The sequence below is a fragment of the Pongo abelii genome, chromosome 17, assembly GCF_028885655.2.
Source record: "Pongo abelii isolate AG06213 chromosome 17, NHGRI_mPonAbe1-v2.0_pri, whole genome shotgun sequence".
Classification (NCBI taxonomy): domain Eukaryota; kingdom Metazoa; phylum Chordata; class Mammalia; order Primates; family Hominidae; genus Pongo; species Pongo abelii.
Window position 1 is genome coordinate 45,330,800 of NC_072002.2, and position 144,179 is coordinate 45,474,978.

The 144,179-nt window shown below is 36.5% G+C and overlaps 2 protein-coding genes, 1 long non-coding RNA gene and 1 pseudogene across 5 annotated transcripts; 2 read left to right on the plus strand and 2 right to left on the minus strand.

Moving 5' to 3' along the window:
- Positions 1–9,312: 9,312 nt before the first annotated feature.
- On the minus strand, positions 9,313–52,910 carry DSC2 (desmocollin 2). 2 transcript variants are annotated; one of them, XM_024236168.3, is made up of 17 exons: positions 52,316–52,910; positions 44,079–44,163; positions 42,615–42,814; positions 41,538–41,657; positions 39,953–40,108; positions 38,179–38,323; positions 37,090–37,256; positions 33,447–33,581; positions 32,690–32,875; positions 30,539–30,795; positions 30,290–30,432; positions 25,142–25,366; positions 22,091–22,327; positions 21,212–21,336; positions 19,372–19,629; positions 18,777–18,822; positions 18,603–18,690 (listed from the first exon to the last, which is right to left on the minus strand). In XM_024236168.3, exons 1-16 carry the CDS (start codon positions 52,382–52,384, stop codon positions 18,787–18,789), a joined length of 2,544 nt encoding a protein of 847 aa, XP_024091936.2. In that variant the 5' UTR covers positions 52,385–52,910; the 3' UTR covers positions 18,603–18,690; positions 18,777–18,786. The 2 variants fall into 2 exon arrangements, with proteins under 2 accessions (XP_024091935.2, XP_024091936.2); XM_024236167.2 differs by lacking the exon at positions 18,777–18,822 and having other exon boundaries at positions 9,313–18,690.
- LOC112130010 (small nucleolar RNA U13) lies at positions 22,981–23,093 on the plus strand (annotated as a pseudogene).
- On the plus strand, positions 51,544–83,407 carry LOC129051532 (uncharacterized). The gene is made up of 3 exons (XR_008515888.1): positions 51,544–52,136; positions 53,527–53,590; positions 81,094–83,407. It is a non-coding gene; the product is annotated as an uncharacterized LOC129051532 (long non-coding RNA).
- DSC1 (desmocollin 1) lies at positions 79,779–114,457 on the minus strand. 2 transcript variants are annotated; one of them, XM_002828139.3, is made up of 16 exons: positions 114,133–114,457; positions 111,052–111,136; positions 109,290–109,492; positions 107,964–108,083; positions 106,695–106,850; positions 99,350–99,494; positions 96,463–96,629; positions 94,521–94,655; positions 92,686–92,871; positions 90,752–91,011; positions 90,458–90,600; positions 85,104–85,316; positions 84,424–84,663; positions 83,101–83,222; positions 82,127–82,375; positions 79,779–81,243 (listed from the first exon to the last, which is right to left on the minus strand). In XM_002828139.3, the coding sequence occupies exons 1-16, from the start codon at positions 114,193–114,195 to the stop codon at positions 81,046–81,048; spliced, it is 2,685 nt and encodes an 894-aa protein (XP_002828185.2). In that variant the 5' UTR covers positions 114,196–114,457; the 3' UTR covers positions 79,779–81,045. The 2 variants fall into 2 exon arrangements, with proteins under 2 accessions (XP_002828185.2, XP_054393735.1); XM_054537760.1 differs by lacking the exon at positions 79,779–81,243 and adding an exon at positions 81,335–81,370 and having other exon boundaries at positions 114,133–114,195.
- Between the last annotated feature and the right edge of the window lie 29,722 nt (positions 114,458–144,179).

Below are 144,179 nucleotides of genomic sequence, written 5' to 3' on the forward strand. Positions count from 1 at the left end.
TGGCTTCCCTCAGAACATGCGAGAAAAATAGAGTTCCAAAAATGGAAGTCACAGTCTTTTTGTAACTCAGTATCAGAAGTGACACCCTTTCACCTCTGCTGAATTCTATTGGTAGAAGTAAATCACCAGGAACAGTCTACAGTTAAGGAAAGAGCATTACACAGGGAAGTGACATCCAGGAGGCAGAGATCACTGGACACCATCTTCAAGGCTGAATGCCACATGGTATCAATGCTTTCGTGTCTGGTTTCTTTCCTGCAACATATTTTAAATTAATACAATGTGTTTGAATATATTAGTAAGATATCAGTTTTTATTTCTTTTGTATTTATATCTACTTGTAGAATTACCTGGTCATAGGATAGATGCTATACTCAACTTTAATAAAAACTACCAGACCAATTTCTTACTTCTTCCTTAGTAATATATGTGAATTTCAGTTGTTCTACATACTTGCCAACACATTTTTGTCAGTCTTATAGTTTTAGCCATTGTGGGTATCTCATTGTGGTTTACATTTGCATTTCCCTGGTGACATTATGTTTCATTGTGTTTGGAATTTTCTCTGATGGCTATTGATGTTGAGTAATTTTTCCTATGCTGATTTTCCATTTGTAAGTACAATTGGGTTGTTTGTTCTTTATTGTTTTGTAACAATAATATTTACTAAATGTTAATGAAAAGTTATTTATTATGTATAATATGTACATTATTTAAATGTTTATTAAAAGAAATTTCAGCCTGGCCAACATGGTGAAACCCCGTCTCTACTAAAAGTACAAAAAATTAGCCGGGCATGGTGGCAGGCACCTGTAATCCCAGCTACTCGGGAGGCTGAGGTAGGAGAATCACTTGAACCTGGGGGGTCAGAGGTTGCAGTGAGCTGAGAATGCGCCATTGCACTCCAGCCTGGGCAACAACAGTGAAACTCCGTCTCAAACAAACAAACAAAAAAAATTAAATTTTGTGCACTTTGAATGGAATTATCTTTTATTTGTTAAAAACACAACTTGAATTTTTCTTTCTATTCCTCCTTTTCATAAGAACTGTGAAAGTCCTTGTTTCACAGGCTAAATTTATAAGTAGAAAGAAGAAGGCAAAATTATCTTCTCTAGAGCATTACTATCTAAATTTTTAAACCAAAGGACCCTTTAAAGTTTTGTTGTGGTTGCCAAGATAAAATTTATTGTCGTGAAAGACAAAGGCCCAGCTCTGCAAATGACTCAAAGGTGTGGGAAGTTTCAGCTGCACCTGGGCCAGAACTGACTAAGGCCTGTTACGTCCACAAGTGAAGTTACACATTTAGGAGCATTATCATCAAGAGGAATAGTTCTGAACTCTGGCTGCATGTTGGTGTCTCTTGGGGAGCTTTTAACAAACACCAGCCACCAGGCCCCACCTCAGAATCCACCTCAAACCAATTACATCAGAATCTTTGGGGATGGGAGCTCTATATTGCATGTTTTATGTTATTTAAAAGCTTCCCTGGATACTCTAATGTGCAGGTCAGAGAGGCAATTCTCGTTCTAGATAAATTATTCTCAAAATGTGTTTCCATAACCATTAGCATGTGCACCACTGGGAACCTGAATGTTCTTTACTGACTCTGAAATGTGATGACAGAGATATAAAACCCATGAAATGATGAGACCAATTTTGGAAGAATTCTGGTCTCTGGGTTTTTGTAAGAAGAAGTTTCTTAACCCTTTTTAAAAAATTGTTTTATTTTGATTTAGAAGCACATCTCCATTCACCATTTCTTAGCCTTCTTTGCAGCACTTATATAGTCTGTCTAATCTGTGTTTTAACAAGAAAGGCTTAGATCTACTTTTGCATACTTAATGAGGTCCTTTCATGGTAGGCATAACAAAAGATACTGTAGTTCTACCCCTTGTATTGCCTGGACTGTTGTTATCTGTACTCCATTATTCTTACTTGCAATGTCTCTCCTTTGATTCAAACAAGTTTCAGTAGAAACCTACATCAAGAAAGTATTTATCCCACATATGCATTCATGTCCAGATCTTTCCTATCTTTAGTGAAATATTTATGGCTAGAAAGCATCTAATGGTTCTTTTTCCCGTGTGAAGGAAAAGAGTATTTATTCTAAGCCCTGGATCTTGATGTTTTATATGGCTTCCACGTAGACTATACTTGCCATTAAGATTTTCCTCTGTTTGCAATAGACAAAACTCTCACAATTTACTTTGATGTCCACAGTCATTAGCAGAAAAAAAAAGTCCTCACATTATTTTGGTATTCTTTTCTTACTTGGATAGCCAAAATAATTATCTAACGCTTTAGTAAACATGGAACAAAGAAGGTGTTTCAACTGTCTTCATACTAAATGCGGCAATACAATACCTTATTAGTCAAGGGTTTATGCCAGTCTTGAAATCAAACCCTACTTCTCTTTGAAATCACTCTATTCATCTCTACTTAGAGGTTATGGGTTTTGTTTTTGTTTTGATTTGTCCTAATCTCTTTCTTTAGCTCACACTTTGATTTTTTTGTCTTTCTAGCTCACACTCTCAACTGGAACATTAATAATGTTATCGGGCCACATGTAATTAACAATGATGACCGCATAATGCCTGAAACAACAATTTTCTGACACACCTCTTTTAGGAAGATCAAACAGCCCTGACAATTGAGCTAGTTTAAGTAACCTGAGAAATGGGTATTTTAGAGAGGATTCCTGGGAAAGATTTACTGAGATACCAACTTTGGTTGGAGACTTGAATGATAGAAGAGATTGATGACCTGGAGTAAAAGCATTCTAGCCTGAAAGAACTGCAAGTATAAAAGCCCTGTGCAAATAGCTGGGTATGTTCAGAGAACATAGAGAAGCCCACAGGTGCTGGAGCAGAATTGAGGTAATGAGGGGTATTAGAACAAGAAGTAGAAAAAAAAAAGATAAAAAACAACTCAATGGCCTAAAGAGGTTAGGTTTTGTTTTAATCTCATCTGTTCTTAAAAGCCACTGAAGGATTTAGAGGGTGGCATGACCTGATTTATACATTTTTAAAATCACTTATGGTTGTTGCAAGAACACAGGTTGTAGAAGGCAACAAATGGCAGATGAAGTAAAACTTGGATTTGTAATATAAAGTGAAGTTAGACCTCACAGGACAGGGTTATAGATTGGAGATGGGTTGTGAGAATAAGAAGACTAAAACTAAAGGGTGCCTTTCAAGGGTCTTGGACTAATTGTGTGAATAGAATGAAAAAATGGGGAATATTGTGAGTGAAAATAATTTGGGCTAAGAATCAAGGGGTTTTATTTGAACATGTGAAATTTGAGATGCCTATTATAGATCCCAGTTGGGATGTATTATTTAAAACTTTGGGAGTGGAAGAGAAAAGCTAGAGAGTGAATACAGACAGAGGTCCTGGGTACTCCAATTCCTAGAGTCAGGAGGGCAAGAGGAACCAGCTTCCCCAGACTAAGAAGAGCAGCCAGTGATTGAGGAGGAGCATCCTATGAACATGGTGTCCCATAAGCCAGAGGACAGTTGGTCAACAAGAGGAAGTAATTAACTCTGGCACAGTCTTTTGAGGAGTCAAGTGAGATTAGAGCTAAACACTGACCATTCAATTTGATATGTATAAAGTCATTGGTGATAACAAGAAATTAAGTTTTACTGGAATGGCAATGAGAAAAATATGATTGTGGAGAGCCAAAGATAGACTAGGTAGAAGAATGAAGAAAACAAGACAGAGGCAGATGTTTCTCAGATCCTTGTTCCCCCACGCCTGTCACATCTTGGTTCTCCTGAAAGCAGAATCTAAAACACAGATGTGAGTGATGCTAGTCTATTGGGATATAAACCCAGAGGCAGAGGCAGAGAATGGGAAAATATAAAAATCAATAAGAGGTGTGTTATTGAGCTGATTTATGCCATGGGTATAATCCTGTGGGTAATACCCCCTAAGATATGATGTAGAATGCATCTCAGAGTTGTATTCTGAAACGAAAATTTATTACTAAGTAACCCTAAGCTGCCCAAATCTTATATGTTTAAAACAGCACATATTTATTGTCCACAGTTTTTGTATATCAGAAGTCTAGGCATGACAGAGCTGGGTCTTCTGCTTGAGAATCTCACCAGGCATTGGCTGGGCTGTGTTTTCATCAGGAGGCTCAACTGGGGAAGGACTCATTTTCAAGCCCAGTCATGTTCTTGGCATATTTCCTCTTGCTGTGTAACCAAAGGCCTGCTTTCTGCTGGCTATTGGCTGGAGGCCACTGTTTAGCCCTACAGACCACCTGGAGTTTCTAGAGGATTTTACCACATGGACTTCCTTAACATGGCTGTTACTTCCAAGCTAGCAAGGAAAACTTCTTCTCCAGTCTTCTAAAATAGAGTCTTATATAACGTAGTCACAGGAATGATATCCTGTTACCTTTGCCATGTTCCACTGATGAAAAGCAACTCATAAGTCCTACCCATGTTCCAGAGAAAGAAAATTACAAAAGCATGCATACTAGAAAGCAGGAAACCACTGGGGGGGTCTGCTGAACAAACTGGAAACTAGGACACATATTCATTGACTCCTGTTCCCCTTTGTTTGAGAGTGGGCCCTGAGGAACAATAACTCTTCTGACCTCTGGAGCCATACCCACACACAGACCAAGAGACACTTCACAGGTGCTGCAGGTGGGCACTGGCAGCATAAAAGGAGCTATCAGCCTCAGCTATGCCACAACCCAGTGAAGAGGGGTTGTGGTGTGCCGCACAAAAGAGATTTGCTACAGTGTCATAAAGGGAACTGGAGAAAATAAAAAAATAGCTGAAGTGAAACTTAGTAAAGAAGTTTTATTCACATGAAAGAAGCAAATTGCATAGTGATTAAGAATTCAGACTCAGAAGCCAGACTGCCTAGTTCAAATATTGATTCTGTCACATCAGATATTGTCACTCTGAGCTAGTTATCTAACCCTCTGTGCCTCAGTCCATAAAATAGTAAGAAAAAGAATTCCTAATTTGAGTAAGAATAAAAATAAGTAACATATGTAAAATTTTACAACAGGATATGGCACATAATAACTACTGTGTACATGATACCTATTATTTTTATTAGACATTTCTGTTTATTAATAAGAATGATCTAAGCAAAAGTGAATAATTAAAGATGTGGGAGACAGAGGTTTCATTTCATGAACAAAGGTCTCGAGGAAGCAAAAGTTCATAGGAACCAATGTAGTAATAGAGTGGCTGCCTTAAATAGGAAGAAAGTTTATCCAATAAGGATATAAGTCAGTGTATATGGTACAGATGTTGATAGTCTAGTATTGTTGGTGGTGGAAAGTTAAGGGAGTTTTCTTCTATTTTGTATGTGAAATCAGGAGTAAAGTGAGAAAGGCAGGTTAGAGATTTGAGAAAAGGGTAAGTGTAAAATAGAAAATTGACTAGGTCAGTGTTTTGAATTGTTGACTCTAATCCACTATAAGAAATATTTCTAATATTGTGAACTCTTCTGCAATTCATATATACAATCTGGAGCAAATGTTTTGTGAACAATACTTACCATTCCTATGTCTAATATACTCTGACAATTTCTGTTCTCGTCTTCTAATTCATTGATAATGCATGTTGTCACCTCTGAAATTAATCTTATGTCCCTCCACTGGGTTGTGTCTCACTGTTTGCAAAATCCCTGAACTTGGGTAACAGGGCACAACTGTGGGTCAAGAATGAGAGTCCCAGGGCCCCATGTTCCAGGGCTCAAGTAAAAATCACAAAGTAGTTAGAAAATGGTGTTTATCGAGTAATGGGGTCTTGCCAAGTGATTACAAAGGAGGGGAGAAAGCGGAGGGAATTGAGAGTTATGGGACAATGGATGAAAACAATGAATAAGTAAATTTAAGCTGAGAAAGGAAGAAAATGAGATCAATGAGCCTATGAAGTGATAGAGCTTTCCAGTTTTGCTAAATATTTGGAATAGGAGTGCTAGAGTAAGAGAACTAGAAAGCTAACAGGAAGTTTTTAGAGATTATGATGCTTGAAATTTCAATTTTAGATGTGGTACAGTTAGAGGTTATTGGAAAATCAAAAATACAGGCATGAGAATAGATAAATGAAGGGAGATGGTGCCAAAAGGTCTTTGGAGTTGAGCTATCAGAGGATTTGGATGGTTACATTTTGAAGAAAACAGAGCAGATTGGTGAATTACATAAAAAATAGTGCACTAGGTGCTGAAATATTTAATGAATGAGGAGGAGTATCTAAATGTCTATTAATTTCTAGACACCAATTGGTGTCTGCAAGAAGGTATGATGGGTGTTGTGGTCTAGTGGACTCACACCAAAAAATGTGAGACTTCTTTTTTGGAGAGGAGGGAGGAGGAATGGTCCTCATTGCCAGTGACAGTGATGAGGGAGGAAGACATCTACCTGTCCCAGTAATGTGGGAAGGAAAAATTGGCCACCACTTGATAGGTCTCTGGGGAAAGTAATACTCAGAGGGTGGCCTGAGGGTTTTTTTCACTCAAGAATAAGAGTAACAAGGTGAAGAAAATGGTCAGAAAAGAGATTAAGGGTCTAGGGTGACTTTTTTGGATTCAGACTATGAATTTCAGAAGGCAGAAGGAAGCATATGAGGGCACAGAAATGGATGAAAGATTAGATCATAAATCTCAGTTTGTCCTGTACAGTCATGGCTTATTAATGTCATTCCAAGGTATCTGTTTCTTAATAGCACCTTGTTTCATTCTAAAAAGTGTTCTACCTTGGAAGTTAAATTGTATAATCACCATACCCAAGAGAATAAGAATTTCAGAGACAATGGATAACCTGAGAAGTTTAGATTTTTGGTGGTACAAGTCATGACAGGAGTAATCCTGAAGAGCTCTTAGAAAGTTTGAGAGTAATGTGTTCTAATGTCAGCCCTTTTCTTGGGGTTGGTCCCTTAGGCAGCTGTGAAGTGGTGATGGGAGGTATGTGCTCCCTGATCCTGGTCTTTGCTTGTTGACATTAACATAGTAAAAGAGAGTAGACAAGCATTTTGTGTTTTTAATCAATGTTTATCCGCTGCCTCCTTTTGAAAAAGAAGGTTTAGGAAATTTAAAAATGTAAAGTAGATAAAAATAATAAGGTATCAGTAAGGCAACTGAGATACATTAATTGCCAACATTGAGTCTTGAATTTTACTTATTATTTCTTGGCTATTCAACAAAAGTACATAGTTTTAGAGCAACATCGTTTTCATTGCTCAATAAAAGAAAATATGAAAGTCCATCTATAGTGTTAAGCTTTATCTTAGCATTGTATTAGAATGCTAAGAGGACAATTAGGTGCAACATAATGAATCTAGTTTTCCAGTCTGCTTTTTCAAAAGCTTTAGAACATTATTTAAATGTGCTGTTCCAAGATGAAACATATTTTCATGCAGAGGGCACAAATGCCTAATCCTCAATCCCTTTCTCTTAAAGAAAATGTTTAGAAATGTTAATGTTTTAATTAAAAAAAGATTAAAACTGAAAGTGTTGCCTTTTTTTTTTTCTTTTCTGCTTAAACCTAAAATGTATTGCAGGGTTAAAATTATTAATGTTATTCTTGGAAGAAATAGCATATCTAATTATAATTGTAGAAAATGAAGTTGTATCTGCAAGTTAAATCCTGCTCTGGTCTCCAGGAAAGCAACCAAATAATTTCAATGTCCTAGACCTTATTGTTTACAGCCTTGTGAGACTATGAATCCATCAATCATATAGAGGGTTTCAGGATTATTTTTATTATGTAGAAGTGTTCTTATAATCATATGTATCCTCACTAGATTTCTATGTGTTAGGCAACAAAGAGGAATTAATTTAACTGATGATTGTATAAAAATTTTGTGTGAGATAAGAATTGCATTAACATACTGAAAATGACTGGTATTTGAGATTTTGTTTATTTTTGCAAAGAAACTTCAACCACCATAATGAGGACAACTAAAATAGGAGATTATCTGTATTGCCCTCATTATAAGACAGTATCTATTGTTTCTGCTTCCTATTTCACTGCATCCCTATCGAATCTGTAAACTTCTGATATCCTTCCAATACATTCTCTCACAGTCCTGAGACAACCAAATTTGCCTTCTGTTGCCTTTGAGAAGCTTTGCTATGACATAAGTATGTTAACTTTGTGTTTTCCTGCTAGAAACATGTTATTAACTCTGTGTTTTTCTGCTAGTTTTCTTACTAGAAGACATGTAGTAACTGTATTATGTTTTTAAAACTTCTGGGTTTAGATTTGTATTTCTTTCAGATATCATACCACACTGAGATTGACCTTTAAACTGGAATAAGTAGGACTACGAACACCACTAAACCTGTATCAGCTCTTCTAATAGGAAATTTATACAGAAAGAGAGAGTTATTGTGAAAAAAAAAAAACTTATTGTCTTTAAAATGTTAATTTCATCTGCTGCAGTATTAGTAGTATGATAAAGATGGTTATTAATGACTAGAAGTATGGCCGGAGGTTCTTTTCCCAAGTGCTCACTTTTGTTAATCCTGTAATTCAGATTCAAATGAAATAGGCTGTGTCCCATTCCCTGTGTGGAGGGATATTAGAGTGCTCCTGGACTGTCTAGGTATTCTAGACAGCCTGTTGTAGTTTTCTGTCTACACACCGCTCTGATCTCTTCCTTCCTCTTGATTAACTCAATTTTTTGTTACATATTCCTAGAGAGCTCCACCCGATCCCACACTGCATCACCCCAGGTGTGAAATACAGCCTCCATTTCTTGTTTTCCACAGAAAGCCCCATGCACATAAGGCATCTCAGTGAGTAGCAAACTTATTGAAGTTTGAGGCAGTGGAAAGAAAAGATCTTCCTCTGAAAACTCTGGACATTTGGTGGAGTCACACCTCAGCAAAGGACTTAAGTTAGCCCTAAAGTCTCCACCAAACCTGCCCTAAGAAAACTTAAGAGGAAGCCTCAAAAGGACTCAATTTATTTATTTAATAAATAACTTAAACTGCCTGCCAGAACAAGGCTCAACAAGTAATGAAATTGACTTTGTTTATTATAAGAAGGTAAAATTCCCAATGTCCAGCACTAACTTGTTTACAATTTTAAAACAAGCAAGCTTTTGACAGCTTTCTTCCCTGAATATAAGAGAAACTCACAGTACACCTGGCTCCCCACAGGAGGACATTTGCCATTGATTCCAAAGGAATTCTGTAATGATCTAAATGTGAAGGGATTGGGACATCTCTTACTAAAAAAGATCACACACACACACACACACACACACACACACACACACACACACACACACACATGCACACTTAATATTTGTAAGAACATTCCACTACAGATTTTTTGTGGCACTTATTAATAGTACATCTCTGTGAACATATTATATCACTTCTGGGACTACATATTTTTGAGAGCAGAGGCCATATCTTACATATAGTAGATACCAAATAAATTTTAACACCGAACATTTACATAGAACTGTGTTCTAGCAATTTTTTTAAAGCAGATGAGGAAACTGAAGACTAGGGAGGTTCAGGTTACACAGATGGTTTGTGGTAGAGCCCAGATCTGAACCTTGCCTGTTGGGCCCCAAGGGACCCAAAGTTCAGGCTCTATCCCAGACCGCTCTGTTAGGTGGCATAGAGAATGCGATGCATTGTGCAAAGATTAACTTTGATTGCGTCTACTACAGGAGAAATAGGGAGCAGCTTAGCTTGCTAAAAAGTGAACACATTTAATTGGTTTAAACTTGCATTCATTATGTAAACTTTGCTTGAAATATTTCATTTGACAATTCTAGTAAATTAATACCTATTCGTAGTCTAGATAGTGCATAACAAATTACTGATGACAAATCCTAAGTGTGTTAAAGTAAAATTTTAAGACCAAAAGCACATGAATGCACTCAGTTATGATCATGTGAGATGATACAGTATTTTCTTTTTGCTTTCAATTTAATCATTTACTGTAAATATAACATGTTCAGTGAAAACTTTATTTATTAAAGCTAAGATGAAAAGGCTTTTCTTCACAGGCCTGTAAACTCCCCAAATCCTAAAGCCTGTGAGTTTTTCTTGCTCTGTATTTCATTTACATGAACTTTTCCCTCAATGTTATAAATTATAAGTGCTTGTGGTAAAATGAAAACATGGAAACACACAATGAATAAATATTTCATTTACCGAGGATTTATCACTCAATATCTTAGTGTATTACAGATAGTCTCATATTTATTTAAATGTGAGATTATAATAATTTGGAAACCTATCCTAGTTTTAAAATACTACTATATTTTATGTCTTTTCCCATTTAATTAAAGTGTTCAAAATAAAATGATTGCATGATATTCCATCATCATATCACAATAGTGATAGCTGCTGGTTATTGATATACTGATGAGCCAAGCAGTAAGCTAGGATCTTTATGTGAATTATACAATTTATTCCTAATTTGTCCTTATTTGATATGCTAGAAATGTAAGGTTTCTGTGATTTCCCAAGGTAACACAGCAAGAACAAAGCTGAGATTTGGATCCACGTCTTTCTGACTACGAAGTCTGTGTGTGATCATTGTTTCCATTGTCCTCAATTATGGTACATTGTATCACAGTAATGGATCATACATCATTTAATTACTTCCCTGTCATGGAACATTTAGTTTATTTTCAATTATTCATATATTTAATGCCACTGAGACAAACATCCTTGCATGTGAGTAGAATCTTTATACTATTCTCTTACTTCTTTTGGATAAATCCCTTTTACTTGATTTCGCTGGTAATTCTGCATCACATCTGTGTATATTGACACCCTCTGCTCCTTTCACCTCTGGCTTTCTGAGCCTCTCATTCCCTATCGGTTATCTCATGTCCTTGGTGCCTGGGAGTTTTCCAGTTGGCCCCGTTCCCAGGGAAACACTCCTTAAGCTGAAAAGTCTCGTCCCTACCCTCATCTCCCATCCCTGATTCACAGGCCACTCTGAAGCTCCTGGCCACCACAGTCAGTGAGCAGTACCTGTTACCCCACCTGACACAGGTCCCACACAACAGAACAGTGATGCCAAACAGTGGCTGCCTTCTGGACGGTCACTTGTTCCACCTGCTGTTGACCTTTCTAGTTCTATTTATCTCTGGAGATTTGGCAATTCTGATTTTTAAAAATATATGCAACTTACTTTGCATACATCTTTTTGACTAGCAGCATTTATGAGGCAAAACTTGTTAATTTTTATGAAATGTTTTCTGTGTGGCTTGGTTCTGCATTCCTACCTTAAGACTATTTCTCTAGTTCACATCCATGTAGAAAGCAGAAACCACAGGGAACAATGTACATTCTGAAATGCTAAATTTGCAGACATTGTGAAATTTTACTCATCAATGTGTTTCAACTCTTTGGTACATTTCTAGCATTTTGCTTAATATGTTTTATATGAAAAGGCAAACTTTAAATACTTAAGTTTCATAAACCACCAAATAATCAATAAACCCAGTTACTAAAATCCTAACAATGATTGTCAAACCTTAGAGTAAGAAAAAATGACCTACAAAATGTATTAAAAAGTGAAGGCTTCTGTACTTTTCCCCCACTAGCCTGTTACTCCTGCGACTCTGATTCATGAGGGATCTCTATTTTCAGCAACACCAGGGGTGATTCTGATGCTGATGGTCAGTGAAACACACTCTAAAAATTATACAAGCAAATATATCAACAACTTTGCCTTAATATTTGTTAACTGAAAAGCAGTGAGTGTTCTTCTCTGTCCTCTCCCTTGAATCCTGACAAAATAAGTAAACAGAAAAGATGTGGCTAGCAGAAACTCCACAATTCTAACCTCTCAGCTATGCCCAGATTTTCTGTAGGGATACAAAGGTACAGTCACAAAGGGAATAGAGAAGGAAACAAAACAGCCCTTGCCATTTCCCATGCACCAACTATCACTCCATATGGAGGCACATCAGTGAGTATCTCTTCTTTAATTTCACATATATCTAGAATTTAGGATATACCAAATGGCTTGAGGAGTAGAGTATGCTCCAAATCCATGACACAGTAAAATTCCTCTATAAAACAAGATTTAGGGTGTGTTTTTTTTTTAATAAGGTAAAAGTGCTCTGTTTACCTAACTATCTACTTCAAAGCTCTAGCTTCCTTTTTGTTGCCTGTTTTTTAGCATTATGCTCTTTTGTTTTACCTTAAGACTCTATATTGCATGTCTTATTTGAAATATCTAAAGTTTAAAATGCAGCCTCATAATGTATCTATTTGCTTAATTTAAAACATTTAAGCAAAAGTAATAGGTTCTGCTCCTTAGCTATCAATGGGGTAAAGAACACAACGACAGGTGGGGAGAGAAGAGCTTCTTGGAAGGAAGATCAGATCCTACTTCTCAAGATTTCAGTCCTCAAACCTAGAAAACCAGAACTGGTGAAGAGGAAATAATAAACGGAGTCATACAACTGATCCCCTCTCCCCAGAAAGCAAAACACATAGGTCTGTCCTACATGTCCTACATGAGAAGAGCAGGGCTGGGAACTACCTCTTAACATGTTATCTTCCAAGTAACGTTATCAGTTCACAGCACAATATAGGCATTGCCTCTGAGGCTCATTGCTACGCATTTCTTTCCCTATTCTCTACTTCTTGTGTGAAGATTTTCTTCTCTCAGGGCACACATGAGCACGGTGGTTTCCTGTTACAGAATGTTCTCCCAGCCTAACATGGAAAAAGCTCGTAGATGTATGCCACTTTCTTTGCTTTGTGGTTTCTCAAGATATTTTTTGAAGCAAGGCCTGACTTATAACATTTTATAAATAACTAATGGGAATTTTGGCAAACTCATAAGAACCATTTCTTGAATTTCTAAACATAAGTGGTTTTTAGTTGCTTTTCCTCAGGTGGTTAGAGAGTGGCCTTTTGGTTAAAAAAAAAATTCACTGCAGTGTTTGAACCTGGCAATGATGAAGTGACAGTCACAAATATAATTTTCACATTGGCTAAAAATTTTCAAGCTGAGAAAAAGAATTCTTTAGGCAATATGCAGTCTGATCTTAGTCAGGTACCTAACACACATGTGCATTTATTCATTCATCCATTTATTCATCACACACCAAATATATTCAGTGTCTACTGCTCTACATGTTAGGCATACAGTGGTCAAGAAGACAGATGAGAACCCTTGGGGGTTACATTTCAATATGGGGCAATTATTGGTGGCTACAAGTAGGTTTGTGCAATTATTGGTGGTAGGATTTCAGCTGGCCTGAACCACAATATTCAGACACTACCCCTTCTGTCTGCCCCTCTCACTATCCCAAGGGAGAAGGGATTCCAAAATCTCAACACTTCACTTTCCTGTATTAAGCTGTGAATGCAAATGATTGATGTTCTAGTCATTCAATGTCTTATGAGGAAAAACAATTCAGTGCAGAATCTAACATACATCATGTCTATAATGTAAAATTTATGCCACGGAAAACTAGTATGTGCTGAGAATAAAAAACCCAACTTTTATTCTTTCTTTTTTTTCCTTTATGACCTGGGCAATACAATTTGATGAATCAAAATTTGGCCAGGTGCAGTGGCTTATGCCTGTAATCCCAGCAGTTTGGGAGGCCAACTGCCGACAGATCACTTGAGGTCAGGAGTTCAAGACCAGCCTGGCCAACATGGTGAAACCCTGTCTCTGCTAAAAATACAAAAATTAACCAGGCGTGGTGGTAAGTGCCTGTAATCCCAGCTACTCAGGAGGCTGAGGCAGAAGAATTGCTTGAACCTGGGAGGCAGAGGTTGCAGTGACCCATGATCATGGCACTGCACTCCAGCCTAGGTGACAGAGCGAGATTCTGTCTCAAAAAAAAAAAAAAAAAAAAATTAATGGCCAGAGTTGTATAGGCATGCAATTGTGAACACCTTTCTTGGTCCTTAGTGTCCTACGTGAAAGAAAAGAAACACACACACACAAACCTATAGATGAAAACTTTACAGCAATGTGCTCTAGACACACAAATGTCTAGGCAATAGTATTTGTACTAGATCCTCAAAAAGTAATATTTTTACAAAGGAAGAGACAATGAGTAAAGACATTGTAAAAAGAGAACTAATCATGAGGAAGGCACAAATTGAAAAATGAAGGATACAAGGAGATTGGGGAAATTAGTACAGAAGGTCCCCAACTTAAGATGGCTTGATCTATGACATTTCAACTTTATGATGGTGTCAAAGAAATATGCATTCAGCGTGCTCCTACACTTATAAGACTACATCCCAATAAGCTTATTTTAAATTGAAGATATGGTAAATGGAAAATGCTGTTTTGATTTGTAATATTTTTCAATTTACCATGGGTTTATCAGGATGTAACCCCATCATAAGTCAAGGAGCATCTGTATTTAAAAGTGATTTTGTGTTTAGAATTTATCCTCTAAAACCCTATAGAAAGCTCTTAGGCAGAATGGCATGATCATATCTGCTCTTTGATGGCGCTTGAAAAGAGAGACGAGGGAAGAAATTGGAAGCACAAACACCATTGGAGCTGAGTGATGCTGAAGATTTAATCTGGGGTACTGGTGGGGGGGAATATCGATCAGGGATGAAGTGAAGAGTGAGAACAGCTGACATAGGGTACACCTCAACCTCATGAACACTTGGATTGGGAGTAGCAGAAGCAGAAGTTCACTCACTAGTGTCCTGAAGTTCTTTCACATCATCTGAAGCTTTTTAAAAACATGCATTATGCACTATGTGCCGGGCATCGTGTGATGTGTTTTACAGGCATTAGCCCACTCCTTACATCCACCATGTCTTGACTTGCATTCAAGTGTGTGGGTGGGGACAGTGGCTGATTCATCTTGCACTTTCTCATAGAAGCACAGTCCTTCTAGTCTCTGTTTTAAAAGGCCACATATGACTGCACTGGGAAGGCATCACATGACTACAGTACAAAGTATTTAATGAATGAAATTGTGTCTACAATTCTCAAAAGTTTGCCAGTTTTTGGCAAAAAATAGAGGATGCTATGCAAAGAAGAGAGAGGAATCAAGGATTCTCTGTTTCAAGCCTAAGTAAGTGGAAGAAGGTCACCATTGTGTAAGTAACTCAGGAGAACCTGATTTGATGTGGTAGTATGTGTTTGTCTTTTTGCATAATGAGTTTAAAGTGCTAGGTTAACAGGGGGCTCGCAGAAGAGCTGATATAAGAGCTGTAGGTTTATATGGATATCAGGTAACTTCTTAGGGCTTTAAGTATTTAAGGAGGTGGAAAACAAGATGATTCTAGGCACAAAGAAGGGAAAGCATTTTATTTTGGGGATGGTACTAAAGTGGCTGATCAGAGCAAAGTCAGTCGTCAAGACTTCAATCTGGAGTCCAGGAACGGAGATGGAGACAAAAGGGAAGCCTGTAGTCAAAGTCAGATTTGGCAAAACAGAATTGGGATCCAAGATAAAAACAGTCTTAAGATGGGAATAAAGAAAAAGTAATGATTACCAGCAGCCCCCAGACACACACTGCATGGAACAGATCTTGTTGCTTTCCATTTGCTGAAGAAGCACCAGCCATTTCTTCGGGAAACTCTTTATGATTTTGCCTCCTCGAGAATTTTACCTGCCTTTTCAGTTAAGCATCAAGATTTATCACACTGACTTCTGGCTAAGGATGAATAAGATGTAACTTGCTGAATACCATGAATGAGAGACCTGGAAGCTACTATGAGCCATGAAATTCCCAAAGGCCATCACTTGTGAAATACTGGTCGGGCTTCTGGAAAAGGTGAATAAGAGCATCATGGCAAGATGTCAGCAGTAAAGCAGAGTGGAGACTGAAGCTAAATTATTCCCAACTCAGGCGTTCTCTGCTCATAGAACAATAGCAGTGGCTAAGGTACATGATTGAGTGCTAACTCTATGCCAACTCTTTTCATGAGTTAACTCTGACAAAGTCCTGTCAAGTAGACTCCTCTACCCTCCTCAGTACAGGTCCTACAAGTAGGGAAACTAAGCACAGAAAGCTTAAGTGACTTCTCAAATCCCACAGCTAGTAAGGATAGAGCCAGAATTTGCATCAAGACACTCTTACTTGGAAGTCTTAGCACTTGGGGTTACTGTGACGACTGCCAAACAGCCATGACCTCCCAGGCAAGTGACTGCTAATGTCTAGCTGGACAGCTAGGGAAGAAGCCAAGGAAGGGATTGACAGGGAGAATCTAAAATACACATAATTTTCATAGGGTGTTAGAATTAGTGCCCATTTTAAGAAGTGGATGTTCTGCTTTTCATCCAATTTGAACCTAATAGTTTCACAGTGTTTCAAACTAGGCAATCCCATACGAATGCCTCAGCAATCTTTTCACTACGTATTCTGAAAAACTGAACATATAAGACCCAGTCATCAGGTGATCATTATGAAGAGACATGTTCTACAGTGAAAAGAAAAATCTTTTCAGTATCTTATTTTCTTAATTGACCTTTTGTTAACATGAAATGAGCTGTACATGTGACTTGTTTAAAATCATTTATTATTATCAGGAGTGCCTTTTAGGTGGACCACTCTGTATGACTCTCATGCTTCAAAACTATTTTTTATTCAAGTGACTTACAATGGCCCTAGGAAACAAGTTCCATTATTATCCCCCATTTTAAAATGATGAAAACGGACAAAGCAAAAGCAGGCAACTTAACCAATACCCCATGGCATCACAGTCTTTAGAATAGTCATATTATATAAATATGGCAATAACAATGCACTGAAAATGTCTCCAAAACAAACTCTACATTTTAAAAAATGTATAACAGGAATCTAAGGAAGGGGTCTTACTTCTCTAACTCAGGAAGTGCAAAATCTCTTAAACTTATATCAGACCTGTTATTAACACTCACACTAAGTTTTAAAAACTGCTTAATTTACTTTATCATGACTAGTAATATATAAGAATTTTGTATATACTTTATTAAAAATAACTTTGGAAAACTATTTTTGCCTGATCAGCAATAAAACTACTGATAAGCTGGTTATCAAATAATTACCCAATATTAATTTGGCAAATAATTGTTATAACCCAATCTTGTGAATTCAAGACAGGCACATTATAGATATCAAAAATATTAGAAACACATTTAAAATGTCCATATGTTTAGTATACATAGAAAATTCATTGACTAAAATAAGTCATGAAACATGGACCGGAACTTTGTGGGCTATTAAGTTTCATTTTGTTTTACTGTTTTAAAATTTAAATAGTTTGGCTCACTTCTACATTTGTTAAAATTGTAATCTTAAAATATTTTAAAAAAACTTTACAAACACATAGATATGACTAGCCATTTTATCTAAGTTATAAAATAGTTACCCCAGGGAGCTTTCAAGATCCCTGTATTTTAAAGCTTATTTCAAAAACCATCACTACTTTGCATTTTTAAACTGCATCCTTGCATTAAAGAACTGTAAATGTGTTGTCATACAGTAAATATCCACATCCCAATTCTAATTACACCATTCTTGTTGTTAACATAGAGCACTGCTTCTAATAAAAGCATGACATAGTTCTACAGTTTCAATGGCAAAATTAAAGGTTTTTTTTTTTGTTGAAGAGATAATGAAGCAATCACCAAGATATCTGAAACAACAAAGTTAACATTACAATGATTTCAAGAAAAACCAAGAATATATACACTTACATAAAACAAAAAAAAGGAATAATTCACTTTATGAGAGAAGAAAAGAGAGACAGATTTTTAAAATATTTGGATTCTTTAGCCCATATGCAAATCAAAAAAAAAAAAAACAGGAGAGAGAAACATAAAGAGACAGAAAGAGAGAGATGCTACTTGACATTTTAAAGACCAAAAACTTGCAGTAGTAAAAACACATTCTGAAAGTATTTTAAAACTTAAATTTCACTGGCAAAAGTAGGTAACAGAGGAGACACAGATTCAGTGCAGGATTTTATATACAATAAAACCTAAAACTAAACTCCACCAAAATGAAATTGTAATAATAGCCAATGCCTGGCTAGAAATCTCCCTTTGCACAATGAAAAGGTCACATTACAAGAATAAAATAGTAGCAAGAATGCAGTCTACACACTTTAGATGTTTAGGAAAACAACAGTTTCCAAGCACCACATGAACACTTAATTAAATGGAGATAATGTTAAAGCAAGGTCTCTACAATTTTCTATTAGGTTGTGCTTCAAATAGTCTATAATACGGACCTGAATTAATTACACTTTATTGCACTATATTGGCTGTTGTCATTACACCCAAATGCAACAAATAAGGTAGACTTTAATTTCTCTGTAGATCTCCTTGGATAGAAGATAAGTAATTTAAAAATGCATAAAAATTGAAAAATTTCTGTACTTGTTTATAGTGTCTCTCTGTAAATGTGCATTTGACCAAAGAGATTCCATCCAAATAATGAGAGAAAAACCCCCACAAATAACATCTTCTGCTTTAAAAAATTCTTGGTTTGTAATTTTTTTAAAAGTCATAAAGCCACTGGCTTTCATAGACTTATTAGAACACACTCATCTCTTCATGCATGCTTCTGCTAGTGTCCTAAATTTGGGCTCCAAATTATCCAAAAATTCAAGCCCATCTTCTTCTTGTCGTTCACTGCAACAACCTACAGACCCAGCCACCGATCCTCTTCCTTCATAGTTATATGTCAGGACATAGTCTTGGGCATGCTTGTGATTTTCATCTTGATTACACAGATACACTTTCTGCCAAGGGGAAAAACACAACGTTTTTATTATTATTATTTTAAACACCAAAACTTACTAACATAAAAGTAATTGCTTTGATTTACCTTTCATTGTTTAATTTTTAATCAGAGTGTGTCCTCTAATGGATTCCTACACATAAAAAATGCACATGATTGGTCTGTTTCATACATCACACTATAAATTCAGTATAGCATGTTTCTAAAAGTCACGCATGTGGCAGCAAGTATACAGGTGTTCATTTTACATAGTCATTACTTTCCCTTTCAAAATTTTAGCTGAAAGTGACATGCATCCATTAAACTGAAGACAAATTGATGTGGGCTCAGATCTTCCCAGATAGACATAGTGATGGTACGTGCTCGTCTTGCTGGTACCACATTTTTGGTTTCTAAGGTACAAGTTGTCAGATGGGAAATATTAGCACAAAGTCATGAGATAGTAATTTAAATCTCATCACACATTATTTAGTCATTCTTTCAATTAAAAAAATAGGAGGGAAAGTAAATAACCACTTAAATCTGAACATAACTCTATCAAAATTGAGGAAAAATAATAGCTTTCAATTAGTAGAATTAGTAGATTCATAATTAATTGAAAATTATAGTCAGAATCCAGTTAGTTATTTATAAAGTTTAAAGGAAATTAAAATAGATTTGTAGGCCACTTAGGAAAACTCACTTCACCAAGACGGGGCTGAGTAAAACTGTGCCACTCTGAGTAAGTGTATCTGCAGTTGTCCACCTCCGTGTGTCCTCCCCTGCAGGAGTCCAGGGTGTGATGGTGGCCAGCCCCCCGGCAGGATTCTGAGGTCTGGTGTCCTCCTTTCACCATTTCAATGGTCTCCTGACCTCCGTTTTTGATTCCTGATCCCACAGTGCCACAAACTCCCTGAGCAGAAGCGCCCACAGTTTGGGTTGTGAAGCCATTCGCAGAATACTGAAATGAAAACAATTTGCATTAGGGATAATACAGAGAGGAACACAAAATTATGAAAAAGAACAACATCAAGCGGATAATGCCATTTTTTTGTGTGTGTGCTAGAAGATAAGCTCTCTGAGAGCAGGAACTAAATCTATTTTGTCAATCCTGCGTACCCGACTATGGAAACCCCATAATTTAACGCAGTAGCCACACAAGCAAACTGTCAAGTGGTTGGTACCTGGAGATAAATTAGGAAGCTTGATGTATATTCCTTCGTTAAAAATCTCTTAGAATACCTGCCCATTGTGGTGGCTCATGCCTGTAATCCCAGCACTTTGGGAGGCCGAGGCAGGCAGATCACTTGAAATGAGGAATTCAAGACCAGCCTCGTCAACATGGTGGAACTCCGTCTCTACTAAAAATACAAAAATCAGCTGGGAATGGTAGTAGGCACCTGTAATCCCAGCTACTCGGGAGGCTAAGGCACAGGAATCGCTTGAACCTGGAAGACAGAGTTTGCAGTGAGCTGTGATTGTGCCACTGCACTCCAGCCTTGGAGACAGAGCCAGACCTTGTCTCAAAAAAAAAAAAAAAAAAAAAAAAAAGCCTCTTAGAATACTGTACAACTCTAATTCTTTAATCCTTCCTACATTTCACACCTCAACATAAACAGTTGTCTCACATATACTTACTGTGCTTAGTTTAAATTAATTCCCTTTTACCTGACTAAAACAGAAACAGAAGTAATGATCAATATTTCCATTTAGTATCTAATTCAGTTACACTTCAACTAAATCAAAAAGAATAAAACTATAATTGCCATAAAAATCTTAACTGCAACAATAAACCCTTGCCATCTAAATATATATGAATAAACTAGGCAGGGAAAATAACAAGAACACCAAAGCTTTGGCCACTAGTTATTTATGTTGCGTTTTTGGAAACTCTAATATTATTTAAATTTTATTTTTTCACTACCTTCCTGGATACTGTCATGCTTTTGTTTTCTAAATCTTTCTTGCCCTAGTCATCAATTATACTTCTTATAGGGTTTTTACTTGTTCCTTTTCCACATATTGAGCTAGAAAGCAAAGTTGGAGAAATGGCCACTTGCTAGCATTGCTATTTCATATATTTGGCCTCAGGCTGTTTCCTAACCCATATTAGAGCCAGAAAGAATCCATTAAAGTTCTTCCCACGATGATCAAGGCTTGTAGTGATTTTATTGTTGCCAGAAAATGTAAAATCATGTTGGTGAACCATGAATAATTAAAAGCAGCATTTTTACAGCACAAACAGCAGTTGAAATATACACAAAACACAAGGCTTAAAGTTGAAACCATGAATCATTTGAAGTAAAAACAACAATGACATACTAAAACATTTTTACTATTAAGCAACACACTATGGCCAAATTTAAATACCATATATCATCATGTAAATCAAAGTCATTTTAGTTGTTTCAGGGGACCCATGACATTCTACGGTAAATTGCCTGATACCAAAAGAACTTTTCTGAGAAAAGATCATTTTAGAAGGAATATGCATTATAAGCGAATTCATCCTTTGTATTTATTTGAAAAGCCAGACTACTTACCACTTTGTCATCTCCAGGAGCTTCTGTGTTTGATACAATTAGGTTCTGCTGGGCTAAATCATCAGGAATTACTTTTGGTTGTTTAGATGTCCCAGAAGCCCCACAGACCAGTGTAAACAGGATGCCTGGAGGAAGAAAGAAATATACTTGAGTTTATCATAAAATAATATGAAGTTATAAATGTACAATGGTTAATACACAGATAAATCATAAACTTATAAGTGTATATTAAAAGAAGACAGCTTTCCTGGATTGCTTGCATCAAAGCAGTATACAATAGAAAAGTTTAAATAGATATGCTATTTAAAAGTTTAAATAGCATATCTATTTAAACTTTTAAACAGATATGCTATAATTATGTTACATGTTCTGTTTCTACATTGAATTTTATGTCTATGATAACTAAGACACTGGAATTATACATAAATGCACTTAAAATATATAAATTAAATATATTTATATATTAAATACAAATACAGCTACATGCAAATGATCAGCTATAGGAAATAGCACTGACTCTTGGAATGTGTCTTGAAAGTTGCCAGGCATGGTGGCTCACACCTGTAATCCCAGCACTTTGAGAGGCCAAGGTGAGGGGATCACTTGAGGCCAGGAGTTAGAGACTGGCCTGGCCAACACAGTGAAATCCATCTCTACTAAAAGTAGAAAAAATTAGCTGGGCATTGTGGCGCACACCTGTAATCCCAGCTACTCGGGAGGCTGAGGCATGAGAATCACTGGAATCCAGAGGCAGAGGTTGCAGTGAGCAGAGATCACACCACTGCACTCCAGCCTGGGCTCTGTCTCAAAAAACAAAAGGTGTCTTGAAAGTTACTTTAAAGGGTATTATTTGAATTCAAGAAAGGACTTAAGACTTACAAAAGAGCAATGCTATGCCCAACAATATTGCAAGGATGGCCCACTTTCCAAGTTGTACTCCTCCACCACCAATCCTTGGATCTGCATGATGTGTGCAGTCATTTTCGGTAATGCAGTCACACAGTGTAACATCCAATGAAGTGACACTAGACATGCCAAGTCTATCTCTCACTGTTATAGGTACTACATATGAGCCAAATGGAGGGTCATTCTGATAGGAAAGACGTGCTGCTGTATCTGAAAATATAAATAAATAAAACCAAGCATTATACAATGTCACTGATTTCTTCTGAGCATAAATAACTCATTATCAGATAGTTATATTTTCCTAGAAACAGATATTCCTGATGGGATGGCATAGCTGCTAAAAGATTCTAAATGTGAATGGATAGAGTAGTTCTAATCTATACCCACTGCAAACATATTACATATAAAAGTTTGCCTATGCTGCCTCTTAAACAAAATCTTTTGGCTCTTGTAATAATATATTTTATTTGTGTGTAAACAAATCCTTCCTATCATAACTAATAGACTTGTTAATAGATTAGTTTTTACCATACCTTGAAAATATTTAATTAAACCAGTGAGTGTACATTTTCTTTTACACACGCTTCATCGAAGTAATAGTCTGAAATTCTGGATGTTTTCCTTTACTTCATTTTCAAAAATTGTGCCAAATAAACATCAATACTTGTGACTTACTGTCAGAGACTAATTCTGACAACTTAAAACACCCCTGACAGTGACTACATTAGCAGGTCATGAGTCACACAGCTGGAGCTGCATCTCCTGGTCCTAAAGGACGAAGGGACCAACTGCACATGTCTTAGTTTTGATGTAGTTTTCTTAGATAAAGGCTAGAAAATATCTGGAACCGAAAGCCCATACAGATTCTTTTATGGCTTTTATGGTGCATAAGCATGATGATAGGGTTTTTATGCTCATGTGTGAGACGCACCTCTCTCAAGCCTTATTACGACATCAGTATATTACCTGTATGACATGAATTTAGAAGAAGAAAAAAAACAATAAAAAACTAAAAAAAAATTTAGAAGCCAATACAATCTTGGTTTTGGAGACTAGATACACTACTACTCTAAATGCAGATACTAGGTCCCATAGAATAATCCTTCTCCCACATAACTACCCAGCATGACATTCTCATTTTCTGCATAGTATTTCAAGCTCTAAATACAAATTTGAATGCTTGGGTAAAAAACACGTTGAATTAAGTCCATTTTAAGAGAAGCCATGGTTAACCTGTTAAGTCTATTTTGTAAGAAATTATAATGAGACTAGCAAAACCAAAACTTATAATTCCTAATGTGTCATGGAGTATTACATGCATTATCTCATTTACTCCCTCAAATAATCCCATTTTAGTAAACTGATGCTCAAAGACAATAAACAGCATGGTCAGATTTACGTAACTAACAAACAGTGAAGAACCAGTGTTTGACACTAAGCTTAACTGACTTCAAAGCCTCTTTAGGGTATATTCTTCTTAAAACTTGGGTGTTTCCCAAGCTTATAAGCGATTACCCAGACAAGTACATCTTTAAAATAACAAAGATTTTGACAAACATACAGCTGCCAAAGTTTTATTTTGCTAAGTAAGACTATTGGGAAAAAAAATGTTCACTTTCTGTCAACACTATTTAAAAACGAATATCACGACACCAAATAAGTAGAAAAGAAAAAAATCTAAGAATAAAATTAATTCTTCCTCCCAACCCCAAAATAAACTGATAACCCCCCGATACACACACACACACACACACACACACACAACAGAATATTGTTTAGAAAGCTGAAAATCTTGTTAGTTCACAGAGCAGGATCCAAGACATAGTAGCTTAGCTTATTTCTATAAGTCTTCATTTTTCTTTCCTCATCCTGTTCTCCCTTTATGTTCCCTCATAGCCTTTCTTTTCTAATTTGTCATAACAGGAAATTGAGGGATATTCACTGAAAGCATGGGGCTGAAAAACATTCAAGGGCATTTGAAAAGCAAGCCCCATTCAGTGGTTCTAGAGTCATGAAAGCTGGTAGACCATGACACCACGGTCCAAAGGCAGTGTGAGCAGGAGATGGGGAACATGCTGAAGAGTTAAGGGCCAACTAGGGAGTGAGGCAGTGGTGATAATGTAGACAGGTTGCCTTCATTTTTGCCATACTTATCACTGTAGATCCTTCTGGGCTAAAGACAAAAGTACAGATGGGGAACCAAGTTAGGGAGGAATCCCAAGGAGAATACAATAGACACGAAATAGTCAGAAGCCAATACAGTGGCAGAGAGGAGAGATAATGTGGTGGACACTGTGGTGTACATTGGACCCCTTTTCAATGAAGGACTTACATCCCAGCTGCTTGGGAGGCCATCAGCACCTTCCGTGATTGTGCCTTGTTGCCATGGGCAGCCCACATATACTGACGGAGCAATAAGAGAGAATAGGGGATCGATTCAGGACCATTCTGAAGGCCCATTTAGATCAGACTCCCCCTGGGGTTCACTGAGGTTGTCATTTGGCTTGTGCTGCAGCTTGACTTCTCTTTTTGCCCAATCCTACTTCTCCTACTTTCAAAGCTACTGATCCCAAGCAAATTCCTTAGTCATCATTCTGCTTGAGATGCCCTGTCTCAGGGTCTGCTTTCTGGAGAGCCAACCAGTAACAAATGAGGACTCCCTTATGACCTAGGAAACTATAAGAAATCTATGCCAGTAGGAGGTACAGTTAGGAAATGACTGCATTAGACCAAGTCTAAGAAAGACAGAGAGAGAGAGAGAAAGAGAGAGAGAGAGAGAGTGTGTGTGTGTGTGTGTGTGTGTGTGTGTATTTGGAGTAGGAGTGAGAATTCACAACACACCTAAGGGAATCTCGGCATAGGATTAGAGACACACTAGAGAGACCTACTCCCAACACACAAAAACTGAGAAACTTTCATTGGTGGTTCCCACATGGTAAATTTTCTCCTATTTCATACAAAAAAAAAAAGTATTGTAGACATCCTGATATTGAAAAGGACAAAGCAATTTTCAAAAATATATACCATTAATTTCTTTCAGTCTCCACATTCTCTGTACTTCTGAAGTAGAACTCTCCAGACTAAAGTCAAAGGGTGGGCCATGGATAGGCTCATCAGGATCAACCGCAACAATCTCCGCAGATGACATGGTGGGTTTGCAGATGATCACTGTCTTTTTAGGTATGAATGGGCCGTTATCATTCACATCTTGAAGTATAATGCCCAGTGTCCCCGTACATGTTCTCCCTTCTAGAAAAATGAAAATAAAAATACTTTTTCTATGTTTTGAGTTTTCACCACAAAATTATGCACTGAACACATTGAAAAATATTTATTAAGCACCTATAATGTAGAACTTACAATGACAAGCAGTCACAAGCTATGTCCTCAGGGAATGTTAAAAAAAAAAATAATATTACTTTCATATGGGTTGTACAAACAATGACCGCTATTAAGATGTGTTTATTCATTCGCTAAATTATTACTGCATTTTATCAGAGGCAAGTTTTGGCTGATTTGTGAGAAGAGGAAGGAAGAGAGTATGAATGAGGACACTTCTGGTATATTTAAAAGCACAAAGAAATTCAAGGAAATGGAAACGCACGTTATACACACCCATGATCTGGAGACAATGACAGGGAAGGTAGACAGGTGGAAGCTGACAAGGAAGCAGGGGCTAAGGGTCTTTGAGAGCCAGACTAGGGAGCTTAGAGTTTGTTGGATAAATAGGTAGCACTTAGGTTTTGGAGCAAAGAAATTGAAGTTATATATTTGAAAGATTGTAACAAAAATAGTACATGGGAATATTCAAAGGCAGAAGACTCCAGGAGTAGAAAATTACTTGAAAACTGAAATAATCACTGTGGGTTGTAGCCTAAGTAATTCATCTATCTGTACATTCAATAGAAACTTACAGGATAGGCGGGGCGCGGTGGCTCAAGCCTGTAATCCCAGCACTTTGGGAAGCCGAAGCGGGCAGATCACCTGCAGTCGGGAGTTCGAGACCAGCCTGACCAACATGGAGAAACCCCATCTCTACTAAAAATACAAAATTAGCCAGGTGTGGTGGCACACGCCTATAATCTCAGCTACTCAGGAGGCTGAGGCAGGAGAATCGCTTGAACCCGGGAGGTGGAGGTTGCAGTGAGCGGAGATCACACCATTGCACTCCAGCCTGGGCAACAAAAGTGAAACTCCGTCTCAAAACAAAAAAAAAGAAAGAAAAGAAAAGAAAGAGAGAAACTTACAGGATAACTACTTGATATAAAGCACTGCACTGGAAAATCTGGGGGATTCAAAGATGAAACAGCCATGGACCCATGCCACAGATGAGTAATGCAGTTGTGATGTCTGAAGCTGAACACAAACCAAGGAGTTATGTCTCTAAATCATTCATTCCTTCTGTTTAAAAAGAAGGCTTTTGACATTACAGTTGGAAAAGAGAATTAAAAAACCCTGTGCCACCCACTGCCTGGAGCTGTGTCTTATATGAAGCTGCCAAGCTCAGGAAGCTCGGAGATCCAAGCACAGCCCTGAAGTCACAACCTCAGCCAGAGCACCTGCAGCATAGCGACTAGACTCATGATAGAGCCAGCGTCATCATGGGTCAGGAGCACTAGGCCACCAAGTTCAGAACTGGTTCTAAACCGTGGGCCACAGAGAAAGAGCAGGTGAAGGCAACTACAAGACTAGTAGTTAATATGGGCAAAGTGGGAGAGAGAGAAAAAACAAAAACGGAAAGCAAAGCAAACACCTCTAATTTAATATAAGCCTGCAAACTAAAATTCCCAAATAATCAAGATTAACACTAAGAAAGAAAAGCAACAAAAGCACCAGCCAAAAGATTAATTCATTCTATCCAAGACGTCTCTGAAACAGGTATGTTTAGAATCTTCAAAGACATAAAGAGGGGTAACCAATTAAACAAGTGAAATTACAGCTCAAATTCCAGTAGAAAATAAACAGCAAATTTCACCTACCAGGGATTCTAGAAAAGGGAATAGACAGAATGGCAGAGAAGCAATATTTAAAGAGATTAATAGCTGAGAATACTCCAGAATTAAAGAAAAACATGGCTCTTCAGATTGAAAGTGTTTTCTGACTGCAGAACTAGACAAATATAAATAAATCCACGGCATACACATTGTACTAACACTGTAGAACTCAACTTAGGGTACTATAAAAGCTACCTAAATATATTACCTACAAAAGGACAATCACTAATTGACAGAACAAGAAGCATCAGCAAGAAGAGATACCAGAAGATAATGGGTTAATAGCTGCACAGTGCCATGGGAAAGAAGCTGTTGACTCAGAATTTTAAACCAAGTCAAAGTATCACTTAAGTATGAGGCCAATATTAAAATATTTTTCAGAACAACGAAACTGAGAGAGTTTAAAATTCGCATTCCACAATTGAAAAAAATGTAGTAAAGGACGTACTTCAGCAAGAAGAAAAAAGAACTAGGAGAGAAAACAATGAGAAGCAGGAAACAACGCAACTACCTTCCATTTTTGGACAACGTCGAAAAAGAGTATTTACATTAGAAAAAGGAAGCAGGTAGATAATATATATTTCATCTATCTGGCATATGTTTCTACTTATTAGAGCAGAATAATTTCTATCCCTCAACTTCTCCTGTTCTCATGCTATGTGGTGCTACCTTGCTGTCTCTGAAAATTGGGACTGCTCCTTGTCAGAACATTTCTTTCCCTTGGAGTCCACACACACAATTGAGAGTACATGCCTTACCTATTGAATCTGGTTAATTGTGCTGTCTTTAAAAATTGAACTCTATAGTGCTTGCTCTTCTACAACTGGGATAAATCCTTCAATTTCCTTCCAGTAGATGTTTACAGTTGCTCACTGATTAAACTCCAATCTTTTTTTGCACATTGTGATTAATACTGATATAGAAGAACATTTAAGACCTCAGATATCTAATCCACTGTGTTTCATAGCTGTTTTTCATCTGTTGATGAGTTACATACTGTTTTTTTCATTGGAATGTCAGCATAAAATGCTCATCTTCTAGTAGTAATACAATTCTATATGGGCAAAGGCTAACTCCAAATATGAAGTCACATGAGGTGCACTATCCATGGTTTCACGCTTTATGTGCATGACACTCTTCACTCAAATGTTTTAAAATAGTTGCAAGTAATCCCATTCTAACAGCTGGAATAATACAATAGAAACATTAATCTCAAGCTCAACTAGATAAAGGTGATTCCTGGGTAAAGCTGCCAACAGAATTTAGATTAAGAAGTTAAGAAGAAAAGATAAATTGAATGTAAAGCTTAAGAAATAGATATGTTTAGGAGAGGGGAAGGCAGTTAAGACCAGAAAGCATGCAGCAATGTGTGGGCAAGTTTAGACACAGAAGCCTTGAGAGAGAGTTTTAAAAAGCAGGAAGTGAGCACCAGCCCAAGACAGCAGTATCCATGAGGAGAGGTTTCCATCAGGGAGTGGCAGGGAGAACCCAAATGAAATTAGCCAGTATAGATTTTAGAAAAAGGTTTTTCAAAAAATGACACACTTTTGTATGATCTCAGTTCATTCAATTCACAAAGTAAAAAGATGTGGAATTACTGATTCACAGTTCTCTCACAGAGAGTAACACGACTCCCACCCTCTTCAAAAGAAATGAATGGGAACGGCCTCATTACACATTTATTCTATATCACAATGATGATAAGCAGTGCCCCATCTCAATTCCATAACAAATATTTTATCTCTCAATCATTTAAACTCCTCTGCAACAGACGAGAATGTAGAATAAAATTATAGGCAAAATTTCTAATTTCAGACAGCAATTTTTATCTCAACTGTCAATAAACTATTTCCCAAGTGCCGTTAAAAAAATAATGGATTTGAGTTTCATGTTATTTTTTTTTTCTTTTCATTTGTCTTTGACCAACAAGTATTTCTTGGCAAAAAGACATGAGAATCTCAGGCCTTAAAGGACAGTCTTTAATTAGTGAAAGACAAATCAATAATGATTACAACTTTAGCAATTTAACAAACTGAGTCATTTCTCATTAATTTACAGAAAACTGGAATACGTAAATCATCTTCCAAAATCACTTCTAAATTCTAATTTTGCAAGTTATAGTATAATAATTTGTTTGTTATAGTTAGCATTTTATTTTACAAAGACACAAAGTTCAAATTCATGTTATAGAAATTATGTTTTATGCACCAAACGCATCTCATAATCATCATACTCATATTTCTCTCAATTTTATAGAATGCACAGAACATAATTTTACATTTTATATGATTATATGAATTCATAATGTCTGTCTAATTTTATAATATACTATTTATTTACCATGATCATAAATATACCATGATTTATTTTTATATAATGTCTTTAATCAGAATTCTAACCCCCAAGTATATTGTTAGCTTCTTGTAAAAAGTTAGAGCTGTTTTCCAGTACTGCACTATGTAAATATGTTCTCCCTGTAATGAACTTTCCTACAAAGTGAACACTTTAAGTGAAATAAGTAGATAAATTGAAACAAGTCTTTGTTTTGTTTTGTTTTGTTTTTGTTTTTGTTTTTGTTTTGAGACAGAGTCTCACTCTGTCGCCCAGGCTAGAGTGCAGTGGCGTGATCTCGGCTCACTGCAACCTCCACCTCCTGGGTTCAAGCAATTCTCCTGCCTCAGCCTCCCGAGTAGCTGGGATTACAAGTGCATGCCACTACACCCAGCTAATTTTTAATATTTTTGGTAGAGATGGGATTTCACCATGTTGGCAGGGATTTCACCACGTTGGCCAGGCTGGTCTCGAACTCATGACCTCAAGTGATCCTCCAGCCTTGGCCTCCCAAAGCACTGGGATTACAGGCGTGAGCCACCACACCCAGCTGAAACAAGTTTTACTAAAATAATTTTCTCAATTTTTTATAATTTTAACTTTAATAAATTACGGTCTCAAGTGTTTCTATGAGTAAATTATTTTATAATTACATCTAAAACTGAGAAGGCTATTAGAAAGCAGACATGAGTTAACAAATTATAGTAAACTTCTTACTTTATATTATCATTGAGAGATACGAAAACAGAGTGCATGTACCCAGCTTTAAAATGTATACTGTTGGCTTAAACACTGAAGATGTATGTAGCCAAGGAAGTATGTAGCTGGCTTAAAGACAAATTCTTACCTTGGTCTGATGCAAGGACTGTAATATTATATATGCCATTTTTTATGGTCTCTGCCTCTCTATCCAGGCTTCTGAAAACTTTGATTGATCCTGTATTTTCATCAACGGTGACCCACCCTGTTGGATCAGTTAATTTCTTATACCTGTTGGTAATGATGAATTAAAATGATAAAATTTATCATATGCTAAATTATAATGATGTAACAAAATAAGCTATAAATTTTAAAACTGAAATAGAATGGTAAGTACCTTATGCCACTGCTACTTCTTGCTTCTGGGTCATATGCTTTATATCCATTGCTTGTTGTTCCCACTTCTGCATTTTCTTTCATGCGAACAGTCTGTATTGGAGGGTTACACTCAGGGCCCTCATCCAGATCTTTTACATTAACAGTAACTGTTGCTGTGCTCATGGCTGATCTCGAACTAGCCTCTCTGGAAAATGGAGCTTCATTAACTACACCAATTTGCAGGATCACCTGTTGCTTTTCTTCATAATTCAAAGGCTACGAAAGCAAATGTATTGAAAAATCAGATGAACTCATTTAATATTTGGCAATGCTAACGAGTATATATAATGTTAAATTTGGAAATATGTAAGTGCCGTGTTGGGAATAACCACTAGATTATGAAACATATATCCAGTGATATGGTTTGGCTCTGTGTCCCCACCCACATCTCATGTCGAATTGTAATTCCCAGTGTTGGGGGAGGGACCTGATGGAAGGTGATTGGATCATGGGGGCGGATTTCCCCACTGCTGTTCTCATGATAGTGAGTGAGTTCTCACAAGATCTGGTTGTTCAAAAGTGTGTAGCACATCCCCCTTTGCTCTGTCTCTCCTGTTGCCATGTGAAGATGTGTTTGCTTCCCCTTTGCCTTCCGCCATGATTGTAAGTTTCCTGAGGCCTACCTAGTCATGCCTCCTATACAACCTGTGGAACTGTGAGTCAGTTAAACCTCTTTTGTTTATAAACTATCCAGTCTCAGGTAGTTCTTTATAACATGTGAGAACAGACTAATACACCCAGAAACCCAGTGGTGGTGGAGAAAGAGGAGTTCTCCCACTGATTTAGTACTTGGGTAAAGCTGGCAAAAAAAAAGGACAGAAAATTGTTCTTCAACTGCAAATTTAAGGTAAGTAGTAGTATAACAGGTATTGATGAAGATTTCAGAGAGTATTTAATGAGGGTTCTTGGATGTTAATACATGAGATACTCCTTTAGGGGATTCATACTATAAACAATAGTTATTTACTACACCATAAATTTTAGGACAGCTTGTCTTGCCCTCCTAAGATGAATAAAATTATTTGTACCTGGTATGAGGAAGAGAAAAAAAAACGGTAAATTTTTAAAAAATGCTTTTAAGAGGAGCGAGACAAGAAAATACAAAGCTTATGGGCATCATATTTTCTTTTTTTATGTGTGTCTTCCATTCCAGTTCCTGTCTTAAGACAGGAACACATTTAATAAAAGGTTTTATTTTATCTTGCCTGATATGTAGTTGTAATGAGAATTAGTGAAACCATGTCCTAGAAGACAGAAATCTTTTCAGGTCTTGGACTTCACACAGATAAATTTCCTTCTGAGAATACCAAGGATTAGGGGAGGGGTTAGGTGAAGAAAGAGACAAGATTTAAAGGAAATTTCTTTGCTATTTTAAAATAGAGAAAATAATATAAAAACAGCAGCTGATTTTCATCATTGTAAGGAAAATGGATTCAACATTTTTTAATCCATGCTCCTTGTGAATATATACAAAAAGAAAACGGCATAGACCCACCGTAAAACCACGTTCTAGTTAAAGATGCAGCAGAAATAAGTCTATAAATTTGTCCAAGGCTAAAGGAGCTCAGATTGCTTTATGCACTAACTCTGGCTGCTGAAATAGTATTAGAAAGAAGTTTTAGAAGTGTTTGCATCGTTGAATCATTGAGGATTTTCATTCTGAACCTGGATGCTAAGGATGTAATATATACTCAATATGATGAACAAACCTATGAATAACCTCTCCATGGGGCTGACCAAGAGTAACTCTTGATTTGGGAAATTCAGTAAGTAAGTAAAGGCTCCTTGACCACAAACACAGAAAAACTAGGCTAGGAAAAGTCCGGCACTGTCCCGGGGTATCAAAGCTCTGCTAGTTTTTGAACCGTTTAAAGATATTGGTTACAAAATAGATATTGTATTATATGGACTTTTTAAAAAAAAATCATACCTGAACAAAAGATTATCAAAAACTAATATATTCTTTCCATTGTATATGAAGAACAGAGCATTTGCATTTACTTATATATCTGTTGTATTCCTACATTTATCAGAATTCCTTTCTTTCCATTAAATTCTAGCATGCTATTCTATATTATAAACTACAAATAATGTTCTAATTTATTCTTACCTTAACTACACAAAGAACTCCTTCATTGGTTTTGGCATCTGTTACAATTTTAAAATTTCCATTTTCATTGCCCTTTAAAATGGTATAATTAGCTCTCCAATTAGCAGTATTCACTAAGTCCTTATCCTCAACAGTAACTCGTAAGATTTCCACATCAACTGTATTTTCTTCCACTGATGTCACATACTAAAATAATAAAAGCAAACAAAAAATTTCATTAGTAACCCTCACAAAAATAGAACACCATGTGAAGTAAATCCTACTCTTCTCATTTCCAAAGTACTATGTTTACATGATTTTAAACCCTAGCACTATACAACTTTTAATGTCATTGGGGCACTTCATTTGAAATCAGGAGGGGTGGGTGGGGATGTGCATTTTTTTCTTTTCCTTTTTTTTTTTTTTTTGAGATGGAGCCTCACTGTGTCGCCCAGGCTGGAGTGCAATGGCCCAATCTTGGCTCACTGCAACCTCTGCCTTCCAGGTTCAGGCGATTCTCCTGCCTCAGCTTCCTGAGTAGCTGGGATTACAGGTGCCTGTCACCATGCCCGGCTAATTTTTGTATTTTCTGTAGAGACAGGATTTCACCATATTGGCCAGGGTGGTCTCAAACTCCTGACCTCAGGTGATCCGCCCGCCTCGGCCTCCCAAAGTGCTGAGATTACAGGCGTGAGCCACTGCGCCAGGCCAGAGATGTGCATATTAAACAATTAAAACTGGTCTATTCATTTTTCCTTAATTAATATCATACACTTACAGAAGTACGAGTAAATGTTGGCAAGTGGTCATTTACATCATCAATATTAATGATACAAGTTGAAGTTGTCTGTAGACCAAAATACTGACCATCCATGTCTTGTACTTTTATTTTCAACTGGTACTTGTCAATTAACTGAAAGCAAAAAAAGAATTTAATTATTGGGTGAAAGCACCAACATTATAATTGAAATCTTACTTTACACTCCATAATTTTTTTGCACTAAGAATTTAAGAAGTACATTATTACATTTCACAGCATTCATGTATTAGAAGAATTTTCTCTCACTAGTAATTTTTCTTTTCTTTTCTTTTTTTTTTCTGAGACGAAGTCTCGCTCTGTTGCCCAGGCTGGAGTGCAGTGGTGCGATCTTGGCTCACTGCAACCTCTGCCTCCTGGGTTCAAGCGAGGCAGGAGAATCACACTAGGAATTTTTAATCAATTTATGAAAATTGAATAGTTTCTCAAATTTATAGTGCTATTAACTTACAGAATATAGAATCAATTGGTTTTGTCTTTATTCAAGAAGAGCTATTTGCCACAAGTGCATTTAAAATTGCCTGGTAATTAATCAAAACCTTTATCTCCTAGCCAAAGTACATTCTTATGTTCAAAAAAATAGACAGCAATGACTCTTATAATAGTCTTTTAACAAAACAATAAAATGAAATTTCTTCCTGCAAAAAATATAGATTTTAAGGGTTTATGTTACGTTTAAGAGATCATTTAAATTGATATGAAGATAAAGGTCTGGGGCTATGTAGGTTTTTTTCTTTCTGTGGAAAATAGAATCTGGCTCTTAAGGCTTTCAATTTATCAGATATTGTTGAAAACTCATCACTACCTTAAAAAAAATTTTTAAACATCTGAAGCATTTAAATATTTTAAAGTGTTTCTCCTTATAACTTTCATTTATCGTAAGTGATTGAGATATGGGAGGATTAAAAACAATACAGTAATAATGTTTTCTGGACTGAGCATTAGGAGACTTGGGTTCTAGTTCCAACTCCAAAAATAAGAGACTATCTTGGGCAATTGGAAAATTCACTTTGTCTAGGTTCCTTCTTCTATAAGATGGTCATGCTTACCTTTCCTACCTAATTGATCTCTTTTCATAAGACAAAATAGTATGTTAAAATCTATCCTCATCTTCTGCCTAGAATGTTCACCCTTCTCTTACAAAGATTCTTCCCTTAATTCCATCACCTCTGAAACTTTCTTTTCCTTAGGCATTATCTAAAATAAAACTAAAGTTTCTCTTGATCTTCCTGCTTTTAACACACATAATTTTCCAGATTTACTCCTCCCTCATAACCAATCACATGTGCAGACTTGAAAAATAATGGCCTTATTTCAACTGAAAAATTTTAAAACATCATGCTACTGTACTTTCAAGAAGGAATACATATTTTGTTTGTAGTGAGCTAAAATTTATTGGAAATAATTAACTGGCTAATGAAACAAGGAAATGAAGTTTGATACCCTAAGTATTAACTTATGCTATCTTCAGATGGAAGAGAAATTCTGATGTTTAAAGGGACTAAAAGGTTGTAGGCAACTGAAGAAAACCAGAATCCTGAGGTCAAAAAGTTACTAGAGAGCACCACTGGGTAAACTCCTTCATTGGACAAGTGTTTTCAACTGATTATTTCAGAAGAATCTATTCAAAGAAAAGCACTTCTATGATTGTTTGATTTGGGAGCTGAACAAGCTGTTGAGTTTTTCCTTTTTTTTTTTTTTTTCCATAGAATGCTATTTTCACATAGACATCTATGGCTATGCAGACTATAGTTTTATGAAGGTATTTTGTAAAACATAAAGTTAATCTGTCACTTCAGGGAAAACAACTATTTGTTGCCAATGACAAACTGGAGATTTCAAACAAAAATGAGAAGCTTGGAAAACCTTTATCAACCAATGTGGTATCAATGGAAGTAAAGAGGTGATCTTTTTGGTATTATTTAATGCAATGTGTCAATATTTGGAAGCTCTGCATTACTTGGTGAACCAATATTTTCCAAATGACCAACACACAATATAGAATGATATATTGGTAAAATGGTCACTCACAGTGTAAGATAGAGCAATGGATTTTAATGTAATAAAGTACAAAAGGTCATTGGTGAGGCTTCAGAGTCCACATTACCAAAAACATTTAGGAAACTAGCTACTCCTTGTCAAGTTTTCACGTAGTATCAAGGAATAATATCCACAGTGATCTGTAATGATCATCAAAATACTACTCTCTTTTCTAACTTTATATCATGTCAGATTGCCTTTATATATGCTTCAGCTAAAACTACATATTGTAACAGACTAAATGCAGAAGGAGATATGAGAATCCACCTGTCTTAAGCAAAATATTAAAAACATTTGGAAAAATGCATAACAATGTCACTCTTCCCACTAAACTGTACTGTTTTGGAAAATGTACTTATTCTGTAAGTACAAAAAGAAGAAAAAGTATAACAATTTTTACTGTTATTTTATAAGAATTTTAACTGTTAACATGTAATTAATTTATTATTTTTAATATTTAAATTAATATATAATTTAAGCTTTCCTTAGTTTTAAACATTAACAAGGTAACGTAGATAAATACAACCTAGATAAATAAAAGATCTTTGGGATTTTCAACAATATTTAACATTGTTAACAATATTCAACAATATTTAACAATATGTAACAATGTCAAGCATTGGTCTTGAGACCAAAGCTTTTGAGAACCACTACCCTAATCCATGAGGGATAGAGGAAGGAAGAGAAAATTAATCTGAAGATTTAAGATTTAAGAATCAAATAAAGTACCTGATAAACATCTACTACTATATTTTAAGATTAAGGATTATAAATATAGGAAATAAGGACACAGAAATTGCTATAAGAATTTAGATGAATAATGCTTCATGGAGGAGGTAATAGGTGAATAACTAAGTGAATGAATTACTAAGCTAGGGTATTGCAGTAGAAAGAGACAGAATATAGATTTAAAACAATCTTGGAGGTAAAAACATGCTTTAGGAAGTGATGTGATTCAGGGGGGCCAAGAGACATCAAATACAATTTGGAGACCATGACTCCAAGGTGACAACAGAAAATGATTAATAGAGAAAGAATATATAAATATCTTTTTAACTAGAAAACACAGAATGGAAAATATGTTTAGAAGAACAGAAGACAAGTTAAATTTCAGATTTATTACATCTTAGGTACCTGTCAGACATCCAAATCAAGATTTCTAGCAGTTGATTGAAAATGGGAAACCAGAGATTAGAGAGACATAAACTGTCTTTTCATCTGTGTAAGAGGTAGAATGTAGATGAGATTGTTGAAAAGATGATAACAAATTTCTGCATATATTTAAAAGGTTCACTTTTTACATTTGACATTTTGTTTTAATACTGTAAATATGTTTATATTAGGAAATCTGATTGTATGAAACACACAATTCAGAAAAGAATGAATTAGCAGTTCAAAACCAGCATACTCCAAGGTTATTTAGTGATCTCTATTAACATACATAAAATAATAATGTTTCTAAAATGAGATTCACAACATACTTTTCAAAAATACATCTACAGGAGTTATACAGGTACTATTGAATAGCCACGTTATAATCAGGTTTTATTAACATTTATGTTACCTCTCTGTCTAGCTGAGATGATGTTGTGGTGATCACACCTGTAGTTGGATGCATAGAAAATAGGGTGGGTGATGGTGGCACCTGCCCAATGATGGAGTACTTCAGGCGTGTGTGCATCGTGTCAGGCTCATCTTTGTCAGTTGCACACACTTGTCCCACAGTAGTGCCTACAGAAGAAAAGTCCTTTTTAATCTCCAAAACATTCACATGTTCTATGTTCCCTTTATTTCATTCCTTTTCACCCACCTCAAAAAAGTTCTGGACCACATTATTATATAGCAAAGTCACGGCTTTTATAAATTTGCAGACCTCTCCATACAGTATCACTTCCTTTCAAATATTCTGACATACTAGCATTTTTGAATTGGGTGATCATATTCATATTTACTGTATTTAATGTATGATTTTATAAATGTTGATACTATCCCTCCATGTATTTTCAGACTAAACATTTCTGATTATTCTATAACTTTTCTCTGTTTGTAAGCTTGTGCTTAGATTGATCATAGGGGTCAGTTTTCTCTAAAACTGCATGGTTCACTTAGACCTTTCTAGAGAAGGTCTCCAAAACTGCATTCTGACTTTTAGCTAAAACAGACCATTTTCACAGGACTGAGAAAATGTTTGTATTATTCTCAGTGACTTTAATAATTATGCCCAGAATACTGGCAATCATTTAATCCTAGAGAAAATCCGTACATATCTTTAAAACTACATCTCCAGTTAGTGAAAGACATTCTTTTTGGGCTACGTTCTCTTACATCCATCCATCCATAGGACGACAGCATAACATTTATTAACTCCTATTTGTCAGGCACTGTGCTTGGCATTCGCTGTGTATTGAGCTTCACTTAATCTTCATAACAATCTGGCATACTGATAACCCATTTTACAGATGAAGAAATTAGCCTTGCCAAGATCAGGAAATTTGCCCAGGGTCACACAGCTAGTGAAACACAGAGTAAAATTCCACCCAGAGTCCCTTATTCTTGCCGCCGGGATATGCTGCTTCCCAATGGACACACTAAAACTAAATGTATGAATTGAAACACAGTTAATTTGCCATATATTGTTTAAGGAGGTACTCACCCACTCTGCAATTTTCAAAAATGGTAAAAGTATAAGTTTCTTCTGTAAAAATTGGGTAGTTATCATTTTCATCCTCTATTTTGATTATTAGGGGCAGTGGAAGTTCTGGAGTGTACCCATCTGGAGTTGTTGCAAAGGCAATTATCTGTGAAGAGAGTAAAATAAGGAGAAAAGTGAAAATAATCTTTTAAAATGAGGTATGCTTCAAATTCATTTTGGCTTTAACTTGGAGACTGTTCAGAACTACAGTATGAGTCTCACCATTTGTTATTGTTTTGGGATATGGATATAATTTTAATGCCAAAGAGGTGCCTAATTTCATGATTCAATATAGCATTGTATGTTTAAATTTATCTGTTTAAATTTATCAAAGATAATTTTAGTTTCTCCGCTATTGCTATACTGTTATTCATGGGTGTAACAATTTTTACTGTTATTTTCCCAAACAGCCTTGAAGACTTTTTTGTTTTCCTTTGTTTGAAAGGTTCAGGTGCATGGATTTTAAATACAACTTTCTGGGTCTTCTGAACTTGAGATCCTGTAGGATTACAAATTCTCCAGGTACAGTTAACTGGGATATTATCCTATTTTCTACTAATGAGGACTTCAGGCATATCAATGTTTACATTTGGGTAAGTCTTTTCAAAAGAATTTTTAATTTAAAAAGGGTGAATCAGAAATGAAACGAATGGTGGTAAATTGTGATGGAATACAGTTTAATTTTTTTGTTTTTATAATATGAATTTCAATACCAATTTTCTCATAACAGCTATCATAGAAAGGCCAGAACATCCTAGGTATTTAGAAGGCCAGGACATGGCAATTCTAAACCTAAATACTTTATTCAACACTTGCCTGTCTTATTTGATTAATTTGGTCTTCTAATGAATAATTAATTCATCCAAAATAGACATAAAATAATTAAAACTGACTTAAGCAAAATGACCAAGTCCTGTTGGGAAACCAAACCAGCATTAGGTTGAATTCTTTCATATTAACTCACTTTCCAGCATAGGAAATTAACCAGATGATTAAAGGACTGAGTAAGCTTAGGTAAGCACTGTCACACTCCCTACCTGCTCCCTATAAACTAACATTCTCCCACATTTTCAAGGTACTGAGGTTTACTTAATGACTGAACCTCATTTACCCCCTATGGTATCTCCATACTATAAAGAGGTTCACAGATCTTTTTGGGCCAACTAAGTAACTGTTCTTGTCTGGGCACGGTTGCTCAGGCCTGTAATCCCAGCATTTTGGGAGACCAACATGGGCGGATCACCTGAGGTCAAGAGCTTGAGACCAGCCTGGCCAACATAGTGAAACTCCATCTCTACTAAAAATACAAAAAATTAGCTGGGTATCATGGTGCGTGCCTGTGATCCCAGCTACTCAGGAGGCTAAAGTGGAAGGATCGCTTGAACCCAGGAGCCAGAGATTGCAGTGAGCCAAGATTACGCCACTGCACTTCAGCCTGGGTGACAAAGTGAGACTACGTCTCAAATAAAAAAAAAACAAAACTGTTCTTCAAAGTGGTACTTTTGTGGGGAAAAAAATAAATAGTAAAACCATAATACCAGGAACAATCTAACAGAATCCAATATTATTTATTCTATGAAAATATTTTTTGTTTCAAGTCAATTATGTGCTATTAGGGAGTAGCCAGAGCATTGGTGACAAACTCAGAAAACAGAAAAGGTTAAGTGAATTGCAAATGAGACAAAATGGCCAAGCATCATCATTACTAATACAGTACACACATTTTAGACTTTACCTCAAAAGATTCATACTGCTCACGATCTACAGGACGAGTACAATACAAGTTTCCGGTGTCTCTCTCCACATAAAATAAATTCCGAGGTTCTTGGTCAACTCCAGGACCTCTTATGGAATAGTATATGGTATAGTTTTGGGCTGTGTCAGATTGAACCTAGAAAGTAGATATTATATACATGAGACAAATCTTTATTTCAGCAGAACTTTCATCTATATATTTATGAAATCTCATTGCCTTTTTATTAGTTTAAATAATTGCCCTCATTAATTTATTATTATATATAAATAAAAAAGCAACAGAATAAGAAAGTCCAATTGAGAAATTTCAAGAGCAAGGCATGAGTAAAATAATGTAGTGCATCTCAGTTCTCCAGAATAACTAAGGGAATATTTGATAGGCTAGATGGTGTCTATATGTGGAAAAAACACTTAAGACTTTTCCTGTCTTAGAAAACAAAGTATCCTGAGCATGGAAAATTATTCTGTTATCACTGTTTTTTTAAAAAACTGAGTTTTTATTATATGTAACATAACATTTAAGAACGGAGTTTAAAGTGTACTGTCTGCAGGGCAAAAATGTGTACAATAGTTTCCTTAACGAGTTTTTTGCTCTTTGCCAACATCTTCCTTATAGGAACTGAGTAAAAAAAAAAAAATGAGTGAGAATAGAAATGGAATAATATTTTGGAATGTGTAATATTCTGATCCTCGATTCAAAAAGCAAATTTCTTCCAGGCTGTGTTCATCCTCTCAGTAACATCCTGACTATATCAGGATAACTAACACAACTGTTTTCTAACAATTTTCCAACTTTAATATGCTCTTTTCTCAGCTGTATTAAATTTGTTGGTGGGTTATAAAAAGGATTATCCCTTGCTATGTTAAGAACTGAGGAAAAATAAACCAAAGTCATACACTGAATGTAGTAGCCACTAGCAGTGGAAGAAGGCAAGAAGGCTTGCTGGGGTTTCTACTGAAACAAGACAGAGAAAAAGAGCCAGGCATGCTTGGCTCATGCCTGTAATCCCAGCATTTTGGGAGGTTGAGACGGGACAATCATTTCAGCCTAGGAGTTCAAAACCAGCCTAAGCAACATAGTGAGATCTCATAGTTACAAAAAAAAAAAAAAAAAGAAAGCCAGAGACAGAGAGAAAGAAAGAAATGTGGATCCAGGGTGATTTCAAATGTAGATTCAAGAACAAGAAATAGAAAGATACAAGGGCCTATGTGTCTTCCTCCTTCATGGCATTTGGCCTTTCATCCAATTTTCTCCTTTATTATGAAAGAGAGTTTTGGGTTTTCTAGGCTATTCTTAGGCTTGGCGATACCCTTGCTGATATGATAATTCATTAAGGAACCATGTGTTTGAGTGCTACAGTTTTATGATTGGCCTTTGCAAGCTGAACAAAAGTGTATGCAAGTATAAAGAGATATATTTATACCCTTATATGGAAACATATTATACACATACTCATTCACTCATATATTTATACATAACTATTATAAATAACTTCATACTCAGTGTCATAATGGTAAGAGATGGAAACTATAGACTCCCACAGCAGAAAGAAAGAAAACTGTACCTGTTGAAGGAAAAGTGGAAAAGGACCCAAGGAGTTTTCTAGCATCGAACAAGGAATTGGAGCCCATCTTCTCTTGGCGCGCCTTAGAACTTTTTCTTTAGTATGTCTTTTCTTTAGGACCTCAATTCATAAGACAGGAAAAAATAATAAAGTCAATGACTACTTTATTCTCAAACATTGAACAATGACACATCTTTCTCCTCTCATGAGGATTAGCTGGGGAGGGGTGAGACCATGGGAGTGCTTGAAAACCAAACTAAACATCAACACTGCAAAAAGATAATGAAGAAGTAACTGTCCTAACTGTTATCACAACAGTCCTCTTGGGAAAATGATTTGGTGGACATATGGAAGAAAGAGAGATGGAACTGGAAGCCTAGAAGCAAAACTGAAAAAAAAAATTACTGTTGCCCCACTGCCATGCAAAAACATGGGAGAGAGATATGCAAAGAAAATAAGTGTGTATGTGCCCTTCTAAATTTAGCACAAGCAACTTCCACTCACCAGCAACTAGGCAGAGCCAGGGAACCAACAGAGAGATCTGTGTCAGAATGAGGAGAGAAACACGGTGACAACTCTCAAACTGCTGCAGTGAGGAATGGCTAATGGTTGAATACAAGTTATTTTGATCTTGGATGTCACAACACAACAGCATGCATGTGGTCCAAACCTCCTCCTAAAATACTTATCTATGTTTTAAGACCACAGATTATGCTAAAATGAATGAGAAAAAAAAGCTTTCCTTTCTTTATCCAGAGTTTCAAAACTTGTTGTTAGAAATCCATTTTACGGTAAAGCTCAAAAAAAAAAAAATGCTGCTTTGTGTCTAATCTCACGTTCCCATGCTGTACCTTATCCCAATTTCTCCTTTTATGTCCCAAATGAAAAGGAATGACAACCCGAATGAACCATGTTGCACAGCCCTTTTCCTTCTAAACACTGTGAAGTTGCCTCATGTTTTTCTTTCATCTTTAAGCCAAACTATACCATATCCTTTCTGATTTCATATCTTCCCTGGTAATGTTGATTAGGTCTGAAGAAAAGACATCATTTCTTCATTTATATAGCCTTGTATACCTTTGTTTGATGCTCCAAAAAGACAAATATTTTCTTCTTTTCTTGGTTCTCAGTGTTGGAAAGTAATATGGTAAAACTTCTCTTCTCCGAGGACAATCGAATAGTATTTGTTGTATAGACTGAACCATCTTCCAAAATTTGGAAGTCAGGATCACTTGAATGAATTAGATTTGCAGCTGTAAAGCACTCTTTCAGGTTAACTGTAGAAAATATGCACAGCAATCATTTTTAAAGTAAAACATAGGATATAGTTTTAACAGTAATGTATGCATGTGGGGAGAGCCAAAAACTTAAAATTAATTATACTGACACTTGTAAATTTTTGAAAGGACACATAAAACTATATGGTGAATTAAGTTGTGCTTAAATACTTATATCACTTCTAATACCTACTTAACATTCTCTTAAAGAAGAGACATTTGCTCGAAGTAAACATATGTGAACTCCAGTGTTTGAATATTTAAACCAAAACCAAAAAAAGTTTTTTCTTTATCAACAGAAATAAGCTATAGGGTAACACCTAAGTACACCTGAAGTTATACAGAATCTAGCAGCTGAAAATTGGCATTTACTAAACGAAAATATTACTAAATTCTTTACATCTATTGCTAAACAGTGATCACATTTTATGCTATCATTGGTTTGATCTTTTCTTACAGAATTATGTGAAATAATTTAATTGATAAAAAATAATACAATACAGAGTGAAATATTTAAGAATAAAAATCCAAAAATAGTACCTTTAAACTAAAAAAAACAGTTTCAATACTATTTCTCAATTTTTTAGAGGCATGTTAAATGTCTTTATCTTTCCTCTAAAGTAAATGTTAATAATTATTACTCATGTGAAATATTTTTATCAACTTCATATAATCATGTTTTCCAAAAATAACAATATTCCTTTCATTAGAATGACACCACAAATATTACAAATGATAATATACTACATTAGTTTTATCTACTGGTCCCAACAGAGTCATCATTCTAAAAATTACACTAATTTTAAAATACCACAGTAAATAAGGATTTATTTTGTGTGTGTGTTTTTATTTTATTTTAAGTTTCAGGGTACATGTGCAGGATCTGCAGGTTTGTTACATAGGTAAACATATGCCATGTTGGTTTGCTGCACCTATCAACCCATCACCTAGGTATTAAACCCAGCATGCATTAGCTATTTTTCCTGATGCTCTCGCTCTCCCAGAACCCCCAACAAACCCCACTTGTGTTGTTCCCCACTCTGTGCCTACATGTTCACATTGCTCAGCTCCCACTTATAAGTGAGAACATGCAGTGTTTGATTTTCTATTCCTGTGTTAGTTTGCTGAGAATAATTGCTTCCAGCTCCATCCACATCCCTTCCAAGGGACGAGATCTCGTTCCTTTTTACGGCTGTGTAGTATTCCATGGTGTATATGTACCACAGCAAAACAGGATTTATTACAAATTTTAGGGCTTCCTTACCTCTACCAACAAGTTTCTCGGCATCTAGTTTGGAGGGAACATGTAATGTCACATTTTTGCAGGCATCACTGGCAAATATTAAGATCTAAAAAATGAAAAAAAATCAAATAAATATTATGCATAAAAAGAAAACTTTAATGTGTATATTATTTATATAAATTATAAATTTATATATTATATACACATAAAAAGGAATATAATACTTATATAAACGTTAATTATATTACATATTGACTACACTAATATTAATTTTAAAATATTTAATTAAATATAAATACATGAATTTATATTTATAATTATATGTGACTTATATAATTATAAATCACATATAATTATCAAAATAAAAACATATTGGAGAAAGAAATCAGGACAAAAGTATATCAAGGGGAAGAATAAAACAATATACCAAGTTCTAGCTTCCTCCTGCAAAAAGCTTGTAAACTCAAAGAATTACGTATGCTCTTCAGCTTTGTTTACTATATTGTAAAATGTGTGTAATAATAACTTCACAGATTAACTCAGTGGGTACAATGACGATCCAACAACAGCCTATGTGAGAGAGTGCTGAAAACTATCAGGAAGGCAGCACAGGTATATACATAGGAAAGAGAAAACCAAATTTACTGAGGCAGCAAACTGTTTCAGTACATCTTTAATTGCTTATGAGATATGATACCAAATCAATAATATCCTAAACAAAAAGTAAATGCTTTTAAAGACAAACATTAACTTATTGCCATGAAGTGATTTGGAGAATATTTATGTGTTACTCCACACAATAGGCACATAACTTTGAAATATAAAATTATTTTGAAGGTGTATCTTCTCAAATAAAAGTTAAGTTCATTTTAGGAAATAATTTACTTAAAATTTTTTAATGGTTTAGTGATTCATGGTGAACCAAGTCCAATGCAACATATACGTAAACACACTGAAATTTAATGTTGTCTGAAACTTTACAATGGATGTTTCTCAAAGATTAACATTCTTTTTTTCTAGTTTTACAAACATCTTTGACCAAAAGCAAGACAGTTAACTAGCATTTACACTGTTACTTACAAAGTTTATAAACATAAACTGAAATCATCAAAACTTGGATGGAAATGTTTATTTTTAATATATATTAAAGACTCTTTAATTATCCAGTTTTAATTACATTTGAAGGATCAAATAAGGCAGAGGTTGTATTTCATTTGGAATGTTGGGATAGACACAACGAAGACATTAGTTTCGAACTGGAAATTAAATGACATGAAGAATTTTCACTGGCTGCATAGCCAAGAGAGAACAGGAGTAGAATCAGATGATTCTGAAGATTCTAGCTCAAGGTGATTGGAAGAATACATTCACTTATTCATTCAACCAACATTTACTGGTTGCTTACTAGGTGCTAAACGGATTCAATGGCTAGAACAGTGAACAAAGCCAAGTCCTTGCCTCACGAAGATTACATGATAATAAGAAGCAAAAGAAATACACAAATGCACAAATGTCACATAATGCCAAGGCAGCAACAGATAAATGTCATGACAAAAATAAAACAGGGAGAGAGGGTGACAACAAGAATACCTGAGTGTAAATGAAGTGAGGAAGTAAACCAGTTTTCTAACCAGGGAAGAGTCTTCCAGGTGGGGCAAGAACCAGAGTAAAGACGCTGGAAGGAGACTTGTGTATTGCAGAAACACGGTGGTCATAGCAGCAGAGCACAGTGAGGGAAGAGTGATAGGAAAAGAAAACAAAAGGACATTCAAGGGCATATGATGTAGGGTCTAAAAGGTCATGGTAAGGAGTGCAGATTTTGTTCTGAGTGCAAAGAGAAGCAACAGCATGATGAAGAAGCTGTGGAGTGGCGTAAACTGATATTTATACAGAATCACTCTACTAGTTATGTGGAAAATAGGTTATAGAAGAGCAAGAGTGGAAGCCAGGAGACTGATTGGGAGACTACAGCAGGAATCTAAGAGTGGGGTAATGGTTACTTGGGCTAAGGTAATAAAGGTGGAGAAGATGAAAAATGGTTGGATTAAGACAATTCTTTGAATAACAGTATCTTGGACATCCATCCATTCATGCATGAATTCAACAAATATTTATTGAATGTGTATTATGTACCACACACAGAGCAGTAAACATGATCCTCATGAAACATTCAATCTAAGGTAAGGCATATTTGTAATGTCAACAAAGTAAGACAAATGTAATGATAGGGAAGTACAGGGAGCTATGGGAGAGCAGAGGGAATAGTGATGTCTAAAAGCCAGGTGAGGTCACCTGAAGAGCGGCTACAAGTGAGACAGGCTAAGAGGAGGCAGAGCTTAAATGTTACAAACAAAAGAATGGCAAATGTGAAGGCCCAGAGATGGCACAGACCTGAAGAAGAAATCTGTAATGGTTGATGTGTGTACCAGAGCGGGGCAGAGGTTTAACATGGGCTCAAGAAGTGGGCGTGGGGCAGATTTTGAACAGCATTAGCAAAGCACGTGGATCTTTTTTCCTAACGATAATGAGAAACCAAAGATTTACTTTAAGCAAATAAATTAAATAAGCAGCTTTATATTTGAATGTGATAGATCTGTCCAATGTGGAGAATGGAAATAACTGTCATTTTCAATAATAACAAGCTAGGTAATTAAGAAAAACCTATGCCAAAACTAATTAAAAATCATGGATAACATTTTTCAAACATCCTAAAGCATCAAAGAGCTAACAAAATAGCAAGTAATTGCTAGGCCAAAACCGAAGATAAAGCTGGAACACACAGTGGTAAGAGGAACCCAGGAACAACTTCTGATCTGCAGAGATTTAACTCTGCTTTGCTGGCCTCTGGAGAGGAGAATGAAATCAAAGCACAGGGCCCACCTAAGATCTAAGAGGATCCACTCCACATTAATCTGGGACCCAAATGCTAAATCTTCATTATAAATTTGAGCCAGAAGTAAACTGGCCCTTGCGTGGATCTGTGATCCACACTCACATCTTTTGCTTGGTCCAGAAACTTCAAGCCATAAATTTAACGAAGGCTTGACATGTGATCACCATCATAGATGCTGACAGGCACTTGACCATATTCAATAACCATTCTTATTTTTTTTTAGTCTTAAAAAATAAGAATTGATAAGTACTTTTGCAATGTGATCTTTATAAATTATAACACAACACAAATGGGAAAGCACTAGAAGTAATCCAATTAAACTCAGAAACAAGACAGGCTTTCCAAGGTCACTATATGTAGTTTACATTATATTGAAGGTATATTTGCAAGAGAAGGATATTAGATAGGAAGATGTAAAAAAAATCTCTGCATTTGATATGACTGTTTACCTGGAAAACCCAAGCAAATCAACCAATACATTACTATAAAACAAGAAGAGACTTAAGGAAGCAGAAATAACCATGAGAATATGGTTAGTCTTCATACCCATAAACAAAACCAGTCAGACAATACAAGAAATTTCCACTTTGGGAGGCCGAGGTGTGCAGATCACGAGGTCAGGAGATCGAGACCATCCTGGCTAACACGGTGAAACCCTGTCTCTACTAAAAATACAAAAAAAAAAAAAAAAATTAGCCAGGCATAGTGAGTGGCAGGCACCAGTAGTCCTAGCTACTCGGGAGGCTGACGGAGGAGAATGGTGTGAACCCAAGAGGCGGAGCTTGCAGTGAGCAGAGATCGCGCCACTGCACCCCAGCCTGGGCGACAGAGCGAGACTCAGTCTCAAAAAAAAAAAAAAAAGAAATCATTTTCAAAAGCAATTAAAAGTTGAAATGCCAAGGAATAAATTTAAAAAGAAACATGTAAAGCCTATTTGAAGGAAACCTGAAAACATTTCTGCAGGGCAGAAAAATACACTTGCAAAAAAAGAAAGACAAAAATCAACAACGTATCTGTATCGATTCTTACTAAGTTAAATTAAAAATTTTTTGATACCAATAAAAACCTCCATAAAATTTTCTCTGGAACTAAACAAGCTGATTTAAAAAGCTGTAAGGAAAAAATTAAAAATTAAGATAGGAAAATTATTTTTTAAAAAACAATGAAAGGCTATCAACCCTAGCAGATATTACAAATCATATAAAATCTCAACAATTAAATCAATATGGTACTGGCATATGAGTAGAATGATATTTGACCCACAGGTATTGGAAAAGAAGAGGTAAAACAATTTGTATTTGCATTAGATATGACTGCGTAAAGTCCCTAAAAGTTGTAACTTTTTATTATACCCACCAATAATTTATGAGTCAACCACATTCTTGCCTACATCGCATGTTGTTGAACTTTTGGGTGTTTGCCAAGTGTGAAATGGCATTTTCATGTAATTTTTTATTCATATTTTATGATGAGTGAGGTTGACATATTTTTATAACTTAAGAGCCATTTTACTACTTTATGGATACTGTTACACCCATGTTGCACTTTTTCTTCTTGACTTACAAGAGCTCTTTATGTATTCGATTAGCCTTTTAAATATGACCTATGAATATTTTTTCCAGTTTTTCAATCACCTTTTGACTTTGCTTGTGGTGTTTTTGGTTAGTTAGAGGTGTTTTTTCGCCATGAAGAAGTATGTATATATGTACTCTTATATAATTGATTTTCTCAATTGTAATAAATTGGCTTTCAAAATCTAAGTCATAACTAGGCCTCGTGGGCTCCAAATTTATATAACAATTTATTAATGTTTTCTTCTATTGTCTGTAGGGAAACATATTTTACATTTAAATCTTTCATCTCTGGAATTTTCTGTGGTGTTATGAATGAAGCATAGATTCAATTTATCTTTACACCAATATATATATCCTTGATCATGTGATATCTATCATAAAATAGCTTTCTGTCTAGCCATATACAACGTTTATGGAGGGAAGAACAAAATCTAACAAAATTAGACACTTTTTTTTTCTAACAGAGCCTTGCTCTGTTGTCCAGGCCAGAGTGCAGTGGTTCAATCTCGGTTCACTGAAACCTCCATCTCCTGAGTTCAAGTGATCCTCCCACCTCAGCCTCCCAAGTAGATGGGATTATAGGCATGCACCACCACGCCTGGCTAATTTTTGTATTTTTTGTAGAGAACGGGTTATGCCATGTTGCCCAGTCTGGTCTTGAACTCCTGAGCTCAAGTGATCCTCCCACCTCAGGCTCCCAAAGTGCTGGGATTTACAGGCATGAGCCACTGCACCTGGCCTTATTTACACGTGCAGCAAATTTCATTTGTCAATCCCATTATTGGTAATCTGTCCTACTGATACACCTGCCCATATATGAAATAACATACATTCAAGTTTATTCATTGTGACATTATTTGTAATAGCAGAAGTGACAGGTACAAGTGAATAGACCCATGAGCTGTCTTTGAATATAGAGTTAATGGAACTTCATGGATTAAGGAAGGGGAGCAGTGAGAAAGAAAAAACAAACAGCTTTCAGACTTCCTACTTGAGAAACAGGCATATGGTACTGACACATATTGAAATACAGGACACTAAAAGAAAAACAACATTGTTTGGGAAGATAATAAATGCTGTGTCACCCATCACAGTCAGTAGAGTGATACAAAGGACTATTGTTCAATGAAGACATCTGAACCAGTAATATTAATTTAGTATATGTTGGCAACTGTGTGATATTTTAAGCTATAAAAGTGGATAAAATGCCCTAGGGAAAGAGTGTAGATTTCAAAGGACAAGACCTAGAACAGAGCACCAAGAGACACCAGCATTTAAGAGTGCAGGAAAAAGTAGTCAAACTCATAGAAGCAGAAAATAGAATGGTGGTTGCCAGGTGATGGAGGGTAGGGGAAACAGGGATTTGCTGTTTAATGGATATAAAAGTTTGGTTAAGGAAAATGAAAGTTCTAGAGATCTGTTATATGACATTGTGCTTATAATTAACAATACAATACACTTAGAAATATGTTAGGAGGGTAGATCTCATGTTATCTCATTCCTACCAAACCAAAAAAAGAAGAAAAAAAAAAGGCAACAGAAAAAGAAGAAAAAGACAAGACGCTAGGTAGGGAGTCAGACCCCTGAGTGGTCAGAAAGATTAAAAAAAAAAAAAGGGGGGGAGTGAATGTCAAGAATAAGGGCAAAAGCTACAAGGTGGAACCATATAAAGAATGAGCCATTTGGATTTAGCACAGGAGAGCCAGTGATCTTAGAAGCTTTATTAGTGGTTAGCAGAAGACAGAGTTCAAGTGGCTAAGCCAGGTATGGTTTGAAGAAACATTAAGAAGTGAGAAGCTGATTTGTGGAATGGTGAAGGATTACTTGGGTATATGGGAAGGAAGGAAGGTAAAGGATCCTACCCTCCTACCAAAGATATTTCTCCCTTCTACCAAAGATATTTTTGAGACAGGATTTCGCTCTGTCACGAAGGCTGAGATGCAGTGGCATGACCAGGGCTCACTGCAGCCTGGACCTCCCAAGCTCAAGCGATCCTCCCAGTGGCTTGGACCACAGGCGCACACCCCATGCCCAGCTACAATCATTCTTACTTAATAATTTCTTACACTTAGTATTTACACATTTCTCACACTTGAGACTCACAACCACAACAGCCACGTGAGGTTGGCAGGGCTTTGCAAAGATTTGCACAGAGCAAAAACCAGCAGAATGAGAGTGTAGCCAGGGCCAGCATACTTCCTACCCCACTCCCCGCCTATCAAACTCCGAAGCTAAGGAAGAACAAGGAATGGAAATCCAATTTCAGTGTATTCACTGATACCCCACCTCCTCCTAAATAGAATCTGAGATAACACACAGAAAGCTCTGTCTGCAGGTATATGCAGAGCAATGCTACGCATTGCCAGTGTCTGTGCATGCCTTTTCCTTTAAAGAATGGCCGGTGGTTTTAAAAGAAATTGCAATTTTATTAGGAGTCTAATGAAAATTTATTTCTTACTCATCAACATATGTTCTGACCGTTATTTATTCCATTCTTAGCTTTCTAATCTGTAAACTGTTAACTGCTGTGTACTTGGCCCTTTCTATGTTATTAATATGCCCTGAGAATTCAGTTAAGGGTTTGAAGTCCATTGAGCTCCTCGAGAAAGACATTCTAATAACAGTAACAATTACCAATTCATGATTTTAAAATGTGGAACTCTACTGCGAAGTGACAGCGGAAGAGAAGGGGAAATTATACGAATATTTCAGCCCCCAGTTCACTTCTCCCAGACGGAATTAGCCTTCCGGGTTCCTCCCTTTATCCTTCAAGGTTGATTGGCACCCAAACGCCTTCTGCTCAAGGCAAGGAGCACTTTTCCACACCTGTCGAATTTTTTCCTCTTCCAGGGAGCCAGGAAAAGTCCAATCGGACTTTTTATATCCCAAATTCCCCAGCGGCTGCTCCCGGCATTGGCTTTTTGTGTCTTCAGGCTCCCCAACGAGATCCCATCGGTCAAGCCTGGGAGTGGGGCTGTCCCGCCCAAAATAAGGCCAACCACTTAGGCTCCCAGCTCTGGGAAGGGGTAGGCTCACTGCTGTAGTGCTCTTTAAAGAAAGAAAGAACCTGGGGCAAGGGGCGGTGGCGAGCAGAAAAATCGAGTCGCCTATGGGGACAAGAAGTCAGAAAGACCCTTCCTTCCTCCGAAGATTTAAGGAACTGAAGCCTCGCACGTTTAGAAACCACTGAAACTGTACAAATGCTCACCTAGAGCCCGCCCGTCGACAGTCTCCAGGAGCAGAGGGTCAAGATCCCTTCCCCCACCCGCCACTTCCCCCCGCCCTTCTCCCAGAGTAAACAATTCCCAGAAAGGCGAGCAGTTCCCTTTTTCACCCAAGGACACTCGCGCTCCGTCCCGGCCGCCCAGCGGTTCCCCTTTCCGTGGCCTGGGCCGGCGCTGAGGCAGAGGGAGCCGCACATTCCCGGGGAAGGTGCCAGAGGCGCAGCTGGACTGCCCTGGCGCACTCCGGTCCCGGCGCACCCTGCTCCCCGGCGCGTACCCAGGGGCCACGATTTTGGCTGGGCGAAAGCGGCCCGCTCCCGCCTCTCTGAGTGCGCTGATTACATCTACCGGAGACACCTTCCCTCCCCTTGGGGATCCCAACTCTCAGGTCGCGATCCTCTTCCTATCTGCCCTCCCCCACCCCCGCCAACTCCATTTTCTAGCCACCCAGAGGCCCCTTCACCCCAGCTTTTCCCGCCACCCCCACCTATCCCCGTTCCCCTAGTTTTCCTCCGCACCCTAGGCGATCGCCCCCTTCCCCGGAGCGGTGGCCGCGGCTGCACTCACCGCGAGGGTCAGCAGGAGCAGCCGGCAGAGGGCTCCGCTCCAGGAGCCGGAGGGGCGGGCTGCCGCCATGGAGAGGGCTCGGGGCAGGTCGCGGGCCGAGCGTCTGGCCGGGGTAGGAGGGCTCTGCGGGGCGAGGGCCGCGGCCGGAGCGCAGGCTGGGCCCGCTGCTCAGGAGGTGCGCGAGGCGGAGAAGGTGGCGCGCGCGGAGAGGTGCTTTTCTTTAGCTTCTCTGAAGCGCCTGCCTCTCATCCAAGGGGCTTTTCCTTTGGCGGAGGGAGGGGCTCCAGGCGCGTCCAAAAGACACCGATCGGCCCCTCCTTGTTGTCTATTTAAGACTTAAGACTTCATTTCCCTAAGAAAGCCACGGGTGGGAACTCCCTCTCGCCGCCACCCTTCTACCTGCGCAAGGTGTTTCTCACCAGCGGACGCCACCTATAAGGCCCATCTACCCCCCCACGCCCCGGTGTCCGCCAGGCGAGATTAACAGCCGGCCCTGCCCAGCAGAAGCCCTGACTGCACAAAGACTCACTCCTGAGTGCGCGCTCGGCCCCGGCTCCGCCCTGCCCGCTGCCCTCCGCGCCGGCCGTGGTCCCTGCCCTGGGGTCAATTACAGAGCGAGGTCTGAGCCGCAGAGGCTGGGTTTTAGGTCACAGCTGCCTGAGGCCCACCTGACAGAAAGTTGACTCCAGGGAGACTGTTACACACTCTACTGGAGTGAATTTCCTACACACACCCACAAGCAGTTCAGACATAGTCATCTGAGGCACCATTCTTTGGGGTCTTGTGTTTTTAGGAATTTACTGGCATGACAATGATACAAGACAATCGCCATAATTTAGAGACAAAAATACATATATACATACTTACATACGTAAAGTTAGGGAATCAAGGCGACTGCAAAATAATAAAATCGAGGGTGAATTACTATGAGAAATGCATCCATTGAGGTCCTAGGCGTGGGCTACATGTGGTTACTGAGAACATCCCTGGTCACAAATAAAGTTATAACTTATTTCCTATACCGGACTCCTGAACATCTAGTGGAGAGTTCTCACCTTCTTTACTACCATCAAAACCAGAGTTCATGGTGAGAAATGAATAAGAATGGGATAATTTACATTTTTATTTGAAGTGCACTTAAACTAAATGAATTATTGCAGCACACAATCTGGAAGATTAAGATATAAATGCTGTTTCTTTTACCTCTTCAGAAAGCAATGACAAGGCATCTGACTCATCCTCCTGCACCTCTTTTCAATTACTGACTTAAACCAGGTAAGCCTGACCACAAAGGAGAAACTTGTCTGTTCCCTTTTATTTGGTTTAAGTTTCCTCAGGGATGTCCTGAGAATCCTTTGTGAAAAGCCAACCGTGACACTCACACCATTTCAATTCTTGAAAATGTTCACCATCTTAATACCATTATATGCCGAGCCAGAATTATTGCAATACTGAGCGTATATTTAAATTAAAAATTAATGTCAAACAGCGCATGCCTTACATTCTCTGTGTCTGTCCCATGCTCATGCTCTATTTTATTAATGAATGCCACTAATGAGCTGTTCTATTTCCATATCCATAAAATTATCATTGACCCTTTGCTAGTAAAATAAGCCTGAGTCATCAGCATGAGACTATAGTTGACATCCTTCTGTTTCCATATTTTTTAACACTCATAGTTTTCCATCAATGATACCATAAGCACACCTCATCCTATTAAAGATGACATCATGATCTGTAGCATGAAGTTTTCAGAGGACAAAAAGAAAGCTATAAGCGTTTCAGGTTCTGGAGATCTACTCAGACTATCATCATAGTCTTTGACTATAGGACATTTCCAAACTCTTACCTACTCTTTAACCTCTGATGCCTTAAGGGCAGCTCATGTTTTTCCTCATTCCAGGAAAGGGCGGAAGAGCAATTTGACCAGAATTCATCTTAGATATTTATTTTCTTCTTTCACATTAATTGATAGAGGCCATTAAAATGGTGATTTGTTTGTTTTATTACAAAAAAAACTTTCAACAAAAGAATGGAATATAAAGTACTTCCTCTGAGCAAGTACCCAATTTATTTAATGTATTTAGGTTAGGCTATAGGGTCACTGAAATAGATCCCTCTAAAATATAGGTTTGAAACAAAGGGCATATATTTTTAAAAAAATGGAATATGAGTAGATGTGATCTTTTTTTAAAAGAATGACTTTTGCTTATGAATATGATTCTGCTGCATGAACTAGTTTCCCAATAAAAATATACTTTTTATAGTAAAAAGTACACCAGACCGAAAGTAAGAAGCAACTTCTTTTGTGTTGCTTAAGTAATCTCTCAGGTCTCAACACTCCCATCTGTCCATCTGTTAAGTAAGATAATCAGTAATAATAAGGTAATACTGGAGGCTATCTATGGTACTTTCTACATCTAAAATTAAACTATTTAGACTGCTTATGACAGATTTTTGAGAAGCTTGGCTGGAAATGGATGTTCATTTCAGAGATAACAGAAAGTCAGGGTCGGAGCAATCCTTAAAGAAGTGAACAATTTGCAATCCAAAGCCCACAGGCCAAATCTATCCAGCCTAGCTTCAACAATTTTCTAATTTCAGAGGCCGGAAACTATTAAGGGCAGCAACAACCAAAAAAATCCCACTTACTCACTGATGAGCAAATAGAGACAGCTCTGCATGAGCTTTGTGAATCCTGCCAGTTCCTCCCCTGCCAGCACCAGAGGATGAGTGATCCACAGGGACAGATGTCATCTTCAGGGCGAAACCATCTCGGCATGGCATATGTCATAGAATGGAATTCAAAAGCAAGGGAAACACAAACCTAACAGGCAAAAAGCAAGATTAAAGGACATTGTCTAGTTGCTTCATAGGTTGGAGCAGAAAGGGAAACATCTGCTAATCACAATAAAATAAGCACAATTTTTTAACCTCTCAGAGTTGTTGCAAGAATTAAATGATATCAAGGCACTCAGAACAAAGCCTGGCACATTCTAAGTGCTCCCTCAGTGTCAGTTATTATGGACATCCATCTTCCTCGCCATTGTACTACCACATCTCTCTGATCCATTCACTTCCTCCTCATGACAGCTCCCTATTTCCTGTCCTTCCAGTACCTCTCCTCAGAGTTCTCTGTCCTGGTCTAGGGCTGAACCCTAGTGCTAATTCATTCACCTTCAACCCGCTCTCTTCAACACTAACCCCAGATCTTGTCTGGCATAAATGAGTTAACAATGCAATACTAAAATGAGCTGTGCAGTTCGCGTCAGTTGTGTACTTTCTGAAAATTTGAAACAATTATTTAAAAAGAATCCTTCTCAATTTAAGAAAAAGTTTTAAAATTCTGTGTTTTTCAACAAATGCTATCTTTACTTTTTAATGCTATGTATATTTCTTTGAATTTCACTTTTAAAAATTGATCTCAGTGGAACATAGTATGCTAATCAGGTTCAATTTCTATTACATTTCAAAGTATTTTTTTTTTTTTTTTGAGATGGAGTCTTGCTCTGTCACCCAGGCTCACTCACTGCATCTCCACTCACTGCAAGCTCCGCCTCCTGGGTTCACACCATTCTCCTGCCTCAGCCTCCCGAGTAGCTGGGACTACAGGCGCCCGCCACTATGCCCGGCTAATTTTTTGTATTTTTAGTAGAAATGGAGTTTCACCGTGTTAGCCAGGATGGTCTCGATCTCCTGACCTCGTGATCCGCCCGCCTTGGCCTCCCAAAGTGCTGGGATTACAGGCGTGAGCCACTGCGCCCGGCCTCAAAGTATTTTTTAAAAATTCAAGGTAGAGTATGGAATAAATTATAAAACAGTTCTTATGACAATAGTTTTCGTTTAGCAGGCACTCAATTAAAACAAGCCAATGAATGAATTCTGAGGCAATTGTGTTGAACGTGACTGGAGACAAGTTCACAATGTCTGGTCTGCCTTTAATAGACACAGTTGACATGAGCCCGCCTCCCCCCTAGTGGTGCAATGAAATAATGTATCCTTAAAACTACAAAACTTTCATTTGTATGCTTTACCAATTAACTAACTCAGCAAGTATTTATTGAGCATCTACCATGTCTAAGGCATTGTTCTGGGCATGGGAAATGCAGTGGCGAACAAGACAGAAAGGACGCTTCCTCAAGGGAAACACCTACAGAATTATAAGATAGCTAGATTGGATAAGAAATACTGTCTACTTGAGATTTATATCATGTTGACTTCTTTGGGAAAAAAAAAAAGTGAAGATTAATCTCGAATTAATTGCAAAAAAAAAGAGAGTGTTTTATAAGGATAAAAAAATTACCGAGATAAAACTTGTTAATATCTTTTCATGGATTATGAAATGTTACTCTAGATAACCTAATCTAGAACATACGTCCTCTTGGCTTGCTGGATTGCAATAACTCTTGGTTTTTTTCTTCCCTTGCTGGCTGTATTTATGCACTCTCCTTGGCTAGTTCCTTCTGCTCTGACCTCTAAATATTATCGTGCCTGTAAATATATATATATTTTTTTTGTGAGATGGAGTTTTGCTCTGTCGCCCAGAGTGGAGTGCAGTGGTACGATCTCAGCTCACTGCAACCTCTGCCTCCTGGGTTCAAGTAATCACTTTTCTGCCTCAACCTCCTGAGTAACTAGGACTACAGGTGCCCGCCACCATGCCCAGCTAATTTTTTTTTTTTTTTTTTGTATTTTTAGTAGAGATGGGGTTTCACCATGTTGGCCAGGCTGATCTCAAACTTCTGACCTCAGGTGATCTGTCTCTCTCGGCTCCCAAACTGCTGGGATTGCAGGCGTGAGCCACCACACCCGGCCCGCCTCTAAATATTGCTATATACAAATACATCTGCATTGTTTCAAACCCTTGCACTCGCAAGGCTCCTTCTGCTATAAGTACTTTGTACATGCCCTTTCCTCTTTCCCAGAATCTTCTTCTATCTCTCTGGCCTGGTTAACTCCCATTCACCCTACAAATCTCAGCTTTTATTTTCTTCCCCACCTGGTCAAATCTTCCACATTAAACTGCTGCCTCTCATTTAGAGCACTTGTCACAATTGCAATGTTAAATTTGTTCAAATTATTATTTGATTAATACTTGTTTCTCACCAAAGACTACATTTCCATGATTGTAGTAACCCTTTTTTTGTTCACACTTGTATTCCCAGCATTACTACGACTCCTGATTCATAGTAGACACTTAATAAATATTTGCTGAATGAGTGAGCAAATGAATAAATAAATGACTAATGAGCGTTTCTGACAAGCAATTCTTTGTTTTCCTTTTTCTATTCTAGTGTTTATCGGCATGTTAAAGTGATGTCTTGGGCCACATTTGATAGGGTGGGAGTTCCTAGTCTAATCTCAAATATGCTGGACATGTATTATGGTAGCATATTAATAAAATATGAGATGGGCCTACCAAACATTTCTAGTATGGCTTTTGCACAAGAACAGACAAATATGCTTATTAATTTTAACTTAGAACTCCAAAGAGACCAGTGTATAAATGGAAACTTAATATCTGATAAAAGTGGCAGCAAACATCATGAAGAAAATAAGGAATTATTTAGTGGTAGCATTGGGAAAACAGACTCACTATTGGAGAAAAATAAAATTGGTCCCCTACACAACCAATTTTGTATTTATACGTATACTGTGGTGGAAGACACATAAAGTTAATGAAAAATAATACATGAGAACATCAGTGTTATACAGAGGTAGGAAAAAATTTTTGAAATAAAACCTAAAAAGCATATACCATATAGGAATAAAAAAAAGATACACTTGATTACATTAAAATGCAGGCTTTCTGTTTGACAGGTGACACCATAAATAAAGTTGATAAACAGAAAATAGATTGGGAGAAGACATTTGTCATGACTAAAACAGATGAGAGAATAATATCTAGAAAATACAAGGAACTCCTTCATGTCAACCAGAATGTGGCAGAACCACAACAGGAACAGATGGGCAAAGAGTATGACTAGGCATACTCTTACAACAGAGGAATCTGAAGCCTACCAAGTATATTTTAAGAAATCAGAGAAAGGCACATCAAAGTCCTGAAATATCCTTCTATACCTATTTGGCAAAAATTAGGAAGCTAATAGCAAATGTTGATAGGCATGTGGATGTTTGGGAACCCTGGTGCATTGTTGGTAGAATTATAAATTTGATCAAATGTTCAGGACAGTAGCCTAACAATGACTGTTCAGGGTAATATATGAATACCCTAAAGCCCAGCAATTTATCTCTTGGCTAATAACCCAGAGAAATTCTCACTGAAGTCTATGAAGGGATGGTTTGTTGTAGAGGGAGTTGGGAGCAATCTGGGTTACCATCCTTGGAGAGCAGATAAATTATGGTGGCAGATCCACCCCATGGATCACTGTACAAAGTTAGAACCAATAGGCTAATGGCAATATGAATGGATCTTAAAAACATAGAACCCAGTGAAATAACTAAAAATAGAATATTTCTACATCTAATATAAATTTAAAAAGACAAAAAATCATTACACTGAACAGCAGCATTTTAATAAAAATTATATAAACAAAAACACACATTCTAAACACATTCAACTAATTTTTGTGGAGGTAGAAAGGAATGAGTATGAGAAGCAAAGGTTGTGAAGGGTTAATAAGGAGAAAATAATATATTTTTTGTATAAATGTTTAAATCTCATTTATTTTAGTAAGTGGAAGAGGAAAAAATTTAATAGTATATTATTTTTTCCTATTAGTTATATGTCTGTTTATAAAGCATTGGTATATATAATACTTTTTTCTATCTTATAATCAGGAAGCAGTAATGCAAGGAATTATTAATAAACCAAATGGGTAGAGAAATTAACATTGTTCCAAAAACAAGAAGGGCTATAAAACCTGGTGATCACATATAACCAGATAATAACCAGTAGTAAACATGTATTGCTCTTATTCAGTTTGTCACACACAATCACCAAATAAAAGGAGGGTTTGGAGTGTATTCCAAGATGATAAATGAACCAGATATTCTCTGGAGGAGTGTTAACTACACAGATTCAATCCCTCATCATCTATTAACAGGAGATGAATATTTTAGGTAGCCTATAATTGTAATAGAAACTAATGAGAAAGCAAGCTTTAAGTTATGTTACCAACCAAATCAATAGATTTATAATGATGAGTTAATGGGTTTTGTCACACATCTATGTGAGGTAGGTAAAGAACAGTATTTTGGGGAAGACATCTGGTTGCAAATAATAAATACTATGTAACAAGAGTGAACATAAAACATTTTATCTACTAAGCAACTATATTTTAATTATAGAAGGAAACTAATTCTGCTAATCAGTGCCTGAAATGTTTATCACCTTGAGGAAAGCAACTAAATCTTGTGCTCCAATCAAAAATCAATCGACCCACATTCTGTAACCTCTGAAAGTCAGAGATGCTGTTTCTCTTCTTTTGGACCTCCTAAGAGTATTGTCAGTCCCAAAGTATTCAAAATAATATGAAATTCTAAGAAGATTATAAAATAAATATATCTCTAATCCCAGAAAAGTTTAAAGAAATGCAGAACTGGTGAAGAAATAAATTAACCCCTGTTGATATTCTAGAAAAGCATGATAATGGGTTTTGAAATCATTTTATTTATGTCTCTCTCTCATGTTTAAGATATTGAAATACTCAAAATAACCAGCAGTCTGATTGCAGTGTATATTGTTTAAATTATCTTAATTAGTCAACTTTAGAAATAATTTTCAAATGCTGAAGGAAAATTTTTCTGTGAAATTTTGTGAATAAAATGTAGTATACATAGCTGTGACATTTGAAGGGAAAGTGTAATAACTGTCCACAGTGGTTGGGCTTTAGGACAGTTTGATGGGGCATATGAGAGACGGAAGAGAGAGAGTTTTGAGGAGCAGCTGCTTTTATGCCTAGAAGATATTTAGAATCAAAAATGGGGAGAAACGGGAGGTAAATTGTTAACTGTTTAACTGTGCATTTAACATTTACTCTTCCTTTTGTTCTGTATTCAACATTGATCATATGACTGCTTGGTTTTATATAGTTTATATAAGCTATAGTTACTGCTTTTCTTCGTCATTTTCTTGGTCTTCCTCACTGTCATTTGAATACATAACGTCTGCCTCCAAGATTCAAACTGGAAAAAAAAATTGATATGAGTAGCCCCTAGCCTTCTTTCTAGGAGCTTTCAGGCATTCATCTAACTACACTTCCCTAAAGGGAGTGGACAACATTTTCCTTACCTTATTGCCTGATTGGCCTTTGAAAGTAAAGGCAATATCTAGAGCATGTGTGGCTCTAACACCCTTTTGTACCTTCTACAGTAATTTCTGTGGGGATCACACTTCCTAGATCACAATGTGCAATTGCTGAGTCTACTTCCTATTATGGAGTTAGCAGTCATTAAAGACTTGTAGTGGGATAAAGACTATTAAGATTGGGTCAGAGGAAATGAGACTTTTGCTGTCTCAAAAGAATATCTGATCAATGTTATCCTCAATGGTTTATATGAAGGAACCATTTCTTCTTCTCTAAAATTGAAATAACAATGAGATACTTCAAAAAATTTTAGTGAGATCAAATATATATATATAATATGTAGCATTTATATTTACTTACATATATTTATGTATTTATGACAGTGCCTAGAACATAGTAAGCATTCAATAATAATTAGCTAATCTATATTAGTATGTACAGAACCTATAATTATTTCTAATGTGTATCAGGCAGTCATCTTACCAAGTTTAATGTATCTCCACTGTCCTTCATCATCAGGGTTCAAGTGGGAACCCCATAGATTGAGAAAAGCAGCCACATTGCCTGTTCCATATCTCCAACAGGAGTCAAAAGAGAGCCTCAGAAATTTCCGAACCCTTGACAAGACCTTTCTTCTCTCACCCAGCCCAGCCCTCATTGTGTCTCACTATTATACATTTGAAGGTTATAGGACTAATCTCCTAGGGTATTTATCCTACTTATCTCAGCCCCCAGAAGAAGTTCTGGTTCCCCGGGCATCCCTCTTCACCTGGAATCTAATCCCCTTAAGGCTCCAGACATACCCTTTGCTGACCCCACCCCAAATCTCTAAACCCTATTGACTCTTGAAGTCAGCAGCATCTGTTATATCTTCAACCTCTTCTCACAGTTCTTTCTCTAATGGACATGAGCCCTTTCATATGGAGGCCTTTTTCATACGATCCCTCTAAGACTACTGGGGCTGGAAGTTGAGTAGGTATTCTCTTTGCTTTTTCTTTCCATTTTCAACTAATTCTCCCTCTCACAAACCTGAATAGCACCTCTCCTAGCATTGAATCTCAAGATAGCAGACTATTGTTCCCACTCTACCCCTCCTTCTTGTCATCTACAGATTTCTCCAAAGCACATTGTTTTTTATTCTAGGGTAATGCCCCTGGATCCCTGTCATGCTGTTTAAAACTCCACTCCTCTCATAACTCTTGAGGATTTCAAGATGTACACCACGGTAGGCAGAATAATGGCCTCCAAAGATGCCCATTTCCTAATCCTCAGACTCTGTGAATATGTAGCATTATATGACAGAAGTAGCAGATGGAATTAAGGTTGCTTATCTGCTGACTTTAAAAAAGGGAGATTATTCTGTTTCATCTGAGTGGCTCAATATAATCACAATAGTCCTTCAATGTAGAGGAGGGAGGCAGACGGGTGACAGCCAGAGATGTGATGATGGGAGCAGTGTCCGTGATAGGACTTAAGAAAGATGTGGGCTGGGCACGGTGGCTCACGCCTGTAATCCCAGCACTTTGGGAGGCTGAGGCGGGCAGATGACGAGGTCAGGAGATCGAGACCATCCTGGCTAATACGGTGAAACCCCGTCTCTACTAAAAATACAAAAAATTAGCCGGGCGTGGTGGCGGGCGCCTGTAGTCCCACCTACACGGGAGGCTGAGGCAGGAGAATGGCGTGAACCCGGGAGGTGGAGCTTGCAGTGATCGCGCTGGGATCGCGCCACCGCACTCCAGTCTGGGCGACAGAGAGAGACTCCGTCTCAGAAAAAAAAAAAAAAAGAAAGAGAGAGAGAGGAGGGAAGGAAGGAAGGAGGGAAGGAAGGAAGGAAGGAAGGAAGGAGGGAGGGAGGGAGGGAGGGAGGGAGGAAGGAAGGAAGGAAGGAAGGAAGGAAGGAAGGAAGGAAGGAAGGAAGGAAGGAAGGAAGGAAGGAAGTGACCTGCTGTGCTGGCTTGAAGATTGAGAGAGGAGCCATGAGTCACAGAATATAAGCAGCATCTAGAAGCTGGTAAAGGAAAGAAAAAAAGGTTCTCCCATAGAGCCTTCAGAAAGGAATGGAGTCCTGCTAACACTTTGATTTTAGCCCAGTGAGACCCTGGACAGACTTCTGAGCAACAAAACTACATGATAGTACATTTGTGTTGTGTCAAGCCACTAAGTGTATCATAATTTGTTACGGTAACAATAGAAAGCTCACACACTCTAGTCCCTCAGTTCCTTAAGTTCCTCCCATTCAGTGTCATCCTCCACCACTGCTTTAGCTATTCACTGGATGATCCTACTCTAGATCTTACTATTCCTAAGCATCGTAACTACTCCACAAATCTCAATTTCAAGCATTCCGCCCCGTGACCACCATCTTTTACTTTCACAGCTCCCTCCCTCTATTATCTCAATTTCAACGAATCTTAGACTGCTCTAGTAACTAAATTCATAGATTCTACCAGTTTTACTTTCTTTCACCCCCTTTATGGCCCCATTTTGCTCCTCATCCAGCTTAACTTTCCTGATAACCATTATAGTCTGTCTAGTAATCACTCTTTGCATATACTTCTTCTCTATTACTGTCCTTTATAGCTTCATTATTCTCCCTTTTCAGAATCACTCCCTGATCAATCTAACTCTCCACTTAGCTAGCTGCTACACACAGTCGAATGTGGCTAGAGATAAACTCATATTCAGGCTGAGGAATTTCACGTTAAGCTCATCATTAGTACCTCAAATAGGCCTTCATCCTGCCCTGGAGTCTTACTCTATTTGTCTAGCCCATTCACTTCCCCTTTATCCTTGGCAGTATTTTCATACTACCTTCTCTCTACTCAAACTGCCTATTTATCCTCTTCTGCCCTCACTTTCCATTACTGACTTTGCTTCCTATTTCACAGAGAAAATGGAAATGATCAAGGATAACTTCTGTAAGCTTCTCTACATCTACCCACTTGCCTGCATCTGTGCTATGTGGCTTTTTCCTGTGTATTATGGAAGAACTGCGCCTGTTCATAGCTAAGGTCAACTGCTTCATTTGTGCATTAATTCTTACCTGCTCCCACCTGCTTAAGAACATTGCTTGGCAATTCTGCTCCTCCTCTCCTAAATCATCAGTTGAATCCATCTCTATCTATCCAACAGCATGTGAACCAAGCCAACATAAATACCTGCCTCTCTATATCCCATTTCTTCCTCTAGCTAACACACCCCATTCCTCTACCCTCTTTTACAGAAAAAAAATTCTGGGGAAAGCTGTTTTATATGTACTGTCTTCAGTTTTTTTCCTCTCATTATCTTCTGAACCACTTCTAATCAGGTTTTCACCCCTACCTCTTTACCAAAAATGTTCCTACAAAGGTGACAGAGACTTTCATATTGTTAAATCTAATGATCATTTTTCAGCTTTATGTTAACTAACTGTGGAAAGTTGGTACACCTGTCATTAAAACTCACTCTTCACTTGGCTTCTGTTTTTCCTTCTCTACCTTATTTATTCTTTTTTCTCTCCATAATCTCTTAATATTACAGTTCCCCAGGACTCCATAGTTGGACATTTATTATGGTTTTATCTACATTCACTTTTTGTGGATCTCATTCAGTCTTCTGACTTTAAAAACTGTCTCTAAGCTGATAGTCAGAAATTCTAAAATGCTCTCTCAGACTTCTCCCTTGAAATTCCTACCCCCCATAAAAATTTTTAACTTACATGCCTCATAGGAATGGCAAAATTAATGTTTCCAATTCTGAGCTCCTGATCTTCTCCATCTCAGAATCTTTTTCCCTTTCAATTAATGGCAACTCCATTCTTCATGTTGTTTAGGACAACATCTCTTCAGATTTCTTTGGCCCCTCATATTCTAAATCCAGTCTGTCAGTAAATCTTAGCAAATTTACCTTTAAAATATATCTGGAATCCACCCAATTCTCACCATCTCCATCAGTATTATCCTGCTCCAAACCACTGTTGTCTCTCACCTGGATTATTCCAAAAATCTCCTCGTCGGTCTTTCTGCTGCCAATACTCTTCACTTGGGTCTATTTTCAAACTGGCAGCTAGATTGTCCCTGTTAATAAATAAATAAGTTGGATGGAGACATTTCTCTACTCAAACTCTTCGGGAATTACTCCAAAATAAAAATATTTTTAAACATTCGCCCAGAGGCTTCTCATCTCTTTTAGATGAAATCCAAAGTATTTCCAGTGGTCTACAGGACCAGACAATCCATCATGGATCTCTCCTACTCTCCCATCATCCACCATGCTCCAGTCACCTTGGGCTCTTTGCTGGTTGGTGAAGACACTGTCACGCTCTTGCTTGGGCCTTTCATTTCCACGTGGGATGATCTTCAGATAGCCACACTGCTTGTTCCCTCACCTCCTTCCGGTTTTGACCCTTATGCCTCCTCAGTGAGATCTTCTCTGAACACTCTAATTGAAATTTCAAACCTCCGATTGCTTTCCAGAGCTTTTAACCAAGAGCCTGGTGACTTTACTGTGGCCCCTTCCCCTAGCAGGTCTTTATTTCCTTCACAGACTGGAAACTCCTTTCTGCTTATCACAGTGGTTTGGCTTAGTTTGTCAGCTTCCTACTTCATAAAACTTTAGAATACAGCATATGCTTTGAAGGAAAAACCAGAAGTTCATGAAATCCCTCCAGTCTCTGATTTTGTCACTCCAGCCCCACACAATTGCTAAAAACTCTGCTACTTTCTTTCTTCCCAAGCAGTGGCCTTCTGCTTTGGCTGAGCCTGGATTCTCAGCTTCCAGCCTGTGTTCAGTAGCTTCAAATGCTCCCTGAGAAAAATGCGGCTAGAGCTGGTGTTCTCCTCTTTAGATTTTAATCTATTTCTTCTTTATTCTGAAACTCTCTGAGAGCTCTAAACAGATAGATTTTGATATTATCCAGAGCTTCTTATTGGCCTTGGTGAGAACATTGGTCTAGCATAAACCACTCCATCCTACCATCCTTCTCTCATATTTTATTACTTTTTTTCTTCCTTGGTCTCTGTGTTAGAATGTAATTTTCACAAGTTCTTATATTCATCTCCATTTTTAATTTTTACAGCTGTCTGTTACAGTGTGGGCTTTTGGTAAATATTTGTTGAATAACTATATGTGTGCACATACAGTTTATGCTCTCTAACTACTTGTAATCCACAGACTAATTATTAACAAATTATGATGTTATTTTGAGATAATAATATGTAAAATACTGGCTATAAACCTGAAATTTACACTGGATCACCTGAGAAGGGATCCCATATAAAGGTTGTTATCTTTCAGAATAACTGGGAAATTAAGCATGAGAATTGTGTATAATTTCCAGTTGCAGGAAGTATATGAAAAAAATTAATAAAACAGTGGTCATAAACATGAGACTCAAACTAAAACTAACAAATCCTGTTATTCTTAATTGCAAACATTGATATGTCAATTAATCTGTATTTTATACAAAAGCTACAGTTCTATGTAGCTTGTTCCTGAGAAAGTAATAGCAGCAATTAATTTATTTAACTGTGGTTAATATTTGACTAATCAGTTTTGGGAAAGCCAGCTAATAAATATGTGTAGCTATGGAGATGGATGGATAGATATGTAGATACATACATACATAAAGAGATAGATAGATAGATAGATGTACAGATACAGATAGATATCCTGATGGTGACTAAAATATGATCTTTTATTTTATTTAACCAGAAAGGTGCCGGGAAGTCATTTTACAAAAGGCATGGATTTGCACAGACAGAAAGAGACAGATGTTCTAGATCAGCAAGGGATGATCTTTCATGATATCGTTGGGAGTGGATTATTTTTTAGAATGGCTGCTAAGAAACTTGAGGAGTTTTTAGAATGGCTGCTAAGAAACTTGAGGAGTTTTTCGAATGGCTGCTAAGAAACTTGAGGAATTTGAGCACTGCAAGTTGCCACTGTGAGGTCATGAACTGAAGATACTTATCCTCAAATGGAGAAAGAGGAGATTTAGGTGGAAAGATTAAGAGCATTGTTTTGGACATGTTAAGTTTAAGGTGTCTAATGACATGATGAGTAGGCAGTTGTATAAGTGAATAGAAGGGAAATCTGAGCCTGAGACATAATTTTTTAGTTCACTCCAGATTTTGCCACCAATGAATTTCTGTGCAGGTCTGCTTTTCTTGCCAAATAAGTTACAGAGTTGGGGGAAAAAACCCAGCTTTGGTTTCTAGAGTTCTATTGTTTTTATAAATTTGCACTCAGGGCCGGGTGCAGTGGCTCACGCCTGTAATCCCAGCAATTTGGGAGGCCGAGGTGGGCAGATCATCTGAGGTCAGGAGTTAGAGACCAGCCTGACCAACATGGAGAAACCCCATCTCTACTAAAAATACAAAATTAGCCAGGCATGATGGTGTACACCTGTAATCCCAGCTACTTAGGAGGCAGAGACAGGAGAATCACCTGAACCCAGGAGGCAGAGGTTGCAGTGAGCCAAGATGTTGCCATTGCACTCCAGCCTGGGCAACAGAGTGAGACTCCATCTAAACAAAAGAAAGAAAGGAAGAAAAAGAAAGAAAGAAAGAAAGAAAGAAAGGAAGAAAAAGAAAGAAAGAAAGAAAGAAAGAAAGACAGAGAGAGAGAGAGAGAGAGAGAGAGAGAGAGAGAGAGAGAGAGAGAGAGAGAGAGAGAGAGAGAGAGAGAGAGAGAGAGAGAGAGAGAGAGAGAGAGAGAGAGAGAGAGAGAGAGAGAGAGAGAGAGAGAGAGAGAGAGAGAGAGAGAGAGAGAGAGAGAGAGAGAGAGAGAGAGAGAGAGAGAGAGAAAGGAAAGAAAGAGAAAGAAAGAGAGAAAGAAGGAAAGAAGGAAAGAAAGAAAGAAAGAAAGAGAAAAAAAGGAAGGAAGGAAGGAAGGAAGGGAATTTGCACTCAGAATGGTGAGTTTATTACTCAATTTAGGGGAGGAGATAGTTCATACTTATAATGTATATCTTCCTTTCTAAAGTAAGAAATAACTTATCTGTTCAATGAGGAAGGCATGTGGGGTTGGGTGAGGCAGGCTTAAAATGGGTGACAAAAATTTAGAATAGCTTTGAATCAGTTACAGACCTAGCCAAAAGTCCTTGAACTGATTGCTAAGGAGTGTTGAGGGCACAGTTGATGTTTTACATCATTTTTATTAATTTGTAGCGGCTTAAATATGAGTGATGTTACACAGATTCACTTTTGCCCGCCTATAGGAAGAGTGTCTCCTTTAATACCAAAACTTCTGAGATAAAGATTGGCTCTGTCCAAATTAAATAGACTTGAACTCTTACTTTTTCCTTTCCTTTCATTTTTTTTCCTTTTCTTTACGTTTTCTCTTGCTTTCTTTCTCTTTATTTCTTTCCATTTTTTGTTTCTTTTTCTTTTCTTCCTTTCCTATTTTCTTACCTTTCTCCTCCCTTCCTCTCTTTGTTCTCTTTTCCTTCCTTCCTTCCTTCTTTCCTTCTTCCCTCCCTCCCTCCTTTCCTTCCTTCCTTCCTTTCTTTCTTCCTTCCTATGTGCCAGAAAATCACAAGTTGAAATGCCTTTAGGAGCCAGTCACCTCACTGTCCATGTGACTGAACTGATTACATATAATAAAGTTTAGCAGGGATACATGCACCACCTGAGAGTAATCACATTAGAAAGAAAATTGTAATCACATAAAAACTGCCTGTAGGCTGGATTAACCATAAGATTACCAGTTTTAACCACTGCCATATGTATACATGAAGAACCGCTGAAAGATTTTAAACATTGGCATGATGGGGGTCAAACTTGGAACACTTCTTCCAATTGAAGAGGTGCTGGAGGACAGGACATCAGTTAGGAAACAACAGCAGATGTTTAGCCAAGAATCCTGGGGCCTAGAACAAGGCTGTGAGCAGGTTTAGGTGCGAGAAATGGAGTCAGTGGCATTTAATGAACAAAATCAATAGGGCCTGGAGATTCATCAGAATGTTTCATTCATCACTTCTGAAACATTTACTGGGCCACATACTTGTTTGTATTGCTAGCCTCCCCCTACCCCAAGCCCAGTATCAGCAGATGTGCTTTCTCCAAAACAAAGTCAGTTAAACAAAACCTGTTCAAGTACATCAAGTCTTTTGTAGCCCCTTCAGGGGCATTCTTAATACACAGCAACACAATAATCTTTTTTAAACAATTTTTATTATTTTATTTTATTTTTCCACAAGTTATTGGGGTACAGGTGGTATTTGGTTACATGAGTAAGTTCTTTAGTGGTGATTTGTAAGATTTTGGTGCACCCATCACCCGAGCAGTATACATTGTACCATATTTGTAGTCTTTTATCCCTTACCCCCCTCCCACTCTTCCCCCTAAGTCCCCAAAGTTCACTGAATCATTCTTTTTTTTTTTTTTTTTTTGCGACGGAGTCTCACTCTGTCACTCAGGCTGGAGTGCCATGGCGTGATCTTGGTTCAATGCTACCTCCGCCTCCCAGGTTCAAGCAATTCTTGTACCTCAGCCTCCCGAGTAGCTGGGATTACAGGCACCTGCCACCACGCCCAGCTAATTTTTGTATTTTTAGTAGAGACAGAGTTTCGCCATGTTGGCCAGGCTGGTCTCCAAGTCCTGACCTCAGGTGATCCTCCCACCTCAGCCTCCCAAAGTGCTGGGGTTATATGCGTTGAGCTACCACACCTGGCCTATTGTGTCATCCTTATGCCTTAACGCAACCGTCTTTGAAAGCCCTTCTTCAGTGGTAACCTCCTCAATATCCTTTATACAGTGTTTTGCTGCTTCCTGAAAATTTAAATGTACCTTTCTGACTTCTCACTCTCTACTCCTCAATGGCCACCACCACCACGACATAAAATAAAATAAACTACCCCTTCATTCTCAAGGCTCTTTGCTTTTTTTCCTCACTTCTCTTTTTTTTTAAGACCAACTTTATGGAGATACAATTCATACGCGTTTTTCTTACATTCATTTTATTTCACTCAAAGGTCGTCCTCACTAGCATATTACTGGTTAGCTTGATTTTCATAACAAAACCCTAGAGCCGAAAGTCCTCGTGAGGAGGGGGGTGGTGACGTGGGCATGAGAGAGGGAAGGGGTAGGAGGGGGGATGCTTAGCACACCCTTATTGAGCAGAAGAAAGGAAGGATGCTTGAAATATTTATAGAAAAGGAAGGATTCACACCCCTGGTCACTTAGATAAAAAGCTAAATAAGAAGCAGTCCCTGCCCGAAAGGAGCTTTTAGCATTTGTGGATGGATTACATGTATGTTAGGTAATTACAAGGTGGGTTGCATTTGATATGTCCCTTATTTTCAACTTAGAGACAGGAAGTACCTGCCTGAAACTCTCACAAATACTTCAAGGTCAAAATATCCCAAACTGGAGCCATTCTTTTTCTGTAACAAAAACTGCATTGTAGTTAATGGTTTCATGATTCTCCCACTTATTCAGGAAGGGAACTAGGGAGTCATCCTAGACACTCTGTCTGCCTCCACCTCACAACTGTCAGTCTCCAGGTTACTGCTTTCTGCAATCCCTCTTCTCTCATCTGGACCATCTTAATTGACCTCCCTGCTCTACAACTCCTCCAAGGCAACTTCCAAAATACTGGTTTTCCACCTGTAGTTTTTGGACTCTCATGGTTCTTGTATGTTGGCTCATTTGTTTTGCTTTTGGTTATTTTTTCTTTTTGTTTGGTTCGAGAGTCCTTTCCTCTACTTCAACTCAATGCCCCATCCTACCTTGCTCAGGGAGCTGTCCCCGACTTTCCCATGTGGGAAAAAGCACTTGAATCTTCCATGTGCACACAGTCTTTGATATGCGCCTCTGTTATGGAAACTGACCAAAGTGTTGTCATTATTTAATTGATATAGCTGTCTCTTCTAGAGTGCATTAATTTCTTGTTTTTCATATGTGCAGATAATTGCAGAATTCTGGAATGGATACATGGTTGGAGATTTCATGGATGATGTTGTTAGTAACAAAGATAGGGATAACAGGAAAGTGCTAGTTTGTGAGGGAGTTAAATAAATTGATTTTGAAAATACTGAGTTTGAGATTTCCGTGGGCAATCCGACTGGAAATAATTAGCAAGTAACATGGGCGTGGAATTCGAAAGAGGCATTGGTCTGCACAAGCGAACTCGATTATTATTAGTATGTGGATAGTCAGAGCAACCCCAAATGAAAGCAATCCATCTGTTTAACCCATTGATTCTTTTAAAAAACTTTTATTTTATTTTTAATTGACAAATAATGACTGTATATATTTATGAGGTACAATGTGATGCTATGATACATGTATGCATTGTGGAATGATCAAACCAGACTAACACATCCATCATCTCAGATACTTATAATTTATTTGTAGTGTTAATCTATTAATTATTTTGATTCCTTTTTTTGTTTATTGTATGTAATTAAGGTATACAACATGATGCTTTGACATACATAGAGAAATTATTACTACAGTCAAGTAAATTAACTTATTCACTTTCCATAGTTGCTCTGTGTGTGTGTGTGTGTGCATGTGTGTGTGGTAGAAGCACCTAAAACCTTCTCTCTTTGCAAATTTTTAGTGTACAATACTATATCATTAACTAAAATCCTCTTGCTGCACACCAGATCTCTAGACTTCTAAATCCCACCTAGATGCAAATCTGTACCATTTAGTCTACTTCTTCCCATTTCTTCCTCCTCCCCAACCCTGTTCTACTCTCGGTTTCTATGTGTTTCACTTTTGTTTTAGATTCCATATGTAAGTGAGCTTATACACTATTTTGCTGTCTGTGTCTGGCTTATTTCACTTGGCATAATGTACTCCAGTTTCATTCATGTTGTGGCTAATGTCAGTATTTCCTTCTTTTTAAAGGCCGAGTGATATTCCACTCTGAGTGTATATATACACAATGATTGGTTTAACCATTCATCCATCAATAGCCAATAAGCTTGCTTTCATATCTTGGCTATTGTGAATCATGCTTCAATGAACATGGGAGTGCAGATAGCTCTACAAGGTGCTGATTTAATTTCTTTTGTGTATGTATCTAGCATAGGAATTGCTGGGCTGCATGGTAGTTCTATTTATAATTTTTGGAGAAACATCACACTGTATTCTATAATAGCTGTACCAATTTACATTCTTAGAGAGAGTTTTGAGATTGGGTGGAAGACTGTTGTGTTTTCCTTTCACAGAAATTTTATCAGCTGATGATCAAAATGCATATTTTAGAAGAATGTGAATATGTGAAATATTTAACACAAATTTATAGGAAGCATTTTTTAATGATTAAGTAGCTATAAACATCTTCTTATATTGTGTGTGGAAATGAGAAAGTCTGATCTTGCTTAAGTGTGTCTTGGCCTTAGTTTTCTTATTGTTAAATAGGAATAATAATAGCTAACCTTGAAAGTATGTTATTAAATTTTTTTTTTTTTTGAGACGGAGTCTCACTCTGTCACCCAGGCTGGAGTGCAATGGCACGATCTTGGCTCACTGCAACTTCTACCTCCTGGGTTTAAGCGATTCTCCTGCCACAGCCTCCCAAGTAGCTGAGATTACAGGCAACTGCCACCACGCTCGGCTAAATTTTTTTTTTTTTTGTATGTTTAGTAGAGACGAGGTTTCACAATGTTGGCCAAGCTGGTCTCAAACACTTTATCTCAAGTGATCCACCCGCCTCAGCCTCCCAAAGTGCTGGGATTACAGGCAGGAGCCACTGCACCTGGCCTGTTATTAATATTTTAAAAGTGATAACATTTGCGAAAGCATTCCACACTTCTTGCGCATAGTAGATGCTCAATAAATTTTATTAACAGGCATTTATTGAGTTCCCTCCGTGTGGCAGGTACAGTTCTAGGCACAAAGATCCCTACTCATAGGGAGCTAATACTCTGATGCAGGGAGGGGGGTGAAAGCCATAAAAAATTAATATGAAAGAAGCAAATTATATCCCGAATGATAGCATAATTCATTTTACATTGAAAATTCACATAGTTCAAGTAGTCACAAACTTCAATGCCTTCAGGGGCCAGAAAAGTAATCCAAATATATGTCAGGTTGATCGAAAAGAGCACCCCTTTTTTATTATTCTACTTTTGAGAAAAGATAATAGTACTGAAAATATGTCTTTTTTCCTTCTTAAATCTACCTTCAGAAAACCAGCCTACAAGTGTCATGATAAAATGGCAATTGACAGCATTTCTGTCTGTGAATGAATGGCAAGCTGCAGAGGGCACTGTCTAAGGGAAAGCCTTGTGTTACCTCTAGCCAACTGGTGACCTTCAGGAATATGGATTCTGTGTCACCAGACTTTCCAATTTTTCAAGAGAAGTCACAAATTTGCATTTGGGATGAAATGTCCAGATTTTTAATGTAGCAATGTATTCATAAATTCTTTCAATTGTAAAAGCTGTCACCTTCCCCATATCATTCCTACTCCTCACCACCACAAACTTGGAATATATCTGGCCTGGTAATCAGGTTTTAATCTCTGGAAAAAACTGAGGTTTAACATATGTGACTTTCTCTTTCTTCTTCTTCTTTATTTTTTTTTTTTTTTTAGACAGAGGCTTGCTCTATAACCCAGGCTTGAATGCAGTGGTGCGATCTTGGCTCACTGCAACCTCCGCCTCCTGGGTTCAAGTGATTCTCCTGCCTCACCCTCCTGAGTAGCTGGGGTTACAAGCACCTGCCACAACACCCAGCTAATTTTTATATTTTTAGTAGAGATGGGATTTCAACTCATTGGTTAGGCTGGTCTCGAACTCCTGACCTCAAGTGATTCGCCTGCCTCAGCCTCCCAGAATGCTGGGATTACAGGCATGAGTCACCTCACCTGACCTATGTGACTTTTTAAATAAGATTTTGTTCTATTATATTTAATAAAACTTGACAATTGAAAAATGTGTTTCTCCACGCTAAGCATACAGTCCTTAACTATTATATAAGGAATAAATATTTGGCTACAAATAACGTTGATCTGGGGCAGGGTTACACTGGTTAAGAATATTTACAGAATTTCCCCTAGATTACCTGACATCATTATTACGTATCTTCCATAGTTACACCTTGATTTTGTTCAGCAGGTGTACTCAGCTGTAAAACTGCATTCCTCACTCTCCCTTGCAGACAGGGACGGATGTGTTACTCAGCTCTCCAAGAGGTATACAGTAGGCAGAAGTTGTTGCTGGGAGTTTCTGGAAGAGTGCTCTAAAAACAAGAGTTCCCCCTTTCTCTCTCTTTCTGATTATTTTTATTTATTTATTTATTTATTTATTTATTTATTTATTTATCTATTTATCTATTTGAGATGGAGTTTTGCTCTTGTTGCCCCGACTGGAGTGCAATGGCACGATCTTGGCTCACTGCAACCTCTGCCTCCTAGGTTCAAGCAATTCTCCTGCCTTAGCCTCCTGGGTAGCTGGGATTACAGGTGCCCAACACCACGCCCAGCTAATTTTTTGTATTTTTATTAGAGACGGGGTTTCACCATGTTGGCCAGGCTGGTCTAGAACTCCTGACCTCAAGTGATCCACCCACCTCGGCCTCCCAAATTGCTGACATTACAGGTGAGAGCCACCACACCCAGCCTCTTTCTGTTTTAGATACAGATATGATGGCTGGAGTTGCATTAGCCATCTTGTGGCTATGAAACAATTTGTACAAAAGATAGTTGGGCAGAAAAAGAGAAGCCTCCTGAGACATTGTTGCTGTAAATAATCCTTAATATGAATCAAAGACTCCGAACTTGTTTAACATTAAATAAAAATGAACTTTTGGCCGGGCATGGTGTCTCATGCCTGTAATCCCAGCACTTTGGGAGGCTGAGGCAGGCGGATCATGAGATCAAGAGATGGAGACCATCCTGGCCAACATGGTGAAACCCTATCTCTACAAAAAAAAAATTACAAAAATTAGCTGAGCATGGTGGCACGTGCTTTTAATTCCAGCTGCTCAGGAGACTGAGGCAGGGGAATCACTTGAACCCAGGAGACGGAGGTTGCAGTGAGCTGAGATCACGCCACTGTACTCCAGCCTGGGTGACAGAGCAAGACTGTGTCTCAAATAATAATAATAATAATAATAATAATAATAATAAAAAAATTAAATTAAAAAATGAACTTTACCTTGTTTAAATCACTCTTATTTCTATCATCAGCAGACTAATGCAAGTCCTGGCTGATTCACTGAGATCATTAAGAAAAAATAAACAAAAAACCAACTTTTTATATAGCCTACAAGGTGGAACAGCAGAATTTCACCTTAGTCAATTCAAATATGGAATCACCATTTGTCATATACAGCAAAACCATAAAATTATCTTTGTTCAGGCTGAACGCTCCATGATTTTCTGTTTAAACTCATCTTTACTCATTCTGAAGTCTATTCAAGCAGGCATTAAGACAGTTGTGAATTGTGATGAACATTCATTGAATTAATTCATGGGAAAAAAAGTTTTATTTATTTTTATTTGCCTTTATTTTCATTAGCTGAAAAATGAGAACATACCTCAGGATACTAGAATGCAACAAAATATTAACTCTCTCGGACTTGACTTAAGGAATCACATCTACTAGATCATTTTTGTGTAGGAATACAAAACAGAAGTGATAAAAATGGTGTGCTTAATTTAAAAATGTGTATATTTAGGGAAGGTATTTTTATTTAAAATTTTAATTAGTGCAACAATTAAATATTAAATCCCATAACAAACAAAACACCTTTCAAGCACAGTTTTAAGGGAGAATACAATGATGAATACAATATCATCTCCACCTTAAAGAACATCATAGTTTGGTTTATAAAATCAATAAACAACATTCTTTTTAGAGTTGAAAAATTGAGGTAAATGAGGTTCAATGACTTAATAAAGATTATACAGCAAGTTCATAGAAGAATCCCAGTCTCCTCACTCCTAAATCAATGGCTTTCTACAAAGTCAGGCCTCTGACTTTAATTTTTTAAATTTTTAGTTGAGGTAGGGTCTCACTCTGTCACCAGGCTGGAGTGCAGTAGTACAGTCATAGCTCACTGTAACCTTAAATTCCTCAAGGGATTGTCCCTGTTCAGTCCCCTGAATAGCAAAGACTACAGGCACGGTGCAGCTAACATTTTTCTAGATTTTTTGTAAAGATGGGGTTTCACTATATTGCCCAGGCTGGTCTCAAACTCCTGGCCGCAAGCAATCTTCCCACTTTGGCCTCCCAAAGTGCTGGGACTACAAATGTAAGCCACTGAAGGCTTTTGACTTTAGAGACGATGGAAGATAGTATCTTCAAATGACACATTATTGTACTTTTTTTTTTTGAGACGTATTGTACCTTTTTTTTATTTCCATGAAGTGATACTCCCTTTTCTTCTGAGGCTTTTCAGAGAACACTGGAGTATCTTCAAGTCTCACCATATTTGAACTCTTTATTTATTTATTTATTTATTTATTTACTATTTTGAGACGGAGTCTCGCTCTGTTGCCAGGCTGCTAGAGTGAAGTGGTGAGATCTTGGCTCACTGCAACCTGCGCCTCCGGAGTTCAAACAATTCTCTTGCCTCAGCCTCCCAAGTAGCTGGGACTACAGGTGCACGTCACCACGTCCAGCTAATTTTTTTGTATTTTTAGTAGAGATGAGGTTTCACCATGTTGGCCAGGATGGTCTCGATCTCTTGACCTTGTGGTCTCCCTGCCTCAGCCTCCCAAAGTGCTGGGATTACAAGTGTGAGCCCCCACTCCTGGCCCATATTTGAACTCTTAACCAAAAGAAAGTGAGTTTTCAAAGTACAGAAGTTAACCTGCTACCTTCACTGATTGATGACTTGGGTAAAACAATTATTTACATCCAATCTTTTTTCTTTCCCCATATGAGATTACATTCAGCTACATATAACAGAAAACCTAAAGTTGTGTGGCTTAATCACAAAAAGGTTTATTCACACACATGATCAAGTTTAGAGGCAGGAAGTCTAAGGCAGATTGGAGGCTCTACAATTTATCAGGGATTCAACCTCTGTTAATATTTTTGCTCCACTATTCTGAAGCTCACAAAATGGCTGCCTGAGCACCAGGCATCACATCCATGTTCTAGATATTATCTAAATAATATCTAATTATCTAGACATTAACTAATATCATGGACCTGCTGCCTGAGGCTACCTGTATTGCTTACTCCACTAAACTAATCATGTTTTTCACCTATTCGTTTCTGCTGTCTTTCCCCTCACCTAATCACTTATGTAGTGCTTATCCAAGTTTTATGTGCTTACAGATCTCCTAGAGATCTCATCAAAATGCAGACTCTGATTCAAGAGGTCTGAGGTGGGGGCTGAGTATCTATTTGTCTAAGAAGCTCTCAGGAGATGCCAATGCTGCTGGTCCACAGACCACACTGAGTATCAGAGAGCTAGCGCTGAGGTGAGGAATAGAACGACAGACGTTCTCAACCTTGACAGTACCTCAGAAAGGCCTGGGGAGTCTGTTAACCTACTCTATAGCTGGGTCCCATTCTCAATGTTTCCTGTTCAGTAGATCTGGGCTAACGACCAAAGTATTTGCATTTCTAATAAGTTTCCAGGTGATGCTGAGCCTGCTAATCCAGGAATTACACTTCAAGAACCACTGACCTTGAATTTTAGTATGGATCTCAAAGAGGTGGGAAATATGGTGAGTGTAGGACAGTAGCACATCCCTCTTGCAGGATACCTACTATGGATGGAAGATCTTTAGAAACTTGGATTTTAAAAGAGATTTTGAACTATGTAAATTTCATCCACCACTCAGTACCAAATATTCTATATCTTTTAGGGGAGGCAAAGCCAAGTAAGGAAATCCTTTCATTTCCACTTTTGATTAGAGGCTTTCTTTTAGTTTTTCTTGAACTTTACCTGGTAGAAAATAACATTAATTTTAGGTAAATTACAACTTCAGATATCTCAAATGAAGCCTTGAGTTTTTTTAGTATTAATAATTCCACAGTATATCATTTAGAAGTCTCTAAACATAGACAAACAGAATTCCACAGTTACAGGTATCAAATTGTTGAACACTGACAACCAAGTTTTTAAAATGTTGAAATCCTATGTATTCTCAGGCAAATGCAGACCACAGGAAAACCACACTTGTCTTTCGTTGTTTTTTTTTTTTTTCTCTAAAGTTAGGGAATAAACAACTGCTAACTCTGTAGATTGATTTATGAAAGGATATTTTATTTCGGTCAATCAAAAAACTTACTTTAAGAAGTAAATATCTTAAAATAATAAAAGACAACTTCATAAAATATATATTATAAATGCACTTCACACATTTGTTTTTATAATCCTTCTAATGCACTTAAATTAGTCTATTTAAAATAACTATTTTCAAAAAGTTATTTTGGTTTTGGTAGTAAGGATTTGAGGTAATATATATGTGATTTTTATTTTTTATGTAAACATTATTTTTTTGAAGAGTTTTGAAAAATTATGCTAACTTAATTTTATTGGGCCCTGTAAAATATGCAAGAATCTATCCATTCTTAGTAATGTTTTCTCCTGCTATACTTCTTTATTTTCTTTTTTTCTACAAAAACAGAAAGACAAATGCAGTGTCTAGTCAAATGCAACACTCCTTCAGATTTATTAGAAAAGCAGATAAAAGAGAGTAGAAAAATGCAGCAATATACATTGTTTGTTTCATTACCCTAATTTTATTTAGGTTTTTCAACTAGTACAGAACTTTCATAACTAACATGCAATAAAAAGGAGTTAGCTTTTCTGTGATAATAAAAATCTTTGACTCTAAAACATCTATTTTGAGCTTTTTCTAAATAACACAGCACATGACATTTTCTGAAAGTAAATATATGCATAGATGTCAAGTTTTATGAAGTACTTTTAATAAACACAGGAGTAAGCAGAAGTTCAGTAAAATTAGGACATGTCTAATGAAGCTCACTTATAAAATTACATTGATTTTCATCTGCCTTGGTGTTCTCATGAAATTTTTTCACATGAAATATTTGAGATCTGAAATAAGATAAGAAAATTTAACTGTATATCTTCCTCAATACTGATTTAATTCTAGAAAAACCAGTCATAACTATTAACTTATTAATTGACAATTGACAATTAAGTTATGTGAAATAAATCCATGAAATACAATCTTTTATTAAGAAATGAAATTTGTAAGCAGTCTGATAGAGTGTCACACATTTTATCAAACATAGAATTAACATTTAATTTTGGGAGTAAGCAGAGAATGATTTTGAATTGCCTAAGTAAACCAAAAGACAGTCAAAGTTTCTCTGAGATAAACTCTAATGGTATTTTGAAAATATTTTAAATAGCCAAAACTGTTTAATACAAATTTATTTCTCACACTTTCTAACAATTTTTCTACTGCTTTTAGAGTATCTTCTCTTGCTACTGAGCTATCTACCTCTGGACATTAATTATTACATTTTTTAATGTAGGTACAAATTGTTCTTGAAGTAATTAAAAATCGTTAGCTGAAATTTAACTTACATATGTTCGTTTGTCTTCATATTTCTTTTCATTTGCTTAATTATGGGAAAGAAAATGTATATCTGAACATAAAAGTACAATTAAAGTTAAGGTTCAGTTAATGATTTTTAATTGTTCCAAGAACATTTTGTACCTACATTCAAGAATGTAACTTTTTATGATAAATGTCCAAATTTATATTATATTTTAAAATTTTAGAACTGATATTATCAGAGCAACCTGTACATCAGAGAACAAAAATTGCATGATCGCAGAAATATTTTATAATGGTTATAAAAATTATATATTATGGATACCTTATAAAATCTGATTTATTAAAATCACTTTTTTCTTCTGATCCAATATCCAATTTCATATCAAGAAGCGCCTTTAATTTGGAACTGAGAATTAGAAGACTAGTCACAACATTTTTTTAAAAAGCCACTCATTTTTAAAAATAGTTAACTAGTTAGAAAATATCTAGTTAATAGATTTTTTTAAGTATTTGTTTTTTCTGGATGAGAAATTTCCATACTGTTATTGTTTATAGATTTATAGAGTTTGCCACAAATGACTATGAAAATGCCATTTAAATATATAGTTTCTTTTTAGATTAATAAAATATACTATCCTATTAAAATGTTATACTTTCAAAATTATTTCTGAATGTGTGCGTTCATTTATTCATCATTCCACAAATGTTTGGTAAGTGTTGCTGTAATCGATTTCAATTTTTTTTTTTTTTTTTTGGAGATGGAGTTTCGCTCTTGTTGCCCAGGCTGGAGTGCAATGGCAATCTCGGCTCACTGCAACCTCTGCCTCCCGGGTTCAAGCGATTCTCCTGCCTCAGTCTCCTGAGTAGCTGGGATTACAGTCATTCACCACCATGTCTGGCTAATTTCTTATATTTTTAGTAGAGACAGGGTTTCTCATATACATTCTAGTCCCTAATTCTGACTGCCCATTTTCTTAAAGTAACTCTCAATTTAGGCTGAGTCTTAAGTTTTAATACAGATGGTAATCCAATTTTTGGCATATTCAAGGTGCTAATCTCTGTATATCAGAGTTTCAGCCTAATGCCATCAGGGCTAGTTGTCCAAATACTTGGAGATGGCAGGTGGCAACCACAGATATGGCGGGCCTATGTCAAACTCAAGAGTGAATGTTTTTGCTAAAGTATTTATATTTTTAAAATGTTAGTAGTAAACCGTGTTGAGCAAACGAAACATATTTGTGAGCATAAGTCAACCCATGGACCTCAGGGTTGCAATTCTTTCATGGAAATCTTCTCCTGTAATCTTCGTAAAATCTCTGCCCCTCAAGTTTGCTATGAGCTTGTTCTGGTCCTTATCTTTCCAATAACCCTAGAAGTTGGAGTGACCTGATATCAAATCCACATGGGCAGAGGTCCAAGGACTGAGCTCTGAAGGATCCTGAAAGAAAACAATGCCGGGAGCACTGCTGTGAGGAGTACAAAAGTGTAAAAGAGAAATGAGCTTAATCACAAAACTGAAGACTGCACTGAAGAATACTTAAAAGTCCTTTTTAAAACCACTCAGGTGGAGAGAATGCAATTATCTGGCACCAAAGAAAATATTTCTAAGAACATAATTCTCCCCAGGATTTTGAAGAAAATATTTAATTCATACATCTACAACACAAATTCATCTTTCATTGGCCTCTATAATACCCAGCTTTCCTAAATGCTCTTCCATAGCAAAAAAGTAATATCAGTTTTCAAATAAAAGGTGCAAGAAAGTGTACAGTACAGTCATGAAAAGGGCAATATATACATGCATATAAAAGAGAATTAACAGAGAAAACCTTGATTTCTAGAGAACATGGAAGTTATACCAGACAAGGAGAATGTAGCGGAATCTCGTATTTATAGTACCCTTACCTATACATGACGAAGTTTACCTCCATAAACAAAAATATTAGCAGATGCTGCTAACATTCTGCATGTAATAAACTCCTACTTATGCATCTGTGGATATTACACTATTAAAAGGCGCATTTATTTTTTGACGCATGTCTTTGCTAATGTCCTAAATTTGGGTTCCAGGTGATCTAGAAACTCCAGTCCCTCTTCTTCCTGCCGATCGCTGCAGCAGCCTACTGAGCCGGCCAGAGAACCTTTGCCTTCATAGTTATACGAACGAACATAGTCTTCACAACGTTTATGCTCCTCATCTTGTCCACACAAATACACCTTCTGTATCAAAAAAGAACACATTTTATTATTTTTTTAAAAACACCTAAACATGTTAGCAGAAAAATGATGTCTTTGATTTACCTTTTACTGTTTAATTTTTAATCAGAGTGTGTCCTCTAATGGATTCCTATATATAAAAAATGCACAGGATTGGTCTGTATTATAGTCACTCTTAAAATATAGCAAATAAATAAATGCTTCTAGTGAGCACATTTATAAAAATTAAGACTACACATATATCACACAACACATTTATAATTTCCCATTTGAACATAAAACATGTATATTTGAAATTTACCTTTGTAGCTTCTTCACATATTTGACGAAAACCAATATAGGCTATGATTCCTATGTTTATATACTACTATATAACTGTGATAGTGTAATATATTAAACTGGCTAATATCAAACCTATACTGATTAATCTGAACATAAAACAAAACAAGGAACTGAAACTCAAAATAAAAGCTCAACAATTTATCTGGTTGATTTTGATAGCCAGGACTTCATAACCACACAAAGAACTCCAGCACACTGAGAAATGTTTATAATTTATGATCCATTCATTCCTGTATAATAAATATTTCACTTCAGGTGGTTTTCCTGTTAATTTTTAGGGAAGAGGCTATCAACCTTTTATCCTTTGTAAACACATCTACATATGGCACTCCTAGATAAAGTTTTGTAAACTGTATTTTCAAAGGTGAATTTTCAAAGATCATTTTTCTCTTTGGGTTTAAACCAGACATCCACATCTATGATAATCCAACATTTAAAAGATGTTGAATTCCAGGTATATGAGGAGTAAAACTTTTGGGAAATTCTGATTTGTAACTAGCATTTAACTTCCATGTAATATGACCTCAAAGACAGTGGAACTTACTTCGCCAAGCCGAGGTTGGGTGAAACTCTGCCAGTCCGTGTACGCGTATCTGCCAGTATCTCCCTGCCCCACTCCCTGGACGGACTCCAAGGTCTGATGTCCACCTCCTTTGTTGGAATCCAAAGTGTAGCCTCCTTTGACCATCTCAAAACTTTGCTGTGTTTTGATTCCCTGGCCACCAACAGTACCAACAGACATGCTTGTGTCACAAATGTTGGATGTCTGCATGGGGAGTCTAATATTTGCTTCCTAAAAGTAAAGTGAGAGTGATAAAGTGAATTTGAAAAATGGAAACTAACAATTAATTTTCATTTTTTTTTCACCATAGGCAAATCACTTGCCTGCTGTGCCTCTCTGTTCCTCATACATAAAATCAGAATAATAGTATCATAGGTGTGATGGGTTGAATTGGGTCCCCTAAAAATTCATATGTCCTAACTCTCACTAACTCAGAATGTGAACTTATTTGGAAATAGGGTCATTGTAGATGTAATTAGCTAAGATAAGGTTATATGGGATTAGAGTGGGTCCCTAAGCTAATATAATCAGTATCCTTATAAAAAGGGGAAATTTGGACACAGACATGCACACACGGAGAACGCCATATGAAGATTTGATTTACACTGCCATAAGCCAGGGAATTGGCAGAAGCTAGAAGAGAGTCCTGGAACAGATCCCTCCACAGTTCCTTCAGAGGGAGCATGGACCTGCCAACACCTTGATCTCTGATTTCTAGTCTCCAGATCTGTGAAACAACACTTGTCTATGGTTTAAGTCACTCAGTTTGTTGTGACAGCCCTAGCCCTGCAGAACTGGGAGGTTTAAATGATTTAAAACATTGAGGGCACTTGAAACTATGCTTAGCATAGTAAGTGCTCAATAAACATTAGTGATATTATCATTGACATTGTTGTGTAATAATCTGTCATCATTTGTTCACCATACAATTCAAAGGGATGTGAAATCTGATTTACCGTTACTTCTTCTCCAGGTCCTTCAGTATTTGATACAATTAAATTTTGCTGGGCTATGTCTTCTGGAAAACATTTCTTGACTGTTCTCTTAGCAGTGACACAGAAACATGTAAACAGAATACCTAAAAAGCAAAAAAGATCAAAGTAAAACACAGACATTAAATCATTTGATTACATGATTTTTTAAAGTCTTCTTGCATATGTCTCAAAAAATTCATTCCACAAATTGAGCTCTTTAGGTCACAAGATTTAAAAACAGAATATTTTTAAAATGTATTTATACTATTTGTAGCTTAGAGAGATTAATAATAGCTCTCATCCCAGGTCCAGAATTAACTTATATGTGTCTTTTATTTCTTCTACATTGAAATGGTAACTTCATCTAACTGATATTTAAGATAGCATCATTAGTAGTTAAAATCATACAGAACACACTTAAAGGGCTTAGGATAACAAGACTAAGAACATTAGGCATAAATACAAACAAGAAAGGCAATTACATAAAATTGGTGACCAGTTTCAAAAGTGTACATCAACTAATAAAGTGCTAAGAGGAATATCCAATTTAATCTGAAACTCAATGAATTAGGACACAGTAAAGATTACAGGAAAAGTTTGTAAATGCAAATGGGTTCTTTGGGGTCAGAGGGAGAGAGAAAGAAAAAGAAAAGGAAAGGAAGAGAGAAACAGAAAGAAAGAGAGAGAAAAAAGCAGGCTTAATTAAGCGTGGGCAATATTTCTATTACTTTTGTACCTCCAAATAACAGTTTGCAGAATGCAAAATCTTAGCATCCTTTGCCTGTATTGCTTTTCCTCAGTGGCTCATATGACCATTTTTCACTCATGGAAGTCTTACGATGATGCTAAATCACTTCATTAATAAGGTGGAACATAAATATCTGAGTAAATTTTGGAATAGCTCTGTTTTCACAAATTCTTTTTGTATATATGTATTCCCTACATAAACATGGCTGGTTGAAAGACTATACTATTTTATATGGAGGGAATCTTAACAGTTTTACCCAGCCTCTTCATTTTACACATGGAAAAATGAGTTCAAAAAGGAGGAAATAATTTACCCCATGTCTCACAGATAATTATTGAAGAATTAAGGCTACCACCTCTGAAACTTACTTTAAATTTAATCTGCTGTTACTGATACATTTCTTTTATCACTCAGAGCCCCAAGACATAAAATAGATAGAATATTTTTAAAAGAACACACTTCCCAAAGGCTATTAATATAAAAAACTTCCATGTTTTAAAAATATTGGATAAAATTTTAGCTAACACATTCTAGATAATGATACTTAATATACTTACATAATAACATTACAGAACCCAACACCATAGCAAGAATAGCCCATCTTCCAAGTATTACATTTGGTCTAACGTCTCTTGTACTTTTATCCTTCATTCTACACTCAGATGGAGTTGAACAGTCACATACTCTCACTGTTAACACATGTGTTGCAACTAAACCATGCCTGTCTTTTATTTGAATAGGCACAGAATAATAGTTATAATCAAGATTTTGTCGTTGACGAAGAATGGCAGTTTTACCTAGGGAAAAAAAAAGACAGAATATATACAGATTGGCTGTTTAGATAGCAATATTATTCCTACTTGATATTCTCAGTGGATGGGAATCAATTTAGAATAAAAACTCGAATTTTTCTTTTTTTTTGAATTTTTGATTTCCCAGAAGAGCCAGAAAAGTAATTGATGTTGCTTTATGCTGATAGTAAACTAATCTATACTTAGCATGTTGCTCAAATGTTAATTAAAAAGGGACTTATATGTTTTCTTAAAAGATATTCAGAACAAGAGTCTAAGCTCACCATAATGGCATTAATTTTTTTAAAAAATAAGGTATTGTTGTTTTTAGGGTTAATAAAATAATTTCCTAAAATAAATGTGTATTTATTATGATAAACTAAGGTGAAAGAACCATCACCAATCTGAAGTCCCTATTGACTATAAAATTTAGCATAATTACATACCATCCTTTTCTTCTAGATTCCAGTTTTTACTGGCAGAATTTTCCAGAAAGAATTGAAAAGGTGGTCCATTTTCAGGTCCATCTGGATCTACAGGTTTCAGAACAGCAAAATCCTCATTATTCTGACAAATGGTCACTTCTTTGTCAATTTGAGGTGCGTGATCATTGTAATCATCCAAATGAACTACTAATGTTCCAGTGCAAGATCGGCCAACTAAGATTAATTAAAAATAGGTTATTTCTTCACATGAAAATGCACTTATTTTCAGCAATTTATAAAATACACAGTTGACATCTGCTTTCTACTAGCTGCCTGAGCTTGAGTTCGCATACATGCTTCCCGGATTTCAGACACCAAGACTACAAAATAGGGACATGTCACTTTTCTTTGAAGACTAGGGCTGGATCAGATAATTTCTTCAGATGCTTTTCAAAACGAAAAGGTATGAGATTATGAGGAAGGTCACTACAGAATGACCTGTCGAAAATAAAACGGATGTCTTACATCCTTCTTTATGAAGCACATATATTCATCCTTAGAATACAAACACTTTACATTTGGTTATCAATCACTTTCTCAGCTTCTCCATTGCATCATATACTTTTTGCCCAAACCTTGAAAACTTCTCTAGAAACACACTAGGTGTTCCCCTTCCTGTCTGCTTTGTAGCATTCGGTTGCCACTCCTAGGAATACTTTTCTCCTCTTTGCCAGGTAGCACACTATTATCTTCAAGAATTTACTCAAATGTCACCTCCTCATGAAACTTGTGACTTCCACAGACAATGGTAGCCATATTCCAGTGCTTTCTCAAAACTCTTTGTTAATACGTTGGCTCACACACTGAACTGCAAAAGTAGCATAGTAAGTTGTATTCACCTTGAGAGCCTAGTGATTTGCCCAGTATTTTCCAGCTAACTATAACTTTATACTAACACATTGAACATAATGCAGTTCCTATTTTTATACTTGAAAACATTTACTTGAATAAGCCAGAAAAATAAGTTTTCATCTCTACCCTAATGCAATTCATATGTTCTTGACAACAGGAACTGTCGCATACTCGTCTGTTGATTGCCACTATTATTGGCCTAAGACTTCACACATAGTATTTTTAGTTAAAATAGTGCCCATTATTTGTGTTTAAGAGATAATGAAGTTCAGAAACATGTCAAATCCCACCATTTGTAAAAGTATAATAAACTACAATAAATGATAAGATATCAAAATTGAAATAAACAGAAAGGTAATTGATGCAGTTTTTCATGTTTTTGCTTTAAATACTGGTCCACGTTTTGAAACATGTATGTTGAATTTATCATAAAGACTACTATAACTCCCATGCAAATATAATTTCTTTTTCTTTTTAATTTGAAACAACCCTAAGTCATATCATTTAGTATATTTCAAAAAAAATTTTTCTGTTGAATAACTACAAAATTAATTTATTCAGTGACTTTTAAACTAATTGTTTATATAAATTAACTACTATTTATGCCTATTTTAAAACTATCTGAACAAGTTTAAAAATATCCAGAAATAAAAGAGAGATATAGCTATTTGGAGAAGAAATGTGCAATAGCATATAAATACTTTGAGACTGCCAGAAAATAGCAAATAAAGTTGAATATAAGTAACAACTTTAAAATCAGCAAACTAACAAAGAAATGAATAATGTGAAAAAGAGGCCTTTATAAAGTAAAAAATTTAGTTGCATACACTACACGAGTTGATATATATACCATAATTTCACCTTTTAAAATTTAAGCAGAAAGGCTTTCTCTTTATAGAAAAACGGTGAGAAAACACACTTTAAAAATCCAAAAAAATGTGGTAATTGTAGGAATGCAAATCAAGATTTATTTAATCACATATTCAACCAACATTTATCCCATAACTTACTATTTTCTATTACAGTCTCTGCTTTAAGCATGTTGATAAAAACAGATGAAAGATGCTTGAAATTATTTACATGGAAGGCAATCAAAGACAAAGCTGAGAAGGTGTTAGAACAGGGGTATCAAATCTTTTGGCTTCCCTGGGCCACACTGAAAACAGAAGAATTGTCTTGGGCCACACATAAAATACACTAACACCAATGATAGCTGATGAGCTAAAAAATATATGTTGCAAACGAATCTTATAATGTTTCAAGAAAGTTTATGAATTTTTGTTGGGCCACATTCAAAGCCGTGCTGGGCTGCATGCTGCCTGCAGGCCACAGGTTGGACAAGCTTGTCTTAGAAGATATCAAAAATTACAAGAGGTTGATGGTAAGTTTTTATTTTATCCCTGGGAAGAGGTAAACAGCCAAAAATAAGTAATTACTGACAATAGCTGAGCATGGCGAAAGGTCATTGGGTGTGTTTATTTACTTCTAAAACTTACTTTAAATTAAACACATAAGCAAATGTCAAGTATAAATGAGTAAGAAACACCACAATCACAGAGCTAGAAAGTACATCTTGGGTTAACTAAAAATCTTCATAACACTTCAACAGTAGTTCTGGAAAGCAGTAGTTTTTTATTGCTACTCAAATGTTTCAGTAACTAGATTCACTGCATTATAAATCAGCCTACTCTATAAATTTTAAAATTAATTGTTAAAAGATTTAAATTTTTACTTATTAAGCTACAATATGCCTCCTAATGATTTCCTGTAATTTGTTCATGTTCTTTTTGGACTATACATGCAAAATGTTTGCCACTTGTACATGACCCTTAAATATTTGTTCTCTTAAGAAAATCCTTTTTACAGAAGGGAAAAATAAAGAAGCACTTAATAAATGTTTAATCTCAATTTTCTACATTAAAATCAGTTTTTCCAAGTGCTAATTATGTCCCTAGAATTGTAAAGCTTTTTGTAGTGAAATTTATAACCTGGAGATTCATAGGACTCTCAAACAACAAAGGAATGACAAATATCAGCACCTGCACTGTGCATATGTATACCGCATTTTCTGCCAGATACTTGGAAAGGGACATTTTACAAAGAAAAAGGGTCTTTATACAAAATTGAACTCATAATTAATCTTGTTAGGGGAACAGAATATACATGAGAAACAATGAAAGCAGCCTTTTCTACAGAAGCCACACCATATATGATAATTGTTATTCCCAGTTCAAAAGGTATTTTGAAAAGAACTGAATCCAGACTAATGGAAACAATCACAAACCTTGTCATTGCCATTTATTTGAAGAAGTTAAGGGGCCTGAATTTCAGACAGGAGGAGCAATGCTACTCTAGGTGGAAGGTATGTAAAACAGAGCTTTCTCGACTGACAGCAGGGACATCAGCCTGACTGACAGAGGATTGACACAAGAAAGAAAGCTGGATTCTAAGAAAGGCAATCTTATTTTTTTTAATTAAAGATCAGTAATAGGAAGTTATCTACAAAATCCCCAAATATTTGAAAATTAAACACAAATTTCCACATAATCCATGGGACAAAGAGGCTGTCAGAGGGAAATTAGAAAATGTTATAAACTGAATGAAAGTAAATAAAAATATAATAATCAAAACATCAAAAAAAAAAAAAAAGAAAGGTAGAAGAATACCTAGATCATCATCCAGGAATATTCATGAGCATCAGAGCAAAATGTGTGTGTGTGTGTGTGTGTGGATTAAAGTTCAAAGAAACAAAATCCATTATATCACTATATGGTTTTTCACTAAAATTTGTAACATCCTTATCTTTACTTTTTTATTAAACACACTCAAGTTATCTACAGCCCTGGGATATAGATTTGTTAAAGTTTGCTTTTTATTTTCTTACACTATGATCACTGTGCTTACAGACATTGTCTTTTAGCACCAAAAAACAAAGTTAATTTTTAAATACTTTGTTCTCCATAATTTTCTCCTCTCCAGATAGTATTTTATTTTTAAAAAATTAGGCCTTTGCATTTCTGTAATCTCTTCTCTTTCATCCTTAATCTGAGCAGCTCTTAACTGATCTCCACTTCCGATAATATCCATACATTCTTTTTGAGGAAAGTTCTCACATCATAGAATCTCTTGTGAAACTATAATAATTCTATAGTTGATACTGTGTAAGAATTTGGCCTTATCTCAACAGTCTTAATTTCCATGTCAGCTTGTCTAATACTTAGAACTTAATAGACAAACCAACAGTTGGGGAATAAATGAGTAAACATTAAGTCTTCTTTGCCATCATAGAAAAAAGTAGGGGTATAATATCTGAGGACACATTGTTTGCATTTTGTTATTTAAAAAAGTCAAAAGGACAAATAAATAAGCATGAACATTTTCACTACTACCAACTTGTGTTAATTACCATGGAATTTGATATGTATTTATTAATACATTCAACCATTCCTTCTAAAGAAATGCAATAGACACAGGAAAAAAAACCTATAGTATTGTATCAGCTAGTTTGTTTTGAACATCCAGCATATGCATATAAAAAGAGTGGAAATCTTCTTGGATTAGGCAGGTAGTCAAAAGAATAGGCTATGTTGTAAAAGCCCAAGTTCATTTATCTTTATTATTTATGGCAATTTGCCAAAATTTATGGTAAATTTGTCATCAATATGATAAAATGAAGAGTGTAGCTTCTACTTATAGTTTTATCATCCTCTTTTAATATCTTTTGTGTATTTTTATGATGTCTACATTAGTATAATAGTACATGTATATAAAAATACATATGATAGCAAATATTTTAAAACATATTTATATATATATATTTAAACATACTAACAAGTGGTTTACTGATAGAAATTTGTATGTTCAAAAGAATTTCCAGATCACTACTTTACTATATTTGGAGGACATTCTTTACAGAATTGATTCTAAAATTGACCTTCGTAAAAGACTGCAAATCACCACAAAAGACTTAAGTCATTGTTTGACCATTGCTTTATAAAATAGGATAAATGATTTGTTCTCCATTAAGAGAAGCTCAGAACAAACTTACTTTGAACCCAACTGTTTTAGGTGTGTTGAACCCTTTCAGCAAGCTCAAATCATAATGTATCTAAACCTGTACTTCTGAAAAAAAACGGTGATCCTTGAGTATGCCACCATTTCCTCAGCAGAAATTAATAATATAGATCATCTTTGAAACCTTAGAGCTTAATTTTAATTGTGATGTAATTACATTTAAATTTATTGTGATATAATTAAGCCTTAAGCTTTGGCCATTCACTACCTTATAGCTTTGCATTATAGATGCACTGAAGCCTAAATTGGGTGATCTCCAATAACATGAACAATAAAAATGCAAACATTGTTTGAATTACGTTTTGTCTAGAAATAAACGGATTTCACCCCAAGGTTTCCTTAAAAACGTATCGTATATTTATATTTTATTTGTAGAAAATGGCACTCACCTGCATCCACTGCAACAACTGAAATATTGTATTGGTTGTTTTTTACAAATTTGGATTCTCTATCTAGTACTTTTAGAGTTCTCAAGTCGCCAGTGTGTTGATTAATTTCAAACCAGTTATCTTCATCCCCTAACTTCTGATACCTAATTTTTAGAAATCAAATATAAATGGTCAAATCAAAGAAGGGACATGATCTTAAAATCTGTCATTTTGAAAAATACATAAAACATTCCTAACTTTAAAATCAATTTACATCACAATTAAAATTAAGGAGGTTTTTGAAAAGTACGTCACCTTAAGCCTTCACCACTGGATGTTTCCGGGTCCAGTGCTTTGTATCCAAGGAGTTCTTGGCCAGCTGGGAAGCCATCTTGACTCTGAATAACTTTCACTGGAGGGTGGCATTCAGGGCCCTCATCACTGTCTATAATTTTAACGGTGACAGTTGTAGTGCACATTGTAGGAGTTTGTGAGTTCGCTGCTTTAGAGAATTGTGCCTCGTTAACTACACCAACTTGCAAAATAACTTGGCGATTGACTTCATAGTTCAATGGCTGTTAAATAAGCATACTTTAATAAGTCAATATATAACATTATATATAAGACTTCTAATTTCAAATTTTCCTACAAAGGAATATCACTTTTACATTTAAAATGTAACCTAAAGTTAGGGCTAATACAGTTAAAGACCAATAATTAGCTTCCTAAAGTGAGAAACATTGCCAAATGCAGAATTGTTGATTCTCAGATTCAACCCATTTTTCTTCTCATTTTTCTTTTGGAAGATCTTGCCTTCAGCCTTTTTCATTATAAGTTTAAATATTAATAGAAATGCAAGATAAGTGTATGAAAAAAATTCAAATTATTTTATTGCTTATTATATGGGATAACAGTGACAACTAAATTGCCTCCAAACTAAGTATATACAATAATTAGATAGAAATTTGGCTATAATACAGCAGTTACTCTATGCCTGAGTCAAAAGATAGAATGATATTTAACAGCACCTTTTCAAAGCACATTATATTTCAGGCTGTTTAGTTCCTGATGAAAGCGCTTGGTCCTTGATATGGTTGGCTATGTCCCCACCCATATCTCAACCTGATTTGTATCTCCCAGAATTCCCACCTGTTGTGGGAGGGACCCAGGGCAAGGTAATTGAATAATGAGGGCCAGTCTTTCCTGTGCTATTCTCGTGATAGTGAATAAGTCTCGCAGGAGCTGATGGGTTTATCAGGGGTTTCTGCTTTGCTTCTGCCTCATTTTTCTCTTGCTGCCGCCATGTGAGAAGTGCCTTTTGCCTCCCGCCATGATTCTGAGGCCTCCCCAGCCATGTGAAACTGTAAGTCCAATTAAACCTCTTTTTGTTCCCAGTTTCGGGTATGTCTTTATCAGCCATGTGAAAACAAACTAATACAATCCTAAACTGAATAGTTAGAGAGAATCCTAAAACAACATTTAAATGGTGAAAAAAAAATCAAGGGGAAAAAAACCTAGGAACCAGAAAAGAAAAAGAAATAAAGAAAGAAAAAGTAGACAGTACAATAATTAAAGAATATTTTATGTCTGCCTGAACCTTCTGAGGACTTAAATTGTCTCTAAGAAATTAATGAAGGAAGCTATGCAAGAAGTTAATGAGAGCTATGGATAGATGGACTGAAAAATAATTAGGTCCAGTTAAAGTAATCATCCTAGAAACCAGTAATTACAATTAAATTTTAAAAATCCAAAGTAATGGCTACCTGGAATACAGGGGGATTAATGGAAAAAGTTGCTGAATATTTAATTCAATAGTCTCTCTTACAGAATACATCATAGAGAGGTAAAAATAAAATATAATATGAACATGAAAGGAGACGAAAATTTGAGGCTTGATTTCAAATAGTGATTCTTCCATTTTCTTCTTTTGTGTGTTCTTATAAAAAAGAAATTTGGACAAGTAAGTGTCTAAGACCCCTTCTAAAGCAAATATCTGGTTCAGTATTCAATATTTCTCTGTCTTGGTTTTCTTCATATAGAGAACAATGAGTTTTGTACCTGACATGACTTTCTTCTAAGAGAGAAAATTAGGGTAAGAGAATAAGAAAAAAAAAGTTTATATAAACCAATATAAATCATTTGGCCTTGCATTGCAGTAGTCTAGTCATATACATATAAGAATTATCTCTTAAAATCAGTGCATGAGTTAGGATATTTTAAAGCATAGCCTGATTATTTTATTTGTTTACCTTGACAACACACAACACTCCTTCATTTGTATTTGGATCTGTGCTAATTTTGAAGTTTCCATTTTCATTTCCTTGTAGGATTTTGTATACAGCCTTTGAGTGAGGAGTGTTTGGCAAATCCTGATCGTGTACCTTCATTCGTAAAATCTCCACATCAATTCTGTTTTCTTCTACTTCTGTAACATACTGAAAGAATTGCCGCTTATTATTATCAATTTACAACTTTGACAATGTGGCTTTATATTCTAAAACATGTATTTAAAGAAAAAATAAATAAAGTGATGTGAAAAGCTGCCCTTAATATATTGGGAAACATTTTACAAATCTAATGCGTAGCTTAGTTCTTTCCTCCTGAATTGCCTTTTCATATCTTTTCCATTCTTCAAAGGCTACCCCAAGTCTTACCTTCTGAACTTCTCTGAGATAATTTTCCTAATCATTCTAGACCTCAGATTTGTCTCTTCTCTGAACCTCTACAATATTTACAGTCTATCATCTCCCATTTTTACACAGTAAACACTTAATAAATGTCTTACATTAATATATTAAACACTCAGTACTTGTAGGTAATTATAAACACATGTTGGCTTCTTATTTCTGGAGAATTGTTTTCACACCAATCTTTCCAAATGTACTTTTGATTCACTTGCAAACCTTTAGCAGAAAAGTTTTCCCTTTTTCTGAGACATTAAACAATAGCCCTCCACAAAAATATTATTACAAAAGCGTAAGATATTAAAGACTAAAAGAAGTATTAAATTGAATCTGTTAGAGATAGAAGGTGAATTCATATAGGAGGATGATAGACACTGGAGCGTAATAGACCTAGATTTGAATCCTGGTTATTCCTTGTATATGGTTTATTAGTATGAGATCTTGACTTAACAGACTTTCTATTTCCTCATATGAAATATGGGGTAAAATATATCCTCATATATTGTAGGGATTCATGTAAGAAATTACATGAACATGTCTATCACTGTACTTGCAGGTTTTTCCTTCTTTGACTTGTGCTCTGGAATAAGTTAATGAAAAAATGAAAGGTTATTTATCAAAAGTTCAGAAAAAGAGAACCATTTCCTGAAACTGTTGTCATAAAAATATAAATACATATATATGTACACACGCACACACACCACACATATATATATTTATATATGTATATACATACATATACATACATATTTATATATGTATATACATACATATACATACATATTTATATATGTATATACATACATATACATACATATTTATATATGTATATACATACATATACATATATATAAATATATATAAAAATGTATATATTTATATATGTAAATATTTATATATATATATATCTTATTGTTTACCGCCTGAGGAAAAGTTTACTCATGGTACATGAAGAGCTTGTTTGGAATTGTGAGCCAGCCTGTACTACTGTCTCCATAGGCTAGTTCCTTATTCATCTTAAGAAGTTTAAATGTAAAGGACACCAGAGAGAGAGCCTCTCCTCCTTCACCCTACATAAAGATTTAATGCCAAGGAATCTGGTAGCAGAGCTTAACACCAAAAAAATAAATAAATAAATAAAAAAGTTTAACACATGAGCTACATCTAGGGCTAAGAAGCTCTTCGGTAGCCAAGAGCATAGTTATTTCCCTAGCATCCAGAAATAACTAGTACTTCAATTATTTGTACAGAAATCATATTTTTCTCCCTATGTTATTTGTAAGTAGTAGTTATTTAAATCAAAGTGTCAAACTGTGTGATCTCACAGAGCTACCAAATTCTAGACATGTTTTTTGAAAAAGTAGATAAATCTAGATGAATGAATAGAGAGGTATACTCACAGAAGTTTCTGTGAAAGATGGTGGATTGTCATTTTCATCCTCAAGTGAAATAGTAATTGTTCCTGTATTAAATAAACCAAAAGGCTGACCACCCATGTCTCGCACTTCCATTATTAACTGGTAAGTATCACATTTCTGAAAAAAAGGAAAAAACTACATTAATGAACACTTTTATTTCCTATAACTTGCAATTCTCACAACCACTTGTTTAGGCATGATTATTGTACAAATATTCTTTTTTATTTTTTCTTTTATATATTTATTTATTTGAGATGGAGTCTCACTGTCACCCAGGCTGGAGTGCAGTGGCATGATCTTGGCTCACTGCAACCTCTGCCTCCCAGGTTCAAGCAATTCTCCTGCCTCAGCCTCCAGAGTAGCTGGGAGTGCAGGCGCCCGCCACCACACCCAGCTAATCTTTGTATTTTTAGTAGAGACAGGGTTTTACTGTGTTGCCCAGGCTAGTCACGAACTCCTGAGCTTAGGCAATCTGCCTGCCTCGGCCTCCCAAAGTGCTGGGATTACAGGCGTGAGCCATTGTGCCTGGCCCAAATATTCTTTTTTACATATAATTTTGTTAAAAATATAAATAAAAGTACAGAACAAGATATTGGCTGATTGGTACAATGGAAAGGTGATGTGTCTAATATAACATTTTAAAATTTAAAGCTGCTTTATTTATAATTGCCAAAACTTGAAAGCAACCAAGATGTCCTTCAGTAGGTAAATGAGTAAATAAACTGATACATCCAGACAATGAAATATTATTCAGTGCTAAAAAGAAAAGAGCTATCAAGACTTAAAAAGACATGAGAGAAATTTAAAAGCATTTTACTAAATGAAAGAAGCCAATCTTAAAAGGCTACATACTATATGATTTCAACTATATGACATTCTAAAAAAGGGCAAAATATAGAGACAGTAAAAATATCAGTGGTTGCCAGGAATTAAGAGGGAAGAAGACATCAATAGGAGAAGCACTACAGAAGCACAATAATCCTCAATAGGAGGATTTTTAGGGCAGTGAAACCACTCTGAATGATACTATAATGATGGATGCATGTCTTTACACATTTGTTCAAACTCATAGAATATATAGCACCAAGAGTGAACCACAATGTGAGAACTATGGACTTTAGGTAATAATGATGTGTCAACATAAGTGTATCAGTTGTATCAAATATAACACTGTGGGGCAGGATGTTGATAGCAGGGAAAGCTATGTGTGTTGTGGGGGATGGGGAGTATATGGGAACCGTCTGTATTTTCTTTTTTTTTTTTTTTTTTGAGATGGAGTCTCGCTCTGTCGCCCAGGCTGGAGTGCGGTGGCGCCATCTCGGCTCACTGCAAGCTCCGGCTCCCGGGTTCACGCCATTCTTCTGCCTCAGCCTCCCGAGTAGCTGGGACTACAGGCGCCTGCCACCACGCCCGGCTAATTTCTTTGGATTTTTTTAGTAGAGACGGCGTTTCATGGTGTTAGCCAGGATGGTCTCCATCTCCTGACCTCGTGATCCGCCCGCCTCAGCCTCCCAAAGTGCTGGGATTACAGGCGTGAGCCACCGCGCCCGGCCCCTGTCTGTACTTTCTACTAAATTATGCTGTGAACCCAAAGCTGCTACAACAAAGTTTATGAATTTAAAAAGTTAAGCATTTTGGAGGCAGATAAAAGTATTTTTAAAAACAAAAATAAAATAAATGTAAAGCAATTTTATCATCAACAAATCAAATCAGGTTAGTGATTTCAAGTGAGGCCCTGTCTAATATATGGTACTTTCCCAACATCTCTGTAAGGACAGAGGACGTCCCCAGAGAAGCCCTAACCGCAGCCTACAGAAGCATGCTGAGAAAGGAGGCCAGACTGGCCATATTGCAATTTCTCTCGGGAGTTCATTCTCAGTTTAAATGTAGTTTAATGACTAGATAGTTAATTAATCATCATTACTTCTCTATCCAGAAAAGGTGTAGTTGTGGTGATGACACCGGTATCTGGGTGTATGGAGAAATGCTTTGGATGATCTGGGATTTGTTGTAAGATTTTATATTTCAGACGAGTATGGAGAGTGTCAGGTTCGTCGCGGTCTGTGGCGGTCACTTTTCCCACTGAAGTTCCTGTTTAGATAAATCCAAAAGTGTCAAAAATTTCTACTCATATAATTGAATTATAAACAAAATAAAATCAAAGCATTGCTGTAGCAAATTCTCCCCCAAACCACAAGTAGATTAGTTTTACTGTTAAGTTGAGGAATGTGAAACTGTTCTAAATGTCTCCAAGCCTCCCTTACTCGGGAACTTCAGTTAGGTGGCTCCTATGAATAACATGATTCGTGTTCTACATATATGAGAACAGTTCCCACACTACCCTTAGAAACAGTAGTTCTGAAATTCTTTCTCTCTAAGTTCATGGGCTATTTTAAAATTTAACTTAATTTAATTTTAGATTTGGGGGTACACATGCAGGTTTGTTTCAGGGGTATATTGTGTGATACTGAGGTTTGGGCTTCTAATGATCCCATCACCCCCGTAGTGAATGTGGTACCAAATACATAGTTTTTCAGCCCCTTCCCTCCTCCTTCCCTCCAACCTTTTGGAATCCTCATTGTTTATTGTTCCCATTTTTGTGTCTATGTGTACCCAATGTTCAGCTCTCACTTATAAGTGATAACATGTGGTATTTAGCTTTCTGTTTCTGTGTTAATTTGCTTAGGATAATGACCTCCAGCTGCATCTATGTTGCTGCAAAAGACACGATTTTATTCTTTTTTATGGCTGCATAGTATTCCATGGCATTTGTGTACTACATTTTCTTTATCCAATCCACCATTGAAGGGCACGTGGATTCATTTCATGTCTTTGCTATTGTGAACGGTGCAGCAATAAACATACAAGTGCAAGTGTCTTTTGGTAGAATGATTTGTTTTCCTTTGGGTATATACCTAGTAATGGCATTGCTGGCTCAAATAGTAGCTCTGTTTTTAGTTCTTTGAGTAATCTCCAAACTGCTTTCCACAGGGGCTGAACTAATTACATTCTCACCAATGGCATATAAGTGTTCATGGACCATTTTTGAATGGGACCTTCTCTGCCTACCTTGTCTCTTTTATAACCCAACTTGATAATGTGAATTGGAGGAATACCACATCTTTTCATGTAATAACAAATATTTTATCCTTTTGTACTTTAACAAATGTGACAAATTATTAATGTATACAAATAACTATTAATATATGCAAGACAAAATCATAGGGAGCAGTCTGTGTATCATTTAGACAAGCTTCATAGTCCAGACATGAGAGTATTAGACACATTGCCTTAGTATTGTGAAAGAGCAATATTATTCACACATATGTACATGGAAACAGAATGCAGGAGGCCACAGGAAATAACAACTGTTCTTGCAACATTTTAAAACAAACTAGTCAGTCTTGTTATACCCCTTAGTAGTCTTGGGTCACAGTCTTGGCTGCACATAGCATCAAATCAGTTTAATTTTTTTTTTCATTTTGTTTGGAAGATATGCAAAAAAAGGCAATGTATATGTTTTATATATCAGATCGATATTTCCATGCCATTATATATTTCTGCTTCCTTGAAAATGTATTGAAACTTTATAAAGATTCAAATTGTGTACTGTTTCATAAACACACCTGTGACACATATGTACAAGGTAAAAATATAAAATATCTTTATATTTAATATGAATGGCATTTGTCTGTTGCACATTCAGATCTGTTGTGTACTAATCCAACCAGTTAGTAACTTTATGTATCAGGTAGCTGCCTTCTATATGTGGGTAGCAAGATGAGCACAGAAAGGTTTTCCTTTGAGAAGTATATGATCTCATAAAACTAGAACGTTTTACGTAGTATATCCTTGAAAGTCAAGCATTTAAAAATGTTCTACATAATTGTGTTTAAAATATTAATAAGGAATTCAATGGAAGCAAAAATCTAGTGTTTTCCTAAAATTGCCATCATCCTAAACACTGGTTACAAAGCTAGGCTAAAATGAAAGCTAATACCCAACAGTCATTTAATAAAGAGAATTCAGGAAAACAACACTGATATTATAAGATTTTAATATAAACTGGTACTACACATACATAGCCTACAAAAGTCAAATCCTTTGAATTTCAAATGTCTGTTAAAAAAAATATTCCTTGGCACCATAAAATAGACATTCCTGTATGTTTGGTTACATCACTTTTTTTGCAGTATTTTTCTTGCTTTGAAGGAAAAGTTGAATTTTTCCTACATTTAGGCGTCTATATATCCTTAAATGACACTCTTAAAAAAACCACTGAATGAATGAATGAATGAATGAAAAAATAACATCTTACTTTGTTGGAAGAAAAAATGATCCCTGGCCCACGTGTAAATCCCCTGTAATATTCTCTATGGATTTCTGGGTATAGTCCGTTTTATACCGAACAACGACTTTTCCTAATGGCAAAATTGAGCAACATTTCCTTCACTCCAGACTTTCTAAGCATGCATTGGTAAATCAAACACCAACTTCAGCAACAACCCCACCCTGGAGAGAATTTAGTCAAATAAATGCTGCCAGAATTATAAAATCATGATATAAAAGGGAAATGTATACTATTTTATCATATGAATATGCTTAAATTTAAGAAAGTTTGCTCAGAGTCATTTACAACCCTTAATAGCAATGTCATTTAACATCAATTCCTAATGGGAAAAAAAGTAGATGTAATCAGAAATACCAGAAAAAGCATAAAATGCAATGATAAAACATAAACATCTTTAATTATAATACTTATGAAATGTCAAATAGTCTTCTTGTCATGCTACAATAAAATGTGAACTTACCGGATCGGCAATTTTCAGGCACAGTAAAGATAGTCACTGTGTGTTCAAAATATGGGGCGTTATCATTATCATCTTCAATTTTGATGATCAAGGGGAGTGGATATTCTGGTGCATAGCCATCTGCGGTTGTTGCATAGCCATATAACTGAAAGAAGGGAAAATATCATCAATGTATTCTCAAATGACAAATTATGCACAAAAGTAAGCCTAGCAGTGGGGGAAAATGTAACATTAAAAAAAAAAATCATTCCCAAAGACCCGTAACTAAGAAATGATGCAATAGAGAGATAACCCACAGATGCAGTCTCTGCCGGCCATGTGGTTTCAATCCCCTCTCAGCATTATTGCTCATTATTCTCCCACTCTTAAGCTCCATGCACTCCAGTTGTTCTCTGAATTAACTGTACGCTGTTTGACATGTTAGAATGCATGTAGATTTTCCCCAATTATGTTATTAACACGTGTTTTTAAAGTTTATAAAAATACAATTCTATTTATGTACAGATGTATATATACATACAAATAAATGGACATCACAACTATTTCAGGATAACTCAATTATATGTTTTTTACCTATATTTTCTCATTTTTCTATGGTAAGCCTGTATTTCTTTGCAATAAAAATGTAAATAAAGGCATATACATATCAGAAATTCCATTTCAAAATGAATGCCTTGTCCCCAACAGCCAGTATGTGTTTAATGTCCTTTCCCTTTAAACTCCAAATTATTCCTACACCCTCCTTATGTGGTTTGTGCATAGTAAGTGTTCAGCACATAGTTGTTGAATGGATTTTCATCACTCATGGGAACAACTAAACCTACCCAAAGTGAATTCTGCGTTAACTCAGCTTTTTACCACAACTAGCTCTTCTAATTTTCCCTACTGTAACCATTTCTAAGTGAACTAGGATTAAAATTCCAGGCATTAAAGTCCTCCCTCTCTCTCATAAGCCTTAGTAGTCAGTTGCCAAGTTCTAGAGATTATGGCGTTTTTGTGTCTCTCAGGCATGTTCTCTTTTCTATTCCCATCATTTTCATGTGACTCCAAATACATTCTACATGTTGACACACTAACTTTGTTGCAGTTGTTCTGACATTCCCTGCTCCAATCGATGTAGCATCAGAAGTCAGATTTTATTTTGCTTTACAATTTTAACCACGATACTCACTAATCAGACTCGTCGGTGATTTACCCACTAATTGCTAAAGTAACCACAAAATCCTCATTATTGCGTTAAAAGGCAACATTTCATGTTCACCGTTCATGCTGACCTGGAAAGGAAAGAATTTACACTCCAAACTCTGGAATGGAATGTATTAAAATAACCGTTCATGTTCTCTCTGCCTTCCTACTCACTTTTCTCCAAGTAACTTCCAGGTGGTATTTTTCAGTAATAAAACTTATATTATGGCTTCCATCAGTCTGATCTCCATATCTTATTTATCAATAAATTCTAAATTCAGGAGCGGAATACAGTAGTATATCATTACCACTTCACCATACCACCACCACCATCATCATCACCACTTACCATCATCATCACCACCACCACCACCACTACCACCATCATCACCACCACCATCAGCAGCAGCACCAACATCATCATGACACTACCATCACCACCATCTCCACCATTATCACCATTATCACCACAATCACCACCACCACCACCACCACCATCACCACTACCACTATTATCATCACCACCACCACCACTACAATCATCACCACCACCACTATTACCATCACTATCATCATCACCACCACCACTATTACCATCACCACCACCACCACTACCATCATCATCACTACCACCATCAGCAGCAGCTCCATCATCATCACCACACTACCATCACTACCATCTCCACCATTATCACCATTATCATCACAATCACCACCACCACCACCACCATCATCAATACCACCATTATCATCACCACCACCACCACCATCATCACCACTACCACTATTACCATCACCACCACCACCACTACCACCATCATCACCACCACCACCACCACTATCACCACCACCATCATCACCACCACCACCACCACTATCACCACCACCATCATCACCACCACCACCACCATCATCATCACCACTTACCATCATCATCACCACCATCACCACCACTACCACCATCATCACCACCACCACCACTATCACCACCACCATCATCACCACCACCACCACCATCATCATCACCACTTACCATCATCATCACCACCACCACCACCACTACCACCATCATCACCACCACCATCAGCAGCAGCACCAACATCATCATGACACTACCATCACCACCATCTCCACCATTATCACCATTATCATCACAATCACCACCATCACCACTACCACTATTATCATCACCACCACCACCACTACAATCATCACCACCACCACTATTACCATCACTATCATCATCACCACCACCACTATTACCATCACCACCACCACCACTACCATCATCATCACTACCACCATCAGCAGCAGCTCCATCATCATCACCACACTACCATCACTACCATCTCCACCATTATCACCATTATCATCACAATCACCACCACCACCACCACCATCACCACTACCACTATTATCATCACCACCACCACCACAATCATCACCACTACCACTATTACCATCACCACCACCACCACTACCACCACCACCATCATCACCACCACCATCATCACCACCACTACCATCATCACCACCACCACCACCATCATCACCACCACCACCACCACCACCATCACCATCACCACCATCACCACCATCATCATCACCATCACCGCCATCACCACCATCATCACCACTACCACTATTACCATCACCACTACTACCACCACTACCACCATCATCACCACCACCATCATCAGCAGCACCATCATCATCAATGCACTATCATCACCACCTTCACCACCGTTATCATCACCATCACCACCACCACATCATCACTGCTACCACTATTACCATCACCACTACTATCACCACCACCACCACCACCACCATCATCATCACCAGCATCATCATCAGCACCATCATCACCACACTACCATCATCACCATTATCATTCTCATCACCACTACCACTACCACCACCAACACCACCACCACCGTCATCATCATCGCCACCGTCACCACCACCACTATCATCAGCACCACTACCACTGTCACATCGTCATTATCATCATCATTACCAGCACATCCAGGTGTCAACATTAGTCACCCTTCCTAACAATCCTTCCCTTTCTCTTCGTATAGATGATGTGGATTTTTATTCCTTAAAATGCTGTCATTTTGATATGTTAGCTGGATAAAACTATAAAATGGTTTTATATCTCTATTAGATTACAGTTGCTCTTAGGCTTGAAGACTGAAACTTACTGATATGTGTATCCTAGAAGTACCTGACACAGTAACACAGTGCCTTACCTTGGGTAAGTCTTCAATAAATAGCTTTATGCCTTCAATTCTACTCATCTTTCCTTTTAGGAAGACAAACTACCCCTCAAGTTATCCTTCTGTAAAAACTGTCATAAAGATTCTATTGCATCTCTTGTAATGAATTTTTCTACCTCATTAAAATGGTATTAACAAGTCTCCTTATCCAACCTACTAAGTCCACACTGCTATAATTTAGACTAATTTGTCTTAGTTTTTCTCTTCAGTGGAAATGAAGATCATCTGCTTCCCACCATATGCTCATTTGTAATTTGAAATAATATTTTTGTTATTTGACTACAAGTAAATATTATTTCACATTCCACTGATTCAGAGTTGGTGATTTTGTTTCAGGTAGTATCCTGGTTTTGTTTTATTGTGCTAATAATGAACCAAGTATCTCCAAAATAAATCAAAATTGGAATCATCATTAAAACAGAGGCTAACTCTCTAGGAGAATTGACTTATGTTTATATGATAGAGTAACTCATTATAAATATGTTATTTAGTCAACAAAGCAACAATTTCAAAAAACTCAATTGAGGTAATGGTTTTATTACTATTTCCATCATTCTGTATTAAAAGCAATAATAATATACTTAAGTGTTGTTATAATAAAAAATAATTTAGAATATTATTAGTTGTATTTTTAGCTAGGTTATAAGTGTGTTATTTAGTGTCATGTGCATGTTATTGTGATATAGTTTCCTCTGAATTATTCTGTAGCTTGAAGAATCTCATCTCTTTTAGCCCTTTCACACTACATATTGCTGAAATTGCTGTCATCTTTGGAAAAACGCAAACAGCTGCTGACAGAAATAGGGACTTGAGTTTGGCCTCACAGTGGCAGGCATTCAGTAGATGGGGCAGAGAAAGGAGACAGCAGTAACACCAAAGCTGAGTGGGTACAGAATGTGAATTAACAGCACATATATGAAGAGAATGAATCCACTTGTGTGCCCAGAAGAGAAAATAAACATTACACCTGTAATTCCAGCACTTTGGGAGGCCGAGGTGAGTGAATCACCTGAGGCCAGGAGTTTGAGACCAGCCTGGCGAACATTGTGGAACCCTGTCTCTACTAAAAATACAAAGATTAGCTGGGCATGGTGGTGGGCGCCTGTAATCCCAGCTACTCGGGAGGTTGAGGCGGGAGAATTGCTTGAACTTGGAAGGCAGAGGTTGCAGTGAACCGAGATCGGATTACTGCACTCCAGCCTGGGAGACAGAGTGACACCCTATATCAAAAAAGAAAACAAACAAACAAAAAAAAACAAGATAGTAAAAGATAGTAAGGTTCTGGTTGAATAGGAATAGATAAGAAAGGAGCAGATTGAAACTAACTTTTCCAAAGGTACAGATTATCCCCAACACTCAGAGAGAAAGGAAGTTTGCAGCTGCTTTCACAGTATCACTTGGAATTGTTGAAGAAAGTTCCCTTCTTATATAACTATTCTTTGAATATGTATTGAATTAGACCTATGGCGACTACTCCCAAATCTATGAAATCAAATTATTTCAAATAAAAATAATCTATTATTAATACTTAACATGAATATGGCTTATATAAAACCAAAGAATTAGGAAATTCCATGAAAATTCCCAGGTTTAAGGACAAAATTCTAGAGCATGTGTATTGTTGAATCTACCATTAGAATATCTTCAACAACTTTTACAGTTTACATAGTGGTATCACTGATACTATGGCATTTAATGATCAGAATACTACTGAGGTTGGGAACACAGCTACTAGCAGCCCATAAACAAAGAAGAAAGCGAACTCTAGGACGTTGTGATTTATTTGAGGCTACGAGGAAAGGAACAGATACTTAGGATCTACTAATTCCCAGAAACATACATTATTCAATATTTTAAAAATTAAGTGAAACTAGATTTGATAGAAAACTATTATTAAAGTATATTACATTAAAAACATATTATCTTAATTTTAACCTCTGCATTGACAGGGAAGTCTTCTATCCTGCTTCAAGTGATTTTATAATCGCATCAGGTTTACATCTTGTTGCTATACCTCACTTAATTAATTTTACTAATTTGCAAGTGGTGTTTCTTAAGGCCAATTCAAACTTAACTGTGTTAATGGGACCTACAGAAACATGAGTAATTCTGAGGGAAAATTATTTAAAAGTTTAACTTTGAGGATAAATTTCAACCTATTTTATTCATTTACATTTTTTTAAATGTTAAAAATAGCAAAGTAACTTATTTTTAATTATAAACTATTCTCTCCTTTTCCCTCTGGCAATGATCACAGTAAGAAGCAAAGATAGAAAGCAGGTGGGCAAACAGAACCCTATCAAACAATTCCTCAGCAAAATTGAAAATGAAGTGGATATTGCAACATACAGAGCAGGCAGCTTTTTATATCTCCTCAAGAGTGACTTCTAGTGTTAGATATTTTGTCTAGTAAAGAAACTGTAAAAGCAGCAGAGAACTTACTTTCTATCAGTTATTTATTTGTTTATGAGTAGAAAGATTAAAGTGATTACAATGGTGCTTAGCTTACTTCTCCTGTAAGAACTTGCATACACTATTTTTTAAAGTAAAAGAGTGTTATACTACTAGAAGTAAGATATGTTTATTCTAGAGAATTTGGAAGGGAACATAAAATTATAAAGAAAATATGCCACTACAATCCCACAATGAATTTTGTATTTAATTATGAAACATCTAAAGTGGAAAATTTATACAGTTTCAAATTTTTCACTACCTTATAGACTGCTTTGGAGGATATCCTTAGGATAGAATCTAATCTCCTTAGGATGAATTATAAGGTCTTTACCTCTCTATTTTTTACTTACTAGCTTCATATTTCACACTCTTCCTTAGCTCCAAACTACTTCAGCCAGGGTTTTTTGTTGTTTTTGATTTCTTTTTAACAGGTAAATATTTCCATTTCTGATGCATCTTCCTGGAACACTTGTCTACCACTTCCCCTCCCCACAACTGTTAACTTCTTTCATTACTGCCTTGAGGTGGCCACCAACTACTACTCATTCTCCAGATGTCTGCTAAGATATTGCTCTCTGAACTGCCCAAGTATGAGATGTTTCATTTTTATATGCTCCTTTAGCAAAGAACTTTATTATACTCTTTTATCATTCAAGATAATAAATGCTTAATCAGTTTTATTCACCACCATTCCAAAAACCTACTATGAATATCTCATTTCATCAGATGAGACATCAGTCCACCAAAGAGTTATATAAAATTAACAGAAACAAAAGGATTTAATCATCAGAAGAGTTAGAATTGTCTTGTCTTTGGGTAAGATAAGATAGAATCAAATGAATTGATAAACTTGTTCTGGGTTACTAAGGAAGTAAAATGTTACTAAGGGATCTCATTGCTGACGAATAGTGAGAGAAAGGAATGAAAAAAAAAAAAAAGCTATGTAAGGGGCTAAGGCAGTGGATCCAACATTAACACATTTAGAATCACGTTGGATGACTGGATCTCATCCCAGAACAATTAAATCAGAATACCTGGGCATGGGTCCAAGCATCAGTATTTTTTTTCAAGTTCTCACATGACTTATAATGTACAGCCATGGTTGAGAATAATTGAGTCATTTTATTATAGATAACTTAAAATTCAGTAAAACTCTTTGTTATTTCTCCAGGATTACTAACCAAAAAATATCCTTTAAAATTCTATCGTTATATTTTCTTTACCTCCCCCCCCCACTTCTCTTATTATATCCACTGTTTTTCCTCATCAATGGTAAATAGAAATTTAAAGCTTATATTGCATATTAATATCTTGAATATTAAATCAAATAATTGATTCTTATAATATGTAAACAAGCACAGTTGAAAATATTAGTAAGCCAGTAATAAAGATATAATTATGAATAAATATTTCAATAATCCTACCGCAAACTGTTCATATTTCTCACGGTCAATGCTCCTTGTACAAAAGATATCCCCAGTGTCTTTCTCTATGTAAAACAAATTGAAGGGTTCTTTGTCCACGCCTGGTCCACTTATGGAATAAAAGATGGTGTAATTCTGTGCAGCATCAGATTGGATCTGCAGTAATAATTTAGGAATAGAACAAATATGTCATGATGAATATTTTCAACCTAACCTCTTGTGATGGTTTATTTTTTTACCATTACCCCTCTTTCCTACTCTCCTATTCTTTCTTTCTTCTGCTTAGGTGCCCATTATCTGCCATGTTTTCCGAATTTTTATTTGCATTTTGCATTGTGCAAAGCCACAAATTCTGTCACTTATTTGATCTCAACTTTTTTGTCATTTGTATATCTATAAAATTTGCAGAGTAATACACTTTTCAAGTCTTATCTACTTATTCTTATCTTCATATAAATAATAGTAACAGTTTCCGTGATTTTGAATTCTTTGGAATTGAAAATTATGTGATAATATAACTAGAAGTAATGCAACTTTTCTTCCGCAATTAATTCCTCAAGAATTAGAAAATTTTGGCCAGGCGCAGTGGCTCACACCTGTAATCCCAGCACTTTGGGAGGCCTAGGCAGGTGAATCACCTGAGATCAGGAGTTCGAGACCAAACTGGCCAACATGGCAAAACCTTGTCTCTACTAAAAATACAAAAATTTGCTGGGCGTGGTGGTGGGTGTCTGTAATCCCAGCAACTCGGGAGGTTGAGGCAGGAGAATCGCTTGAACCCAGGAGGCAGAGGTTGCAGTGAGCTGAGTTGATGCCACTATACTCCAAAATTTCAAAACTGTTCTATGTTTGCAATCCAGCTATGTGGCAGTGAGGCAATCTTACTTGGTAAGCAGAAACACAGGTCATTTTTATAAAAGATGAGTGTTAGCTTAAGCAAGAGTTGAACTATGCAAAACATGTAGGTGTGCCTTCTGTACATTAGTGTTAACAAGTCTAGCATAGTATTTGGGTGAATTTAGACATAGACCTAAGAGCACCAGAAATTCCAAATATAAAACTTGTTTCTAAATTTCTAAATATGATATCTGTAAGAAAGTAATAAGATATACTGGTTCACTTCTATGGGACCCTAGTTTTGGTGAATAGATGATCATTATTTGTACCATTAGTTTAAAGCTCTGATTCAATATGCTGTGCAATTCAAATGAAAAGTTTAAGAACAAAAAAAAATTTGGACACGTATAAAATCAAATAAGTGAAATGCACCTGCTGAACGTGTTGTGGAAATGGACCCAATGAGTTCTCCATCAGTGAAGCTGGAATAGGAGCCCATCGTCTCTTGCTGCGCTTGAGGGCTGTGTCTTTGATATGTCTCTTCTTAGTAGCCTACATTTGACAAGAAACAAAGAAATGTAGCATTGCTTATCATTTTTTGGAACTGTGATTTTTTTACACATATATCAACAAGCAGATGTAAGGGTTATACATTACAATATCATGGCTAGTCAGCAAAGCATTTCTATTGATAAGACACACACACACCTCAGACTACATTATGTTCCCCCGTTCTACCTATTTCTCCATTTACTCGGTTAACCACCAGGAAATGTATAGGGCATTTGGAAAGATGTCACTTTGAGAAAGTATAACCCCCCCCAAAATAGATAATTCATTAATAAATATTTAAGGATCAACTTTATTCCACTAGGAGTGATACAACCAAAATCTGTTAAAACCCTCGCTCCACAATACAATCATTTATACATCTATATGGACACAGGTCAGCATTTGCTCAAGTATACTTGATTTTATATAATGTGGGGATTTTTACAATATAGATATAAAATAACATCTTTAAAGTCTTAAGCATGTTAAGAGGAGTTCATATAATCAAAAAGAATTTAGTTGGGAAATCCTCTCATAAATAGAATCATTTATTAAGAAATGGTTTTATAAGACAAAATTCATTGTGGTGAATTTGCTGAAAATGAGATGCGAACTCCAGCAACTTTTTCCTCCCTGCTTTCTGATCTAATCTCTACCACTCAGTGCAAGAAAATGAGCCTAAAGTCAAACATTCAAACCAATCCTGTGGATTGGCAACACCTCCACTCTCTGAAGAGAGGGGCTCCCCTATAGAATTTTCTAGTAAGATGGGAGTAAGCTTTAGACAGTCTCTTCTCCTCTTTAAAGAGAGACTCAAACCCGCAATCAGTGGGAAGAGAGCCGCACAGGGTGGAGCCCACATCTCCAGCCTGAATCACATTTTGCTGAGTTTTAGACCCGCCCCTGTCTTGTCCTTGCTCCTCAGGTTGGTTTGTTCTTATTACCAAACTTGAAATCACTATTAGAAAACTTTGATATTCTTACTTTGCTCCTGGTCTACAGAGTCATTCATCTTTATAAAAGTTTGTAAATAGCTCTGCCACTCCTTAAAAGTCTAGTATTTATTTACACTAATTGTAAGTGGAAAAGACAAATTTGTCATTCAATAGCATGGATTTTAACGTGAAACACGTTAAAACACATGAAACACGAAGGACTCCCGTAAGCAGATTACTGTGCTAGGCTGCTTAAGCCCTTGCTTTATACCTTGTTTTCTCTTGCTGACAGTACAACTTTTATCTCTTGTTGTTCCTGTCTGTGACCATCTGAAAGGAAAATGGAAAAACTTTTCCTTTCAGAAGACAAAATGAGGTCATGTGTTGTGTAAATTGAGCCATCTTCTAGAATTCTGAAGGCAGGGTCACTGGACCGGATTAGGCTGGCCGACTTGAGACACTCCTCCAGATTCACTGCAGGGAAGAAATATCACAGCAGTTTGTCAGATGAAACAGGAGTGGAACAAGTTTTACAGGAATGACAGCTGTGAGTTAATGCATGGAAGCAGAAAAAGGGAGATTACATTTGTAATGTGCTCAGCACCTGCTATTCTAAAATGTGGGGGCCGTGAAAATTAAATAATTATATCAATGGAGTCACATTTTCCACTACCTTCATCATACATTAATTTAAGAAATAAAATATTTTCCTAGTGTCACTGATTTTATTCTCTTTCCTTTGAACTCTTAATTATTGTGTGTGTGTATAAATTTATATATGTGTATACAAACTTGATTTTTTATGTCATAAGTGGTATAACTGTATGATGTCAGTAGATTTTGAACTTTTTGCAATAGTTTGATAGTTAAAACTATCTTGCCAAAAATAAGAAAACTAGGTGGCTCACACCTGTAATCCCAGCACTTTAGGAGGCCGAGGTGGGAGGATCATGAGGTCGGAAGTTCTAGATCAGCCTGGCCAATATGGTGAAACTCCGTCTCTACTAAAACTACAAAAATTAGCCAAGCATGGTGGCATGCACCTGTAATTCCAGCTACTCAGGAGGCTTAGTCAGGAGAATTGCTTGAACCTGGGAGGTGAAGGTTGCAGTGAGCAGAGATAGTGCCACTGCACTTCAGCCTGGGCAACAGAGCAAGACTTTGTCTCTAAATAAATAAATAAGAAGAAAACTAGTCTATTCTTAAGCAGTATTTCCCAGTAATATTGCAAATAATCTTTCTGTAATACCTTTGAAGGTTTAGTAAACCCAATGCATTGTGGTTATTATCAAATTACCTCCTTTACAGACTCATATTTAACACATTTAGTATATTTACTATGTGTCTTTAGAGTGTGGACTGTTTATTAATTTCAAACCTTAAAGCACTGGGAAAAACAACATCTGGCTTGGAAAGGATACCATTTCTGTATTCAGTTTGTAATTTTTTACATGTGAACTCAAAGCCAGTGAAAAACCTTGATGAAAAAAATCTTACGTTTGGACTCAGAACAACCAACTTATACCTCAGAGATGGCTATGGTACTAAGACCCACCAAAACTTTATTTGATTTTCACAAGCTATTCTGTGAAATATGTCACATTTATTCTTGGTGGATACTTGTTCATTGTAATCAACCTCAAGTACAAATTTTATTGGGGGCATTTAGATTTTGAGACATCCATTTCATGTCTAATCAATTAAAGAATCTTGGCTTTGAAATTTTGGCAGCAGATTAGTTTATACAAATTAGAATATGCTCCTGGTTTTGGTGCCTTGCTTTGTTTGATGTAATCCAAGATAATTCAGCCTTCTGATGTTTGCTAATTTTTTTGGCAAGAGAAGTATACAACTAACTTTGGTATTTTAATTATTTCTAACCACTACCAAAAAACAAGTAGCCTGTCTTTTATTGTACATCCGATTTTAACTTCAAGCAGCTACTATGTGGCTTTTATCCCAAACTTTACAAGAGCAGCCTGAAGCTAAATGTGGCAAGTTACAACTATGAAACTGTTAATAGTGTTTCTCACCTTTGCCTACAAGTGTTTCAGCCTTAAGATGAGAAGGAACACGAAGATAAATTTTCTGACAAGCATCGCTAAGTAATATTAAAACCTCAAAAAAAAAAAAGAAAAAATATCAGGAATTAAATTTGACCACAAATTTTCACATTGTAGCTTTTTCTTATCGATAAAAATATTGCCAATTTTGGAAACAAATTAATCATTTAATTCTTTACATTTTTAATACTCACTTTAAAAGGAACCAGCAAAGAGAATAGCTTTAGGAATAACACTGTCATTTGTTTATCAATGAAAAAAATTAAGTGAATAGTAGTTCTTAGAACCTAAATCATATTTAATATTTCACAAACCATTGACTTTATATAGAATTTATACATCTCTAAGACCATTCATAAATGCCATTCTGATTTTTAGCATGAAGAAAATACTTAACTTTGAAATGTATAATTACATATATGTCCTAATTCTCTAATCATCATTTTTACTATTTGAAGTTATAGTTGATGAAGTCTAGAAAATAGTTAAGGGTTTTTTAACCTCACAAAAAAATAATGCCCCCAAAAAATCATTGTTCTCAAATCAATTTTCAGACTGACTTGGCCAAAACTTCAAAATCTAAATGATCTCAAATCACATGACTAATCCAAAAAGAAATATATGTCAAAATATAGAGAGTATCCCTCAAATGGGTAAAGATTTTTAGTTAAATTCAAGGCCCAGCTATTGTTTTTAAAACCTAGGTAGTTCAAAGACATAGACACTATCTGAAAAAAAAAAAAAAAAAAAGAAACGCTATCATTTCAAAAATGTCTATAGGTTCAAAATATATTTTACTTCTTTTTCTTGGCATTTTCTGTTTGTCCCTCTTTATCAAAATAACTGCTTTTTTATTATTTAAATATAAGATAGAGTAGAGCTAGGTTTTCCAGAAACATGTAGGTCAATTTTATGATCAGCTTTCAGCTTTTCTCTGAATTCTAGAGTTAAGGGACCCATTATTTGCGAGGAGGAAAGAGAATGGATTAACATCCATATTAAGGATGTGCACTTCTTTTCCAGCTCAACTCAAGTCTATCAGATATACTGTAGCAGTCTAATTAAATAGTTTGTAATTTTACAAATCTATGTTAGGCAGAAATCTGGAATTAAAAGACCACGTTTTTATTTAGTTCTAATTTAAAAACCACTTTTTAAAACATGAGACATTCGTATTTATTTAACTTTTTAAATATGTTCATCCCTAATGCCAAGGAACATACTAAATTGGACTTAAAGAACTTTCTAAGCATAGATCATACTGTTAATAGTTGTCTAAGTATATAATGTGGAAAGAGCATTTTGTAATTAGGATATACATACACACATATGTACATATATATATGCATATACCTGTACATATACCTATACCTATATATGTATGTGTGTGTATGTGTGTCTATATACACACAGTCATATATTGCTTACATTCTAAGAAATGCAACATTAGGTGATTTCATCATTGTGCAGTCATCATAGAGTGTACTTACATACACTTAGAGGATATAGTCTACTACACACCTGGGTTATATCTACATGGTATACACCATGGTATATATATGTATACCCCATGGTATGCACCATGGCACAGCCTAGGTGTATAGTATATAGTATAGCTTATTGTTCCTAAGCTACAAACCTGTACAGCATGTTCCTCTACTGAATACTGTAGGCAATTGTAAGTATTTGTGTAACTAAACATTTTTAGATATAGAAAAAGTACATTAAAATACAATATAAAAGATAAAAAATGGTTCACCTATACAGACCAGCTCCATTATAATCTATGGGGCCACTCATATGTGTAGTCCATCATTGACAAAGGCATTGTTATGCAGAGCATGACTGTATATGTGTGTGTGTGTGTATATATATATATATAAATGTACATATATATATATAAATATATGAGACATTCTTATAGGTTATATCCACACTTCCACTCCCACCCCCATCTTCTTTCCTTCTTGTCCTAGGATTCCATGTTGATGGTCCTCCCTCTGCAGGCAGAGCCACTGAAGGTTTCCATTCATTAAATACTATACCCGTCTTCAGGTTAAATCACTGATTAAGTGGCTTAGTGACACCCTTTTAGTCAGTTTCAGAGTCAGAAATAAATGAACAAGAGATGAATTTTCCAAGAGATATTAGACAGTACAGGGATCAGAAGCAAAGGAAATGTGGGTAGGATCCTTTGGAACATTTTTACCACATTTTACCAAACTTGTACTAACTCAAGATGGTATCTGAGTTATCGTCTCCCTAAGCAGTTACAGGATGAGAAGGTAACCATCGACCCTGCATTGTATATTATTTACATGGAGAAAATGTTTGTCCCCATACCTGCCACTTCTAAAAATATATTTTGAAACTAAAATATTTTGCTAAAATGAAAAAAAAAGGAAATTCACACCTCAGAAATGATGGATGGATGTGTGAAATAACCCCCCTCTCTTCCCTCACCACCAAAGAAAAAATAGCACCTTACACAGTTACAAAGCTATTAAAAACCCAAGTGGAAGCCAAGTTAAGGATATTTTCAATGACAGTCACATTTTTGTTGTTTTTCTTAAACTATTCTTTGTTTAAACTGCTTCATGGGTAAAATTCAAAAAGTCCTGGATAATTTGCATGTTCACCCGGAATCCTTTCTCTTTTTTTGCAGTTTAGTAGAACTCAGTATGTTAAATAACATGAGTTTATGTAATCACTGGTAACAGAAGTAAACCTCAGAAACTTCTGGGCCAAATGCCTAAGGAATGAATTCATTTCTCTACTCTTAGAAAAACACCACAGCAGGATGGAAGAGGGATTCCCCTGAAAAATTTTAACACTCTGGCAGTGGGTGCTTGAGAAGTAAGCTGAACACTTTCCATCCTGAATCCCAAGCCTCTCAATTCTTCCCTGAATCTTCCTCAGATCTGTTTTTGTTTTCCCCAATCTCTCTTCTCTGCCTCCCATCCTCACTCCTAGTCTCTTTCAAGCCCAAACTGCAGAGAGGAAGCAGGTAGTAACATGCTCGAATTCCCTAATCCTTTGGTTGTTACTCACCAGGAGAGAGAAAAGGAGCTGCTTACAGAAGATGCTCCCTGGGGCAGCGGAGGCCACAGCCATCAGAAGCGGTCCCAATGGCCAGGGACGGTGGCCAGATAACAAGGCAGCCTGGGATGCACAGAGCGGCTAAGAAGACGCTGGCACTTGCACAGGATATTCTGCTGCCACCTTGATGCAGCTGAGCTTGGTTTGGAAGACAGTCAGGAGGCAAGTGATAAACAGGAGGAGGAGCAAGGGGAGAGTTTCTTTCCCCCTATTCCCTGGCCAGTCTCCTTCCTTCCAGTTCAACTACGTCTAAATGCAAAGAGGCTTTCCTACAAGTGAGGAGGGTGGGGTACAAAACACCCCAAAACCCAGTCAGTAGCTCCTCCTCACAGCAGCTTTCAAAATTTATCTTGCCACTTAACACATAGGCAGAAGGAGAAGGGAACACCCTTCATCCTCAGCCCTCCTCCCTTTCCCCCAGGTTGATGCTGTGAAGTCCTCCCCAGTTATTAACCACTCCCACAGCCTCCCCTCCTTCTTGGCCTTATTAACCTGTCTTGCCCCCAGGTACAAACATAAATTGTGCACAAACGCCATGCAAGGAAGTGATGCCTCCTCAACTGCCACTGGCAAATCAGAGGACCTAAGCATGTGTAATCACACTCATCAGAAGTTATCTCCCATCTAAGCATTTAGGTGTCGTTGGTCCTGTAGAACACTGTAGTTCTGCTAGAGAGCTGGCAGTTTAAAGCAGCAACTTCATAAAGGCATTGTATCTTCTTCCTGTTATTGACTATTCACTGTGGTTGGTTCTCTAGATGTCACAAAGAACTTATCAGAGTGTAAAGACTTCATAAAAGAAAGAGAATAAAGAAATAGCTAGCATATAATCTTTCTTGTGGCTTTCCTTTTGTTGTACATGATGCCATTGCTTTTTACCCTTATATTTTTTCAAGGACAACTACAATCTTTGAGACCAAGTCTCTCTAAAATCACTCCATTCACCCTAATTACTTGTACATTACACATAGGATATCCTAGCTTAATGGTACAATAAGGCCATCAAGTGTAGGTTTTTTTAGACCCTAATGATTCTTCTAATAAGAGCTTTAGCATCATTATTCCTGTCCCAAATTAGTGAGCTCAGTGATATCAATTGCACTCAATGGCAGTGATGGAAGTTAGGAGAGGAGGATAAATATTTTCAAATGTTAAGGTGGAGCCCAACACCCATGCTGCTGAGAAGGGAGGAATGAAAGATTTTCTTCAGCTTGTTTGACAATGGGAACAATTTCTCCTTGTATGTAGAGACAGAAATAAATGTAACTGCTTCATTAGAATTAGAAGCTAGGAAGATTTGGAAAATGAATGACCCAGAAGAAAAAAAACTAAAAGATATCTTGTAGTATTTTATTGCTAGTGGTATACTCACTAATAAGCATATTTTGTTACTGCATCGGAATTTGATTTCTCAATCAGAAAATACAGTCACTTTAATGGAATATTTTTATATCTGGCATTTTGGGAGAAAAGAATGGGAATACAGAAATAGAAAAATTACTCAGATGTATATGTGTAGAGCCAAGTGTAATTCTGTGCATATTTAAGCATCATCTAACTATATATTTAGATAGATAGATAGACAGATAAATAGATAGTCATATAGCTTAAATAATTCAAAGACAAATTCTCCAACCCTAGAAAACAGAAACACATTTTTTTCAGCTAATGAAGTTATCATTACCTCTTTCTATGACGATATTCTCCACTGAACTAGGAAGATACAGAAGAGCAAAATTGAACTGGTGTTACCGAAAAAATGGCATATATTGGTTGGATGAAGAGATTCCAGACACTGCTCAATTCAGATGAATCCAGAATACTCTCCACAGTTCTGGGAAATTGATGTTCTGATCCTACTTCTTTTGGCCTACTTTCTGCTTGCTCTCTTTTCCCGTTATCTATCTTTCTCAAACGTAATAGAAAAACTTGTGTAAAAGCTAACCCCAAATTATTGGTTTGCAAATCTGTTACATTACTATTTCTCCCATATTTTGTGTTTGCACACAAAGGTTTCCCAAAAATAAAATATAGGCACTTTATAGGAAAAAATAATTTATTATTACAAATTATTGACTCTTCCTTAAACGTGAATCTACCTTAAAATTAAATGAAAACAAGACGTATTTCTTCCAATTTTCTGCCATTAGATTATTCAGTAAGAGCTCTGTCTTAGTCTGTTTTCTGTTGCTATAAAGAAATACCATAGACTGGGTAAGTTATTAAAAAACAAAACAAAACAAAAACAGAAGTTTATTTGTTTCATGTTTCAGGAGCCTGGAAAGTCCAAGAGCATGGCATGGGCATCTGATGAGGGTCATCCCATGATGGAAGGCAGAAGACAGAAGCCAGTGCACAAGACAGACAGGGAAGTGGCCTAACTTATCCAGTTATCAGAAGTCCACTCTCATGATAACCAACCCACTCCCGAGGGTGGAGACTTCATGGCATAATCAACTTTTAAAGGTCCCACCTCCTAACACTATTACAATGGCAACAAAATTTCAACATGACTTTTGGCAGGGACATTCAAACCACTGCAAGCTCTATTTTATTTTTATTTCTATCTGTATGTTTGTTTGTTTTCATCTATGTCTAAATTAATAAGCTTAAGCAAAAGATTGATAGTGGTTAACAACTTGGACTAAGAAGCTAGACTGCCTGGGTGCAAATCCTCTCTTTACTACTTATTCGCAATATAACCCCTAGGCAAGTTAGTTAACTCTTCTGTGCCTCGGTCTCTTTATAACATGGGGACAATAATAGTGGCTAATTCATAGGTTGTTATGAAGATTAAATGTGATATTATAAAGAAAATACTTCCAACAGTGTCTGGCTCAGAGCAAGCACTAATATTTTATACCATATAATTGCCTGGGCATGCAACAAAAAGTTGAAGAGACCGAACTTCAAATGAAACAAACACAAAGTTATTGCAAATCCAAGGTCTGTTATGTAGAGGCTACCTAAAGATACATGAATAGGTTTATTCATTGAACAAATAGTTAAGGGGTTACATACTGGGCTCTGGCCTTTGCTAGGAGAAAAGCATCATATAGGGAGGAAAAAAGAAGACAGAAATCTTATGACATTAAAATAAAGGCACACTTTATGGTGAAGAACATGTGGTTATCTTTCCAGTTCAAAAGATAAGATAAAAAGAGGCACTGTAGCAAATATTAAATATATTAGCCATTTAAAGAGAAATTAAGAACAATGACTAAATGTTGAGAAACCCCTATAGAAGAAAATATTTTATTTTAAATACGTAAGTATTTCATAATCTGTTTTCTACCACACATTTATGGTCATACAGAGAAAGATTAAAATGTAAGATCCACATGACTCTTGTATTTCTTTAGTTGTTTTTTTTTTTTTTTAACCTTAAGGCATATCAAGGAAAAACACCTTTTTATAAATTTAAATAATATATTTTATGGAAATACAGTGACAAATTTCATTAGAGTTTTTTTTATAACCAACTTACAGAAAGGGCTCATTATGAATGAATTCAGGGCCTCAAAAAAGCCATTTACAGATAGAACCATTATCTCTGTAAGATGACCTAATTTATTCTAAAAGACTCCTAGACTGGTAGGAATGCTGTACACATTGATGAAGCCATTACAAGGCACTTTGGGTTAAATATGAATAACTAAATATACCAGAAACTACAGGTGTAAAAAAAGGGTTTGTGAGTTTAGTATGGGTGAAGTGTATGAACAAAGAAAAAGAACTGTTAGCTATTTAAAAAAAAAAAAAAAAAAAAGCTTGGCTCCCATGAGTTCAACGTACTGCAGTGGAAACTCCTTCAATCTCACTAGACTCACAGTCTTTTCCCTGGGTAAAGGGCTATCAAAAATTAGAAGTAACTCATGTGCACTAATAATTACTAACAATGATTTCCTAAGGCTGTTTGCATAGAATAGTGATTAATTTTATATGAAATAATCACTCCCCATTATTATCAAAACTGTTGACAAACCTATGAAAAGAAATGTTAGCACACATCTCTGGGTAGTTCAGAACTCTTTCTATTCAGCCCACATACCTAACTCAAACTGGCTTAAGAGAAAACAAACAAAATTGTTGAGGACAAAAGGATTTGCTAGGTCATGTAACTGGAAGGCTGGGGATAGCCTAACTAAGATTTAAGCATAAATTCTCTCCATCTCTTAGCTCCTCCTTTTTTGTATTGGTTTCATTATTTCAGTTTTGCCCAGTGTGGAGGCAAAGATGACCACGAGAACCTCCAGGATTTCAACAATGAATGGTTTAGCAAGTCATTGTTGAAAGAATATGTCTTGTTCCCAATGGTTTGAGCAAAACATAATCCTTCTGGCCTGAATCTTTTACATAAACCTAAAGTCAAGTGGTGGGCCTGACCACATGGGCAAAAAATGGTGAACAAGTGATTGCCCAAAGATAACACTAGGCTAGACAGAAAAAAAGGATAAAAAGTAACTAGACAAGCAAATCAACAGATGTCCACTAAACTTACTGTTTCAAATTGTTATTTCAATAATACTAGTTAGTTATTCATCACTTATGTATTAGCACCTCCTGTATGCTGAGTATTACCAGTGGTGCTGATTATACAGAGTTGAAGAAGACATGATATCTCCCTTCATGGAGCTTACACTTTACTATATGTTTTGAAAATTAGTTAAAGTAGTTTCTATGACGTTCAGGATTAAAATCCTGGTGAAATGAATATAACAAATACTTTAGATTTTTATTTATTTATTGCTATTTTCTCCAATTATTATTTCCTTTGGTGGTCTTCAAAGTTACACGTTTGAAAAGTATTTTTGAATGTGGATGGAATCTTACTATCAATTACTTATATGTTAAGAATCACATTATTAAATGTTGATTTTAAGCATGGTAATATATACTCACTAAAGATAATCTTTTTATATACATGTTTCCAGTCCAGTTTCTGTGTATAGAATTTTTAACATTATTATACTTGCACTATGAAGGTAATTTTGTAGCATGCTTTCTCCTAGTTATAAAATCTGTCCTATGTCATGACAACTCTATATAGCTACCATGTTAATGACTGTAATCCATTCCTTCAAATAAGTATATCACGACTGATTTAACCAGTTCCTAATATTGAACATTTAAGTGGTTTTCAATTTTTCATTATTATAAAGACCACCCTAATACATAAATCTTTTTTCTGAACTCAGGATTATTTCTTGAGATGTAGACCCACAAACAGAAGTTCTAGGTCAAAATATAAGAAACATAACGGTTTTTGGTATATAAAGTTTACTTGCATCTCCAAAGCAGAGTACCAATATACCTTCTTACTGTCAATGATTATAACAGTAAATATCCTAGTAAGAATTGAATATAGTCATTTCATTTTTTAAAATCTTGCTGTGTTGATGAGAAAGAAATTATAGACATGATTTGAATTTGAATTATTTGCCTATTCATGATGTTGAGTACTTTTTCATGACTTCCAAGCAGTCACATTTTCTCTTACGATGCATATGCACTTTTTTTTTTTTTTTTTTTGAGAGACAGAGTTTCACTCTTTGGCCCAGGCTGGAGCGAAGTGGCAGGATCTTGGCTCACTGCAACCTCTGACCCCACCCCCACCCGAGTTCAAGCGATTCTCCTGCCTCAGCCTCCCCAGTAGCTGGGATTATAGGCGTCCACCACCACGCCCAGCTAATTTTTGTATTTTTAGTAGAGATGGAGTTTCACCATGTTGGCCAGGCTGGTCTCAAGCTCTTGACCTCAGGTAATCCAGGCTTCGGCCTCCCAAAGTGCTGGGATTACAGGTGTGAGCCACAGCACCTGGCCTTTATGCACTTTTAATATCTCAGCAGGTATTTGGAACTATGAGAAAATTATAACAAGTAAAATAAACCAAAGAAGTTAGCAAGTAAATCTCTCTCTTAAATGGGGCTTCCTTTGAGATCAGAAAGTTGTTACTCCTTTAATACCTAGCCTTTTATTATACGTCTGTGATTGAATCCGATGACAGTGAAATCGAATTTTTTTTTATAAGTTGGTTGAAAACCTAATCTTCCCTGAGAAACTACTGGCATTTTTGGAACTAACAACCACAAAACTCACGCAGAGCGTTATAAATTGATTTGTTGGCTAGGTTGAAATGCAGGTGTTGTTACTTCTATAGCAAATGTGATGCATACTCAAAGACACCATTTCTATTTCTTTGCTATTGAACTAAATATAAAACCAAATCCTCAAGGTTTCTGCACCTTGTTTTGGATGTAACAAAAATGAATCTCTATTGATTGGTTTCTGAATAGTGTTTCATAAAATGCCCTTAAGAATTTATCTTACCTAAGGTTAATGGAACAAACAAACCATAAACTCAATGGCTCAGATGCTGCTTTGTGGGTCTAAGGGCAAAGGTGAAGGATTAAATTGCTGATCTTTCCAATGGTCACTATAAACTGCTGCTATTTCTATGTACTGAAAAATTAGAAAGATGAAAATGGAAGACTGAAACTATTTTACATGATCAAATAAAGCACTTTCTCCTGTAGGGATGTGGTTAGAGAAGATGACAGATTGTGCTGTCTTTTGGTAAAAGTTTCCTTTTCCCCAGAGAAATTTAAACTAGAATATTTCTGAGAATTATTTCCTGTACCTTGGAGATGTTTGTGAGTGCCTGCAAGCTTGTCTTTCACCTAAGACAAATCAAAGGTCTCAGGTACAACGAAAAACTGAGCTTTATCTCAGTTTAACTTAAGCTACTATGTTGAATCTCTTGCTATTTTGCTACTATTCTGAAAGGTACATTATAGTACGTTTCATCAAAGATCTGGTGGTGTTATCTTAGATGAAATAATTTAATTTTTAAAGAATGTATTGCTTTACCACTATATCCTACAGATTTTCCTAGTGGAAGGGAAGGAGGGTGGAGATTAGGTTGTCCTCATTACTTGTAATTAGGATATAAAGTTTTCCTAATGAGGCAGAAGCATGTACAGATTCACACCATGAACAACTTAAGACAGGATATTGGCCAAAGCTGGAAAGTAGGCTGGGCGTGGTAGCTCACACCTGTAATCCCAACACTTTAGGAGGCCAGGGTGGGCGGATCACTAGAGCTCAGGAGTTTGACACTAGTCTGGACAACGTAGGGAAACCCTGTGTCACCAAAAAAATATAAATGTTAGCCAGGCATGGTGGTGCACGCCTGTAATCCCGGCTACCCAAGAGGCTGAGATAAGAGGATCGACTGGGAGCTGCGGTGGCTCTGGCCGGTTGCCCTGGCGCGCAAGAAGGAGAGGCTATGCGTTCGAGGCCAACCTGGGCAAAATTGAATAAATAAATAAATAAATAAATAATTGCCAGGCTCAGTGGCTCACGCCTGTAATCCCAGCACTTTGGGAGGCAGAGGCGGGCAGATCATGAGTTCAGGAGATCGAGACCATCCTGGCTAATACGGTGGAACCCCATCTCTACTAAAAACACAAAAAATTAGCCGGGCATGGTGAAGGGCGCCTATAGTCCCAGCTACTCGGGAGGCTGAGGCAGGAGAACGGCGTGAACCGGGAAGGCGGAGGTTGCAGTTAGCGGAGATGGCGCCACTGCACTCCAGCCTGGGCGACAGAGCAAGACTCCGTCTCAAAAAAAAAAAAAGAAAAGGATCAATTGAACCCAGGAGGTCAAGGCTGCAGTGAGCAGTGATTATGCCCTCCACTCCAGCCTGGGCAAAAGAACGAGACCCTGTGTTAAAAGAAAAAAGAAAGTAGAAAGGATCTATAAGGTGTTTCTTATGACGTTTTATTTTCTTTTATTTTATTGTTCTTGGACTTGAGAGTAATTTTCCTGTAAATTTCAGTATTTGTTTTGTTTTTATTTTTCCCTATGTTGCAAAAAAAAAGTATTTTTGTGTGTGTGTACACAGAGAGAAAGAGAGACAGAGAGAGAGAGAGAGAGAGAGAGAGAGGAAGGAGACCGCCAACCCAAGGCTAGTGAGAGAATTACAGGGGGAAGGAACCAAGTCACAGAAATGAGGCGTCTACAACTTACGTTGGTTCTTGAGTAGGCTAGAAAATACTCTGTTTACCTAGGGTGTACTAGAAAATGGAGATATCTGATATAGTTTGAAGGAATAGTTGGCTTGTACCACTAAAAACAAATAAAATGTAAAGCATTTTATAATTCTATTTTTTAAGATAAATAGTTGTACCCATGTCACTGAACAAATAGAACAGTTAAAATCACAACACTGAAGATTTTTTAATGTTGTGACACAAAATTAGAGAATGTAGTGGTAATAAACTAGTTAATGGAAAACACCCGAGGTTATACATTTTAAATAATATGCTTGATTAAAATATAACAAATGAATAAAAGGGAAGAAAAGACTGGGGTAAGAAAAAGAGAGAGAAGGCATGAAAAAAATGGAGAAGATGAAGGAGGATGGAAGAACGAATTAATTCAACTGGTTTTATTGAGTGGCTATTATGTGTTATACACTGCATCAGGATATGCTCAAATAAAGGTGAAAAGTGACATTATCACAGTAAGTTCAGGGTATGATGGCAGCAAATTGGAGTGACAATTAGACAACTCAGAGGAGATAGGGCAGGGAGATCTTTTCAGAAATTTGACATATGAAGTGATGTGCAGGAATTTGTCAAGTAAGAAGGAGAAAAAGGCATCCCATGTTGACAGAGCAACAAACACTGCACAAAGAAGGCAGACAGCAAGATTTACATGATTAAAGCAGTTCTGTGTGGCTAGAAAAAGGAAAACACAATGAAAATGATGTTAGTTTTAGAGCTGATTAAGAAAAACACCATAAATCAACTTCAAGTCATCTGTCTGAGCCATGAAACTTAACAGGTGTCTTGACCTACATGAGAAAGCCTAAACAAACACATTTCCTTTAATTAGAAGTACCAGAAACTGTGTTAAATTGATTTTCTAGGTTCCTGAAGCAAAAGACCCTAAAGAGTGGTGTTTCTAAGGTTATTAGTTATTCTGGTTTTACTCCTTTTTTTTCAAGTTTTAAAATTTGAAATAAATTTGATCTTAAAAATAATAAAATAATGTACTATAGTTTCATATGTATATCTCATTTAATCCTCCATTTTCCAAATGAGAAAACTCAGAAACAAAAAGGATTTGCCCCAGGTCACATCATTAATCTTGCATAGAGCCTGGATTTAGGTCTTTGATGGCAATTCTGTGGATCTGGGTTACTGGTTTGAGTAGATAATTGGAGAAAAATAAAAAGTCAAAGCTATAAGATAAGAGTTAGAATTGGATGCTGGGGCATCTGTGAATTTTAGTTAAAAGAAATGGCAAACACTGGGAAAAATCTTTAATGTTGTCAGTTATGCCATACAACAAATAGACAAAACACACATTAAGAAGAAATATTTTCTCAGGTATCTATATTTCTATTTCATTAATAAAGTATATAAGAACTTTTAATTTTCAGTTATAGTGTATAATAGACACAATGGATATAGGATGGAAAAAGAAAGAGAAGATAGTAGCCCATGCATGAATATTTTTAGATTAAACTACATTAAACTACTTAATCCACTTTACATTTGTGTTAACTGTGGTTCTGTTTATGTAAATGGATTAGGAGCAATTAACATTAAACAAAAGAAACTACACCCTTTAAAGCATACTCCCTTTATGAAATGGCCTCAATTAGCCACTGGGCTCAAATTATCATTGCGTTATAGTGCTTCTGCAATCAACTGGTAACAGACAATACCCCTACAGTGGGATAATTCAAAGAAAATGAGTCTAGAAAATGCTGAGTTTAGGAAATTCCTAATTTCACCCTTAGAGTCTGGATTCAGATTGAGATGGGCCCAATATTTTGCCAGACCTCCAGATAGTGCTAGTCCAGAATAAGTTCACTATTTATTAATAAATACCTTTTATGTGTCTAGTACACTGCTGGCAGTATTAGAAAAATAAAATGAATAGGGGAGAACAATTGTGCCCTAAAAATGCATCACATCACATCAAGGGTACATGCTCTCAAGGGTACATTACACTTGTTTTGAAACATGTTAAGAAGAAGAAAACCATTCAAAGGAAGATAACTAGAGAGAAATATTTAAAGGCACTATTAAGAAAGAGTCAGGATTAAAGGGATGAAATTACTTGGCTGAATTCACATGGCTTATAAGTAGACAGGCCAAGACTCAAATCCAATTGTTCTGAATTCAAATTTATTATTTCTTTTTCCATTTCATTGGGTTATAATGGATATTAAATGAGGAACTATCTTAATGGTCCCACCAGTGGAGTGCTGAAACTTCTTGTCCTGGTTCACTAGAGTTGACTGTGCATGTCTTTCAAAATCTGTAGCTTGAAATCAGCTACGGTGGGAGTATTTATAATCACAAAAATCATGATATGTCATAAGTTAGTGTTTTCTCTAATTTTTTTTTCTGGAAAAATGCTGGTTGTTAAACATTGACCAAAATAACATTGGTTGTCTGTTCTGTTTGTTTTGTTTTGTTTTAGACCTGAATAATTTTGTTCTATCTCCTATGTGAACTTAAATACACACACACCCCCCCACACGTTGTGTGTGTGTGTGTGTATATATATTACATATAATGTTTCATGTTCTCGTAGAAGAATTAAAACAAAGTAAACTTGTTAAGCTTAAGAAGTAAAACTCTATCTGAAGAAGGTTTGGCGATCTGAGTAAAAACTACCTATAGTAAAAATGGAAGAATATAGTGAAGAAGGAAAATAAGGAACAAGAACCCCATGAGTTATTGTCACAAAATATGTTATTTTGTTGTTGTTATTGTTGTTGATGATGCTGATGATGTTTTATTCATTTTTGTTTGTTTTGTTTGCTTGTTAAATGTGAAAAGTCCACTATGTCTGGAGCAGCAACTAGATATTTACCTTCTTAATATAGGTTGCAAAAAGAAATGTGCATTTCTAGAACCTCATGCCGATTTGTGAAGTACAAATGTAACAGCTACTGTAAATTTGAATGCTACGTGTAATCTTTATTGTGCTTTTTTTTTTCACTTTTTATTTTTTTAAACATGGAGTCTTGCTCTGCTGCCCAGGCTGGAGTACAGTTGCACAATCTAGTTCACTGCAGCCTCAAACTCCTGGGATTAAGCAATCCTTCCACTTTAGCCTCCCAAGTAGCTAAAGTTCCAAGTAGGGACTACAGGCATGCACCACCAGCCCAGGTAGGCTTTTTAAAATTTATTTATTGTAGACATGGGGTTACATGTAATACTTAAACTATGAAAATATAGAAGGAGTTCCTTTCTCCCTATCCCACCCATTAGTTAGAGTTAGGGTTCGGGTATGAAAGGGAGGAAGGAACTCCATCTATATTTTGATCTCTTGTTGGACGATACCTGTGTCAAAAGAAGCAGTTTTGTGTGGAGTCTCACTGGGTGACCTCACTTGAAAAGGTCAAGCAAAATGGAACACTCTTTCCACCCTAATTAACTCCCACATGAGGATGAGGATGAGGTGTTCTGGCAGCAAAGACTTGAAGGAAACAAGAAAATGTGCTTGATTATCTGGCATTCTGTAACCAGTAGTGTCAGACTCTAAGAATGTCCATTATGAATTCCAAATTCATTTGAATAGAAGATGGTAATTTCAAGTTTAGTGAGGAAAGAAGCATCTAATTATAAAGAAAGAGCTGCTTCCCTAAAGAAAAATATCATTTGAAAAGGACTTTTTAGTGTTTACAGTGATTAAATACACACGGGTATTTTACCACTATTTAGTTTATTGTTTTTATATTTGTGTATGTATTTTACACACACATACACACGCACACATATACACACGTATGTGTATATATAAAAGTATACATATAATCTCAAATTGGTTCTTAAATGCTGTGAAAGGGGTTAATGGAAAAACCAAATACATAAACAATATAAACAATCACAGGAAAAGTAAATGTCACCTTTTTTACAGTAAAAGTAAATGTTAAAAGGAAATTTTTTTTCAACAACAGGTAGCACTAAGGTGAGTTTGAGGAAATTTTGTCAAGAAGCACAAAACAGACCGGTCTAGCTTGTCTTGCATTTTTAGTAGACGTCCTGAACTAGTGTTTCCTAACCTTGGCTAATTATCAGAATACTGCCTAGGTCAGGGGTTCTCAGTCTTGGCTGCACATTTTAATTGGTTGTAGATTTTTTTTTAAATATTCATGTCTGGGCCCCACCCTAGACCAATTAAGTCAGAAGCTTTGGGATTGGAGCTCAGGCACATGTGTTTGAAAAATGATTACAGGTGATTTTAATGTGCTACCAGGAATGAGATCTACTGGTTTAGATCAATAATGTACTAAAAGAATACCACTCCAAAACAAGAACCAATAAAATCATAATGAGTGCATCTTCAATTTGTTAATCACTATAGAAATTTAGAAGAAAAAGTAGAGAATTAGAGACATTTCTAGCTGTTTTCATGACTACAAATGGGTGAATCTATTCCTTCTGCTTGTCATTTCATGTATTTATTTTGGAATAGGTAGAGAAGTAGAAGGAACGGAAGAAACAAAGTGGAAGAAGTCCCAAGCATATTCTGAGTATTTAAAATCTCCAAAGGCATTTCACCCATTCCCCTAACAATTAAACTTGAGCTTATTCTATGTGTATAAATATATATTTGTTATTTAAGACTTTCCTTTAAAACCTTTTATTGATACATAATTGTATATGTTTATGAAGTATATGTGATATTTTAATACCTGCATACAAGGTTTAGTGACCAAATCAGAGTATCCATTACCTCTAACATTTATTATTTCTTTGTGTTGAGAATATTCCAAATATTCTCTTTAACAACTTCCTTATTTTCATTATCCAGTCTTTGTAGAGAAAATGTACTTCTTACATTTGAATAAATTAAAAGTGGTAGATAAATAAAAGATGACTAGGATTATGATTGTCTGAAAAATATTATGTTTTAAATGTTGTATTTTGTTTTCAGTTTAGATTAAGTGTAAATACCATTATTATTTATTGAAGAAAATATAGAATTAATGTAACTATCAAGTACAATTTACAAAGTTAGCATATTTATCTGTATTTTTTTTCGTTTTTTGAACAGACAGGTGAAATGCTTTACTTTGCACTTACTGAATTAGAAAGATTTATTTTGCTTTCACGCACTCTGTGGTATATTCTAATTTACAGGCCCCAAGAAAGAAAGTGTATCCATTTTGTTTGAGTTTTTTGTTTGTTTTTAGGATGCATTGCAAAGTTATAGGCAAATTGTGTATATTCATTTCATTTAATACATATTATAGGTATTTCCGAGTCTATGTTTGTATCCTTTTGCTAGGTCTCCCATATAAAATACCACAAACTGGGTCACTTAAACAACAAAAATTTATTGTCTCACAAATCTGGAGACCAGAAGTCTAAAATCAGGGTGTTGATAGGCTTCATCTACAAGTCAAAGCCCTTCAAAGCCCTTCTAAGGGCTATGAGGGAATGATCTGTTCCAGGCATCTCTCTTTGACTTGTAGATGGCCGTCTTCTCACTGTGTCTCATCATATCTTCTTCACTCTGTGTGTCTCTATCTCTGTGTCCAAATTTCCCCTTTATATAAGGACATTAGTCCTGTGAGATTGGGGCTCACCCTTAAAGACTCCATCTTAACTAATTACTTCTACAATGACCTTGTTTCCAAAAGAGGTCATATTTTGAGATCTTAAGGGTTAGGGCTTCAACATACAAACTTGGTGGGGCATGCGATTCAACCCATATCACTGTTGAAGTCATCTACTCAACTCTTTCTATCCAACTCAAGAAGACAATAATAAGCCCCTGTATTTTCTTGCTGTGTGGGTTACATCTACTTAGGCACTGTCTGTTTAAGTAAACCTTTCCTGATTCTGTCACTCCCACCCAAATTGGGATTAGGTACTCTTCTTACATAAAGCCTCTCCACTCCGATTTGTTATCTCCAGTTGACTTGCAAGTTTTCTTTCCTAGACCATAAACTCTTTGTGTTCAAAGAGTGTATTTCCTAGTGGCTGGAATTATGCCTCCCACACACAAGAAACCAAATAAATATTTGAAAATAAAAAATAATAGGATTAGTTATTGAGAGGTATTTGTTCAGACCAGACTAGACATTTTGGTAGTCATTCTTGCCTACCAAAGAACGACTGGGCCACTTTGAGTCTCTCTGTCTGGAATGCTCTCCCCCAGCTAGCATGTGATGAGCTCATTCTCATCTACCATGAATCAGCCTCAATCTTGTCTCTTCAAAGAGGTTCTCCTGGCCACCCAATTTAAAGTAGTCCCCATGGTTCCCATTCTTTTTTCTGCCAGTCCCTTTTTTTCTTCTTAAAAGTTATTAGAAGCTAATACTTTATTTTTGGTTTTTGTCTCTTTGTCTGTCTTCCCCATTGGAATGGACCCTTCATTAGGACAGTGCCATATCCATTTTAACACATTGTATCTCCATCCAGCAGCACTCAGCAGACAGATTTTGTTTCTTTTGTTGCTGTTGTGGTTTCACTGCAAAATAATAATAATAACAGATTATTTCTCTTCTTTTCTTTTTAGGAAAGATTAATAAACTTTTGTATTCTGAGTTTGGAAGTTCTTGCCCAAGAATAGTTACAGAATTTTTTTTCAGAATAAAGAGAAATAAACATCAAGAGAGGAAAAAGGAGGAAAAGAGGACATTGCCAAGCTCCTGGAATAATGCTCCCACCTGGCATAATGACTAAAGTCAAACACACCTGAGTTTAAATGCTGAGTCTGCCTGATATGGTTTGGCTGTGTTCCCACCCAAATCACATCTTGAATTGTAACTCCCACAATTCTCACATGTTGTGGAAGGAACCTGGTGGGAGACGATTGAATTATAGGGGCAGGTCTTTTCTGCACTGTTCTCGTGATAGTGAATGAATCTCACAAGATCTGATGGTTTTTAAAAAACAGGAGTTTCCCTGCACAAGCTCTCTCTTTGCCTTCTGCCATCCACGTAAGACTTGACTTGCTCCTCCTTGCCTCCACCATGATTGTGAGGCCTCCCCAGCCATGTGGAACTGTAAGTCCATTAAACCTCTTTTTCTTCCCATTCTCGGGTATGTCTTTATCAGCAGTGTGAAAACGGGCTAATACACTTCCTCTTACCATTATGTACTTTGAGTATATTTTAAAAATTTCTCAGGCCCAGCAGAGTGGCTCAGCCCTACAATCCCAGTACTTTGGGAGGCTGAGGCATAGCTGAAGTCCGGGAATTTGAGACTAGCCTCGGCAACAAAGTGAGACCCTGGTGTGTGCCTGTAGTCCCAACTACTTGGGAGGTGGAGGCAGGAGGATCGTTTGAGCCCAGGAGTTGGAAGCTGCAGTGAGCTGGGAATACACCACTGCACTCCAGCCTGGGTGACAGGGCAAGACCCCACTTCTAAAAAAAAAAACTTATCTGTCTTCTCTGCAAATCAGTTACATAATCTGTGAAATTTGCTGTCAATTCTGTTAAATACAAAAATACATTTTTTTGTTTCAAAGTAGATACATGGATAATATTTTGTAAACTTGAAAATATTTGAAATTGAATTTATATTGACTTCATACAAGGTAGACAATTTTTAGGGTATAATATGCTTGGAACATAGCTCATTGATTTTTTTCCTCAAAATCGTTTTGTTTTAGTTTATTATTTTTTTTTTCTAAACTCTTTTAAGATTTTTTTCATCCTGGAGTAGAAAAATTTTGCCAGTATATCTCTACATGTATTTATTTTGTATTTATTTTGCTTGGAAGAGAGGCAGCTTAATCATTCTTTATCGTAACTTTTGCAGCTGTGTTCTTTATCCCTTTTTAAATTTAATTTTTACCTATCTAAAAGTAGTGTGTAAATATCAAATACACTGATTTAAAAAAATATATCAGTGTGTTGTCTCTGCTCCCAAATCCCAATTCTCTCATCTTAGAAGCAACTACATTCAACTCCTTTAACTATTTATTCTACTATTTGCCACCATATTACTAAATAATGTATTGTAAATAAATTGTTATTTTCTAAATTTAAACAATTATTTATTGACTTTGTACTATAAAAAATATCTAGGTCTCTTACAACTCCTCCCCCACCCTAATCAATAGTTATCTCTCACTCAACTTTCTTCACAAATTTTTGGTCAAATCAGCATTTGCCTTCTCCATTATCATGGCTATCAATGAGGTCAGATATATCAACTAATTGCTCAACTCCATTTATATATTGCAGACATTTATTTATTTATTTATTTATTTATTGAGTGGAGTTTCGCTCTTGTCACCCAGGCTGGAGTACAATGGTGCAATCTCGGCTCTCTGCAACCTCTACCTCCCAAGTTAAAGCAATTCTCCTGCCGCAGCCTCTCGAGTAGCTAGGATTACAGGTGCCCGCCACCACGCCCAGCTAATTTGTGTGTGTGTGTGTGTGTGTGTGTGTGTGTGTGTATTTTTTGTAGAGACAGGGTGTCACCATGTTGGCCAGGCTGGTCTCGAACTCCTGACCTCAAGTGATCCACCCGCCTCATCTTCCCGCAGCAGGCATTCTTTCTGAGTATCTCCTCCCTCCTCCCCAAGCTGGACCTGTGGAGCTCTAGACCTTCAGCACAGCTGATATCCTGAGACTTCTCTTTGACCTTATCTTGGGAATTTCCTTTGTCACTTTTGTTTGTCTCTCTTTTTGTTTTGTTTTATTCTTTCTGTAACCTCTGATGCCCTGGTAGCAATGACCATATCTAGAAACCAGGTCTTCTTTTCTAAATAAAATTCTTCATAAAAGATTCCAAAAATCCTTGGGAAATGATTCATTATATGTCTGGTACAGGAGAAAATACATGATAAGCCTAAGTCATGTCATCATATCAAAAATAAGGAAATGGTTATTTCCTTATTTCTTTTCCTTATCCTTATTCTGTTATTTATTTTCCTTATTCTTGTCCTGTCACTTGTCTCCTCCACAACATAGCAGTTTCTTAGTCTTTCTTCTTCATGGCTTTGACACTTTGAAAATGAAAGGAAAGGAAGAATAGGGAAAAAGAAAAGAAATAGCAGCATACCAAAGGTCACAAGAATCAACTGGAAAGAGCTCCTAATGGCCATAGCTAGAACTTGAGCAGCAAAATAATTACATGTTCTTGGACTATAACATAAAGAACAAAATAAGCATTAAAGACCCATGCTGATATAAACAAACAGATAAATACATGAGAGTAAGTAGGAAATTCCTCTTTACAGGTGGACTCCAATTAAATAAATGTAAAAGGAATTAGGAAAATAGGCAATCACCTTTAGAATGCCAAAATAGTAATTGCCCCAAACAAGACCCAACGATGGATGATAAAATGTGTGAACAAAAGTTTAAGCATAAATAATATATTTGAATTGCCTCAAAGTATCTCCTCCAAAATATTATTAATAATTATAAGAGGAAGAAACATGACCTTATAGTGGAGAATTCTTTCAGAGACCACCTTAATCACATAATCAAGGTGACCAATAAGAATCACATGATCAGTAATGCACACCAACATCTTGTACCCTTCGATGTGGTATACTGAGAAGGAAATATCACTGCTGTGATATCTTCCCCAAGTGCAGAAGCTAAATCTAATCATAAAAAACATCAGACAAACCCAAATTGAGAAGCATTCTACAAAATAATTGGGCAGCACTCTTTCTTTTTAAATTTTTGGTCAGAGGGATTACATGTGCAGGTTTTTTTACATAGATATATTGTGTAATGCTGGGATTTAGGCTTCTATTAAACCCATCACCCAAATAGTGAACCTAACAACCAGTACTCTTCAAAATGTCAAATCCACGAAAAAGGAAGACTAAGAAACTGCTATGGTGTGGAGGAGATGAGTGACAGGAAAATTAAATGCAGCAGAGTGTCTTGGATTGGAAACTGGAACAAGAAAATTGGTGGAAAAATTGGTGAATCCCCCCCCCTCCAATTCTATAGTTTAGTTAATCTTACCATACCAAGACAAATTTCTTAAATATATTATAGGTCTATAGTTATACAGTTATTAATGTTAGAGGAAGTTGGATGCAAGGTGTATGGGAACTCTACTCTGCACAATTCATCTGTAAGTCTAAATTTATCTCACAATAAAAAATTTCAAAAATCAAAGATAAAGCTTACAAATATAGATACTAATGTCTTGCAGCTTTTGAATTGTTAATACGCAAGCCAGATAGTCGAGAAATGTTGATGTCTTCAGCAAATATTCATAGATGATCCTTAAAAAGTAAGTACACTTCACAGCAAATGCCTTCCTGATGTAAGTTTAGAAGGGTTTGTTTCATTTTTGCCTCTTCCTTTGTGAGTGAGAGAATATTTTATTAAAAATCATTTGCCTTCCTGTCATTTTATTGAGGGTATTAAATGTAAACTCTGGCTTTAACTTGATGACCTAGTAAAATCATCAGTAGAGTTAAACAACATTCTTGGGATGCTTATTTATGTTACGTAATCGATTCAATGAAGTAGCCTCTGGGTTTGTTTGGAGAATTTTCTTTTAAAATATGCTTCTTACTCTCCTAAAATATGCTTCTTACTCTTATAAGCTAGAAGTCTATTAAAGATGAAATAAATAATATAAGCTATAAATCTCCAATTATTCTCCAATGCACAATACGATGTTCTTATTTACGTTCTCTTTATAATTGATGGTGGAATATTTAAAATACTGTAATATCAAAATTGCATTTTATGAATAATCATTTATTGAGAACCTGTTGTCACTTCAATCCTGTGTGGTTACTGGTGTATGAAAAGAAAGTGGCAAAAGGCCCTCTGTGTGAGCAGAGGCAAGATGTACTCTTGGTACCTCTGTGAAGTCTGTCAGAAACCCTGCAGATCTGGGAAAGGGGTGGGAGAAGGCAAGGTTGAGAGACCTGAAATCTCTTAAGAACATAAGCCGTGTCTGATGCATTGTGATTTTCTTTCCCAGAAGACTTTGAGCTCTCTAAGAGTAAGAAGTCATGTGTGTGTGTGTATATATATTATATATATATATATTCACAATTATATATATATTCATATTATATATATATTCACAATTCTAGCACTTCATAATTCATAGTAAGACTTCAAAAAAGATCCTTCGGTTGACTAGTTTTTAACTGAAATAATTCGATGAGAATTACTTTGTGTGATATGAAGGAAATATAGAACCATCCAAAACTGCTAAGCAGGGAATCAATATCAGATTTGCATGTTTAAAAGTTTAGAAGGCCTTGCAGTAGTTCAGTTTAGAAGTTTAGTAGGTCTTGCAGTTGCTCAGCCTAAAGAAGAGGGATCATAAATAAAGCAGTATCAACAGGAAAAGGGAACAGGAGGAAAGGAAGAGTCAAGGATGACTCCTGCATAATTTTGGCTTAACTATTACTTCCGGAGACAGTACAGTGATATGAGTGCGTTCAGTTATGGAAGATGACATGGTCAGTTCACCCAAGTCACATAACACATAAGAAGTCAAAACTGCATATGGAATTTAGGACTGAAGGCTTACATAGAAATACAGATGTGGAACCGCTTACATTAAAGTTGAAGTGGTTGAAGACAGTTACATAGATGAACTCAATCACAGAGACTGTTTGGAATGAGAGAAAAGTACCACAAGGGAACAGAAAAAGAATATAGAGGTTAAAGAGTTTGACAGAGAAAGCAGAGACATATGAATCTGAGAAGCTTTTGGGTAGGAGTAAAGGAATAATGTCTCCCAAAGGGAGAACGAGCTTCAAGAAGCAGTAGTGGCCACTGTAGTCATTAGGATTCCTGGATCAGATAAGAGGAATGGACATCAGCTCATATGACAGAAAAGAAACTTACTGAAATAATCCTAGGTACATCACAGAATCAACAGAAAGCTGATGAACCAGGCACAGAACACTGAGAGGAGCCAGGGAGACATTGCAATAAGAAAGCACAGTGAAGGACCTGTCACAGGGTCCCTCTATCTAGGATGCGACCATTGGCCACACCACTACAGACGCTTGGCATTACCTCTTGTAGGTCCTCGAAGCCCAGGCCTGGTACAGCCTTGAATATCATCTCACCTGACCCTTAGGCTTTGTTTCCCCTGTTCAAGTGATATGGTTTGGATGTTTTGTCCCCTCTAAATCTAATGTTGAAATGTGATTTCCAATGTTGGAGGTGGAACTAGTGCAAGGTGTTTGGGTGATGAGAGTGTGGATTCCCCATGAATGGCTTGGTGTCCTGGTGGTGATAAGTGAGTTCTCATTCTATGAGTTTACGTGAGATCTCGTTGTTTAAAAGAGTGTAACCCTCTCTGGCTATCTTCACCTCTTGCTCCCTCTCTCTTAATTCCTCTTTCACTATGAGGTACACTAGCTCCCTGCTTTTGCCTTCTGCCTTGATTAGGAGCTTCCTGGTACCTGCGGATGCTGGTACCATGCTTTTCATACAGCCTGCAGAGCTGTGAGCCCAAATGAACCTCTTTCCTTTATAAATTACCCAGACTCAGGCATTCCTTTATAGCAATGCAAATGAACTAATACATCAAGTATCAAATCTAACAGAAATTACACAGTTTAAAACAGTGATGCAAATTAATGGCAACCATGTACAAAAAGAAAATACTTTTTAAATTTTTCTAATTTTTGGCTATAGTTTTTAGTTTTATTTATTTATATATTTTAACTTTTCTTTTAGATTCGAGGTATATGTGCGGGTTTGTTACTTGGGTATATTGCATGATGCTGAGGTTTGAGGTACAAATATTCCCATCTCCCAGATACTGAGTATAGCATCCAATGGTTAGTTTTTCAACCCTTGCCCCTCTTCCTTCCTACCCCTCTACTAGTTCTCAGTTTCTGTTGTTGCCATCTTTATGTCCATGAGTACCCAAAGTTTAGCTCCCACTTATATGTGGGAACATGTGGTATTTGATGTATTTGGTTTTCTGTTCCTGCATTCATTCACTTAGGATAATGGCTTCCAGCTGCATCCTTGTTGCTCCAAAGAACACGATTCCATTCTTTTTTATGGCTGTATAGTATTCCATGGTGTATATGTACCATATTTGCTTTATCTAATCCACTTTTGATGGGCACCTAGGTTAATTCCATATATTTGCTATTACGAATAGTGCCGCAGTGAACATGTGAGTACATGTGTCTTTTTGATAGAATCTTTTTTTCCTTTGGATATATACCCAGTAATATGAATTTTGGGACAAATTGTAGTTGTGGAGCTCTCGCTTTTGCTCAGCTTCCCACTACGCACCTTCATGGATATGTTTTCTACATTAAGAATAATAATAGCAGCAATTTCTTACAGAATCATGATTATATTCTAGGCCCTATTCTAAACACTTTACAGATATTAATTTATTTAATTATCACATACACTCTATGTGGGTAAGAATTATTATTTTCCATTTGAATCAAGGTTATGCTGAGAGAGGAGGAGCTAATCTTGCCAAATTGTCACACTGCTAAAAAGTAGCAAAGCAAAGATTCACACCCAGGTGGCCAGGTTTCAGAGCTCTTCTAAATCAGGTCATGATGACTAGCCCATCTAGGTAACAACAGGTATGCTGATCTGATGAAGCAAGGTGAAGAGATGCCGAGGGCGGGGGTCAGATACTAAAGGGGCCTCCAGAACACATGCTAAATTCCTAGACTAGGATAACAGTACAAAGTATGTTCTGAGATACAGGAAAGAAGCCAAGGATGAATGGAGATGCCAAAGTAGGTGTAGATAAGCAATAAAAGAAGAGTGGCTTTGAGATAGTCCAGTTCTTGATTTCAATTTTTGCTCAGAATAAGCAAGAACAGCAAATCAAAGAAGGAAGATAAGACCAGAGGCCAGCAGCAAACGATGTCTTTGCAATAAACACAGTTTGGAAAACAGCAGAGTTACTTTAGCTAAAGCTAGGGACTATGAATGGACATAAGCCCTAGTCTTCTCTTTTATGGTAATTATGTCCAATTTCAGTCCCATTGAAGGGAAGAGATGATAAATTCTGTTTTGAAGTTTACTAGTCAGGTTCAATACAAACCCAAGGGTCAAAAGGTAAGAGAGTAGATGATGTTATGGACTGTAGCACTAGATCTGACAAATACCATCATCATTATCATAATCGCTATTGTAATTGTAATAGCAATCATTTATTGACTTGTTTCTATGCATCAGATCCACTGTTAAATGTTTTACATGCATTATCTCAAATCATGCTCATAACAACCCCATAAAGTTGGTGCTGTTATTATCCCATTTTATAGACAAGAGAACAGACCTAGAGAGTTAAACTTCCCCAAGATCAGAGAGTCAGGGAGGGGTAAGATAGGATTTGAACCTGCCTGATGCCAGCCAGGATAGGATAGGATAAAATGTAGGAATAAAAGATTAAGAGTTAGAAAGCAATTAAAGTAAAAGAGCGAGATGACTGAATTACACAAGATTAGCCATGGTCAGAGAACAGAACATTTGAGTTTACTATATATTATGCTTCAAATAGTTTTCGGTAACAAGTGTCAAGGTTCATCATGTGAGCAGTAAGTCCATTTGGTGCCCATGTACGTGCAACACAGAGCACTATTTTGAATATGGATATATGATTCTTCTTTTTGTCTTCTGGCCAGAGAGATCTGGGAGACATTTCCTAAGACTCCTCAGAAGTTCACATGGAGTTAAGCATCAGTCACTGTAGTGGTGACCAACTGAGCAACACAGCTGTGTGTTGTCTTTTCCTTCTCACATGTTTCTTTCCTCTGCCCTTTCCTCCTGCTTTCTGGGACTGCTTCCCAAATAAACCTACATGCAAGGCTCTACCTTGTCTCAAGCTCTGCTTGCGGGAGAACCTAGACTAAGAAAATGGGAAATACCCTGGAAAACAGACTTTTATGATGAAATGCTTCTTTCTGGAAATGAGCAGCTGAAAGAGAGAGAGAGAGAGAGAGACCAAGGAATTGGCTCCTTCATTTGTGCAAACTGGTGAGGCTGAAAATTCAGTAAGAGTTGATGTTATAGCCTTGTAGTTGTTGTTGTACTCTTGAATCTGAATTCCCCAGGGCAGCATGCCAGAAACTCAGGCAGAATTTATACGAGAAATCCTTCTACTTATTAAGGGAAGCGCAGTCTTTGTCCTTAAGGCCTTGAACTCATCGGATGAGGCCCACTCACATTATGGCGAGTAATTTCTTTACTCAAAGTTTACTGACTAATACCATCTAAAAAATACCTTTAGAGTAACATCTAGACTGGTGTTTGACCTGTCACCACAGCTGACACCATAGCCTAGCCAAGTTAACACATCAGATTAACCATCACAGGTCTCAAGCCAGACTTATGGAGATTGCAATCTCTGTACTGGAGAGAACTAGCTTAAACGCAAAGAGATTACAAGTGTTAGTCCATTTGTACTGGCAGGAATTATTGGATCACATGTGGGAATTGGCGTTGGACTAGAGCGGGTAGAATATAAAACCGGGTAAGGGAGAATTTCTTTATATGAGCTCACTCTAGTGTAACTCAAAATTGAATGTCATAGCAAGAACACTTGGAGCCAGTCCTAATACGCTGATGAGAGTGTTTCTCAAAATTTAGACATGGAAATGGTCTACAGTAAGTGAATTGGAGATGTTGGGGGATCTGAGATGTTCCAAGAAGGTTTAGGAAGTGGGAATATTTAAATGATTTATTATGTGACATGGTAGAACCCACGATCTGATTATGTTCCTTGAGAGGGCCTAGAGAGCAATATTTAAACTAAGGAAATGAAGAGTGCCCTCGTGCAGGGACACTGCATCTTTGAGGAGACTGAGTGGTTGTCATCTATAGGCTGGAGTTGACAGTGCCACTCTCTCTACTGACAATGGGGATAATGAGATTCTAGAATGGCAAGGGCCATACATGTTTGGCATAGTTGTTATAATGAGTATCAAGGCTACAGTAGTCATTAAGGTGTCTGGACCTATCTGTATCTGTGGTGATGGTAACAAATTACAGTGTTCTGAGGGTTGAGATGGATGATCACCCATCAGGGTATGACCTTATCAAGAAGTGGTGAGCAGAGGGCTTATAGTCATCAGAGTTCTTCATCCAGTTCCCAGATGTCAGGGAGCTTACAGACCCAGAGGCCTTTGATTGAAGGGTAAATTGGGTCTCCTTGAGGAAAGACCCTGTAATGTAACTCAGACCTTTCATCATGATTTGGCCTCATAAAATCCACCAGGACAAAGGGTCAAGTGGAACAAGAAAAATTTATTAGATGATAGAAACTATACATATGGGATTAAGCCCAAGAAGTTCCACAAGGTTGTCTGGTCAGATAACCCAGACACCCATGACACCTATTTCTTTTGTATTCAGGTCTCTTCTTTAACTAACATACATAACCTCATGGGGATTAATTCTGATCAACTGATCAACAAGTAGGGGGAAAAACACCTTCCCACGGCTCATTAGTGGGTTGGTTCACTATGTTGAGGTAGCTGTAAATGGACTGCTGCCATATTATTGCCCCACTTAAGGGCAGCCCTTGATATAGTGGAAATGGGAAATTCTCCCAATGGGTAAAGCCAAGAGCAGTACACTGGTTTGCCACTTTGTATGGTGGAAGAAGTGGGCCGAATTACAGATATTTATGAACTCCGGGATAGTGATGAATGGCTAGGCTGGTTGGTTAGGGTCCTGAAAGAAACAAGATTAGAAGATTTGGGAAATCAGAGATGAAGAGTGCTGGTGGTGGTAATAGCAGTGGTGAAAACAAACAATGACATTTAAACCCATCTGCTAATATTAGTTCCATCTCATCATCTAAACCGTGATAAACAGCCTTTCACCTTTCTTCCTCCTTTCCTTATTGTCTATAAGCTTTCTCCATCTGGAAAGCAGTATTGCTTATACAACCTTAAAGGGTTAAAGAGGACATATAATTCTGTAGGGTTGTGTTGTAGTCAATAAAGGGTCAATAAATGAGTTTTCTGATCTAAGAAACATACTTTGAATCCCTCCATCCTCTGCTGCAGAACACAGTAGTTTACTTGGTAGTTTCTAAGTCTGTTAATAAATATTTGCATGAATAGTTGGTGGGTTTAAAATATTTAATTATCCAATTCAGGCGCAAGCTATGACGTTCAATTTATTATTTTGTATTTATCAGAAAATGTTTGCAATTTTCTTCACATAGATTCTGCAAGCATTTTATTTGGGTTATTCCTAATTTTATTGTATTTTATTGTTGTTGCCAATAAGATCTCTTTAAGCAAATTTACTGCATTTATTTATTTGGATTGTGCCTTGAATAAGGAAGGTACATGGGGAGTGGTGAGTAAGAGATGAAATTCGGCTATGGTCCTCTCACACCGAGCTCTGTGTCCTGACATGAAGCTGTGTCTACAGATGAAAGCACTTCCCTTTCTATTTCCCACAAAGGCACTTCCTGGATACAATGTTCTCTGTGTGTGTGTGGGCAGGGGTCTTGGTGGTGTTTTAATCTGGTAATGTTTATATTTTAAAATATGTTGATTTATATGTATTTCTCTTCCTTTTCATCTATTTTAACAATATTTTAAATTATTCTTTCTCCACTAAAACCTAGCACACTTGCTTGGGACAAAGGTCCACTTGGAGACCGAAATACTAGCTAGTGCTGCTTAGTTTCTAAGTATCAACATTTTGATCCATTCAGACCTTGTACTTATGCTTAACAATATCTTAAGGGTTATATGCAAAACATTATAAAGAAGGCAAAAGGATTTATTAGGAATGACTAAACTTGCATCCTGTAATTGGAACTGTAGTCATGAAGGGTGGCGGTGGTGGTAATAGCAGTGGTAAATACAAACAAAAATATATTATATAAATATTTCTATGAAATAAATTATAAAGCTTTTTCACAAAGGTTTCTGGGAAACACTGATAAACAGCCCTCTAATTGTCTATTAATTGTCTAATTGTCTATGAATTTCATACCCTGTAGTGTGTTGATTAAAATATTATGTGCAGACAACAACAATTTTTCTCTACTCCTTTTCCAATCCTTTTATATTGTCTATCTCTTTTTCTGTTTTAGGTCTTACTTCACTTGTCAGAATAATGTTAAGTAACAGTGAAATTAAGCATTTTTCTTTCCTTTCTGTTTCCCCAGAACATTCATGTTTCACCTGTAAGTACTTTCTGCTCTACTCTGGCATGCTGTACCTGGAACTGGTCTTCACGCACATCATGCCCCAGTGAGCAGCAAAATCCCAGAAGTGAGCAAAGGTTCTGTCTCTGGCATTGCCAGGGACTGATGTCTCTGCCATTTACCATCATCACTGGCTCTACGTGCCCAGCTCAGGACTCCTATTGTACCTCTATCATTTAGGTTACAACTCTCAAGCCATCCCCTGAACTCTTGACTTTGCTGCTGTCACGCATCACACAAGCTGTCATCCTCCTCCCGTCTCTGAGGTCAACCAAGGCCTGAGAGTGGTTAAGAGTGCTACACTGTGCTCTAGATCTGGTGGTCTTTCTTTACATCCTGGTTCTGACATCATGGTTCTACTTAACTGTGTAAACTTAGGCAAGTAAATCAAGAAGACTGGGCCTTGGTTTTCTTGTCTATATAAGGACATGATAATAGTCCCTATCTAATAGATTCTTGTGAGGCTTAAATAATAATAGGTAAATAATTATGCAAAAGACTATACACAGTTAGTGTGTGACATGTAGTATATTCCCTATATATTATTTACCAAACTGGAATAAGAGAAACTGGTCCTATCCATTCCAAAATTATTACAACCTGTAGCTGGCTTTCCATGAGGTTGATAGTTCTGCCAGAACCTGTCACAGGGTTTCCTGAAACTCACCACCTGGAATTCCCGGGCCTTTCTTTCCCTGTGTGTCAGTGTGCAGTGTTTTACAGTCCTAACAATTTATTGACCAAAATACCGCCTTACAGAAATATATAGGCCTATCAGGCCTCACTGGACTTTTAAAGAGGTGAGAGTGGATGGTAGGGACTAGAAAGTCAAAACAGCAAAACAAAGCCTTATAATATTAAAAATACTTCTTAAAACCTCAGAATTTGCCCAACCACATGCCAGGGATTTCCTAGTGACTTTTGTTGTTCTCAGGCTCTGGCCCATGCACTAAATTTTGAATTTTTTCTCTTTTTTTGTTCTTTCCTATTTAGGCTCTGCCCTTTTGTCTATTCTCCTCTAAATTCAGTAGGTATTTCTAATATAAAGTGGTTAGTGGTTTGCTTCCTTATCTCCCTACAGGCCTTGCTTCTTAAGTCTTTACCTTATGTCACAGGCTTAGCAAGTTATTTTCCTAGAAAATGGCATTGCCCTACTAATGCAAATCTCTGGTGCTGAATGCAAAGACAACCTCACTACGGCTGTCAATCAACTGTAGGGTCCCTGATCAGAAAAATCATACAAGGATGAGGTTGCCTGTTAGGCTGGGAAAACTTTGTTAGTGTTAAGATAATGTACTCTCTTCCTAGATGTAAAAAATAATAATTTTACTAGGAATAGCTGCTAAATTGTGTTAAATGAAGATCTTCTGAAATCATATTTTTATATATTTTTATCATATTTGTATATGATTTTATATATGATTTTATATGATTTTTATGTTTTTTAATATGATTTTTTTATTTTTTTGTGTTTTAAATTTTAAATTTTTTATATTTTTATATGATTTTTTATGAGTTTTATGATTTTATAATATAAATCATAAATTTTATATTTTAGACATTTTACACATGTCTAAAAGAGATTCAGCTTTTTTTTTTTTTACAAAAATCCAACTTCTTGTTTTCACAGTTCTCTCAAGCCTTCTTTCAGTTGATTACTATGCCTACGTGTCTTTTTATCTATGTTTGGGTAGAAAAGCCAATGGTTCCTAAAGCTTGTGAAAATAATATTCTTTATTGCCCTAAATCCATGACAAAAAAACGTACTCAAGTGTCACACCAAGTTTTTAGGTAGGTCCACATAACTGGTCCATTGGCTTAAACACAACAAATAAGAAGTCACATTTATACAAATTTAACGTGTTCTTCGTACTGTTCTAAGTGTTTCATATATGTTAATTATTTGCTTCTCACAACAATCCTATGACATAGATGCTATTATTATTCTTTTTTAAAGATAACAAACCTAAGGCATAAAGTGACTGTCTAAAGGTGTGTAGCTAAGAAATGATAGAGGCAGAATTTGAATCCTGGTAGTCTGTCTTTACTCACTGAACTAAACTTCCTCTCTATCAAAAAGAGGAACAGTTGATGGAGAACATATTTCTAGAGCACTCTATTAAAGTTAAAATACCCCGGCAAAGGGACTTATTGTAAAGTGATATAGTTATCCTCTAGAAGGATGAGAATAAATAGGGTCTAACCTGAAGGGCATATTGGGTGGAGAGTGGGTCCGGGGGAGGAGCTGGTAAGAAAAGAAGTGAAATGGCAAGAAAATAAAGAGTTTTAGTGTTTTGGTTCTACCCATATATTTCTACCACCCTTGACAAGTTACAATAAACATTCTATTTCTGCCTTTACTACACTTGTCTTACATTTTCCTTTTTCTACTCCCTGATAATTTGGACAAGCGTTTCTCAGAACAGCAAGTGGTTACAAGCATTGGGAAACATGAGGTGCTTGATAAACCTGAAATTCCTGATCTCATTCCAGACCAGAAGAATCTGTCCTGGGATATGGGGGAAGGGGAGAGATGAAGGAAACTGCATGTTTAGCAAACACCACAGGTAGCATTTATGCTCACTAAAGTTTGCAAACTTTTCTGCAAGTGAATCTTCTGATAGTGGTTTATAATCATGAAATAATTGCAAAGTGATTCTCTTTACCTAGATTCTAAAGGCCTGGGTACGAAGACACAAACATAAATAATGAGCCTGTTTACCTTAGAGCTCCATTTTTCCTTTGACGTGACAAACAAGTAGGTTGGAAAACAAAAATCAGTCTCTTTTCCTACTAAGGAAAACCAAAGTTATACCTCAAAAAGATTGGTAACGAACTCAACTCTAATAAATCTATATGCAGAGAACTTTACAAAATAAAAAATCCATTAAGCCACTCTCTTAATATATTTCGCTAGCTAAATATCTAGGTGCGCTAAAGTATCTTTCTTTATTTATATAAGAAATATTCTTGTAAGCATGTCACTATTCACCCTTATAATCAAGTATTTTGTTTCGAAGTAGGCATTATGGGTTAAATACATTTTAATGCACATTATGAAAATGTTCATTGCATAATATCAGTTGTTAGGTTAAGTGATATGTTATAACTCTACTGCTTATCATAGCAACAGGAACCTTCAGATCGTTCAAAATATAATGGAGCCAGAAAAATGATGCCCTAATTCTGTAAGTTGATGGGAATTAAGGAAGAGAGACAAATTGAATAGTAAAAGTATTTTTTCACAATGAATTTTATAATTTCATACCTTTTTATATTTTGTAAAGTAAACTTCAACTTCCCTGTTCTTTAGTTTAACATAAAAAGATAACTAGAATTCCTTTTAAGCTTTGCAAGTTTTAAGATGATAAAGTAAAACTAGACAGATTGTATTCATTTGGCATTATAAAATCTGGAATCATTTTGGATAAATTTGCTGACAAACTTAGAGTCTTCTTCTGTTTGGTAGTTGGCTCTTAGAAGGCATATAATTGAACAAGCTTCTACCTGTATTATTAGTGCTTATCCCAACTCAGAATATGATTCAGTCTATCTGTGCATGCAGAACAAGTTTTAGTTCCTTGTTAAGTAATCATCACACAGAGTGGTTCTCCCTATGGATTGACAAAACATTTGCTGATCCACAATAATGAAAGTAATTAGAAGATACCAGGAAGTGGATGTTTCAAGCTCATCTCCTCATATGGTGTTGAGAGCATTGTTTAGGACCCCAAGGACACAATCCCACAGTCTGTTTTGTACAATAATAATTTATGCCATCAAATCACCTTTCATCAGAGATCTCAAAGGGATTCTGCAAACACTAATTTCACC

Coding starts and splice junctions, on each gene's coding strand:
- DSC2 (XM_024236167.2), bottom strand. CDS start 52,384: ATGGCGGCAGCCCGCCCCTCCGGCTCCTGGAGCGGAGCCCTCTGCCGG. Junction 41,658..42,614: donor TTTTGGAGCATCAAACAAAG/GTATACAAGGCT, acceptor TTATGAATTGAG/GTCCTAAAGAAAAGACATAC. Junction 22,328..25,141: donor GAGACTGAAAGAAATTAATG/GTATATATTTTT, acceptor TTATATTTTCAG/ATACAGCAGCACGTCTTTCC.
- DSC1 (XM_002828139.3), bottom strand. CDS start 114,195: ATGGCTGTGGCCTCCGCTGCCCCAGGGAGCATCTTCTGTAAGCAGCTC. Junction 99,495..106,694: donor AGAAATATGAACAGTTTGCG/GTAGGATTATTG, acceptor CCCTTCTTTCAG/TTATATGGCTATGCAACAAC. Junction 85,317..90,457: donor AGTTGTTGCAGTGGATGCAG/GTGAGTGCCATT, acceptor AATTAATCTTAG/TTGGCCGATCTTGCACTGGA.